General features: G+C 34.6%; 13 protein-coding genes and 1 non-coding gene across 17 annotated transcripts; 7 read left to right on the top strand and 7 right to left on the bottom strand.

Annotated features, from left to right (window-relative positions):
* Positions 1-1,901: 1,901 nt before the first annotated feature.
* Positions 1,902-2,062, top strand: LOC141669628 (U1 spliceosomal RNA). The gene has a single exon (XR_012553896.1). It is a non-coding gene; the product is annotated as a U1 spliceosomal RNA (small nuclear RNA).
* Positions 2,063-9,895: 7,833 nt separating this feature from the next.
* Positions 9,896-13,512, top strand: LOC141668212 (adenylate kinase 4). The gene is made up of 6 exons (XM_074474987.1): positions 9,896-10,120; positions 11,203-11,348; positions 11,452-11,571; positions 11,720-11,887; positions 12,458-12,547; positions 13,135-13,512. Exons 1-6 carry the CDS (start codon positions 10,018-10,020, stop codon positions 13,231-13,233), a joined length of 726 nt encoding a protein of 241 aa, XP_074331088.1. The 5' UTR covers positions 9,896-10,017; the 3' UTR covers positions 13,234-13,512.
* A 6,643-nt stretch (positions 13,513-20,155) lies between these two features.
* Positions 20,156-26,091, bottom strand: LOC141667342 (putative aspartyl aminopeptidase). The gene is made up of 11 exons (XM_074473781.1): positions 25,903-26,091; positions 25,499-25,634; positions 24,645-24,723; positions 24,330-24,532; positions 24,166-24,235; positions 23,631-23,729; positions 23,295-23,450; positions 21,480-21,653; positions 21,105-21,179; positions 20,874-21,014; positions 20,156-20,637 (listed from the first exon to the last, which is right to left on the bottom strand). Exons 1-11 carry the CDS (start codon positions 25,970-25,972, stop codon positions 20,419-20,421), a joined length of 1,422 nt encoding a protein of 473 aa, XP_074329882.1. The 5' UTR covers positions 25,973-26,091; the 3' UTR covers positions 20,156-20,418.
* A 13,701-nt stretch (positions 26,092-39,792) lies between these two features.
* LOC141664434 (uncharacterized) lies at positions 39,793-40,836 on the bottom strand. The gene has a single exon (XM_074470388.1). The coding sequence runs from the start codon at positions 40,834-40,836 to the stop codon at positions 39,793-39,795; it is 1,044 nt and encodes a 347-aa protein (XP_074326489.1).
* Positions 40,837-50,686: 9,850 nt separating this feature from the next.
* LOC141664433 (secreted RxLR effector protein 161-like) lies at positions 50,687-51,328 on the bottom strand. The gene has a single exon (XM_074470386.1). The coding sequence runs from the start codon at positions 51,326-51,328 to the stop codon at positions 50,687-50,689; it is 642 nt and encodes a 213-aa protein (XP_074326487.1).
* Positions 51,329-54,073: 2,745 nt separating this feature from the next.
* Positions 54,074-54,703, bottom strand: LOC141664432 (uncharacterized). Its single transcript, XM_074470385.1, has one exon. It carries the CDS (start codon positions 54,701-54,703, stop codon positions 54,074-54,076), a length of 630 nt encoding a protein of 209 aa, XP_074326486.1.
* Positions 54,704-54,993: 290 nt separating this feature from the next.
* Positions 54,994-55,868, top strand: LOC141664431 (uncharacterized). Its single transcript, XM_074470384.1, has 2 exons — positions 54,994-55,000; positions 55,282-55,868. Exons 1-2 carry the CDS (start codon positions 54,994-54,996, stop codon positions 55,866-55,868), a joined length of 594 nt encoding a protein of 197 aa, XP_074326485.1.
* A 2,192-nt stretch (positions 55,869-58,060) lies between these two features.
* Positions 58,061-59,256, top strand: LOC141664430 (putative mitochondrial protein AtMg00310). The gene is made up of 2 exons (XM_074470383.1): positions 58,061-58,385; positions 58,733-59,256. Exons 1-2 carry the CDS (start codon positions 58,061-58,063, stop codon positions 59,254-59,256), a joined length of 849 nt encoding a protein of 282 aa, XP_074326484.1.
* A 269-nt stretch (positions 59,257-59,525) lies between these two features.
* On the top strand, positions 59,526-60,461 carry LOC141664429 (uncharacterized). Its single transcript, XM_074470382.1, has one exon. It carries the CDS (start codon positions 59,526-59,528, stop codon positions 60,459-60,461), a length of 936 nt encoding a protein of 311 aa, XP_074326483.1.
* A 3,377-nt stretch (positions 60,462-63,838) lies between these two features.
* On the top strand, positions 63,839-65,806 carry LOC141668894 (uncharacterized). Its single transcript, XM_074475948.1, has one exon. The coding sequence runs from the start codon at positions 64,121-64,123 to the stop codon at positions 64,955-64,957; it is 837 nt and encodes a 278-aa protein (XP_074332049.1). The 5' UTR covers positions 63,839-64,120; the 3' UTR covers positions 64,958-65,806.
* An 18,666-nt stretch (positions 65,807-84,472) lies between these two features.
* Positions 84,473-90,175, top strand: LOC141664265 (transcription factor GTE10-like). The gene is made up of 10 exons (XM_074470180.1): positions 84,473-86,368; positions 86,471-86,519; positions 86,637-86,792; positions 88,525-88,589; positions 88,684-88,753; positions 88,880-88,960; positions 89,037-89,152; positions 89,256-89,322; positions 89,443-89,573; positions 89,690-90,175. Exons 1-10 carry the CDS (start codon positions 85,034-85,036, stop codon positions 89,960-89,962), a joined length of 2,343 nt encoding a protein of 780 aa, XP_074326281.1. The 5' UTR covers positions 84,473-85,033; the 3' UTR covers positions 89,963-90,175.
* Positions 90,176-90,294: 119 nt separating this feature from the next.
* Positions 90,295-99,325, bottom strand: LOC141664266 (protein PLASTID TRANSCRIPTIONALLY ACTIVE 10). Its single transcript, XM_074470181.1, has 12 exons — positions 98,434-99,325; positions 98,004-98,063; positions 97,868-97,897; positions 97,299-97,372; positions 96,322-96,403; positions 94,799-94,872; positions 94,553-94,619; positions 93,135-93,227; positions 92,134-92,310; positions 91,955-92,005; positions 91,272-91,423; positions 90,295-90,823 (listed from the first exon to the last, which is right to left on the bottom strand). The coding sequence occupies exons 1-12, from the start codon at positions 99,169-99,171 to the stop codon at positions 90,388-90,390; spliced, it is 2,034 nt and encodes a 677-aa protein (XP_074326282.1). The 5' UTR covers positions 99,172-99,325; the 3' UTR covers positions 90,295-90,387.
* A 365-nt stretch (positions 99,326-99,690) lies between these two features.
* On the bottom strand, positions 99,691-105,166 carry LOC141664428 (uncharacterized). Its single transcript, XM_074470381.1, has 8 exons — positions 104,455-105,166; positions 102,693-102,848; positions 102,386-102,481; positions 102,186-102,287; positions 101,942-102,055; positions 101,203-101,367; positions 100,728-101,084; positions 99,691-100,229 (listed from the first exon to the last, which is right to left on the bottom strand). Exons 1-8 carry the CDS (start codon positions 105,007-105,009, stop codon positions 99,981-99,983), a joined length of 1,794 nt encoding a protein of 597 aa, XP_074326482.1. The 5' UTR covers positions 105,010-105,166; the 3' UTR covers positions 99,691-99,980.
* A 5,362-nt stretch (positions 105,167-110,528) lies between these two features.
* Positions 110,529-122,198, bottom strand: LOC141666771 (uncharacterized). 4 transcript variants are annotated; one of them, XR_012552355.1, is made up of 13 exons: positions 121,993-122,197; positions 120,905-121,163; positions 120,776-120,829; positions 120,642-120,698; positions 119,685-119,827; positions 117,941-118,009; positions 117,709-117,826; positions 117,350-117,431; positions 117,170-117,250; positions 116,616-116,929; positions 115,842-116,076; positions 115,596-115,753; positions 110,529-115,151 (listed from the first exon to the last, which is right to left on the bottom strand). XR_012552355.1 is itself a non-coding variant. In XM_074472951.1 (13 exons), exons 12-13 carry the CDS (start codon positions 115,640-115,642, stop codon positions 114,524-114,526), a joined length of 660 nt encoding a protein of 219 aa, XP_074329052.1. In that variant the 5' UTR covers positions 115,643-115,753; positions 115,842-116,076; positions 116,616-116,929; positions 117,170-117,250; positions 117,350-117,431; positions 117,709-117,826; positions 117,941-118,009; positions 119,685-119,827; positions 120,642-120,698; positions 120,776-120,829; positions 120,905-121,163; positions 121,993-122,192; the 3' UTR covers positions 110,529-114,523. The 4 variants fall into 4 exon arrangements, 1 of the variants encoding a protein (XP_074329052.1); XM_074472951.1 differs by having other exon boundaries at positions 110,529-115,136; positions 121,993-122,192; XR_012552357.1 differs by having other exon boundaries at positions 110,529-115,753; positions 117,679-117,826; positions 121,993-122,198.
* Positions 122,199-144,179: the final 21,981 nt, after the last annotated feature.

The raw sequence follows: 144,179 nt of genomic DNA, 5'->3' as shown, positions 1-144,179 counted from the left end.
TTTACGATTAAAATAAAATCAGATTGGGTGGGGATATCTTGAACCTATTTAGTAAATTACTTATATACTCTTTCAACCATATTAAGTTAAAAAAAATATTTGCATTGAAATCGAACTCATTATAAATGTCGTGACTAAGATTTAAAGTAGTTAAAAGTGTAGGTTTTAACTAGTTCAATATTCTTATTCCAGATTATAAGATATTGATATCCTAACTAAACGAATTCATTTGCAACGACATCATCGACATTGTTGTCTCTAAATAGAAAATATGATTAATGTCATTTGGACGACATTTATAAATTTAAATATAATATTACAGTAAAAACCATTTGATGTTTTAGAAATTCTTATGTGTTTGGAGTCGAAAGTAAATACTACCAACTACTAAAATTTAAATTAATCGATATGTGAAGATTATTGTGAAAAAACGAATCGTTTATCATGAAATGTAAATGCATTAAATCAAATGTGGCTCGTACTTTGCACGGGCTATCATGCTAGTTGATTATTATATGTGGAATAAGTTTGCTCTTGAAAATACATATAAGAGAAATATAAATATAGTTGATTTTGAAAATATTTATTTACATTGAATATATTTATATTAAAAATTAAAGTGGAAAACGATATTGAAAGTTAAATTGGATAATTAAATCGGGAAAAAACTTTTAAATTCAACATATGTTGGTAAAAGAAGGGGTAATTTAAAGTCACGATTTAACATTTAACAATTTATATTGTTAGTAATTATAATTGTTAAGACATTAATAAAAATAAGTAAGCCATATCCTTACATATAAATCTATATTATACTATAATTACCGGAATGGGATATAATTTGTAATTTAGTTAACCCTCATTTCTATCACGACCGTCAGATATTCTTCATCAAATAATCAGAGCCGTTAGATTCAAATACTAAAAAAATACACTCCACAAGTTCTTATGTTCGAATTCCGTCAACAACAAACATTTATATTATTATTTATAAAGATACATATAAGTTATCAGGTTCAAATCTTACCAACAACGAATATTTACATTATTATTTATGCATCAATCATATACTATTTATATTATGTGAACCTAACTTGAAATTATGCACAATGAAATAATCATTATTTAGTATTTAATTATTTATATAGAATTTTAATAAAATTATAAAAAATAAAAATAAAAATATATAAATATTAATCAAGACCCGTGCATCGCACGGGCCGTAACCTAGTATAATTAATTAACATACAAGTCATAGAAAATAATTTTCAAATAAATTTGTATACTTTGTATTCTCGTATGTTTGTCTAATAGAATTATCAATATCTTACTTAACTGTATCGACATATTAGTTTCACTTTAGTGCTAGTTTTATAATTAGTTTCAAATTTACATAAATCTTTAAACTTTTACCTAATTCAATATAGTTTTGATGCTTTGTTATGTACAATTTAATAATTGTTTAACTCTTTTTTCTTCATATATAGTAAAAGATGACCGACAATAATGCATATGTACATACTTGGTTTCAAATATAAAATTAATGATGCATATTTGTACCTAAGTATGCCACCTTTTGAAGTTGAGTTAGTTTTTTATTTGGTGTTGTAATATAACAATAATATTAAGGATAACATTGCATTGGACTTGCTAAGGATAACATTGCATTGGACTTGCTGAGGTATACATTTCATTGGACTTGCTGAGGTATACATTTCATTGGACTTGCTGAGGCATACCTCATATCTAGTTGGGGAGAAGCACTTGATTTATTTAAAAAAATTACCATTATCAGCTTTTTTGTTAGAAATTGTGATCACAAGTCTCCCACATCGATAATTTAAAGCAAAAAAAATACTATAGTCTGATTATAAATATAGACATACTTTCGAGCTTATAACATACTTACCTGGATGGGGTCAATGGGTGATCCATAAGACTCATGGCCTAGATTAGTGACCTCCATTGCACCTTGGAGGGGTTTTTATCTAAGATCTACCCAAGTGGTGGAGTCTAAATCATAATTTGTGATAAGGGTGGCTTGTGTTCGCGCAGCCCCCACCAATTTAGTTTCAAGGTTGGTCTTATTTTTGGCTTTTTATATAAACACTTACTTTCAAAACTCCCATTTATATTATTCTAAACCTAGTTTTTTCATATGTTTACTAACCAAATTCATCAGTATTGTCGAAGATGCCTAATAAGCATAGTTTCTAAAATTATTTGATGTTATTTATGTTTAAACATAATTAGAAATACTAAATTACTTAAGCGCATAAGAATTGTGAAATTGAAAATAGAGGATTGTGTTAGTATTCTAGTGTTCTACGAGGGTATAAAAATTGTACTTGGTTGATTATCTTAGAGCGGAAATAAGGAACCTGATGATCAGAAACTGAGTTTCGATATGTGTATATCAAAACTAGAGTTAATGTTGTAAAGTTCATCGAACGAGTAGGTCACCGGATGAATTATTGTTAATATTTTCAAGATCAATTTCAGATATATAATGTCATATAAAACGCAAATTTCAGAAAATGTTCATAAGCAACCTGAAGGTTGTTAGCAATTTGGGCAGGGTGCTACTTCTTCTGTGCTTTGCAATTTGTCCCCTGTCTTTTGATAAGAGCATCTCCAATGGCAAAAATTGAAATGGTTAGCTATAATGGTTGGCTATCATTATTTTTAAAAAATTTAGCTAAGAGTTTTCATATGCAGTCCAATGGTATTATCTATGATTTTGATTATGTAAAATATACCCAAGGAGTTTTTTGGTTGGCCAAATATAACCAACAAAAAATGGTTATCTATATTTTTTGCTAAGGGCATCGAAGGTTGGAGTGTTAAAATTTTTACATATTCTCCAAAAGTGCCACATACACGACACCTAGATGCCACCTAGATTATTTAGCTAAAGGTTTTCTCCCATTGGAGATGCTCAAAGATAGTTGTGCAAAGTGGACTAAAAGAAGAATTGCATTTTGTCAGACAATCGCAAGATCAACCTAGCCACTTGACTAAGAATGATCCTCTACGCGCCAATCAAGGGCCGTCAATCACACTCTGACCTATAGGTCATTTATCATCTATTAGACCCCGCCTCTTATATACTTAGAATGCAAAAGTATGGCCTGTAGAACTTATGTAACGACTGGGAATTTCGCGACGTAATTAAGTGAATAAAGAATGATTTCAGTGGTATGATTATAAATTATGTGATTAAGTGGTGATTAATTGTCTTTATTGTATATTAGTATCTGGGAGCGTAGATAGATGCGTTCTAATTTAAAGAGTCAGCTTAGGGGTTAAGCTGTGTTGTCGGGCCGTCAAGTAGAACGGTATCCGTCATAAAAAGGGATTAAAGAGTTTAAATGTGAAATATGTGTGTTTATGTGAAATAGAATATTTAAGTAAGTATTACGTTCTAGTGACGTGTTGGTAAAGATAATTGTGAAGCGTAATTGAAACGATGAGCGTCGGGCCGTCAGGCAGAACGTGACCCGATACGCGAAAAGTGGAATAATAATAAAAGGGAAATTTTATGATCAAATATGAGCTGTGATGTGTGAAATATGTGCTTGCTTGTCTGTATGCATGATTACGTGATCTGTTAATTTTTAAAACAGATTTAAGGGAATTATTTGATTTAAAACAAGGATTATTGGACCTTTATGCATTTTTAAAAAATTATTTGAGTAAGGTCAAAGTATGAGACTAGTTGTGTTATCTTCAAAATAGTCCTAGAGACTTTCTAAAAGTGATAGACGGATTTATTTCGCGATCGTTGCATTTTAAAATGATTTTATGGAGTTAAAATGTTATTTGCAGCATAATCTTGTAAAATCCGTATTTAATCAATCGTTCGCTAAAAAATTATTCCGAAAATATGGTCGAAAAGCTAATTTCGAATCCTATATTTTAAAATTGATATTTCTCCCATTTTCATCTTTTCTGAGAGAGCTATATAATATTCAAATTCATTTTTGGGAATGAGAATAAAAGAAATGATAAGTGAAATTAATTATGGCATAATTACCATTCTACCCTTGTCATACCATTATATAAGCCACCCACCCTTCTCTTTTTCTCCCCTTCTTCCGTCAATTCTATTCTCTCTCTCTTTTTTTCCTCCCTCACTCCCGAATTCTCTCCCTCTCTCGACTCTCTCTCCATCTCTCTTCTCTCTCTTACATGCAACCTTAAAACATAGCTTAAATTCAAAGATCTACCCATCAACAATCTTTATTTTCAGTCCTCTATTCATTTACACTTTGCATGTAAGTTTCTAAGCAACTTTTCTTAGCTTAATTTCTTTGGTCATATTCAAGAAAATGTAATTTCTTGGTATGTGATCATAAAGGAATGTAAACAAGTGTGATTTGTGGTTTTAAGGTGCAAAACTCAAAGAAGAGACCCGTGTTGGGCACTCTTGAGTTCAACCACCGCCGGCCGTGATCCAAGGAGAGCCGGTGGAATTTTAGGAGTATGATATTCTTGGTGAAATGATGTATTCTTGTTGAAGTATAACTTGCATATTTTATATTTGATGGATTCTTGAGTTTTGATGGTAAATAAAGTTTATATTTAGAAAATAGGAAATAAGGTTTATTAGTAAGTTATTTTGGCGATTAGTTGATTAAAATGGGATGCATGTCATAAGAATATATATGCATGTCACTAAAAGTCATTGCATGTCAATGTTCTAAGTCTCTTTTGGTCTTGAACCTTGTTAGGTTCGAATTTTTCTTAAAAATTATGTGGGAATAATGATTTTTGATGTGTGATTGTATGAATGGTAGCATTAAAATGATTGCAAGTGATTTGATGTGTTTGGTTCGAATTTGTGTAAATAAAAAGGAGAGAAGTAGTTGTTTGCTTAATGTGTTTAAGGTTTAAGAATCAATGAGTCTTTTGTCTTGATTAAATGGTTTCAGTTCGAATTTTTACTTCTTAAAAAGGGATTTTTGATTTTGATTCAAGTTTATAAAAGGGTTTTGATTTGAGAATTTAAACTTGCTTCGGTTATCTTTGAAAAAGGTTTTAAAGGATGAATTTTGGCTTGAACTAAAGGTTATAAATGATCCCTATATTTGCATGTCAATTTGTGGTATTGCATGTGATGTTTCTTGAGAAATTCGAATGGAATAAGTTGAATTTATAGAAAATAAGATGGATTATGTGTTTAAAGTGTTGCTTATGTGTTTCCATGAATTATAGTGATGAATTGGAATTAGATTTGGATGAAACAAGGATTGCATGTTGAGATATGAAGTTGTATTTGACAAGATTAGAGTCTAAAAGAATTATTAGACCTCTTGTTTGTGTTATGTGATAAAGCCGAATGGTTTATGGTTATAAAAGTGATTGATTTGAATCAAATATCTTACCAAGTGAATGCATGTGAGATTTCTAAGAATTATGTGGATTATTTGTTTGTTTTGGTTCGAATTAAGTGATGTACAAAGAAGGTTTTTGAGTCGTCTTGATATGAGATTATGTATTGATATGGTAACTCGAGTAGAGAGTTTGAAATACAAGGATTAAATGTTATATGTCGTATTTCTATCGCAATACGTGATCTGAAGTCTATATGGTTAAAGTATACGGGGTTTGGTATAAACGTGCTTGTATTTATGATTGAGTATATACATACTCTCAGAGTATTGCGATTAAGGGAAATGTTAAGCATTCTAGGAACGTCGAGTGGGAATCTAATTAAGGATTGGTTTTTAATTATAGATTCGGAGCGTGAGGACTATGTGACAGTAGTTCAACCTTTGTGAAACAGGAAAGCGAATTCAGTCAAGTAACTCTACTTACTCGTGTAATTGTTATAGAGATGATATTGTTCATGCCATGTAGAGTATTGAACTTTTATAGAAATGTACCCCCGTTATTGATTCTTGAGATACCCTATTATTGTTCCTGTGAACTTGTTATTGATAAGATTATTGTTCGAACCTTTTGGTACCCTTTTCTTATCCTGATTACTTGTCAATACCATGAATTCTTGTAAACCCTATAAGAACCTTTGCGAACCCCTTGTGTAATGATACTTTATTTCTTTGTTTACCTTATACCCTATTGATTCTTGAAACGGTTCTGGTTCCCTGACTTGTATACCTTGTTATCATTTGATCAAGATCCTTAGCATTGAACTTTGCTTACCTTTGGTTTATTCACTTCCTTTGAATTCTTGAAATTGAACTTAAGAATGAGTTTCGACTTGAAAAAGTCTGAATGATTTCATATTCTTGGTAATGATAAAATGAATTCAGTAAACCTTTCTTTTTTTCTAACACAAGGTTTTCCAAACGAATTCCCAATGGATTGGATTGAGACGTAAGAGACTAGTGGGACTAGTCCAGTCATATAAAGAGGCTAGCGGGGCTAGTCCAGTTTAAGGCTGAAATTATGTCATTGGTACCTTAAAGACCGGATGGAGGTCGGTACGGGCTGATCACCCGTATTAATATGAATTGAAAGTTAAAGTAGTCCAATCAAGGGTTCCATGATTATTGAAATTTTATTCAGTGAATGATTCTTTGATAATGAAATGGTATATAATGTTTTGAAAAGAGTTTATTGTGATATTTATTAGCTTACAGCTTGTGAACCCTGATTTTGATTCTGTTATCAATCGTATAATTGATTCCCAATGATGAAAAGATTCTCTCTTTCCATTTGAAAGATCATTTGTGATCCTGTTAATGATTTGTGATGAATGTCGACTTTCACCCTATCTTAAGCCTTATTCCTTGGAAGCCCAAAGCTTTTCTTCATAACCCTTTCATAGCCCAAAAGATAGAAATCTGCCACCTAGAAATGATAAACTAGAATGCCCTTAGTTCAGAAATGGTATATTGTGGATTTTGTATCGTAGAACTGTTTTATAGTTACTTGTCGAGTTTTAAACTCATATGTTTTGTTTTAATCTAACCATGGCAGTTAAGCAAGAAGATGGTCAGGTTTAGGCACACTGCTCGTAAGAGCGTACCTGGTGGTCCCTACTGTGTTGAGGGCTTCCGGTTGCCAGAGCAGGTAGTGCAGGTTTTGAGTGAGCAAGCGCTTAGCCGAAAGGTTGTTAAGATACAATGGGTTATCTGTCGGTTCCAAGTCGGGATCGACTATGTAAATTTGGTTTTATTTTGGGTTGTAAATTATATTCTATGGTTGGTAGTTGTAATCTTATCTCATACTTTATCATGTTTGATCCTGTTAGTAGCTAATCAGGGTTTATGCATATTTAATTCATAGTTTAAAGGTGTGTGGGTCCTCATTTCCTAACCCCGAGATTGAGGGTGTCACAACTGATCTTGTTTTAGCGTGACCAAACCTAAAAATTGTTGAAAACAACTTATATACATACCTAAAATATGTTGAAATAATTAATAAAATAGCTTATATATATTTAATATTTAATATTAAATGGAAGTTGGTTATTATTAAGGTTTTACACTCTAAGAAAATGGTATCACATGAAATTGTTTACAAATATTATAACGACTTTCAAGGAATAACATAATTTATACTGTCATTCTTATAAAGTCTCTAGTGATATTTTAGAGGTAACAAAAAAATTTTAATAATTTAATTATATCCCAATAATTTTATAAATATGTCTAAATACCAAATAATTCATAATATTCATGTAATATATCATTTAAATTCATTTAAAACTATACCAACCACATAATGAAATACGCACCGGTCACATAAAACGTAATCCCATTCCAAATACCAAAACTCATATTTATACTAAATTTTTCATTTAATCTCAACTAAATCCATTTTTCCCGTAATTACCAAACATATAAAAATTTCATAATAATTATCGACAAAGGTCTGTTATACATTCTTTTCATTTCAATTTCTGAAATTTAATCACGATGAATTATATCAAAAATAAAAGATTTAAAATCATCGATGGTAAATCTTACAGTGTTTCGGAGTTTATTTATATTCCATGTTAAGAATTTACCATAGAATAAGGTAGGAAACAAATTACAATTACAAATCAAGAATGTAAAAAAATGCAACCCTTTTATAATAATTTACAATTTCAACTTGTAACCATTAGATAATCTAAAAGTATATGATACTCAAGTGTAAACCCAAAAGACCGAAACTATCCATTTACCATAAGCTTTCTACCTGAGCTGTAACAGAGAATTTAATTGTATGGAGGGGACCGTTATAAACACTCTTACGGGCGATACACCTAAGCCTGCTTGTCCGTTTGCTTAACTGCCAAGTTAGATAAACAATACGTGAGACGAGTTAAAGGCACAATAAGTAACTAATAAATTATATAATCTCTAATAACTTGGCCTGAAAGGTTAATTAAAAGAAAATGTTAGGTAACAAAGGTTTAAGGTGAAAGGTTCATTGGGTTTATTTCAACTTTCTTGAAATATTTTTTTTATCAAAACTTTTTGATCAAAACAGTTTTAGCATAATAAATCTTATCTCTTGCTAAATACTTTTTTTCATTTGAAAACCATCTTCACTTGCCCTTTTTGTATCAAAGAATTCAATATATTGGATGCACATTTTTATTAAAATTTATTTAATTGGAATGTATAACTGTTTGAACTATACGACGGGTGATCAGTCGCGTACATATCATAAATACAGTACCTAAAAAAAAGGTTACTATGTCAGCCTTTTAAATGTCGGTCCATCTCTAAATTTTTATATACGGATCCATCTCTGAATTTTACGTTGCACCGATTCATCTCCGGGCTTCATACACTTGACTCGATCATTCTTATAAGACCGATTACGCCTCCAAGAATTTCATTATAAAACCTTTACATTGAAAAACTATTTGTATTTAAAATACTTTTCATTTTTAAAATACTTTACCATCCGAAATTTGTTATAACATATACTCGATTGTAAAAAAAAATAACTAATTCTGCCCAAAATGCAAGAAATTACATCAACATATACTTCTCATTTATGTGAATGACTATACTTTTTTGAATATATCAAAAATAACAAATTTCATATTTATATCATTTATTTATAATTATCACAATCATCAAATATAATACATTTATTTTTACATATGCTATCTCATTTTTGTTACCCAGATCGAAGTCAAGTATCAACTTTTTAAAAACACTAGTTTATAACCCGTGCTTTGTACACGGGGATCTCAAAAATTATTTAATAAAATAAATAAATAAATTTATAATTTAAATTGAATAATTTGATTATGAAAGATTAAATTATCTATATAATAAGTGTATTACATCTACATATTATGATAAATTTATTTAAGAACTACTTTCGTCACATATGTTATTTTTATGTTATATATTTTATGATATTATTTCTATAAATAGATCTGTTAAAATTTAAACTTTACTTCAAATTTGTATTAAAAACTTACCATAAGTGGTTTTCAAAAAAATAAAACTTACCATAAATAACACAAATCATATTTAAAATTGTATTATAAAGTTTCTATAATTAAAATGGGTCATAATAAGTATATGAATCTTTTATAAATCTAATATGGATATCAAACCTAAAAATGGATAGTGTACTGGGTTAAATTAAAATTAAAAATTATATCCGAACCAAAATATGGATATCAAATTTTAGGAAAGAGTTATCGATCAATTTATAATATATATAGATTTGAAACTAGTATTGTAGTGCAATTTTTATTTTATTACTAAAAAACATTTTTTGATGTCCAATTATAGCCCATCTTGCATTTATCATTGACTTGCTCTAAGGAGTTCCAATATAGAATCTGGACTCGGTTTAACCGGGGTCCGGCCTTCGATGCAAAAAGTCTAGGGAAGCGCGTCATTAGGGGCAATTCGGTCATTTGCAGTCGGTCAGATCAGAGGTGTTTTTCAAAGTGTTTGAAAGTACGAAGAGTTTGTAAGAGAAAAAACCAAACCCAAACATCAATACAATTCGACCTCCCCCCGTAGCACAGGCATTTAGCAGGCCCTAAGCGAGAGAGAGAGAGAGAGAGAGGGAGAGAGGAGAGAGATGGCAGTGAACTTGGAAGATGTGGCAACTGTAGATCTAATGACTGAGACTCTTCGTCGCTTGAAGTGCTCTACTAAACCTGACAAGCGTCTCATTCTTGTTGGTACTCTCTCTCTCCCTTCCTCTCTCCCTCCCTCCCTCTCTCTCTCTCTCTCTCTCTCTCTCTCTCTCTCCTTCTCTCTCCCTCCCCCCCTCTCTCTCCCCCCCTCTCTCTGTCTATCTGTATCTATGTATATTGCATCATGTATTTGTTATGTTATGTTTGTGCTGTTATGTATGTGTTTGCATTTAAATCCGAGTTTTATTTATATTGGAGCTTCGCTGAATTGAGTTTGAATGTCATGTTTATTAGAGTATTTATTTACCATTTCTTTGCTTCAGGAATTTAGAGATAGAGATAGGGTCATATGGATATGGGCTAATTTTTTATAAGGGGTATGGAACAGGGGGTTTATTTTTGTGTATGTATATATTTGGAGCGTTGAGGAGTGAAGATCTTAACCGGGGGGAGAGGTGTTATTACTGAATCCTCTTTATCTTAATTTTTTAAAGGTGTTTGCTAACGGATTTAATCTAATTGCGCTATATGGTGTATATTGAAATGATTGAAACTAGTTTTCGAAGTTTAAACAATTTGTTGGGTAGTAATGATATTGCTTTTATTCCTATTGAATGCTTACCGGTTGAGTGGAGTTATCAGTCATTTTTGGGATCTACATGTTTCTTTGGAAACTGAATTTAAACCGAAAATTTCTGAGTTATCCTTAAGCTTTATCTTTTTTTCAAACCCCAAGTGGAAGTATAAACCGAAGAAATTTTTGTTGATTGGCGGATTCGGACTTGTGATTCGATTGTTCTAGTTTATTTGTTTGTAAAGAGATATTGACTAAAGCTATCTGCAAACACAAACAATTGTGGCTGTAGAGAAGTTTGCCCTAAGTTTATTAATAGTGCTGTAATTTAATAGTCCCTGTTATAAATTTCAGTTGGACCTTCTATTGACTGGTGCAATTGTGCCAATTATTCATCAAGTATATATAATCTTGAATAGTTGATGCTTTAGAGGTCACATTTTAAATAGGCAATAATCGATGGACTCTAAGAATTGGAACTAGTCAATGTGAATGTTAGTTTAGCTTCTTTATGGTGATTATTGTTCGTTACTAAATGTTGTATCTGTGGCAGGACCCCCTGGATCAGGAAAAGGAACACAATCACCAATTATTAAGGACGAGTATTGCTTGTGCCACTTGGCCACTGGTGACATGCTGAGAGCTGCTGTAGCTGCTAAAACTCCTCTAGGCATTGAAGCTAAGGAAGCTATGGACAAGGTATGTCTGTGTTTTAATGTATGTCTGTGTTTTAATGTATGTCTGCTCTGTATTATACCTTATGAGCCTAACTCTTATTTATATGCTTGTAATTATTCCACAGGGAGCACTTGTCTCTGATGACTTAGTTGTAGGAATAATAGATGAAGCTTTGAAGAAACCTTCATGCCAAAAAGGATTCATTCTTGATGGGTTTCCAAGGACTGTGGTTCAAGCAAAAAAGGTCCGTTCGTTACTTACCTGACATTATAATAGTTTCTTTCTGGAACAGGAAACCAAAACAGATCTTTGCTGCTCATACCTTACATTATTCAAATTTTAATTACTTCCGACATGTTAAAGGCTAATTTGTATTTTTAAATCTAACGCAGCTTGATGAGATGCTTGAGAAGCGAGGAGTTAAAGTTGATAAGGTGCTTAACTTTGCAATTGATGACTCGATTTTGGAAGAGAGGATTACTGGGCGTTGGATCCATCCTGCAAGTGGTCGGACCTACCACACAAAATTTGCACCTCCCAAAGTTCCTGGAGTTGATGATGTAAGCTTTTTATTAACTTGTTATTTCCTCAACTCTACATATATAATGGATCAACCACATGCTTTTAATCTTGAAGCATATTTTAAGTTTTCTTCAAAATCATATTAACAGTAGAACGTGACATTTGTATCCGGAAATCATATTGAATTAAATATTATATAAAAATTAAAAACAAAACAAGAAGATTGAGCTATAGCTGAATTTCAGGGATGATTGAGCAACATTCACAAATTAGCATAGACACAAATATATTGATTACACAGCTAATATTGCCAATTTTTCCCTCGAGTTAGTACATTTTGTTGGCTCCACAATTGTGTATTAAATCTTAAAACAGTATGAAGGTTCTTGTTAATAGTATTAGTGGCGACAAGATTATACATGTGAGATTGTTTTTTTGTGACTGTGCCCTGGGTCCATGATTTCTGGTCCGCTTCTTGTTTATATATAAATCTGTACTCTAAGCTGATTTACTTGCATCCTGCCCTTTCAGTCGTTTTCTATTTTCGTGCCCCTTTATGTCAAATAAAAATTGATAGCTAATCTCCTTCCTCTGCTGACTTTCTGAAGGTCACTGGCGAATCTTTGATTCAACGCAAGGATGATACTGCAGCAGTTCTTAAGTCGAGGCTGGACGCATTTCATAGACAGACTGAACCTGTATGCTTCTTAGCATTTGAATATTATTTATTTTTCTGGTTACTGTCTTGTGTATATTTGTGCCTAAGTTCTGTTTTAGCATATATCAGTCCTGCAATAATTTTTTACTTGATATCAATGTTTCTGCATATTCAATATTGCTTCTCTTTTTAATGTAGTGCTTCCTCAGTTTTCATTATTCTGTTTAAGTTTCTCATGCACTTGCACTTAAATTATGACAGAAAATCATGTTTTGGTGGTTGTAGGCTTGTAGTGATGTTTTAATAATTTATCGCGGCATAAATAGCATGGTGTCACTGGTAATGGTAGTATTCATACTTGTGTAGGCAGTAGGCGATCAATCTTGTTAGTTAGTTGTTGCATGTTCTTTCAAGGGATACCACTGTCATATATAGTAATTTTAGATTTCCGCATTAAAGTAAAAGGCCTGAAATGGAATTCAAATGGATTCGTTGGTTTTATAATAGGTCAAATCTATTACGTAAATCGGATGGAGAAATTTGTCCCATGATTTAGTGTATCTAAACTCTTTTTTTTCTTGTATGAGTATCGAAAGTCCTTGCATGTATTTACTTTTTGATGTACAGGTTATAGATTACTATAACAAGAAGAATGTAGTTGCGAACCTTCACGCTGAGAAACCACCGGAAGCTGTGACAGCCGAGGTTCAGAAGGCGCTTTCTTAGGCCAGAGCCCATTTCAAGAGACTTGAGTTGAGAAATGAAATCCTAGATTTTTTTTTGTCCTATTTGACTTGTAACTTTATCAGCTTAGACAACTATTCTGCAGCTTTTGTTAAACACAAGTATGAAATCCTGCAGATGGTTGGTGAATTTTATCAAATAAATACCTAGACAGATAGTTTGTTGCTTTTTTGCGCATTTGCTGGCATTATTAATGTAATAATTTGTTGGCATTATTAATTTTATAGCTTGTTGCCCGATAAAGTTTAACAAATTTTCACCCTCTTGGAGTTGCTAATAATATTAATTTCAAACTTCTTTGTTATATATCAAGTAGATAAATACAAGCCGTCAAGCCCTAACAAATGTTAGGATGTCAAGTGTGAAGTTACATATCTGATGAGTATAATCAGGCACTAATTGTAGCACCAGTATCATTTTTAATGTGAAAAATACTCGTATGATTTTTGGCTTAACCCTTATAGCTAAACTTCTATGAGCACTTTATACTGATGTTTGGCTTAGGAACATGGAGCAAACAATTTTAAATTAAATCCATTATCCATGACTATATAAGAATTTATATTGCAATATATTGCAATCCATTAAGAGCATCTCTAAATGGGACGAGCCTTTAGCAAAAAATGTGTCAAATATATCATAAATATATATATTTTAGATATTATAAAAAAAAAAATCACCCCAATGATACATTCCCCTTGCTAAAAATTTAGTAAATTTGTTTACGTTGGCTATATTTGTCAAACATCTAATAACCTGTAATTAAATTACACATAATTTGTTATTGCCATATCCAAATAATACATTTTATTTATAACAACCTGAAATAATAACAACATACTATTTTAAAAATATATCTAATCATTATTACCAATTTCACCGGAGTAAATAACTTTACGTAAATTTTTAGATAATCTCTATTTAAAATTATTTAAACTAACAGTTTTAACAATACCGTTGGAGAAGCTTTTAAGAGCATGTGGAGTAATTATAGTAATTAGCTAAAACAATATAAAATAGATAATATGTAAAATTTGTTGAAAATATAATAAATTGTGTGGTACTCTATTAGATATAATGATAAGTCATATTTAAAATTTTTGATTGTATGTTCAATTTTCAACGGTTATATTTTAGTGACAATCTTTTAATTAAAAAAAGGTTGTGAATTATTAATAAAAATTGTTTTTTATTTAATATAAGTAAAAATAATATATACATTAGTAAAAGGATATTTAATGATATGATTGTAATTATTTAAACATAAGAAAACTTGTTAAGAAACAATACTTATATATTATAAAATATTTACTATTTTTTTATTGTATTAGTATATTTGTAAATTTACTAAATACATAATGTAGATTAAAGTAATTATAAAAGTCATTAATAAATTTGGTATAAATGAATTTTTTAATAATTTTTTGATGAAATATTTTTACACTTAACATTACATAAAATTATAAATTAATACCCACATGTATATATATATATAGAATTGTAAAAAGTTCTATAAAATTTATGTTTTTTGTGAATTTCGGGAATATCCGGACTATACCATCTAATCTAATGGTCCAATTTTACGTATTTTGATAATTTAAAAATAAAAAGAATAATTTTCAGGATATACACGTGGTAGTTGTGTTATTTTATTAATTAATGTTGAACAAGTAAATATATATGTTTGCAAATTAAGCAATTTTTTATAATATATATTTTGCAATATTTTACTTGTAAAGGTGATTTACAAGATTTTTATAGTGATATTTGTAAAATATGATTCGTAAAATATTATAGGTGTTACAATATTTTACTTGTAGAAAATATAAGGACTTTAAGAACTCCATACATATTTACCATACATATACTCAACCTGTGCATGTAGTATGAGAGTTAAATTTTAGAGCAAAATGATCTAAATTTGATATAAATGATACATTATGAGTAAATATTATAGCGTGCTTATTTCTTTCTCTAAAAATATGGGGAAAAAATCGTAATGTTAAAAATCATAACATGAGAGTATCCACAATCGATTTGGGGAAAAAACCCTAACTCTTCAATCGAATGTTCAATCGACCACCATCATCCAGGAGTCTTCCTTCATCGTGTCTTTCTTCTTCGATACTTCTAGGTATGTATGTCTTACTAGATCTTTCTATACAAATTTATTTGTAATATCTTGTATCATATGCTATACAAGAACTGTTCGAAGTGTTGTACTTTATGATGACTTCTCTAAAATACTATACATGCGTTGCATGTTACAGTATGGCGAATTTGGTTACATTACACTTTCATCACCATGGTGAGCTTACACCTCACTCCGATGGAACTAAGTTGGTGGGAAAGTTGAAGTTATAAATGATTTTGATCTTGATGTATTTTCGTTTAGAGATTTTGATGACTTCGCTGACAAATACTCTTATGACCCTTCTGATATGGTGTATTTTAAAAATGATGGGAAGTTTTGGGAGGGAGGTATGTGTCTAGTATATGATGATAGCACATTTAGGCGGTTGATGGAAATTCACCGATCTATGAATGTCGTTGAATTATTTGTGGGACATTTCTCACTTGACGAGGTTATCGACATGGCTGAATTAGAAAAAGAAAACAGTGGGAATGAAGAAAAAATAAATAATGAGACTGATGAAGATAACAAGAAAGACCTAGAGTATGGAATTGAAAGTGAGAGAGGTGATGAAAGTGATGACAACGTGAGCTTACATGGTAGTGGTGATGATGAACGTCCAATTTATAAAGCAAGAGCTAAAAAATTTAAGGAAACAATTAACATGAGAGTAGAATCAGGTCTTTTGAGTATGATAGTGTTCACTGATGAGACAGACTACGCTTCTGATGGGCTTAGGACAGATTCTTCTTCTAGTGAAGATGAGAATGCAAAAATAGGATATATTGGGCCTCCAAACCCTAAGAAGAGAAATAACACGGGTCTTATCATGGAAGGTGATAAACCTGGGATAATTAAGTGGCAGGTAGGGACAAAGTTTGCAAATATGGGTCAGTTTAGGGATGTTGTGAGGCAGTATGGGCTCAGGGATAGAAGGTCTATTCAGTTTGTCACCAATGATGACAAGAGATGTCAGGTGTGTTGTGTGGCTGATTGTAACTTTTATATATAGTGCATTTTTCTGTACACAGTCTAAAGCCGATAATGTGGAAAATAATATGAGCGAATGTTTTAATGCGTGGATTATAAATGAAAGGTGTGTATTAACCCATATGAATGTTCCCTTTTTACAAGTTCACTTGTACTTATTCATTTATATATTTCTTGTAGGTATATGCCTTTACTAACCATGATGCAGGAGATACATTTTAAGCTAGTGATTAGGATGAGGCAGAAAAGAGACGATATGTTGAAGACTGATAACATCCTATGTCCAAATATAAAAAAGAAATTGGACTACCTTGTGACTGAATCAAGAAAATGGACAGCTGGTTAGGATGGAGAAAAGAAATTTTTGGTTAAATGTGGGACTAGGGCAGTCACCGTAAATTTGGAGAGCAAAACTTGTGACTGTATATATTTTGATCTCACATGCATTCCATGTGCTCACACAATATCTGCCATACATGATCGTCGTCACTATCCAGTAGACTACATATCAGACTACTATAAGAAGGACAAGTATTTAGATGCATATAGCCACTCTTTAGAAACAATTAGGGGAGAAGAGTACTGGGAAATTCATTCAACTGATGAATTGCTCCCACCAGATATTCCTAAGAAACTAAGGGGACGACCGAAAAGATTGAGGAGGAAGGAACACTGGGAAGAGGGCAATAGAAGTTAAGTCATGCCAAACATAGTTGATGGGCCAGTGCTTCAAAGATTTAGCAATGAAAGAACAATGCATTACAATTTGTGTGGTGATTGTAGTCATAGAAAGACCAACTATCCAACAAAATGTGATGTTTCAATGAAGACACAAAGTCATGCCAGCGATATGAGTACAAGTGCACAACCCGTGAAGAAAACACCCAAGGAATTAAGAAGGCAGAAATTGTCAATTAGGAGAAAAATTGCAGAAGATACCAGGTGTAATTAACCATGATGCTGACAAAACCCTCACCCGAGATGGTGCTAAAAATGTTACAAGGGAGAAAAGTGCCAGAAAGGTATGTGACAAGGGTAAAGAACATGGTAATGTTAGATATATGGGCGGTAAACTGTTTGTGCCTAGGAAGAAATTGCCTCTAACCTCAAATTCTGATCCTCGAGGTATAGCAATGTGTTTAAGTGGTGAGAAATCAAAGCAATCGGAGGAATCACTTCTTGGACCTGTGGGCTACCATGCCGTGTTTATGCCAATATTGAGGCACACTAAATACCTTCTGACAGGGGCAACACCACCAGCCATAGAGTTACTAGTCACTGGAGCAACACCTAAACTAGTCAAAGAGCTTGTGAAGAGGAAAGGGTACAAGACTGAGCAATACCAAGCAGTCCAAATTCAAGAATGACAAGGGCAATCCATTTAATCTTGTAGAAAACTAGAATTATCCTTGAAGACTTTATTAAATTAGTATGTAAGACTAGTATATCATGGTTCACATATTTTTGTTAGGTTGAACTCAACCATTTGTCATGTAAACCTATGTTTTGACACTTTATTTTGTACATCTTATGGATGTTTCTGGTACTTTATTTTGTAAACCCTATGGATGGATGCAAATGGGTAATGAATGGTATTAAATGCTTTTGGTATGGATCCGTTCTGTTCTGTAGGAAAATTATATGCATTTTAGCAAAATTACATATTTATATTAGCCGCAAAAGTTAGTATATACACTAAAATACATCTTTTGGTTTAAACTTACAATTAGCACATACCCTTATTTTACCAGGGTGAGAATACAATGAACAACATAACTATAATTAAACAGAGTTTCAGAGATCTTCCAAACTTTTCCTTTTCTTCGATAAGTTTCTTTTTGTCCTCTTTCCACTCCTCCTTTGATGCTAAGCTTTCTTCAATGAGTTTCTCTTTTTCCTCTTTTAATGCCCTCTTCTTCTCATTCACTCACACCTAAGTTGCCTTCATCAAGTTTAATTTTTCCTCAAAAAAAATTCTTCTGTGATTTAAATCCGTTATTACATCTCTCGATCTTCGAGTGAAGTCCGCTTCATACCACTCAAAAAAATCACACCCATTCACAGCCTTCAAAATAAATCTAAAATCATTACAACAATTCATAATAAAAATTTACAAAAAATATTCAAAAACTTTAACTTCGGTCTCGAACATGTATAAAACCTCCTCCCAGGATTCTTCAACGGCCAAGATGTATAAATCTTTACTCTTGTTCCACAATTACAATTCTCATGCTCCCTATTTTTGATGGAGTCCAAGGACGAAGTCCCGCATGTTAAAGCCCGGGAGCTTTCATTCCTTGCCATCTTGAATGAATTATAGTGATTTTTGGTTATAAAGATTTGAATATGAGCTTCACTATATATACCCAGATAGATGTATATATATAGTCGTTGCAGTGTGTGTACAATGAAAAAGAAACGTTAGAATCCACATAAGGTCAATAATGACAAATTGTGATTTCCGTTTGGTCAATATCCGAAAACTAACGGTTAGTCATTACTTATTACTAGAGTGACCTAAATGAGACGGCTATAACTAGAGTGAAGATATTGATATTAATGACTCACTTGAGTGAACATTTTGATATTTAACCCAATTAATATCCCACATCGAGCAAAACACACAAAGAATGAAGTGAAAATTTTATAAATAGACAAGGCGAGCTCTTGTTAAGTTGGCCCGTCCTGCCAGGGTGAGAGGCGATATGCTAATGACCGTGTAGGGAAGGCGTGTCGTGCCTACACTTGAAAAGTACGAACACAATTTTAGCGCGAGTTAGCTCTGCCACCTCTTTGTGGTATGCTTGCCAGCCAATTTTTTGAAGCTCATTTTCTAATGGGCTAAATCTTAATACATTTGAAACAATTTTTAGAAATTCAAAAATATTGGCAATATTGGAAGTAATTGTTGCAACATATCAGCTAAATCACTGAAATTAATGATGAAGACCCTTGCTCATTCCGAAAATTCATTCACGAGAATATATAACACCCCCAAAATTGATGGTTATATCTAGGGGTGAAAACGAGTCGCATAGGTACGATAGTAAGGTCAGATTAGGCTCAAATTTATAAATACTCGTTCGGATTCGGTCCGTATTCGAATTAATTTTTTTACTTTTTACTCATATTCGGCTCGAATTCGAATAAAAATACTCGTATATGATTCGGTTCGACTCAATTATGTACCAAATTAATCGTTTTTATATATTCGGATCCATATTCATCTAAACTAATACTATAAAACTAAAAATACTAGAATAAATAAGTACAAAATTAAAACTTGGTCATTTTATAGAATACAATTTTAATATATATGCATAGCATGTAATATAAATTGTGAACATAATTAACGAAATCGAATCGAATATATTTAATACAAACATATTTAAGTACTCTCAAAATTATTCGAATTACTCTATATAAAAATGATCGAATATCAGAATAGTGAGATTTGACTCGATATTCGTTCGAATTTTAAAGTAAGATTCAAATTCGCTAATTCTGTATACGAATACGAATTATATTCATTATTAACGAGTCGAATCCGGATTCGAAGCCATACGTTTGTAAATAAAAAAAATCACTAAAATTAACTGTTTGCTCTCGCGTTCTTTGAACATTTCTAAGACTTGGGCATCATTGACAATATACTTCGAAGAACCGAATCACTAGTAATATTACTTTGTATTTGTATGAGTAGTTTGCATTTGCACGAGTAACGTGCATAGTCCTAAAATTAAAATTATAGTATTTATATTTATATTTATATTGTTAACAAAAATTCAAACCGTAATCATACCATAAAAATTAACTATGTTTTAAAGCATGGTGCGAGCTATTTCTGAAGTTTTGATTAACATGATGGCCCTTAACTGAGAACTAACCATTTCTACAAACCCATGTTTTGGTTTTAGCTCAACAAACCAAAACCATTATTCATTCTGTCCTTCCAACAAGGGTGATATAGAAATGAGTCTTAAACAGTTACAACAGTTTTGACTTGAAACACAATTTCCTCCTAGATTGGTTGGATGCTTTAATTAATCCACTCTAAGTTTGGCATCAAGGGCCGAGATTTCTAGAAAGTACGCCTTGAAATGTTCATAAGCATGCTTCACATCATCAACCGCACACATCTCTCTTATACTATGCATTGATAGCTGAGGACCGCCAACATCAACTGTACGAATTCCCATACCACTTGCCAGAATCGGACCAATGGTCGAACCACATCCCATGTCATTGCGAACCACAAAATCCTGAATCAAGACAACCACATCCTTTAGTATCGAAAAAATTATGTAACTTAAGACTTTTACACAGTAATATATATTACTAATATAGTAAATACAATAACTTTTCTCTTGAAAATAAGAAATAATGCAGGTAAATATATTAAAAAAAATTATTTCATACATCCCTAAAGGTAAAACAAACACAAAATGCCTTTCTCTGTGGTGGATATTTTTTAGCACAGTTTCTGAACTTCACTTACCTGAATAGGAATCTTGTGCTTCTGTGCTATTTCCCTAAACATGAAAGAAGTGACAGCATTAGTCGCATAACGTTGATTTGCATTGTGTTTAATCACAAGTCCACTATGCATTTTGGGCTGATGATTTTCTTCATGTTTGTCCTGAGGAAGACAATATGTTCATGAATAATGATGCATACAATTAGAAAGCACACTGCTGCTAACTGGGAATTATAGTACAGGATTATGTACCATATAATTTGGATGCAATGCATGTGCCATGTCTGCCGACACAATAAAACTCCTTTGTATAGCTATCTTCAGTAGCTGCAAAGTAATCAAGCATAGGAGTGCAAGTTAAAAAGAAGGCAGCCTCATAAATTGTTTTTGTTTCAAAAAAAAATCACCAATTGAACAGGTGATCAAGAAGTTGTGCACATTGGAAACCACGACTCAGAGGTTATATACTGTGCAAGAACACTATGATATAATATATGAATTATGTGCCAGAGAAGATTTAGACTGGTACTTTCTGAATATATTTGTTCTGTCACTCCTAAAATATTAAAATGTCAAAACTAAGTAATTCATAGAGGGAAATATTAAGAATGGAATAACATTTGCTACCTTAGAATCAGAACTAAAGGAACTTGTGATTCGGGAAAGAGCGTCCAGCATGACCGGAGATCCAGCTCCCTGGGCTGAATTAGATCCAACTTCCTCGTGGTCAAACAGCGCAACCATCCTCACACCAGTCTCATTCTCAAGACTACTTTCGGAAGAGGTAATGTCTATCAACGCCTAGAAGAAGTCATAAAAAGAAAATGCATAATCTACTGTCATATAAATTTTCCTTCGTTGCGTGTATAAGTGATGACAAAACTGCACATGTACAAGGAAGTGATGACTAGTGCAACATAGTTCACTAGCAGATGCTCAATTGCTAAAATAATAGTATTTAGCAAGTTAAACCTGACAAGTGGGCGAGGAAGCTTGTGACATAACTGTACAACTTAAAAACAAGTATATTACTAACAGGAATAGGATACAAAATGTTTAAGAACAAATAAGGCAATAATATATTGGATTGCATGGATTACAATATCTCCAGCATGTTCCTACAGAAGGTCAAATGAAATTCTAAACATAGCAGCGAAAAACAACTTAAAAAACATCTGTTTCTTACAGAAGGCTAAATGAAATTCAAAGCTGAGCAGCAGCAAACAAAATAAACTAAAATTTGTAGCTCATAACATTTGTTAGCAAAATTTCAAACTGCGGGGTTTTATGTTTTCTTTTAAATTTCCATTCAATTTGAACATGAGATTCGTGTTTGAAGATTGGAGTTATGAAATGAGCTCTCTTTGAACATAACATCCATGAAATTTGAACACTTCAAAGTAGTGTATGTATTTTACTCTTCTATCTTAGTTTTTTCTTTAATATATCTATATAATTTTGAGGGACTTGCCAACGACAATACCATATATTAAATTCCAACACTAATTATAGATAGGATATAATTTCGTCTATGAGCCTAATTTTAATCAAATCTATGGCCATTTTATTAAATTAAGGAATTCATCTGAAGATACATTTAAACAAATTTACCCAAATACACATATAAGCCAAATCAAGAAAAACCATTCAATAGTTATTAGTTTCATTAGTTAATCATTATTGACAAAGACACTCTCATTTAAGAGAACCACGATGGCAACTACTAGTAGAGTTGGACATCATAACGTAACTATAGGGTTGCTTGTGAAACTTGACAGAAAGCGAAGATTTATATCTTTATCAAGTTTTCGGCTAAAGCAGATGTCCTAAATAGTTATTACGCCAACAAATTCCTTAGGTAACTCTGACAACAGCACTTCCCTTAATTATAAATATCTCCACTATTCTAGCAGCTGTCTTCAAGTGAAATTTCCTAATAAGGAATTTATGATCAACGCAGAAATTACCACGGAATAGCATCTATCCAAAATTTTCACATAGAGCATGAGGAATCAGCAAAATCAACTACTCCCTCTGTCCCAAAATAAGTGTCGCTTTGACTTTTGACACGCTTTTCAAGGTACTAAAAAAAGATATTTGCATATACTTTTTTTAATTTTTTTTTTCTGAATTAAAATTTTACATTAATATTTTTATTTAGAAAAAAAAAATTAAAAAAAAAATGTATGCAAATACCTTTTTTTAACACCTCAAAATACGTGTCAAAAATAAAAGCGACACTTATTTTGGGACGGAGGGAGTATAACAGATGTAACACAGTCAAAACTAATAAAGGAAACAAGTCAATAGAATGTGATAATAAGAACGACCGTCTCAATTTTGCTCCACTTGCTTTCACTTTTAACAAAACAAGAGGGGGAGGGGGACAGCATAGTAAAAATAAAACATGTACTTTGACGGGGATCAAATGGGTTGTTCTACCTTTAAAGAGCAAAATGACATGCACAAGTTGTCAAGTCTTCCGGAGAATATAAATTCTTTCATGGCACCGGCTATTAGACTTGGTTGAGTATCACATGCTTGCAATTCAAAATCACATATCTCATCTGGCTCGCAGCTAGCTTGAGTCGCAAGAAGCTAGACGATATGGTGGCAGGGAGAGAATGCAATAGTCAAATTAGAGAAACCCAACATGTACACGTATGTGTGTGAATCAGCATTTAGCAACATAGAGCGTGTTTATAAATTATGTGCATAGTGTTATATTCATGAGTTAAACTACGACCAGCAGAAGACACAGAACATTAGAGCGCTTACTTTTAGAAGAAGCGAATGATGTTTCTCAGGAGAGTTCTTTCCATCAGTAGGAAGTGCACCTACATCACTATTCTCAGTAACCGGTTTATTGAGCTCTGCCTGCAACAAGAAGTACGAAACTGAAATGTGAAAGCTTATCTACAAGAATTTTCTAACGTAATAAAACGTGTGCTGCATCTCAGACATTTAGCAAGTCCACAAACTAGTCCTTAGTTCTTACATACATCATACTTGTATGTGTGGCTAATTATTCAAAATGCTGGAAAATTGCATGCCATTTACTCTCAGATAGTGTTTTGAATCCTCATTCATTCTTTAAAAATTTATCTTTTTAAGCCAGGAAAGTTATCTGGCAAGCCTGCATATATTATCATTTTCTTATTGAACAAGTACTTTAGAGCTGCTAACATTAATTTCACATTTGACACTATAATTCAAATATTTACACCGTTAATATTTTATATATGGCATATTTTTTGACAAACTAAGTCAACTGAAATATAGATTGGGTACCCAAGACAATAAGAAAAGCTACCTTAATTGATGTTGCCAGGATAGGAACAAGATGGCTGTGTTTATTCACCTTAAATCCATCATTAACATCCCTATCCAACAAACAAGAAAGCTACTTTAGCACAACCGGATTCCACTATATATACAACAGTCCTTTAAAAAATTATTCTTACAGTATAGAAGTACCTGTCTAGGTGAATTGCCAAAGTTGGGATCCGCAAAATAGGCTCCTCGATTCTAACAAGTCGATGGGTGTACGATGCAGAGTCATCTTTCCCTTGTTTGATAATCATTCTTCCGGCAACAGTCAGGTCTCGATCAAACCATGTATGCCACAGACCACCTCCATATAACTGCACACCAACTTGCAAGAAACCACCTTTTGCCACCTAATGACATCCATATTCCCAACAATAGTTTAATTACCCCTATTAAATTATATCAATATTAAACACACATTCAATAAAAAAAAATGAAATCATAAGAAAAAACAAAAATAACCTTGGAAATAGGCTTCAATTTCAAACACGGACTGTCAGTATGAGCACCAATTATATAGCTTCCATTTCCAGCAACATATCTAAAACAGAAACAAACTGACATTATTACGAGACATAACCACAAAACTGCAATGCACGAACTTACAAAAACATTTCGTGACTATAAAAAATGTACATGCCACACGACCACACAATTGTACAATTATAGTTAGTCTATGCCACAATGTGTTACTTCTGAGTGACTACTAAAAGTCAATATCTTTCTATAAATATATACTAGTCTATAACATATTAACATATGAATGAGGGTAAATTAAGAAAACCATTGAATAGGAGTATAATAATAACGAGACAAAATTTAGCAAAAAAACAAGACAACCAATTATATAACATCCAATTCTAGCAACACATCTAAAACCCAAACAAACTAAATATAATCACAAAAGTAACCATACAAAACCGTCTGCATAAATTTAAAGCAAACATTCAGTAACTTAAAAACTTGTAACAACATTCTACATAAATTCACGATCTTTCTGTATAAATACAACACAACTATAATTAGTGTATGCCACAACACGATACTTTCGAATAACTACTTAGTCACAATCTATCTCTATAAACACAACACTTGAAGTTAGTGTATACGGTATACCACAATACGATACTTTCGAGTAACTACTTAAAGTCACAATCTTTCTGTATAAAATACGACACAACTATAGTTAGTGTATGCCACAATACGAAACTTTCGGAAAACTACATAAAGTCACAATCTTGCTGTATAAATACAATATGAATGAGGGTAAATCAATAAATGCAGTAAAAAAGAGTAAAAAGGATGAAGAAGCATACTTTTTGCCAATAGCAAAAGCTACAATAGTAGAATAATTCCTGGTGAAAAAATACTTCTTGCCTGCTTGTAAATTCCAATCTTCCTTCTCAGAAATCTGCTCATACCCACCATTTTTCAATTGCCTTTTTGCCTCCTCTGTAAAGAACAGTAAAAAATGAAATCAAAGATTAAAAAAACCCAAATTTCCAATAAATTAAATAGACCAGTTACAGAGAGAGACAGGAGAGAGAGAGAGAGAGAGAACCCAATACTAAGATAACAACCAATTATGGGGGAGAGAGAGAGAGAGAGGGAGGGAGAGAGAGAGAGAGAGAGAGAGAGAGAGAGAGAGAGAGAGAACCCAATACTAAGATAACTAAATTAACCAATTATGGGGAGAGAGAGAGAGAGAGAGGATGTATACCAACAGCGTGAAAAGCAGTGGGGGAAGCGTTTAAAAAGTCTACCAGATCGGAAGCAACTGATCTCTCCATTGTTTCTGTCGTGTGTTGTGTGTGTATGTGTGTATGTATAGTGAGGTCGAATTTGAGAATCTATTACCTTGTGTTTTGAGGGAACACGATTCGATGAATTTGTTAACTAGTACAGTTCGGAGAGTGAGCTAGTAGATTTATAGTGTAGTTCTAATTAATTAATTTTTAGGAATTGTTTAGTTTACTTTTATACAAGTAGACAAAATGCCAATTATTTATTTTTGTGAAATCAAATTATAAAAATTATACATGACAAAAAAAGATAATAGAAATTTTACATTGCAATTTTATTTATAGCTAATTTAAATTATTACAATTATTTTACTCGATTTTGCTTTTTTACGTAATTAGGGATTTTCGTTGGGTTGCTCTGACAAAATATTATATAAAAGTAGTAATTAAGTTGTTATTTTAAATTTTTAAAAAAAATTAAAATTTGTATTAATCTTGATAGTGCTGAAAACAAGTCCGTGTAATCGAGGTTCGAATTCGGATCTCGTATTCGACTCTTTAATAATTAATATAATTCGTATTTATATATAAAATGAGGGAATTCTTCAATTTTATAAATAGATCGAATATCGAGTCAAATTTTATCATTTTAAAATTTGATCATGTTAATAGAAAGTAGTTCGAATAATTTTAAAGTATTTATTGAAGATACTTTATTTGAATTCGTAAATTATGTTTATAAAATATATTATATGTAGTACACATAATTAGAATAATAATAATACTCTAGAAAATTATCATATTTTAGTTTTTATAATTTTTATTCAATTATTTTTATATTTTTATAATTAGTAGTTAAACCGAAACAAATATGAATATTCATATTCAAATGCCAGGGAATCCTAATTTTTTTAACTCCGAAGAGAACCTAGCCTAAACTAGCATTTACTTCAACAATCCTCTTATATTTATTACTTATCTAATAATTTAATAGTAACAAATTAACAATTTATTCTTTTCGTAAGAGTAAGAGGAAGAAAGATGACGTGACTCATGTTTTATTATAAAATAATGTTTAATGGATTCTTAAATCCAAATGTAAGGAATATAATATAAAATTGCATTCCAAGTCTCAATGATTCTTTATATGACTAAGATACATCTCTTCTACCTTATCTTTAGGAAACCACGAATTATCCCTTATATTATTTTTATTAATAAAAATTTAATTTATCTTTCTTCTTTTTAGTTCTTTTATCACTCTTCATTTCATATCTCATTCAAATTTATTATTATAAAAATAATAAGAAATGAAGATAAAGATCATTGTTGGAGTTAAAATTTAAAATTCTGTCTCAAATTACTAAGGAACCTACTAGGATTCTGTTGGACTTGTTGTTACTTAAAAATAACTAGTAAGATGAAGTTATTAGTGATATAAGAGCAAATCCAACAACTTGCTTATACATTCTTTTAACTCAAAATATAAGGAATATGACATAAAATTGCACTCCAACGGTGTCTTAGCACTACAAGAAACATAGCAATAGACATCGGTTAGGAATCGATGTTAAAAAAAATTAAAAGCGATGTCTTTGCATGTGTAGAGAAAGGTCCAACTTTTTAGAAGGTCCAACTTTTTAAACATCGATTCACAACCGATGTTTAAGATTCACCTAGACAACAATTTTAATTTTGGAACTGATGTCTTTTTTCAAATATCTTACATTTTAACACACGATCACGAGTTCAATATTAGTTTATCTTATAATTTTTATCAATTTAAGCATGCGACACACAAGAGAAAAAAAAAGACAAAGACAACGTTTACGCAAATAAGACTGTTGTAAATAAATACTTTTGACATCGGTTATTATCTGAAATGATGTTAACAATAAAATTAGACATCAGTTATGTAGGCATGTATTTAGAATCATTTTTGAACTGTTGTTAAAGATGTAATTTAACATCTATTATCTTAAATCAAGCTGATGTTGTATCTTTAAAAAAGACATCAGTTCTTTGTATATATGACACACAAATATGAAAATTCAAATACCGAAAATTAATATGACAAACCAAATAACCAGTATACCAAAATCAATATATCAAAACTAAACATACTTTCAATCGGCCAACTACATTGCCCAATTCATCCAATATCAAAACTAACTAAATATTCCAAATTAATCATCCAATATCGAAATTAATTACATAATTTAACCATCCAATACTAAAACTACAACAATATCAACACAAATCCATTATCAACTAATTCATCCATTCATATGGAACATGTCACTGAGCCAACCTACTTCTTCCTGTAGTTATTGTCTAAGGATCATGCCCCTTCTCTCTTTGAACCCCTCCACGGGATGCAACATGAGTACCTGTAATAGAGCAACAACACATTGACACACTCTCATAGCAACCTCACAACAATCTCACACTTAAAACATAGAATGACAGGCAGGTACTGCCATAAACTTGAAACACAAACAGTAGCATCACTTTCTCCAAGCAAAAGAAACTTCGAGTTCTTGTTTCATCCAAGATTTAACCACCTCCGGACTCCGAGTCATTTTTTATTTTTTAATAAATAGAGATTAGACACCGGTTACAATTAAAACCGATGTCTACAAAGTCTTTAACATCGTTTAAAACACGACTGATGTTAAAAGTACTTTTAACATCGGTGACTTTTTGAACCGCTGTTAAAAGGGTGATGTCTTTTGCCAAGTTTCTTGTAGTGTAGTAATTCCGTATATCACTAAGACATTTCTCTCATACCTTATCTTTAAGAGCATCCACCGTTAGTGTTTGTGCCCTAGAGACAACACTGTTATGTTTATATTATGAAACATTTGGATTATTAATTATGATTATATAGATTATTATTTAGTAATTTATTGTATCTTTATATTCTGCGATAAAATGTTAGATTAATAAATGTCTTTGGAATATAATATATAAATTTATATCTCTAAGTACGTGACTTAGAAATGAGATTATGAGAATAGTATTATTATTCCTAAAGTCCCTAGTCGAGTATTATTATTAAGGGATGATAATAAGTACGTTAAGACTAGTGCGTTTGTTGACTGATGATCACATCTCATTGATCATAGGTATGGTGATACTAAAGTAAAAAACACAAGCACATGTATTAAATACATGGTGTTGGATTGACCCGTTGTGAGATACTACATGTTTAATGTGTCATAAGTTAATCTCACAGTGATAATGATGTATTAATCCTTAGACCTGAAATCATTATATTTCTATACGAGGATTAATATACTTTGATACTATTGAAAGTTATCCTTGACCGGGTAATCATAAAAGTAGTCATTGGGTATATTATGAATCGTATGAGAAATATGAATGACCTAGATGGGATTTAGCCCTCCTTTATTAAACGAGTGATATTATTGGCCTCTTGATTGAGTAAGACTATAAAATGCATGGTCGTGCTCAAATAATGATTTGTTTAATAGTTTACTCATTGATCAAGGAAAGAAGGATTAAACGCTTGCAGAGGATGACACAATGCGTGCCTCGAGTTTGATCTATAATATAAGGCTAAAGGGATTATATTACATTGTACATTATACACGAAAGGTTTAATTGAATCACCAATTATTATTATTACTTGGGTAGCAATGATGTATTACTAGATGCCACTCATTGTTTATAATTTTATTATTGGAAAATAAAATTATTGCCAACGTAATAATAACATAAAGGGTCACACAAATAACGTTTAAGCGAAGTATGATTTAAATTATGAATTTAAATATTTTATTATTATTAAATTAATTAAGTGAGACTTGATCAATTGTATATATTAGAATTCGAATTTAATATTAATATAAACCTAAAAATCAGAATGGGTCTTTTAGAAGCCCATTAGGTTTAGGGTTAGGCCTTAATCCTCTCCCTCCCCTATATATACATTAAGATGTATAGTTTTAGTGTTGGTGGTTGCATCACATTTTTTAAAGAAAAACCATAGCAGCTCTACATCTTAGAGAGGCTAGAGAGAGAGAGACGAAGAGGCAACCAATCGGCTAGTACCGGCTCCGGTGATCGTTGGACGATCAGACGTTCGTGTGGATACCTTTGGAGAGCAGATCTTCGTAAGGAGGGCTGCTGTGGTTCATCAAGATTAGAACGTTCATCATATTCAGAAGGAAAGCTTTATTAAGGTACATGATCCTATTCTCCATAATCATCCGTTCATTATACATAGATCCTGAGGTAGGGATTCGAAATTTTGATTTTCCGCTACGTTTATATGCCCGAATCCCTAACATCCCCAACGGCTTCTTAGTTCGTTCCCTAAATTTAATATAAAATATTAAATTTTAGTAACTTAAGACATCAATATCTATTCTCATCTTTAACAACATTCCCTATATTTATTGCTTATATAATATTGTAATTTAAAACTCCAAATAGTTAAGTTATTGGAGTTACTTTAAGAGCAATTTTAAAGAGCTTAGTTATTTGGAGCATTAAAGTATACTATAAGGAATATGAGAAAAAACCACTCCAACAGGATCTTAGTGATTCCTTAAATAACTAAGATGCACTGAGATTTTCTTCAAATTCCTTATCTTTAGCTAACTCTCTCCTCTTCTAACTTTTATTTTATAATATATACTTGAAAGAAACATTTTATCGTTTTCCGCTTTATAATAATGATATTTTTTAATGATAAAATATTATAAGGAATGGATATAAGGAATGTTATGCGAGAATAGTTATTGATGTCTTAAATTATTAGGATCCAATATTTTATATTAAATTTAGGGAACGAACTAAGAAACTGTTGGAAATGCTCTAGTAAGGAATCACAAATTATCCCTTATATTATTTTTATTAAAAAATTGATCTCTCTCTCTCTCTCCTTTTAGTACTTTTCTCTTTTTATTTTCATATCTCATTCAAATTTATTATTATTATACTAATAAGAAATGAAGATAAAGATCATTGTTGTAGTTGAAATTCAAAATTATATCTTAAATCACTAATAGTTAATATTTTATAATATTTATAAGAAAGTTACTAGTACATAGTTAGAGCAACTCCAACAACATCTTCAAATAGGCTCCTTGTACAATTTTTGAAGAAATTATAACTTAAGTGCCCTCCAACAAACTCCTAGTCCCTCTTCAAACACTTAGGATCCTCATTTGCTTCCTCAATGGTGAGAGGATATGCTCTCTCCTAAGAGCAAGTCTAACAGGTTCCTTATAAATATTACAAAATATTAACTCTTAATAATTTAAGACATGATTTTGAATTTTAACTCCAACAATGTTCCTTATCTTGGTTCCTTATTATAATAATAATAATAAATTTGAATGAGATATGAAAGGAAGAGAGAGAAAATAACTAAAAAAAAAGAGAAAAAAATCAATTTTATATTGATAAAAATGATATAAGGGATGACTTGTGATACCTTAAAAGCAACTCCAATATAGTGCTAGTTCATTCCTTATATTTAATATAAAATATTGGATCTTAGTAATTTAGAACATTGATAAGAACTTTGAGTTCCCACAATGTTCCTTATTTGATATTATATTATTAAAAGTACTTTTCATACACTGCATGAAAGAAGGTGCTCTAATATTATATTATTAAATGAAAGTTAACACTTGCTAAGAATAATTAGGTTAGTTAATTTTAAGTAACGGAGGAAGGATCTTAGTGAGATAAGGACTCACTAAGATTCTGTTGGAACACATTTTTTAGCCCCATTCCTTAAATTACACATTAGGATAACAAATAGAGAATTTCTTGGAGTTGCTCTAAAGATAAGGTATGAGAGAGGTGTCTTAGTGATATAAGTAACCAGTAAAACACTATTGAAGTGCAATTTTATATTACATTCCTTATTTGAACTTAAGAGTATGTTTAAGGAAGCCGCTGGACTTGCTCTAACTCGTTTTTATACCAATTTCTCTGCTTTCAAGGTATTAAACAAGCATTACATTATTCATGTGTACATAATTAAGTAATAAAAAATGAGTAGAGAGTGAAGTTGAGGAAAATTGTTGGAAGACAAATGAAATTTTAACTCCTAAATAGTTAAGAGTTGATTTTTTATATTATTTTTAGAGAAAAATTAAGGTGAATCTTGGATTTGATTTTAAACTTGCCGAATTTTGATATGATTTCTTAGCATTCATTTTAAGAATTTGAAATAGCGAGCTTGTTGGACTTATTCTAGATTCGAGCCTCGACACCTATCGGACTTGTCCTGACCCATTTTTCACTTTTTTATGTTAATTGACTCAATACAGCAACACGAACAATAATAGGGTGTTGGCCCCAAATGTCACTATTTGACTGAGAATGACCCTCAATGTCATTTTGGGAAAAAATTGCCCCAAATGTCACTTCAAAACTGAGTTTCGGTTGAAGTTTTTGTTATTAATAAAAAATGTAATTTCGTCTGGCGTTTTTTTTTTGTTTTTTTTTAAAATCGAAAAACACAATTTCAAACGAAGTTATTCAAAGCAAAAACGTAATTTGAAATTGTGTTTATAGTGTTAACGCAATATGCATTGCCGTTTTCCATTTTTTTTCCCAAAATACTCAATAAATGTTAAGTTTTCAAGCTCAAAATTTTATTCGAGTTGGAGGCTTTATCAGCCCAATACCTTCTTGGCCATGGGAAAACAGGTGTTTTGTACTTTTGTTCGTACTTTATTCATATATATAAATAATTTAATATTTTTAAAACCTAAATTGAGAATTGATGAATCCTAAAATATTAAAAACGGTTAATAATTAAGGTTTAAGGCAAGGCCCTAAACCTTAAATCCTAAATCGGCTTACGTTTTATTAATTTGTTTTTTAATATTTCTAAAACTCAAAAGGGGATTGGTGAACCCTAAAATGTTAAAATTTGTTAAATTAGACGTGTTATTATTTAATTTTTAATTATTTTAAATCCCGAAAGGGGATTATTGAACCCTAAAAAATTAAAAATAATGAAATAGGAGCCCACACTTGAATTTTAAAAAATTAATTTTAAATTTTAAAGTTTTTTGAAAGCCAATAAAAAAGATATGAAAAATAAAATATTAATTAAAAATAATTGAAAACGTATTTTCAAGTTGTGTTTTATTGTTAAAAATGTAAGATAAAGTGTTGTTTATGGTCTCCAAACGTGACTTGAATTAATGAAATAAGTTAAAACAAAAAAAACAAAAAAAGGTTCGAAAACAGCAACCGAAGTTGCGTTTTTGGTGTTAGCTGAAAACGTGAATTGAGAACATGTTATAAAGTGACATTTGGGTCAGGAATTTAAAAAGGAACGTTGGGGGCCATTTAACCGTTAATAATGACATTTGAAGCTTTTTTTTCACAATAATAGTTCACCTATTTCATTGTTGACTCGCACACTCAAATCTGCAGCGGCCAAGGCACATGTACTCTGTATTCGACTTTAGCTTACATTCATCGTTTTAGTTCTATTTGAATTTATAAATTTCTGTGAATGGTTTTTACTTTGTCTATATGGGGCTTATCAACAAGATAAAAATAGATTTAAAAAAAATGAAGTTTTAGCCGCCGCCTCCCTCCTCTCTCCCCTCTCCTAGGATTTGTCCATTTTCAAGTAAATCGAGGGGCTTTCCACTCTCCGGTGGAAAGCCCCAATCCCTTCATTTTCTTTTATTCTCGTTGATCTCTTTTCAATAAAACCCAATTTTTTTGGATATTTGTGTGTCTCTCCTCTTGGAGTGTGTGTTTGTCTCTCCTTTTGGAGTGTTTGTTATGTTTTTGCTTAGTCATGCTTGGGTTAATCTGGTATTGGATCTGTTAAGGACGAAGTTGCTGATATTTTTGGTGATCTGCAAAACCTGTATCGAATCTGGGATGGTGGTGATTATTGCAAGAGCTCACATTTCACAATCAAAGATTGTTCATCTTTTATGGCTTTACACTTTCGGCATGTCTATAGCTGGTATCCGGCATGTAGATAGCTGGGGTGCCTTCGGCATGTCTATAGTCGGCGTCCGGCATGTAGATAGCTGGGGTGCCGCTTCTCCAATCTCATTTTATGCGGTTGTTGTTTCTGAACATTGGGCTAACCATAATTTTTACGTGATATGGTCAATTGCGATGTTGCTATTTTCAGAGATGCCGGTGCAATTTGGATCGCTTGGGATGTCTTTGATTTCATTTTTAGCTTCAAGAATTTTTAAATTCTATGTGTTAAACGATCAGGAAACAAATCATCTAATTGATTTTAGTATGTTATTTATTTTATTAACTGGTTGTATCGACAGTTGGGGGTTTGTCCCGGCTGTATTATATTCAATTTAATGAAAACTTTCTGCATTTGTAAAAAAAAACAAGATAAAAATAGTGTATAGCGGTAATTGCTTATCTCTTGTTGTCCGAGTTTGTGGTTCGATTCTCGCGCATTCGAGATTTGGTACAACGAATACTCATTTATACGAAATCATCTAAGCCTAATTAAAAAAAAAGAATGTTGTGCTTAGATAACATATATTAGGTTTATGTTGGACTATGGACTCAAAAAGTCCCAAAAGGACTTAATTGTAATAATTAGATAGATTTTAGATAAAAGCCCAATAGTCCCATTTGTAAAGAAAAAGCCCCATTGAGACTTCCTATAAATATAGAGCCTCTAGGATTGAATATAGAGTATTATCAATATATTTACCAAACAATATTATTCATTCAGAATTCAGATTCTTAACTGTCTAAATATATTAATCATTCATATATTAACTATTCATATTTGTCGAGCGCGATGAGATAACTCAAGTGGTTAAGGACTTATCTTTTGTCGTCCCAGGTTCTGGGTTTGATTCTCGCTCACCCCGAGATTTGTTAGAACAAATACTCAATTATAAGGCATATAAGCCAAATTAGTAAAAAAAAAACTATTTATATTTGTCAAATGACCCCTAAGTAAAGAACTTAATTTCTATTATGGTATATTCGTTAAATATTCGGGTAATCAGTTTAGTAACTCAAGTGTGTTACAGGAATTAAATTGTTTGATTCTACCATTGTTGTTGAACATCACTTTATATAGTTGTTAACTCTCTTTATTTCCAGAAATATGGCGAGGGATGCGAAATCAAAGCGGCTTGATTGTGGAACTGGAGCAGTTGATAGAATCAGCAACTTGCCCAGTAGCTTAATAACCCTCATCCTAAAGTGCTTGCCAGTTCGCGAGGTAGCAAAAACGAGTATCCTGTCAAAAACATGGAGGGGAATATGGGTGTTGCACCCGCATTTCTGATGAGGCCTTTTTTACTCATTGTCTTTTTAAGAGCAAGTCCAACAGTGTTCTAGTGAGTTCCTTATAAATATTATAAAATATTAACTCTTAGAGATTTAAGACATGATTTTGAATTTCAACTCCAATAATGATCCTTATCTTCATTCCTTATTATTATAATAATAATAAATTTGAATGAGATATGAAAGGAAGAGAGAGAAAAAAACTAAAAAGAAGAGAGAGAAATGAATTTTTTATTGCTAAAAATGTTATAAGTTAGTACTAGAAGTTCCTTAAAGATAAAGAATGAAACTCATATTTTAGTGATATAAGGAAGTATTAAGACATTGTTGGAGTGTCATTTTTTGTCAAAATCCTTATAATTGAACTTAAGAGCTCATATAAGAGAGCTGTTGGACTTGCTTTAAGAAAGAGAAGAAACTAAAGTTCGTATAGTTACCAGGACAATCAGTAATATTCTTTTTCTTCACACCGGCCCCGTTTTAACTTTCCATATTTCAATTCCTGAATATCTGCCTCAGCATCAATGTCTAGAGACTGAGGAGGCGTTATGATGCAGCATGAGAATGAGAATCGGGAATGAAAATGGTGGGTCTGGGAATGGGGGTTAATGAGAATGAGAATGAAATGGAAACCGAAGGGGTATGGTGAGTTTGGAGTTCCCATTCCACACCACTAAATTGGTAATTCAAACACTATCATTTGGGTTTAAGGTTCTGATTTCCGTTAACCAGGCACATTAACCATCAACCAAACAACCCTTGGGTTTTGGATTAGTAACATATCGAATAATGGTATCAAGAATTTGGAGATTATAAATAATCAACAAACTGTCTACAAGATGCCCTCTTATATCTTTTCCGGTCTGGAGCTAAATACTTTGAAGATCACTAACTGTATACTGAATCCACCCCTTGGATTTGGAGGCTTCTGTAATCTAATTGACCTTGAACTTGTAAATGTCAAAATTACTGGTGACATTTCATTTATGACTCAACTTGACCGAGTAAAATTGGATGATTGCACCGGGATTCAATATTTGGGATGCCTTGTCGGAAAAAGTAACAATCTCAGTGAATTGACGATCAGTTACAGTGGAGAACTTATTTGGCGATTGTTTGAAAGCATCCAAATCTTGAAGCTACACTGCAAGTCCTTTATATATATATATATTAGTATATATATAGCTGTGTGAAGTATAACTCTAGAACTCAGTTTACGTGTCCAACGACATTTTTTATTTCTTGTTGCAGAACAAATATATAGAAGGAATATGCCAGAATAGAGTTGGCTACAAAAAAGGAAACTACCTCCCACTACTATTCCTACAAAAACTCCACTACTTCACTTATTCAGCTAAGTCCTAGAAATACTCCAGACTAATTCTTACTAAAAACAAATACAATTAAATTGCATAAATAAAGATACAAAATAAGCTAGCTAGTTTAAGATTAATAACCAACAATCTCCCCCTTAATCTTAAACAACTTTATCCAGACGTCTAACTCCCATGACCAGCCTCATTCGTTCGAACTTTACTATGGTTAACACCTTTGTGAGGATGTCGGCCTTCTGCAGATCGCTTTTGACATATCTGATGACAATTTCTCCTTTCTCGACACAATCACGAATAAAATGATAACGAATATCAATGTGTTTACTCCGTCCATGAAACACTGGAATTTTTGATAAGTCGATAGCAGCTTTATTGTCTACATACAACACCACTGGATTCATCTTTACATTGAGAATTTGATTCAGAACATTCTTCAGCCATATCCCCTGACAAGCAGCTGCAGTTGCAACCATGAATTCCGCCTCGCACGAGGATAATGCAACACATCTTTGTTTCTGACTTACCCAAGTAATAATGCTTTCATTCAGGTAGAATACAACGCCTCCTGTGCTTTTCCTAGTCATCCAGGTGACCACCAAGATCACTGTCAGAAAATCCTGTAAGCTCATTGTTGCTGCCATCCCTCGTATATATTAGTCCGAAGTTTACAGTCCCTTTTTTATATCTTAATATCCTTTTTACAGCGTCTTGATGCATCTCAGTTGGACATTCCATGTATCTACTAACCACCCCCACAGCGTATGCTATGTGAGGCCTAGTATGTACTAAATACCTTAATCCTCCGACCATTGATTTGAACCGAGTACTGTCTACTGTTGTTCCATGTTCGTCTTTATGCAGCTGATCCTTAGAGTCCATAGGATACTTAGTCGCATTACACTGCAGCATTCCAGCTCGCTCCAGAATTTTCTTTGCATATCCGCTTTGTTTGAGCTCTATATATCCCTTTCCTTGATCAACTTCGATCCCCAAATAGTAGTTTAACTTCCCCAAATTACTCATCTCGAAACTGCCACTCATTTTCTTCTTGAAGTCTTCGATAAGAGCCACACTCGTACCAGTAACAAACAAGTCATCCACATATACGCTTATGATCAACGTATCTTTGCCTTCTCTTTTTGTATACACAGCATGCTCATATGGGCACCTAGCAAAACCCATCTCTTCAAGGCACTGATTCAGTTTAGAGTACCAAGCTCGGTGAGCTTGTCGTAGACCATATAATGCTTTCAAGAGCTTGTAAACAATATGCTCCTTTCCCTTTTGAACATATCCCTCCGGCTGTGAAACAAACACTTCCTCTTTGATTTCCCCATTCAAAAAGGCCATTTTGACATCAAGATGGTGTACCTCCTAGTCATTATGAGCTGCTAAAGCCAGCAAAAGTCGAACTGTTTCCAAACGAGTTACAGGTGCGAAATTTTCTTCAAAATCAATCCCCTGTTCTTGAGAGTATCCCTTTGTTACCAAACGCGCCTTATGCCTTATTATGTTACCCTCTGCATTCTTTTTCTGTTTATAAACCCACTTGAGAGCAATTACATTTTGATCTTTAGGCAGTTCTGTTAATCTCCAGGTGCCATTCTGCTCGATAGACTTTATCTCTTGTTGCATAGCCAGTCTCCAGTCTTCACTATTTGATGCCTGTCGATATGTGTTTGGTTCCTCCATTGCCATCTAGTAAAGTTCATCCTCAAGTTCAACTTCATGTGAGTCATTATACACATCTCGCAGTGATCTATACCTCCTGGTAGGGTTGCTGTCATCATAATTTTCAGAGTTGGGAGAAGAGATAGATGACAAACCAGGTGATTGCAGCACTGGTGACATCGTTCCAGGACTATCACTGTCTGATTCAGCATCAACACCATCCTCAGTTTCTCCTGCAATTTCCGTTACTCCATCATGTCCTCTGTTCAGAACGTCTGGAACCGAGAAAATATTATGATCATCCTTCTTTACTGATTCAGTCTCCCTTTCCCAAGGCCAGCTTTCAGTTTCTTCAAAAATGACGTCGCGACTAACATGAACGCTCTTATTTATGGGGTCATATAGTCTATAGGCTTTCGTCCCTGGTTCCTTGCCAAGATTCACTACCTTTTTGCTCCTGTCATCCAATTCTTTTATGTGCACACTCGGAATTTTCATATGAGCTATACAACCAAAAATCCGGATGTGACCAATATTTGGTTTTACCTCAGTCAACGCCTCAAATGGAGTTTGCCCACTCAAAGCTCTAGTTGGCAGCCTATTTAATAAGTAAACCGCATGTCTTACTGCCTCCCCCCAGAATTCTGCTGGCAAATTCATTTCTTTCAGCAAACCCCTAGCCATTTCAACCACTGTTCGATTTCTCCTCTCCACGACACCATTCTGCTGAGGCGAATAAGGGGCTGTGTAGTGTCGAATTATTCCAGCTTCCTCACAATAGTTTACAAATTCTTTAGAAGAAAACTCTTCCCCTTTATCTATTCGTAACACTTTGACCTTCCTTTCTTTGCCATCCTCAACTTGAGCTCGAAACTTCTTAAGTACACTCAACGCTTCATCCTTATGCTTGAGCATGAAAACCCACATGGCCCTACTATAATCATCCACTAACAACATAAAATACTTGCTGCCAACAGATTTTGCAGGTTGAATAGGACCACACAAATCTGCATGTACAAGTTGAAGGACTTTGGTTGCACTATAACTTGCTTTGGCAGGAAATGATTTCCTCATTTGTTTTGACATCAAACAACCATCACACACAACATTAGGAGGAGTAATTTTTGGCAAACCTTATACCATCTGATCCTTATTCATCATGACAAGAGACTGGTAGTTTACATGCCCCATGCGCATATGCCATAACCAAGAAGCATCACTTGATTTTGACATTAAGCACGCTGAACTACTAGTCTCAATAAGCAGTTAATACAATCTATTTTGAGACCTTTGCACCTTAATAAATAGTCTTTCTTTATCATCATAGACCCACAGAAAATTCCCTTTAATCAAGACTCGATAGCCTTCCTCTGACAATTGACCAATACTTATTATATTACTACGAAGTGTAGGGATATAGTATACCTGTTTCAGAATCCTTTCTTCACCATTTCTGCACTTGAGAGTAATTGAGCCTTTGTCTTCTATCTTCACCATCGACCCATCACCAAACTTAACTTGTCCCGTTATCTCCTCATTTAATTCTTTGGATTTTGATTTGTCTCATGTCATGTGATTGCTTGCTCCATTGTCCAAGTACCAAATACTTGATTCCACATTCCTTTTATCGACGCTTGAGTTCAGTTTTGGCAGAACTTCACTCTCATTCAGCAGTACTAAGTCTTTATCTTCCTCTGTGTGTTTTTCCAGTAACAACGCGGGTTCTTCATCTTCAATCTGAGCCATATTTGCCTCCTGTCTCACTTCTCGTGTCCTTTTGGGTTTCTTACATTCAGCCGCATAATGGCCATAACCAAAGCAATTAAAACATCTGACCTTGCTTTTATCTCGACCACTCCGTCCCTTTCCGTTTGAAGCACTATCACCTCTGTTTCGTTCATTCCTCTTTAACCATTCTTCCCTGGTTAGAAGAAGTTTTCCTTCTTCCTTTTCTTTCTTAGACCATTCTTCCTCCGTCATAAGCAGTTGCCCACCAGAACTCTGACCTCCAGAACTCTCAGACATTCCCTTCGTTCGTTCTTCATGAGCCTTCAAGGATCCCACGAACTCTTCCACAGTTAGTGTCTCCATGTTACTGAATTGTTCCATGGTTGAGACTATCTGTAAAAATCTACTTGAAATTGCCAGCAAATTTTTTTTGACCACATATGACTCATCCAAAACCTCTCCCATAGCCCGAATATTGGTAACGATTCCAGACAGCTTCATACTAAAATCATCAACGTGTTCTGTGTCCTTCATTACTAACGATTCAAACTTCGATTTTAGAGTCTGTATCTTAGCCATTTTAGCTCTGTCAGCTCCTTGGCATAATGTCTTAATCGCCAGCCAAGCATCCTTAGCCTTTTTCTTCTCAGCAATCGAGAGCAACATCTCCTCAAAGATTCCTTGATAAACCATCGCCAACGCGATCTTATCAGTCATTTCATCACAAACCGCCTTTGGATCATTAACCTCTATTGCCTCCCACACCAAGTGAGTCTGCATTATCACCTTCATCTTGAGAGCCCACGTAGTGTAGTTACACTTAGTCAACGTCGGGTAACTAAGTCCCATTGATCTACCTTTTCCCTTGTTTGTGTCCATCGTCGTCGATCTCGTTTCTCTCACAGGTCACCCCTGAAGCTCTGATACCAAATTCTTGAAGCTACACTGCAAGTCCTGTCTATATATATATTAGTATAGATATAGCTGTGTGAAGTATAACTCTAGAACTCAGTTTATGTGTCCAACGACATTTTTTATTTCTTGCTGCAGAACAAATATATAGAAGGAAATATGCCAGAACATAGTTTGCTACAAAAAAGGAAACTACCTCCCACCACTACTCCTACAAAAACTCCACTACTTCACTTATTCAGCTAAGTCCTAGAAATACTCCAGACTGATTCTTACTAAAAATAAATACAATTAAATTGTATAAATAAAGACACAAAATAAGCTGGCTAGTTTAAGATTAATAAACAACACCAAAAGCCTCAACTCATTTATCTCGTTTTGGATGGAGTGGCAAGTCCTAGAAACAAAATTAATAATCTGGAATAGCTAATTAGCAGTATGTCTAGAATTTAATTTCTTTCCTTTGATAATCTTTTTCTCGAGGTAATGTGAAGACCCCTATCATTTTACTTGATTGATTAGTATATCCTGCGAAATCTCTCTCTCCGATTCTCCCTCCCTCTCTCTCTCTCCGGTTCTCCCTCTCCCTCTCGCTCTTTCTCTCCCTCCCCCCCCTCTCTCTCTCTCTCTCTCTCTCGCTCTCCCTCTCTCTCCCTCTCCCTCTCTCTCCCTCTCCCTCGTTGAAGAACTTGTGGCTTCATGGCGTTGATTTTTATAATTTGGTTCATAATAATTTGTCTGTTTATAACAATTTGAACCAAGGATCTATGCTACAAAACTACTTCCTGTAAAGCCTTAATATTATGGTCTTCACTTGCATCTGAAATTTTCTCATGTTGTCCATGTCCATCAAGAAATTGTGTCAGTTCTCACTGAAGTTTGTGGGGTTTTATTTTTGTAATAATTTATTTTCACATGTTGTCTAATTCTCCTGCCTGGTCAGGATGAACTTGTCAATTCTGTAAACTGGTTAATTATTAATTATTGTCGTGCATGTCCAATATTTTAATATGCGGACAAATTATAACTTATTATCAACCGCGATTTACCTTAAATGTCTACAACATTTTTCGTAGTGACATAGATCTGCTTGCGAAAATATATAATCAAGCGTAAGTAATATGTAGGGGTTTATATCACTTATATTGAAAAATAAAACCCCAGTATTAAATTGGTTCTTTCAAAATTAATGTCGATGTCGCGGTTAAAGGGAGAAATGATGGCACTGGTATTAGGGTAGTTGTCATGGGAGAAATGATGGCACTGGTATTGGGGTAGTTGTCAGAGATGATAGTGGTGTGAAAACAATCTGCGATTAATACAAATAATCAAACAAGTGTGTGCGTGAGTAAACGAAATCAAACGGAGGAAGAAAAGATATAAACAGAAGAGAGATCCTCGAGTCCAGTTGAAACTGTCTCCTTAAAGCTATTTCGCCTCTCACCGTATGTGCGAGTCGATAGCCTCCCAGGATAAAACGAGGTAGCGGCGGCGTTACGGATAACGAGCACCTTCAGCGAGCTTGAACGGGCACGAAACTATCACCGAGAGAGAGAGATTTGTGTTTAGAGGCGAATATGTTTTTGGTGTGTCTAACCCTAACGCCTTAGAGGTGTTTATATAGGTGTAGATAGACTTGTGCGCTACTCTTTTCCATAATTAAATATCATTAATTATGGAATCGGTGTAATACTTGCAAGCTACTCTATTCCATAAATAATCTGAAACAGAATCAGATTAAATATATCAAGACATACACCATATCAATTAATCTGAAACAAAATCAAATTAATTTATGCCATAATATTTGAGCCAAATTCTAATGGAAAATAATAATTTCCATTATTAAGAGAATATCATCATATCTCACACATCTTTTAGTCATAATGCTCAAAAATATGACTTACCAATATGGGACTTATACCCATATTTTCCAACAAGTGGAAATGTGCTTGCTGCTGGTAAGAAATTCTTAAATGCATCTTACAGTGCCCTGGTTGCGGAATCTCTGGCTATCAAGGAAGGCCTTATTTAAGGTGCTCAACTTCAGTTACCAGAATTTGCTATTGAATCTGATTGCATCAATGCAATTTCTCTGATTTCTAAAAAGGATGGCATACACAGTGATCCGGACTGTGTGATAGTTGACATTAAGCATCTGGTAAATTTGTCGGGATGTAAAAATATAAGTTTTTCTGTGAGGAAAACCAACAAGGCTGCCCATGTTCTTGCGTGAACTGCTCTTCATTCAAGGGAGAGTTATAGTTGGTTGGAAGCTATTCCCAGATGTTTAGCTACTGTAATCTGTAATGACTATCCTCTTTGATGTATCTTTTCTGTTGGTTTAATGAAATATTATCATTTCAAAAAAAAAAGAAAAAAGAAACCTAATAGACCAAGATCCGATAGCAATTGAGCTTAATGTATAATATAATCTGCAAATTAATAAACTAAACAAATAATTTTAATCCTTTTTAAACTATGTTTTCAAAAAAAAAATCCTTTCTAAACTAAAAATATATAAACTAATAAAAAAACATATATAAACATTCTCCACTTCCTTTCTTCGTCTCGTTTGCTGACTGAAATTATTAATTTTTGTGTGCTCATGAATGCTATGCTTTTATGTTGCCCTTGTTTGTAGGAATCTAAAGTTAGTAGCAGCAATATGGACCTTACAGTGTTATGGGCTGACATAATTCTTGACCAACTTGAAACTGTGTATATAAATTGGATGGTTGGTTAAGGGCCGAGTTTCGGTTCATAAAGCTTTTGCTTGCATCTGCCCCTTCACTTAATGGATTAAATTGGAGAAGGACGAAAGTATCTGTTGTACAATATGTGCAGAAACAAATCAATATGTATATGTGTGTGAACAAAATGAACAAATAAAGTAATAGGAAAAAGATGAAAGAAGGATATAATCTGAGTTCAGTGTAGAACTGTCTCCTTAAAACTTATTAGTTCTCACTGTCGTGTGTGAGCGAAAAGCCTCCCAGGATAAAACGGATTGCAGTGATTAGAACATCACTCTCAGCGAACTTGAAACAGAGTAAGAAATTATCACCGGAGAAGAGAGGGGTAGGGTTTTGTGTTTAGAGGCGAATGTCTTTTTTGGTCTGTCTAAAGTTGACGCCCTAGATGTGTTTATATAGGTGTAGATACTCTTTTCTATAATTAAATATCATTAATTATTGAATCGGTATAATACTTGCAACCTACTCTATTCCATAAATAATTTGAAACAAATTAAGATTAAATATATCAAGACATACACCATATAAATTAATCTTGAACAAAATCAATTTATGTCATAATATTTGAGCCAAATTCTAGTGGAAAATAATAATTTCCATTATTAAGAGAATATCATCATATATCACACATCTCTTTTAGTCAAAATATGACTACTTATACCCATATTTTCCAACTGTATCAATGATCCTTTAGAAGAGCTGAGGATTTCACGAGAGTTGTTGAAGTTCCCTGGAGCATCCGCATCTGCACAAATAACCTGGACATAACTAGTAGCAGTAGAGGGACAATGGTAGACTTGTCTTGGTGTGAGATGTTGAAGCTTAATAAATCTGTTTTAGTTGCTCTATATATCCTTAGTCTTTTGGTGCTTGTTTACACACTTTTGGTGTTTAAAGCGTTTCATTCTCAGAGCTTGTTCACCCACTATTGACAATTGTGTAGTTCTCTTTGTGTTTCGATGTTCAAGTTCTTTTTACATGTGATCTTGACCTGAATTTCTTTACATCAGATGTTCAACTATCAAATGTTGCAATAACCATCAGTAGAATTCTTTTAGTTCACACTGGCTGCATTTTGAAGTCCATTCTTTACATTCCTCGAGACTTGCATCTTCATCCATGTCTAGATATGGTTCTATGGATTATAAACATATTGACCAATGGTGTTAAGAAAGTGAAGCTTGTAAATAAAGCAGAAATTGCCTACAAAGTGCCCTCTCATCTCATTTGTTTTCCTACTTAAACCCACTCATTTGAGTCTCACTAAATGCATGCTGAATCAACTTGAATTTGGGGGCTTCTGTAATGTTGTGAACTCGTGGATGTCGCAGTTGTAAATTATTTATCTCTGTCCTCACATTCAGTTACAGTGTCCGAAAACACTTGACTTTCTGATCCAGGTCTCTTCACAGACTTTGTTCAGGGACTTTTCCAACTCCCATCCAGGAAGAGAATTGAGAAGTGCTCTCGTAAGTTAATAAGTTATTTTCTCTTAGTGCCTGTTTGAAATATTTTTAAAATAAGTAACTTATAACAGTTCGGGATAAGTACTTATGGGTTTATAAGCCAGAAGTAGCTTATAAGCCGGAAGACAAACATGTTCTTAGTTTCTTTCTACTGTTAAAAGTTATAAGATCATGTTTGAATTTTGCTCTACTATGTTAAAGTTTTAGAGCGATTGATTATTTAACAAGATATCGGACCTCGGTTTAGAGAGGGGTTTGAATTCAAGTCCTCCCACCCCCTCTTGAAGAGGATAAGATCTACGATCTTAAAATTTCGGAGGAGCCGTTAAAACTAGGCCAACCTCCTTGGCTGGTCTTAACAAGGATTGTTAGGTTGCAATATTAGATTAGTAGGAGGAGAATTGTCTGATTCAACAATAATTGCATTTCTAGAAACTTAATGAAAGAGAAAGCTGCAATAATCAAATGTAATCCATTATGTACCCAATAGTCCTATGCCTAGGTGCATGCCTAAATGCCCTTAAAGTATGTAGCTCAAATACTTGTAGTCTTGTACACCCTCAATAGCAGTATAATAATATTTAAGTTAATTAATATTTAAGTTGATTGGGTTAAGGGTATGGTGCATGTCACAGCGGCACCGGATGGACATGCCACGACGTCAATTAGCCAGACATGTCTTTTCATCATTCGGCATGCTTTTTTACTATTTTTTTTGTTTTTTAATAATTATTTTAATATTAGAAATATCCAGAAATAACAAATATAATTTTAAGATATTTACATATATTTTAATATCTAAAAAGTTACTAATTTAAATGAGTATTATGATGGTATTTGATTGTCACTGTCAACTAATTTTAATTTTTTATTCAAGTTCACTGTATATTAATATAATAATTATTTATTAAATTTTATTATATTTAATTGATAAATAACATGTTATTTGAGCATGCCTTTTGGCAAAAAACATGCCTATATGCATATTTTCCGGAGTCTTGTGACAGGTACAACTAGGTCTCAATTATTAACATCATTGATGCCATTGTATTTATATATTTCTTACCAGTTTAAGATTCATGTAAGATTTTTTATTTTCACTATAAAGTGGATGAAAATGACAAGTACCTTAAAAATTAAAAAGTAAAATATCAGCCTCCTGGCTAAATTTGGGAAGCACGACTCATAATAGTAATCAAGAATTGGTGTGTCATCTTTAAATTAATTTTAAATTAGAGGTAGATTAATTAGACCGGATTCAGTGTTTTGGTGCTAATTTGATAAGTGTGGATGAAGACATGCATTGGACTTTTGGTCAACTGTACCTTTTTAAAACTCATAAAAGTCAAAACGATTCTTATTTTAGGATAACTGACAATTTTATTTATTGATCATATTTTATAAAATTTTGTTTGTTTTTGACAAAAATCAAATCATTTAAAATTAAATTGTTGAACTACAATCGAAAATCCAACTGCAACAAATGGCTCGATTGTTACTATAATTTTCAAGTTGTATAATTTTCGGCTCCTGACTTCATTTCAAATTCGAACCAAATCATTCGAAGGAAACCGAACCGAACAGAACCGAATCATATTTTCTCAGTCCGGTGAATGCGATGAATGCATTGCCATACCATGATTCACATGCATCATGTACTTGAAAAAGACTATTGGTAATCTCTTTGCTGGGGAACAAGATACTAATATTCATCACATTTGAATATATATGCTGGTTCAGTTGTGCACTTGTGGTCCTTCTAGATGCATCAAATTATTGGGTTCCAAGTTACTTAAAAAGGCCTTTGTTAAAGAATATCAGTTTGAATTCACTTGGAGAAGGACAGGTGTTCGGCTATGCACACTATAAATTATAATACCGCAAAAGACTTGAACCACCTAAATAAAAAAAGAATAAAGAATTAAGCCTGTGATTATTATTCATCATCTGCATTCCATCCCTGTCTCTACATAATCCCTTTCCCTGTCACTCGAATAATCTGCTCATAGATTTTATGGTTGCAGTGCTTTTAAATCGACTCATACCTGGTGCGGGAGTGTGAGTGCAGGGATACGGGGATACGAGAATTCGACAAATATGAAAATATAAGGATTCAGGTGCGCTGTGACACGAGAAAAATAAACAAAAAAATCGTAAATATTTCATGTTAAACATAATAAAACTTACTAACAAAACCAGAAATTGCTTAAAAATAAATCAAATACATCATTTATTAATCTAAAACACAAAAATACAAATAAAATTTTTTAGTTTATGCAAAAATGAATACGATAATCAATACTTATATAGTAAGTAATAGACATGAATACTTAATTTTGTAACTGTAGTTTGTTGAAATAGATTATAACTACAATTTCTAAAGATAAAATTTCATATTAGTATCATGGAAGCTGATACGGAGATACGTGTGTCCGAGAATCCAACACGGTACTCGGCAGCAACCCGAGTATCCCTGCCAATTAGCTGCCAAATAAACATCCAAATAAACATCACACACACTGCATTTAGTCATGCACCTGAATTTTCAAAGCATACAAAGAACTATGGATACCTTATAAGGTGATTATACAATAAGTCTCTATTTCTATCTCTGGTCTATGTTTCTGTGACAAACGGTTGTTATAATCAACAGTCTTCAAAAATTTCAGCGCATGTATTTAATAAGGGAAATTGATATAAATGCAGGGCAATTATATATCATTCTATCTATATATTATAAGTTGCTAGATAACCCTTTTCTAAGGTTTGATATTCATATTTTGCCTCAGATATAATTTTTAACTTTAATTTGACCCAGTGGACTATCCATTTTTAGGTTTGGTATCCATATTAGGTTTATAAAAGATCCATATATTTATTATGACCCATTTTAACTATAGAAACTTTACAATACAATTATAAATATGAATTGTGTTATTTATGGTAAGTTTTTAATACAAATTTGAAGTAAACTTTAAATTTTGACAGATCTATTTATAGAAATAATCTCATAAAATATATAACATAAAAATAACTTATGTAACGAAAGTAGTTCTTAAATAAATTTATCATAATATCTAGATGTAATACACTTATTATATAGATAACTTAATCTTTTAGAATTATATTATTCAATTTTAATTATAAATTTATTTATTTATTTTATTAAATAATTTTAAAATACCCGTGTGCAAATCATGAGCTATAAACTAGTTTGTACTTAATTTTTCAATTTGAGAGTACTTGCGTTTATCCGTGTAATACAACTTTCATAATATAAATAATTTGCTAACAATCGATTGTAATGGAACAAACGCGCTTATATAATACTATCTCCGTTTAAATATAAATGTCCCTTTTGGAAAAAAAATTGTCCCAAATTACTTGTCCATCTCTTGTTTCAATACAAATTTAAGGGTAATTTTCCAAAACAATCTCTATATTTATTGTTCCCAAGATTTAACTTTTTAAAGCTTAGCACAATTCTCGTTTTTCAATGCATTAGAGCAAGTCCAATGCTAAATGCAAAATAGCTATAACTATTGCTATAATATAGCATCAAAAAGTGTATTTTGGGTCTAAAATAAAACTTGCTCTCCAATGCTAGTTGCATAAGTAGTTTCAAATTTTCATAAATCTTTTAAATTCTACTTAATTTAATATTGTTTTGATACTTTAAGATGTACAAGACAATAATTATTTAACTTTTCCCCTCCATTTGTAGTAATGGATGATATGGCAATGATGCATATATGCATCCTTGGTTTCAAATATAGAACCAAGGATGCATATATGCATATTTGCATCTAAGTATGACATCCCTTTGGAGTTGAGTTTTTTTGCATTTGGTGTTATAATATAGCAATAGCACCAAAGATAGCATTGCATTGTACTTGCTCTTAAATAAGGGTATTTGGTGGAAAGTCTTATCCAACTAACATTTTTCTTAATATGCGTAAATTTTTCAAAAGGGACATGTAATATGGGATGAAGGGAATATCATACAAGGTAATTGTACAATAAGCCACGGTCTCCGTACCTCAGGTCTTCGTTTCTCTGCCAAACAATTATTGTAATCAACTATCAACGCAAATTTTCGCGCATGTATATAATACTGGAAATTGATATAAATGAATGGGAACGTGTCACTTTATTTGTACTTAATTTTTCAATTTGAGATTACTGGTGTTTATCCGTCTGATACTAGAGATGGCAACGGGTCGGGTTCAGATCGGTTATTGTAAAATCAAAATCCAAATATTTTCGGGTTATCCAACTCCAAATCCGTTGGGTTTTGGATCGGATCGTATATTTTTCGTGTATCCAAAATTATGAATAATATAGTCAAATTTAATATTATTTATACATACAAACACTATTAATCACATTTATATGGTAGCTAAAATTAAAATACATTAACTAATAAGTAGTTTAACACATTATATTGCACAGGTTGACATGGTGAGTAATATCTAAAATATGTTGATAACATAATATTTGATATTTTATCACAAATTATTTTTTTATAAATATATATAAAGCACATCTTACATAATAAAAGCTGATTTTGAATAAAAAGTTATAATTTACTAAATAAGTGTTGACAATCTTAATAATAATCTACTATTACTCAAATAATACAAGAAAAAAGGTTGACTAAGTTGGTTAAAGAGGGTATAATTAATCTTTTGGTCACATGTTCGAATCCCACGGGAGGAGAATTTATGATTATGTCTCCTGAGCCAGAGCATGTCACTTAAATGCGGTTTACCTTGGTTCACGTGGTTTGCAGGCTATTGTGTGAGCGAGCATGTCGCTTAAATACGGTTTACCTTGGTTCACGTGGTTTACAGGCTATTGCGTGAGCCCGTGGGGTTTACCCAGTGCGCACTCGAAGGGTAGCGGTTGCGGGTTCCCTATGATAAAAAAATATGTATATTATATGTATTACTTATAATCTATAATAAATATGTCAGGTTTTAATCGGGTTTCGGGTTTGGATCGGGTTTGATTAAATTTCGGATTTCGGATCGGGTACTGGTTCGGTATAATTGAAATCCAAATCCAAATTCAAAACTTCGGGTTCGGTATATCCAAAATTTCGGGTTTCGGATTGGATATCCGTCCAATCGGATTGATTTGCCATCCCTATCTGATACAACTTTCCTAATATAAATAATTTGCTAACAATCGATTGTAATGAAATAAACGCGCTTATATAATATCATACGAAATTAGATCGAGTACATGTGAAGTAGAAGGGTATCGATGTTTTATTAATGCATTGTGCAAGATGCAGTGGTCCAATCCTGTACTAAATTTAGTTTGGGTTAATGCTAATCTAAAACTTTAGCGTGATAAGCTATTAAAGAGAACAATAGTCTTATTAAGCAAAATAAATAACTGGAGCTATATATATATATATAGCCTTACAAAGCAGAAACAAAAATATCTGAAATAAAGCCAACATCCCCATGACTGAGAAAACGTGATTTATCCTAATCTAACAACTCCTAATTTCTAGGAACTTATTAACGACTACTGGACTACTTCACCTAACAAATTCTCCCCTAAACTAAACATATATCAGACATGTTAGTTTATCTCAGACTTGCTTCTAACACCAAGTGCATTTATGAGTTTCTCAAATTGATCCAGCTTCAATGGCTTGGTCATAAGGTCAACTACTTGTTTACTCGTGCCACAATATTCCAAACTAACTACTCCATCACTTACAAGATTTCTCAAGAAGTGAAATCTTACATCAATATATTTACATCGCCCGTTGAAAACTGGATTATTAGCCAACTTGATAGTGGATGAATTATCACAAAATATTTTGACAGAATCACTCAGTGTACCTTTGATTTGCTTTAGAACCCGCTGCATCCAAACACTTTGACAAACACATGAGGCAGCAGCTACATACCCGACCTCTGTAGTAGATAGAGTAACTATAGGTTGCTTCTTGGATGCCCATGCTACTGCCCCTCCACTTAGCAAGAACACATAACCCGAAGTACTCTTTCGATCATTTATGTCCCCGGCAAAATCACTATCAGTGTATGCCATTAATTCTTGCGTACAACCCATTTTGTAAAATATGCCAAGATTAGTAGTAGCTTGGATGTACCTTAAAATTCGTTTGACTGCAAGCATATGTGTCTCCATTGGATTTGACATGAATCTGCTTAGAAAACATACACTGTAACTCAGATCCGGCCTTGTTGTCGTCATATACATCAAGCATCCAACCATTTGCTTGTATAATGTAACATTTGCTTTTGCACCTCTTCTTTTGACAACTTATTGCTTCCCGGAACCATCGGATTCTTTACTCCGTTACAGTCTCTGAATCCAAATCTTTCAAGTACTTCTTTGGCATATTTTTCTTGACTAATATGGATACCATAGTTACTTTACAAAACCTCTATTCCCAGAAAATATTTCATCTCCCCCAAATCAGTCAACTCAAACTCATTTTTCATTGAGTTTTTAAAATCTTCCACCATGCTCATATTATTACTTGTAAATATAAGATCATCAACATAAAGACTTACAATTAAGATTCCGCTTTTCTCCTTCTTCTTGATAAATAAAGTGTGATCTGAGCAACTACTTTCAAAACCTTTTTTGATGAAATACTTTTCAATTCGACAAAACGATGCCCTAGGGGCTTGTTTTAACCCATATAGTGCTTTCAACAATATATACACCATGTTTTCTTTTCCTTTCACCTCATAACCTTGTGGTTGTGTAACATAAACTTCTTCAGTAAGTTCCTCGTGCACGAAGGCACTCTTAATATCAAGCTGGTACAGTTTCCAATTATTTCTTGCTGCTAATGAAATTATCATACGAATGGTGTCCCAACGTGCTACTGGGGCATACACCTCATTGTAGTTTATCCCTTTTTCTTGCGCGTACCTCTTGGCCACCAACTTGGCCTTATATTTGTCAATTCTTCCATTCTCTTTCAACTTTGTTCGGTAAACCCACTTAACTCCTATTAATTTTGCTTCAATGGAGCCTGTACCAGCTTTCATGTCTTATTTTTATTTATTGCCTCCATCTCAAGATCCATTGCTTCCCTCCACTTTTTACACTTCACTGCTTCTTGATAAAATAAAGGATCATCAGTGGAATTGAAGAATGCAAAATTCTGTACCTCCTCGTCTGATAGCCCTTCTCCACTGGTGTAGTCATTTAGATATAATGGAGTTCTTCTTTCTCTTCTTTCTTGAATTGGTGACACAACTGGATCATTTGAGGTGTTCTCTCCACCTGCACTTTCCTCATTTAACTCTGATTCATCTCCATTTGAGTTTGTTTCAACTTCACTTTCCTCATCTTGATCATATATTTCTTCATAAAATTCACCCCAATCCAGTACATTACTTACATCTTCTTTTGTTTTTCCCCAATCCCAAGATTCGCTTTCATCAAATACCACATCCCTACTAATGGTTACCTCATTAGTTAGAGGATTAAACATCTTGTATCCTTTGGATTCTTTACTGTAACCAATCAAAATATGCCTTTGAATCATTGCATTTAATTTCATCCTCCGAGGAGCAGGTACATGGACATTACCAATAGTCCAATACAACCGAAAGCTCGAAAATGTTTGATGTCGGGTTTATCACCACTCCAATATTCTTCAGGCGTCTTGTCTTTCACAACACTAGTGGGACTTCTGTTCAGTACATAACAAGTCCATTTCACAGCATCTGCCCAAAACATCCTAGGCATCTTTTTTTCTTCAAGCAAACATCTCACCATATTTAAAATTGTACGATTTTTACGCTCAACAACACCATTCTGCTGAGGCGTATAGGCTGTGGTTAATTGTCTTTTGATGTCTTAACTTTTGCAGAACTCTACAAATTCCTTGGAATTAAATTCACCTCCCCTATCTGTTCTCAAATCACATATGACATGAGACTTTTTCTTCACCATAACTTTAATATTCTTGAACATTGTAGATGCTTCACTCTTCTCATTCAGAAAATAAACCCACAGTTTTCTACTAAAATCATCTATAAAAGTCAGTATGTACCTCTTATTGGTGTAAGATGCAGGCGAGATAGGACCACATATATCGGAGTGAATCAATTACAATTGCTTTTCAGCTCTCCACTTACTTATTTTTGGCATGACTTCTCTATTTTATTTCCCTATCATACAAACTGTACACACTTTTGTTGGAATATTGATACTTGGAAGCCCATTAACCATCTCCTTATTCTGCAATAATTTCGGATTCTTATAACTCAGGTGCCCATACCTTTTATGCCAAATCTCACCAGATTCTTTGACATTTGTGTTGAAACAAGAGGCTGATGACATGATGATGTTTACACACACTGCAAACATTCTATTTGCGGTCATTGTACTCTCCATTATACAGCCTCTGACTGGATGATACAACTTACAAACTCCATTATTGATTAAAATAGTAACGCCCCGATCTTGTAGTTGACCGATACTAAGGAGATTGTTGCATAAATCTGGTATGAAGAACACATCACATAGAATATGAATTTGACCTCCCAGCTTCATTCTAATATTTCCCTTCCCCATTACCATTAATTTGGAGTCGTTTCCGAGCTTAACCGAATGCCTAAAACTTCGATCTAGTTCTGTGAACCATTCTTTATTTCCGGACATATGATTTGAACATCCGGAATCAAGAAACCATATTTCTTCTTTCTTACTTTGCTTGATATCAACATGTGCCATCAAAAGCATCACATCCTCATCATTCATCTCGGCATAATGAGCCTTCTTTTCCCAATTCAGACATTCATACTAATAATGTCCTAAATTATGACACTTGTAGCATTCCACAACAGCTTTGTTCACATAGGAACTGCCTCTGCCTCTTCCACGACCCCTTATCAAGCCTCTACCTCTTCCACCTCGATCTTCATGTGTGACCTTTAGGGCCTGCTCCTCGTCAGCGGAGCATTTCATTCTTTGCTAATGAATCAGAAGACTACTTTGGAGTTCATCCACCGTTAGAATATCCACATCGTTTGATTCTTCAATTGAGCATACCACATAATTGAATTTTGAGACTAAAGATCGAAAAATCTTTCCTGTGATGTCGGCCTCTGTAATATTCCCACCACAAGATTTCATCCTTTTTGCTATGGAGAGTGTTCTTCCGAAATACGCATTGATAGTTTCTCCTTCTTTCATTTTTAAGGTCTCAAATTCGGTCTTCAAAGTCTGAAGTTGTGCTCTTTTGACTCTTGACGACCCCTTGAATTTTTGTTTCATTGAGTCCCATATTTGCTTTGATGTTTCGTCATTTAGGATGGTATCCATGATCTCTCTATCTATAGCTTGATATAGATAGTTCTTCGCCTTCCTGTCCTTCAAGCGTTGTTCCTCAATCAACTTCATTTTCTTTAACTGATCATCACTAAGTTTCTCCGATGACTTTGTCCCTTCAGGCATCTCATCGATTCCATCTTCTACCAGGCTCCAGAATTCCTTTGATCTGAGAAAATTCTCCATCAACTTTGCCCAGTGTTCATAAAAACCATCAAACTTGGGGATAACGGGTTGTACGAACGTATCACTACCGCTGCTACTGTCTGTCATGTATACCTCTCTTTCACTCTTCTGTTTCTCTCTTGATCAGGCCCAGATTAATGGAGCTCTGATACCATATGATAAGCTATTAAAGAGAATAATAGTCCTATTAAGCAAAACAAATAAATGGAGCTATATATATATAGCCTTACAAAGCAGAAACAGATATATCTAAAATAAAGCCAACGTCCCCGTGACTGAGAAAATGTGATTTATCCTAATCTAACAACTCCTAATTTCTAGGAACTTATTAACGACTACTGGATTAATTCAAACCTAACATAGCGGTACTGTTGGACATGACTGGTATATAAAAAAACAGCAAACTAGTTAGAAATACGAAAGTATTTCCCGTGCACTTGGAGGTGTTCAAAGAATAAGATGCCTTTGTTATGGCTATGAGGATATATGGAACAAACTGAGCAGGTGGTGCATGTAAAACGTTATCTTATCTGAACGAACTAAACATACCATACAATCTTATTCCAAATCTTTTTTAGGGGAAACATTTTAGGATACAATCATTTGTCAATTATAATCATTTCATCTGTCAATTACAATCATCTCATCTGTGGTCATTGTGGTAGTACTGGAGGGAAAAGGGAAATCATTGGAGGAACTGTATGCATATCTGGTTATTGATGACGAGGATGAAAGAGGAATAATCGTGGCCAATTCGGAGGTAGTGCAACAGAAGCAAACGTATGTCCTCATCGGAAAGTTTTTAACAGAAAATAATATAAATTTTCTGGCCATGCAGAATGTAATGGCTACGCTGTGGAGGCCAAAGGAGGTAATGGAGATTCATGATATCGGGGGTATGAGATACTCATTTGTATTTTTTCATAAACTGGATATGCAAAAAGTCACTGAAGGGGGGCCTTGGTCGTTTGAACAAACTACATTAATCTTACACCAATTTGGAGATGGCGAGGATCCAAACACAGTTCAATTGCAGGATGTGGAGATGTGGGTCCAAGTGTATAACATTCCACGGGGACTTATGTCTGAAAATATATTGAGGAGCATTGGAACATCGATTGGTAAGTTTGTAAAAATGGATGCTAACACTCTTGATGGGATCTGGAAACCGTTCGTTCGTATTAGAGTGACCTTAAATGTGCAGAAACCTCTGAAAAGAAGAGTAAAAATTAAAAGGGAAGGGGATGGCTAGAGTTTGGTTAATTTCAAGTATGAAAGGTTGGGGACGTTTTGTTTTTGTTTGTGGTATATTGGGGCATTCTGAACACGATTGTAGTATTGTCTATGCAAATTCGGATAAGGTTGTTGAACGTGCTTACGAAATATGGCTGAGGGCTCCACCAAAGAACGCTGCAAAATTAAACACTGGTGCGAAATGGTTAAAAAATACAGGGGCTCAAAGTAACATGTGGACAAATACGCCGACGCCGACGGTGGTTCAGGGCGGCAACCGAGAAGAAGCAAGATTCATGGAAGTGAATGGGGTGGTTAGAGAAAATTACGGTGATAGGGGGAGTGTGGCACTTAAGGGGCGAGATTTCAGGGCATCAAATAAGGCAACTAATACACTCAAAGATATAGGAGGTAATGATATGGAAAAGGAAAATGTTGTATGTGATCCAAAAAGGAAAAGAGTGGAGGATAAGGTGGAGGAAAATCAAGAGAAAATGAGTAACCCAATTCAACAGCCGAGCATTTAAACTTGTAAATCGCGGGTCTTGGAGCCCAGGCCTGCCTAGGATTATGAGCCTCATTGCGTGAAACTGTCGTGGTCTGGCAAACCCACGAGCAGTTAGATTGTTAAAGGAAATGAATAATCTTTATAGGCCCAACATTATTTTTCTAAGTGAGACAATGTGTAAGAAAGAGTGGAGAAGGTTAAAACTAAACTTGGTTTTGTAGGTCATTTTACTGTCGAGGCTCGGAGGCATGAGGGTGGTTTGGCATTATTTTGGAAGAACGAAGGGAACATTGTAGTAACAAATAGTAGTCAAAATTTTATTGATTTCGAAGTTACTCATGAACTATTGGGAAGATGGAGGTACACGGGGTATTATGGTTATCCAGAACGAGGGAGGATGACTGAAGCTTGGGATATGCTAAGACAATTGGCCACAAGTTCTATGCCGCCATGGTGTATTATTGGTGACTTTAACGACTTAATGACAGCAGACGAGAAGGAAGGAGGTCAAGGTCATCCTCGTAATTAACTAAGTGGTTTCTCAGAAGCTATAAATGACTGTGAACTGGTGGACTTGGGGTATGAGGGGGAGAAATTTACTTGGGAACGATTTAGAGGAACTGATAAATGGGCGGTTGAGAGATTGGATAAAGGTTTTGCAAACAAGGAATGGATTGATTTATTCCCAAGTGTTGTAGTGCAGGTACATGAGGTTTCGACATCTGATCATATGCCATTATATTTGTAGTTAAACAGGAGAGTGTACATGCCTAAAGGTCGTCGATTTCGATTCGAGAACATGTGGATTCATGAGACAGAGTGCAGAAGTATAATTCAGGATTGTTGGAATGATTTTGGGACTCAAAATATGATGCAAAAGCTAACTAATTATTTTCTGAAATTGGAAGAGTGGGGAGGTGGTTTAATAAGGCATCTTAAAACTAAGCTGGCGTTTTATCGAAAGGAGATGCAACATTTGAGATCTAGAAGGGATGCGTATGGTGTGAAAATGTATAATGAGGCGAGATGGAATTATTTGAAGTTATTGGAGAAATATGAGGTGTTTTGGAGTCAAAGAGCCAAACAATATTGGCTAAAGCATGGGGATATTAATACTCGATTTTTTCATAGATTTGCTTCCACAAGGAAGGAGCATAATAAAATTCGAAGGTTGAAAGATGCAGATGGTGCCTGGTATGACACAGAGGATGATATCCAGAACACTATAGTGAAGTATTTTGAAGAAATATTCTTGGCGAAAAATACAGATGAGCAATTGTCAGAGCGAATTAACTTTAAAAATATTACGGAGGAGCAAAGTAATGAATTGTTGTAACAGATAACAGAAAGAGAAGTAAAAGAGGCAGTCTTTGCCATGTATCCTGAAAAAGCACCGGGTGTAGATGGCCTTAACCCGTATTTTTTCTAAACTTACTGGAACATAGTAAGTGCAAATGTTGTTAAGTTTTGTCAAGATTTTCTTGAATAGGGGATGTTGCCAGATGAAGTTAATAAAATGTTGGTATGTTTAATCCCTAAAGTGAAGTGCCCAAAACAGGTTGCAGACTTACGTCTCATATCCCCGTGTAATGTGATCATGCGTATTTTGTCGAAATTAGTAGCTAACAGCTTGAAACTATGTCTAAACTCCATCATATCTACCAATCAATCTGCGTTTATTGAGGGCATGCTCCTTACAGATAATGCGATGTTGGGCATTTGAGCTTAACCACTATATTCATAGAAAAACACAAGGGGCTGATGGTGTAACATCACTTAAAATTGATATATCTAAGGCATACGATCGATTGGAATGGAGATATGTTGAGCTTATGTTACGAAAGATGGGGTTTCCTCAATACTGGATAGCTGGAGTCATGCAATTAGTAACGACAGTTTCGTATATTTTTGTGAGGGATGGGAAGGTATTTGGTGAAGTGCATCCGACTCGGGGAATTAGACAGGGAGATCCAATATCTCCCTATTTATATATAGTTTGTGCTGAAGGATTGACAGGATACTACGTCAGTACGAAGAGAGTGGATTGATACATGCCTATCGAGTGGCAAGAGGAGCTCCGAGTATAACACATCTGCTATTTGCAGATGATTGTTATCTGTTTTTCAAAGCCAGATGTACCGAAGCACGAAATATGGTGAGTATTCTGTAGAAATACGAGCGTTTGTCAAGGAAAAAAATAAATTTTAGCAAGTCGGATATTGTGTTCAGCGAATACTGGTGATATTGAAAGAAAAGAAATCTGTGAGATGTTAGAGATGAATGTAAAGGATAAACCAGGGAAGTATTTAGGCATGCCCATGTATGTGGGGAGAAGCAAAAAATAGATTTTTGGATTTATAAGTGATAAAATCCAGCGAAGTTGCAATCATGGAGTAATAAGGAATTGTCAAAAGCTGGGAAATTGACACTGGTTGGAATAGCAGCACAAACTACTCCGAATTTTTGGATGAGTCTTTTCTTGATTCTGGATGCGATATGTTATGAGATTGAACGAAAAATGAATGCGTTCTTATGGGGTAATGCTACAGGCAGGGGTGTCAAGTGGATTACATGGAAAAAATTGTGTGTGTCAAAGGAGTTTGGAGGACTGGGATTAAAGGAGTTGAAGAAGTTTAATACTGCAATGCTAGCTAAACAAGGTTGGAGACTTCTATTGGAAGCGAATCCATTAGTTAGTACAGTCATGAAGGCTAAGTACTATCCTCAAGCTGATATTTTAAATGCTGATTTAGGAAATAATCCTAGCTATGTATGTAGGGGAATTGTTGCAGCGTTGGAGGTACTAAAAAGTGGAGCTCGTCGAAGAATTGGAAATGGGGAGAACACGTTGGTGTGGCGTGACCCGTGGTTACCAGATGTATCCAATGGTTATATTTGAACAACTGTTTATGACCAATTGAAGAACATTAAAGTTTGTAACTTGATGACAAATGAGGGTAATGGGTGGGATTTGGAAGACATTAACGACTTGTTTGAAGCATGAGATTGTGAGAAGATTCAACGCATACCTCTGCCCAGACATGTATCACATGACTCGTGGTATTGGTTATTGGAGGACAAAGGAGTGTTTACTGTAAAGAGTTGTTATAGAATTATGCAAGGGGAATGTGTTGACGATTATAAACGGTTGTGGAAAAAATCTGGGCTATGAAATTACCTCGAAAGGTGACACACGTATTATGGAGGTTGTGTAAGGAATGTCTACCTACTAATGCAGCATTATACAACATACATGTTGATGTGAATCCTACATGTCCATGGTGCCATTCTGCAGTTGAAACGAATTTACATGCTATATTTCTTTGTGATTTTGTTCTGACTATGTGGCATGTAGTGGGGTTACAATCTTTGGTGCAATGTACAGAACATGAAACTCCAAAAGAAGTGTTTGATCGTGTGTTTCACCAGGGTTCTAAAGACCAGTGCTTAGAAGTGACGATGTTATGCTGGAGTTTATGGTATTGTCGAAACAAATGGATTTGGGATCGTGCAAATGGTTCTATCTTTGGTGTAAGAAACACAACCAACTGTTTATTTCGAGAATGGGCAGAAGCACAAGCAAGAGAAGAGAACATGAAGATTGGAGGAAAGGTTGGGGATAGGGTCTGGTCGAAGCAGTCAACTGGGTGGGTTAAGATAAATGTGGATGCAACGGTGTTTATAATGGGTGGGATTGGAGTTGCAGCAATAATCAAAGATAATCAGAGTGCTTTTGTTGCATCTCGTGTAATGAAGTTACCAGGAGAATGGAGTCCTCGTGAAGCTGAAGCCTTAGCTCTTAAGGAGGTACTCTCTTGGGTGATTAATCGATATATGCATTGTGAGTTTCAAACAGATTGCTATGCCTTAGCTGCCAGTTGCAATGGAAGTACAGGGAGTTCTTTGTTTGATACCATTGTGATCGATTGTATTGGTTTAAGTAAGCATATAAATCAAGTGCTATTTAGTTTTGCATTTCATTATGCGAATAATGTAGCCCATGTCCTAGCACATGCTGCATATTCTATGACAGACGTAGGAGATTGGTTTGTCACTCCTCCTAATTTTCTTGTTCGCTCGCTGGAGCTGGATTCCATTATCTAATGCAAGTTCGATTTTATTAAAAAAAAAACACACCATACCCCTGGTTCATGCAGACTTTATCTCATTCAGAGCTGTTTTATCTAAATTTTCTATACCCGCCATATTTCCTGAGAGTTGCAGACTTTATTTCTTTTAAGTTGTGCTCCAGAGTTTTTATGCGAAAAAAGAGAAAAAAAAAGAGTAGAACAGACGGAAGAAAAAGGAAACAAAAAATCCTAAACATCCCACTTTTGCAAAAAGAATTATGGATAGAAAATTAATAAGGTTTTTCTTTTCGAATCTTGTATACTATTCTCTCCCGGGGGAAACTTGGAAATTAACATTATTGTGAAGAAAATTTTGAAATTTTTTATGCACACAAAATAGAACACACAATTTGACCAATGAATTACATGCACATACTCATGTCCAAGTCAAAACGGGGAAGTCCCTTCATTTTTATACAATTTTCTTTTGGGACCGTACCTCTAAATTTTATATATTTCAAAAATTGTAAATTTTATAATATAAAAATGAAAATGAACTACATTTAATTACATTCACTATTTTCTGTCACGACATTCTATTAATTGATTTCACCACCTTACCCATATTTTTACTTCTTTTTATTAATTTATAATTTTTCTTAACATCCGTGTCATACTCATCAATGAGAGAGAGGGAGACATTAAGAGAGAATTGCATTTTGCACCCTTTATATTTGACCAAAACTCAATTTTGTATACCTATTTTCATAAATTGCAGTTTGCATCCCTTATTTTGAAATTCGCTTCAACATGCACATTTTTTGCCTAATTTTTTAGCCCTAATTGTTGTCTTCGACAATAAATCTCATCTTTTATCTTCAATAATAGATTATATATGTTGTTGAAGACAATAATTTGGGAAAAAGTTTGACAAAATTTGGCAAAAAGGGTGCAACTTGAAGCTGATTTCAAAGTAGGGGATGTAAACTGCAATTTATGAAAATAAGCATAAAAAATAAATTTTGACCGAAAAAAAGGGTACAAAATGCAATTCTCTCATACATTAATTAGCAAATGAAGATGATAAAATGAACCAGAATATAATTGAGAAGCTCTTGATGAGAGGATAAGCCCAAGTGTGTGACCAGCATTTGGTGATTGGTACTATTCTAAACCTAACTTAACCCTACTGAATACAACTGTCCATCACAAATCACAAGATTGGTATACCATTTATACCCCTTGCCTTAACGGGACAAAAACAGGCAGCATGCTTTGATTGGTTCAGACAACAGGCATCTTTCCCCATAGCTACCACAATTGAAAATGACCTGATATGTAAAAGGACAGCAGTCACATGTCTATTCGGTTTAATCAAAGTTAGATTCCTACTTAATTTGAAAAAATCTCAATCTAGTTTACTTTCATCACAACATACCCCAACAAGTGAAACAAAGGGCAGTTTTGTCAACTCCAACATAAATTTTATGCCCTTTAGGGCAGGCCAATTAGAAGAAAAGTTGGTCGACGCCGGTCTATTCTCAATCAATTCCAAATCCAGAACATTTGTATCCACTCTTTGTATCCACCCATTTCTGGAAAAGATCCATCAGCACAAGTAATTAATCGATTAAATAACTTAAAAAAGAATTGCTAGAATATAATATTAAAATCTCTTATGATATATGATTTGATTATTTGACATGGTATATATAAAAGCCTCGTCCGTCTTTAATATTATCGCAATTTATTTATTATATATACGAGAGAAAAAAAATTCATGATTACCTATGATATGTTGTGATATGTTGTTTCACTCATTAATGAGCTTCAGATGGAGCGTGTTGTATAGCAAGGGTTCTATAAAATTAAATATTACATTTTATTATTATTATTATTTTGAAATATATGAATGTGTCTCACTCAAAGTTTAAAAAATATAATTTTTTTTTAAAAAAAATCGTCAAGTCAAGTGAATAATTTAGAAATTTGATAAAAGTAATTATGAAGAATATTTTTTATACTATGCATTTTGTGCTAAAACTTTCGAACGTTACTAATTGCCAATATAACAAGTGTTATTGAAAGTAAATTTCCAATATATGATACATTGCTACGTTCATACATATAAACTTAGGTTATTGCTACGTTCATACATATAAACTTAGGTTTATATGTAAGTTCTCGGAGTCTCGACCGGATGAGTTAGGTTGGATAAATGTAAATAAATTAATTTTTATATTAATTTTTGAACATTTTTTCTTGTATATACTTCTGTGCACACTAAGTATTAAATTTTGTATTTTTGATAAATTATCTTATTTTTATTGATGACAATTTTTCCTACATACATGATTCATCATTATTAATAAGCCGAGCATCAACAAGAAAATGTCCTCTTAGAATTTATTGTACGTTTATTGGCACATCATACAACCAAGTGCAGAATTGATCTCCCGATAACGTTTGTAATATTATATGGTGTTGCAATTATATTATTCCTCCCATAAAATCTGTAAAAATAAGTTTTCATATAAAAATACGAAGCTCGTGATTATACATAGTATTAGTGATACAACATATTACTCCCTCTCTCCCATCCATTTCTTTATGGTTACTATTTTGGGCCGTTCCATCCATTTCTTTACATTCCAAAAATAGTAAATTTTTAATAATATAAAACACTATTACACCCACTAACTTCCTCCACTCTCTCAAATCTATTATTAAATATTAATAGGTCCCACTACTTTAACCACTTTTCATCACTTTTTATTACTTTACATACTTTTATATATATATTGGTCTCCGTACCCACCAGAGATGTAAACATCCTCGTGGACGGAGGGAGTACTCTCTAAGTCCTTTTCAATTCCACGGTGCATAAAAAATATTGTTATGTAACTTATTTTTATAACTTTTTTTTTCTTAATAAAAGCTGAATATTTTAATTTTTATTCAAAAAAATAAAATTGTAAAAAAAAGTTACACTATTTATATCTAAAGATCACGAGACCAATGAACCATCTCCCTTTTCTTGTGCAACCCTAGATATATTATGAGTAAAATGCATACATACACAAGTTAAGTTGGCAGTCCAACACGTGGCACAATCTCAGCTTTCCACTAATAGTAAACCGCATCAAGGTCCACCCAGATGTCTCATTTCTAAAATTTATCACTGCACGAACTTCAACACTAACTACCCTACGTGTCCCCTTTCTGTTGCAAGTATGTTACACTCCTTGCCTTCCTATTGGCTGTCTCTTTGCCCAATCGTACTATACCTATCAATGTGGGCCCCACTTTCTGTCTAGCCACGTCTATGTTTCAACCAATCAGAGCTCTGCGCTGTTTATGCTACTGTTCTGCCACGTTTTATACCAGCTCTCTTTATATCACACAACCTAGCCTCTTCCCTTTCCCCTACAACATTCGATACACACATTCCTACACACCTAGATTCACAGTTATAGAACATATAAACTACGTTTTCCGAGTTTCAGCGTAAGTTAGCCCCGTAAATCAAATATATTTTGTTCTCGAAACTTCAATCTAGGTTAGCATGTCTGTTTCCGTAAATCTGTGTATTGAGTACTATATTTAAACTGACAACTCTACAAAAATATTTACATATAAATTTAATTGTTCTCGGAATTTCAGCCTAGGTTAGCCTGTGTGTTTCCGTGTTTTATGGTGAACATGGAAGGTAGAGGAGGGTGTTGTATAGCTAGGTATGGAGGGGGAGGAGGTTATAATGATATGTCGAAAGTTGATAGGATAATGCTTAAATACAGGCCGATTGCACCGAAGCCTGTTGTCGGCGGTGGATCTAAGCCCGAGATTGCTGATTTGTGTGTGAAAAATACGAGACCTAAGAGAAGGTACGTGAGAGATAGTAAGAGAAAAAGGATTGGTACGGGAAGAAGGAAGGCGACACCGGAGAAATCGTGTTCTGCCGGTTCATCTTCGGGGGGAGACACGGTGGTGACGTTGCCTTTGCTAGCGGAGATTCCGGAGAGGAAGGAATCTCCGGTGAGAGTGAGTAAGAAAGCGCCGATTTGGTTGAGTTTTGATAGGAAAGAGATAGTAAGTAGTGAAGGACACGTGGCGTTCCCGGAGCCTGAGCCGGTGAGAGTTGTGGGGTCATGCGTGAGAGTAGAATGCGTGATGGACACGTGGGTGGATAGGAATGGGTTAGGGAAGAATGATGAGGAGAAGGTGAGGAGTCTCGAGAGGGACACGTGTCCGGGGTTTGTGTCGGACGGGTATAATGTGGTGAGGTGGACGAACAAGGCGTATAGAGAGATGGTTGGAGAGGTTAATGGGGAGATGATGGTGTGGCTTGTGATGAAAGATTTGGTGTTATTGCCGTTGATGAGTGAGTCGTTTACGTGTCGTGTTAGGGTTTGTCGGAAAGATGGAGGTTCGTTGGGTGCAATGACGGTGCCTTGTGATGTGTGGCGGATGAGTAATGGTGGGTTTGCTTGGAGGTTGGATGTCAAGGCTGCTCTTTGCCTTGGTCGCTAAAAACGTGTAACCATGTTAATCTTGTGATCTAGAATATAATTAATAGGAATCTCGAGAAATATATCCAGTATATCTCGATCTTGTATAGGGTATCAAACTAGTTATGCAGCTAAAGAGGTAAGAGATGTGACGAGATAGTACAAGTGTCATAAGAGCTTATTTTTTATCGTCTCAAATTCTGAGATAGTACAAGTGTCATAAGAGCTTATCTTTTATCGTCTCAAATTCTGAGTTTGACAGATCTACGAGGTGGGAAATCATCAAGGTGCGCTTGAGAGCCGATTATGCAGTAGTTATGAGCTAAAAAACACTGAATAGTACTGGTAAATCTGCGTGTCTTGCCTTTTTGAGCTAGAAAATGTGTGTGTAATTTGAGTATCAGATCTCAAGTATATGTATCCTTGTTGATGATGTTAGATTGATAGAGATCGAAGATGAGTTTGTTATATGCAGTATTATACAAGAAGTTCTATCCTCTTTTGGATCCATATTTTTAAACAGAAGATGGATTATTGATGTAATAGACTATTAGCTGTCATTTTATATTTGCGTATACTTGGGTCACATGATGTATATTTTCGGTTACCGTACCATTGTCATGTGTAAGTTTCAATGTTTGGTTCTTGTTTCAGTCAATTGTACTTGTAAACTCAACTAAACCAGATTATCTTTTCTAGCGAGGGGATGCTTATGAAAGTAATATGATCACCTTATGTATTGTTGGGGATTCTCTCTGTGACTATGTTAATCCTATGGCTTTCATTCCACTTGTGTTAGTGTGTGTAAATGAAAGACATGCATGACCAGATTTACTTCCTCGGTTGCATTGCATTTGCATACTTCCATCGTTGTAAATGAAAATGATACTGTCCATCCTATAAATAAAAAATAAGTAAATGATTTGGAGGGGCAACCGCCCAGGACTAATTTAGAGGGGCAGATATTTTTTAGATTTTCATTATTTTTAATTTTAGGAAATTGAAATGAAAATTGTTCTACTCGAAATTTTCTCACTTCTCACTTTTTTATTTCCAAATTCAAACTCTTTCGATTCATAAAATTATTGTTGTAAAATAAAAATTAGGGCTGCGATTGTAATTAATGTTAGGGTTGTTGAGTTTCGAACTTTAATGGTTGTTCGCGGCGAGGACAAACTGTTCTCGAAAGATGCCTACGTATCTCTGTGTTGTTTTGTCCTCGCAAGATGCCTACGTATTTCTGTTTTGTAGAGAATCGAGCAAAAAACGTGATACATGATGATGCCCTCGGGCGGCAAGGGCACACTAAGGACGTAGTTGCTTATGTCCTTATTCGAGGATTTAGCCAAAACATAATTATAGGTTAAGGGGTAGGTTAAGGGGTAGACCATTTTATATAGATGTTGAGTCTAGGGTTAGACTAGGGTAGGAAGACTTGCTGGACAAGTCTCCTACTTAGATGGTGAGTAGGACTCCCCTAGACGGTGGATTCTGAATCCTTCCCGGGGGAGTCCGTTTCCATGTTGGATATAACGCTGGTGTCATTGTGGACCTCATTCTCAGTTATTCTCGGCGGGTCTATCACGTAGCTGATTTTGGCCCGTGGGTGACACAACCCATTTTGGGTCGTGGCCGTTATGGTCTACCTAGACTATGAAGACTATCATTGGGTCGTGCCCGTGATGACCTACTTTGGGACATGGCATTCACGGGCTTTGACTAGTCAACTTTAGTACAAAATTAATTCAGTATTAATTGTGTCTTTACAGATTACTTTTCATCCATATCATTTGCCTCCCAACTTTCGGGAAAACTTCTCAGGTTTCGTGGAAGTTATAATGGTCTAATCACGACTCGGGGGTAGTTTCGTCCCTTCTTAGGTTCGATCATATTATGAAGTGTGGCGCGACCTACATATTCACATTGACTAATTCATTCTTAAGTGATATTTCACTTTTTAGGCCTTTACGAGACTATTTGGATAGCGTTCGGTGTTGAACTGCCCTAATCGGAGCTATATGTCAGGCTTTAATCAACTTCTAACCTTCGTCAAGGTTAATTATAAGGTGAAAGCTAATAACAAACCTTAATCGAGGTTAACTGGCCTTCATCAAGGCTAGTAATCGAGCATTGATCAACTTTTAAACTTAACAAAGTTTAATTATAAGGTGACATCTTATAATCGACCCTAGTCGGGGATAATAGGCCTTAATCCAGGCTAATAATTGAGTGTAATTTGTTAAGTAACCTTAATATAGGCTAATTATGAATTATATTATGCTAACTAATTGGCCTTAATTGCGACTAATTGGGCCTAATCGGGGCCAATTATTCAGCGTATATAGGCTAATTATGAACTATATTACGCTAATTGACCGTAATAACGGTTACGAACTATATTACGCTAATTGAGCGTAAGTTGTTAATTAACCTTGATATAGGCTAATTATGAACTATATTACGCTAATTGGCCTTAATAGCGGTTAATCGCCCCTAATCGGGCTAATTATTGAATATAAATTTTTTCATTTTTCGGCAAAAAATAATCGAAAATATTTGTCCGTGTTCGCCTTGGGGAGCCAAATTTTCGTTCGTGGTCGCGATGGGGAAGCTGATTTCCCACCGCCTCAACAATGGAGGGCCAATGGCTCCTTTGGAGCTTTCTCTTCCGAGTCTACTCTTTTGAGAGATTCGTCCGTGGTCGCGACGACCCACTTTTTTTCAGTCTCCGTTTAGGCAACGGTGGTAGAGGGGGTCCCCTGGAGCCTACTCGGCTGCCTTCACTCGACCGGGGGCTTCCATCTTGCCCCCAGTTCGGTTGGGAAGTGTGGCTCTGGCCTCCTCAGTTGATTTTTTTTCCCTTTTTTTCGTCACCGTGTAGGCGGCGGTGGTCGAGGGACTCCCTTGGAGGCCACTCGGCTAAGGGCTGCCACCATGCCTCCCAGCTCAGCTGAGGGGTGTGGTTATGGCCTCCTCGACTGAATTTTTTTTCCACTTTTTTTCGTCGTCGTGTAGGTGACAGTGGTCGAGGGACGCTGTAATATCCGGGACATAGCGTGTAATTATTTTTATTAATAAATAATTATGAACTATATTACGCTAATTGAGCGTAAGTTGTTAATTAACCTTGATATAGGCTAATTATAAACTATACTACGTTAATTGACCTTAATCAAAGTTAATCGGACCTAGTTGGGGGTAATTATTGAGCGTAAATTGTTAATTAACATTAATATAAGCTAATTATGAACTATATTACGCTAATTGGCCTTAATCGCGGCTAATCGACCCTAATTGGGGCTAATTATTCAGCGTAAGCTGTTAATTAACCTTAATATTGGCGAAGTATGAACTATATTACGCTAATTAGCCTTAATCGCGGCTAATTTACCCTGATCGGAGCTAAATATTGAGCTTAAGCTGTTAAATAACCTTAATATAGGCTAATTATGAACTATATTACGCTAATTATCCTTAATTACGGCTAATTGGCCCTAATCGGGGCTAATTATTGAGCGTAAGTTGTTAATTAACCTTGATATAGGCTAAATATGAACTATATTACGCTAATTGGCCTTAATAGCGGTTAATCGGCCCTAATCGGGCTAATTATTGAATATAAATTTTTTCATTTTTCGGCAAAAAATCATCGAAAATATTTGTCCGTGTTCGCCTTGGGGAGCCAAATTTTCGTTCTTGGTCGCGACGGGGAAGCTGATTTCCCACCGGCTCAACAATGGAGGGCCAATGGCTCCTTTGGAGCCTTCTCTTCCGAGTCTACTCTTTTGAGAGATTCGTCCGTGGTCGCGACGACCCACTTTTTTCAGTCTCCGTTTAGGCAACGGTGGTAGAGGGGCTCCCCTGGAGCCTACTCGGCTGCCTTCACTCGACCGGGGGCTTCCATCTTGCCCCCAGTTCGGTTGGGAAGTGTGGCTCTGGCCTCCTCAGTTGATTTTTTTTCCTTTTTTTCGTCACCGTGTAGGCGGCGGTGGTCGAGGGACTCCCTTAGAGGCCACTCGGCTAAGGGCTGCCACTTAGCTCGGCCAGGGGGTGTGGTTGTGGCCTCCTCGACTGAATTTTTTTTCCACTTTTTTTCGTCGTCGTGTAGGTGACAGTGGCCGAGGGACTCTGTAATATCCGGGACATAGCGTGTAATTATTTTTATTAATAAATAATTATGAACTATATTACGCTAATTGAGAGTAAGTTGTTAATTAACCTTGATATAGGCTAATTATGAACTATATTACGCTAATTGACCTTAATCACAGCTAATCGGACCTAGTTGGGGATAATTATTGAGCATAAATTGTTAATTAACATTAATATAAGCTAATTATGAACTATATTACACTAATTGGCCTTAATCGCGGCTAATCGACCCTAATTGGGGCTAATTATTGAGCGTAAGCTGTTAATTAACCTTAATATTGGCGAAGTATGGACTATATTACGCTAATTGGCCTTAATCGCGGCTAATTGGCCCTGATCGGAGCTAAATATTGAGTTTAAGCTGTTAAATAACCTTAATATAGGCTAATTATGAACTATATTACGCTAATTATCTTTAATTACGGCTAATTGGCCCTAATCGGGGCTAATTATTGAGCGTAAGTTGTTAATTAACCTTGATATAGGCTAAATATGAACTATATTACGCTAATTGGCCTTAATAGTGGTTAATCGGCCCTAATCGGGCTAATTATTGAATATAAATTTTTTCATTTTTCGGCGAAAAATCATCGAAAATATTTGTCCGTGTTCGCCTTGGGGAGCCAAATTTTCGTTCTTGGTCGCGACGGGGAAGCTGATTTCCCACCGGCTCAACAATGGAGGGCCAATGGCTCCTTTGGAGCCTTCTCTTCCGAGTCTACTCTTTTGAGAGATTCGTCCGTGGTCGCGAAAACCCATTTTTTTCAGTCTCCGTTTAGGCAACGGTGGTAGAGGGACTCCCCTGGAGCCTACTCGGCTGCCTTCACTCGCCCGGGGGCTTCCATCTTGCCCCCAGTTCGGTTGGGAAGTGTGGCTCTGGCCTCCTCAGTTGATTTTTTTTCCTTTTTTTCGTCACCGTGTAGGCGGCGGTGGCCGAGGGACTCCCTTGGAGGCCACTCGGCTAAGGGCTGCCACCATGCCACCCAGCTCGGCCGGGGGGTGTGGTTGTGGCCTCCTCGACTGAATTTTTTTTCCACTTTTTTTCGTCGTCGTGTAGGTGAAAGTGGCCGAGGGACTCTGTAATATCCGGGACATAGCGTGTAATTATTTTTATTAATAAATAATTATGAACTATATTACGCTAATTGAGCGTAAGTTGTTAATTAACCTTGATATAGGCTAATTATGAACTATATTACGCTAATTGACCTTAATCACAGCTAATCGGACCTAGTTGGGGATAATTATTGAGCATAAATTGTTAATTAATATTAATATATGCTAATTATGAACTATATTACGCTAATTGCCCTTAATTGCGGCTAATCGACCCTAATTGGGGCTAATTATTGAGCGTAAGCTGTTAATTAACCTTAATATTGGCGAAGTATGGACTATATTACGCTAATTGGCCTTAATCGCGACTAATTGGCCCTGATCGGAGCTAAATATTGAGCTTAAGGTGTTAAATAACCTTAATATAGGCTAATTATGAACTATATCACGCTAATTAGCCTTAATTACGGCTAATTGGCCCTAATCGGGGCTAATTATTGAGCATAAGTTTTTAATTAACCTTGATAGAGGCTAAATATGAACTATATTACGCTAATTGGCCTTAATAGCGGTTAATCGGGCTAATTATTTAATATAAATTTTTTCATTTTTTGGCGAAAAATCATCGAAAATATTTGTCCGTGTTCGCCTTGGGGAGCCAAATTTTCGTTCGTGGTCGCAACGGGGAAGCTGATTTCCCACCGGCTCAACAATGGAGGGCCAATGGCTCCTTTGGAGCCTTCTCTTCCGAGTCTACTCTTTTGAGAGATTCGTCCGTGGTCGCGACGACCCACTTTTTTTAGTCTCCGTTTAGGCAACGGTGGTAGAGGGGGTCCCCTGGAGCCTACTCGGCTGCCTTCACTCGACCGGGGGCTTCCATCTTGCCCCCAGTTCGGTTGGGAAGTGTGGCTCTGGCCTCCTCAGTTGATTTTTTTCCTTTTTTTCGTCATCGTGTAGGCGGCGGTGGCCGAGGGACTCCCTTGGAGGCCACTCGGCTAAGGGCTTCCACCATGCCACCCAGCTCGGCCGGGGGGTGTGGTTGTGGCCTCCTCGACTGAATTTTTTTTCCACTTTTTTTCGTCGTCGTGTACGTGACAGTGGCCGAGGGACTCTATAATATCCGGGACATAGCGTGTAATTATTTTTATTAATAAATAATTATTACGTGATTATTATGTGATTTTTGGTGAATTGTCTGATGATTGGCATTGATATGTGGATGTTTATATGTGGTAAAGTATAAGTATGTTAATTTTATTATGTCCAGAATAAAATATAGATAATTAAGGTATTTCCCTGGTAATTTTTGGAGTGTTATATGATTTTATATTAATTTATGAATTTATGAATTATTTTTTGAATAATTATAAAACTATTTTATAAAGCGGGGAATCGTCCTTCAATCGTTTTTACGTTTTTACAACCCAAAACTCTTCTGAAAACTTCTTCCTAACCTAATCTGTTAATTCCAGACATTTTTCGTATTTTGACTTTTTCGATCCGGATTACGGTTTGACCCGTGTGTGGCCCGGCGCAAAATTTTCGATACGATAATCATTTCGATAACATTATCTTCGTATAATGTGTTTTATAAGAAGCCCGATCTTGATAATTATCCAAAAGTTTTAATAGTTATCCAAAACAGGATGATGGTTATCCAAACATTATCCAATCAGATCGTTTTTGTAGTTACTTAGCGGCTAAGTAACTTATTTTTCGATCCAACACGATGCAACACGTACTAATATTCCATAAATATAAATAACTTATTTCTTATTTCATTTTACACGTATAAGCATAATCAAACAGTAGAAACCAATAAAATACAGAGAAAACCCTAATAAATCGTCGTGTTCTTCATAATCAAACGAGGATACGAAGGCGTTATCGAACTCCGATTCGAGCGTGCCATATATCAAGTTGAAGCTCTCGAAAAGTTTTTCATAATCAGTCATCCATTTCCGTGCAGAAATCAAGGTTATTTTCTTATTTAATTATTGTAACTCGACTTATTCAATGATTAAAATAGGAATTTTTGTTCTTGATGTTGTTTGTGTGAATTGATGCTAGAATCATGTAGATCTTTTCTTCCTGGTCATTTTGGTATATTTTAAAATGAATTTGGAGTTCAATAATATGTAGAAAAGTTGGTTTGATCTTCGAGTTTGAATGTTCTTGGTGTTCTTGAATAATTTCACCGGAAAGTTCATGTTTTGGCCGAATTTTTGATCCGTTAAACCTCGGTACATACAACTTACATCAATAAATAGATCGTGTTATGATAATTCTGTTGGTGGTGGCCGTTTTAACAGGGGAGCCCCATAACGCCTTAATCGGAGTTTGGTCGGCGACGGTGGCGTAAGGTTCAGCCGGATTTTCCGGCGAATCTAGCATCTTCTTGAATGTTTTAACACCGATTTTTGACTAAGGGCAAACAGACGAGTCGATCTGCACCTTTTGGTGCAGATCTGGGCGGTTTGGGGGTTGCCACCAGCGAGCTTGATGGAGGCGAGGCGGCCATGGATGCCAGTGGCGGAGGTTGAAGTGGTGGTGAAACTTCAGTTTCATCACCCAACTTCCCTCAAATTTGCAAATCAGCCCCTCCTGTTTAACTTTATTTTAAAAATAATATTATGTTATTTTAAAAATGAGAAAATTGTTTATTTAATTATTTTTTAAATTTAGAAAACTATTTTTAATTATTTATTTATTTAAAAATAAATCTGATTTATTTTATTAAATAATTTTAATTAGTTTTTAATTATTTTAATTAATCGATTAATTTAATATTAATTGATTAATTAATCTAATTAATTACTAATTAAATTTAATTGATTTAATAATTAGATTTAATTATTCATTTTTGATTTAAAAATTCCAAAAAATAGTTTCGAGTTTTAAAATATTATTTTAAATTAGTTTCAAGGCTCGATAATTATTATAAAATTATTTTAAAGTCAGATTCGGGCGTTCGAACCCTATTATTTAATTATAAAATGATTCGGGGACCCGTTTTAATTCTGAAAAATGTTCAAAAAATTCGTATTAAATACCTGGAAAATCCTTTTAACCCCGAATCTTCTTTGAATAATTATTACATGCTATGTGCTATATGTGATCTGATTGCTGTATAATATGACTTTATGTGCATTGTTTGACGGTTTTATTCATAACTTTCAATCCGTACGTCGGATTTCGGTGAAACGAAGGGTAGATTGAAGCATGTAACGAATAGGATGAGATGAGAAGTAGTACTGATAAGTACATGTGATGTCTAACAGAGGAAGCGAGACGTAGAAAGGGGAAGCAAGTGGTCAGTGAGTGGGAACAAATTGATAAGTGCTAGTAAAGTAAAAAAAGACTGATAAGACAAGTGCTTCTGATCTTTATTGTAATGTATTGCAAGTACTTTTGAACTCTCTTCATTATGTTGCAATTATTCCCAATAGTCCTTATTCTATATTGCAAGTACTTTGAAGTACTTAACCCTAAACCCTGATTCTTATTGATCTTGAGCCGCAAGCCTGATTTCTTGTAAACCATTGATTGTTGAATTCTTGGATACCAACCACACATATACGATACTACTCCATAAATACATATCTACCACATACTGATTCTTGATATGAGATTACGTAACATACGACCCTTTATGCCTTGTATGACAGAAAACCAATCCTTGTAACCATTGAACCCTTGGACTTCTACATTCTTACTTTTTCCCTGGATTGAAAGTCAATCTTCATGTTTACCTTGTTATACCTTCAAGGTATTGTGAATAACCTTATGCTTCAAGATAAATGTTGTTTATGATTCAAGTAATTGATTTACTTTTTTTCATGTTGATTTTATAAAATTGGATTATTTTTAAATATGGACCAAATTCGTGGTCATAATAGGCCAATGTGTGCTTTGGATCCAGCATATAGAGCAAAGCTGGGAGCCTTACTCTGGGTTAGTGCGTGACTGATCAGCAACCTAATCTTGGTTTTTAAAAATGAAAGTGAATATCCAATTCTAATCATTGCTTATCAGGAAACTTGATTCCTTATATCATTTCAATTGATCATTAATAATCTCAGTGACTATCATTATGACTTGCTGAGCTAGTTAGCTCACTCTTACAAATTTGTTTATGTTCTTTCCCAGTTAAAAAGGAAACTGGTGGTGGCGAGGATCCCCAGTCGAGTGCGCAAGCTAGGTTTTCAGGTTGAAATGGAATAAGCTAGCGGAAGATGTGTGGCTTAGGTTGTGTTAAAATTTTGTAATAAAGTTTTACTTCAGTTGTAAGATAAATAAATTTGGGATTTGGTACGTTTGTAATAAATAAGGTTGTGGCTTGTGGACATACTTTGAACTGTTGCGATCCGTGATTATGGTAAGTACGGTCATTACATATTATTATTATTATTATTATCATAAACAGGTTTATATATGGTGTGTGTGTGTTGTGGACTCCAAACTTCTGACCCGGGTTTGGAGGGCGCCACAGACTCCCCTGAAGGCCACTCGACTGCCTTCACTCAGCTGAGGGCTGCCACCGTGCCCCTCAACTCGGCATGAGGGTGTGGCTGTGGCCTCCTTGGATGAATTTTTTTTATATTATTATTATTTACCTCGGCGTGTAGACGACGATGGCCGTGGGGCTCCTCTGAAGCCCACTCGACCTAGAGGTGCACCATGTCCCCCACTTGGCTGGGGGGTGTGGTCGTGGTCTACTTGACTGATTTTTCAAAAAATCCCTATACATATATTATTTTTGTTGGGTGGTTGTCTCATACTCAGCCAAGGGTACTCGACCCTAGAGCTTGGGGTTTGTTGCGATGCTTTATTAGGCTGAAAAGCCATCAATTATAATCCCACTCTTCCGAGTCCACTCTTTCGAGAGTATGCGAGGTGGCTACCACGGCTGAAAAGCCTTCAAATGTAATCCTACTCTTCCGAGTTCACTCTTCTAAGAGTATACGAGGTGACTACCACTTTTGAAAAGCCTTCAAATATAATCCTACTCTTCTGAGAGCATACGAGGTGACTATTACGACTGAAAAGCATTCAAATATAATTCTACTCTTCCCAGATCACTCTTTTAAGAGCATACAAGCTGAATACTATGGCTGAAAAACCTTCAAATATAATCATACTCTCCCCAATTCACTCTTCTGAGAGCATACGAGGTGACTACCACGGCTGAAAAGCCTTCAAATGTAATCTTACTCTTCCAAGTTCACCCTTCTGAGAGCATACGAGGTGATTACATGGCTGAAATGCCTTCAAATATAATCATACTCTTCCGAGTTCACTCTTCTAAGAGCATACGAGGTGACTACCACGGCTGAAAAGCCTTCAAATGTAATCATATTCTTCCGTGTACACTCTTCAGAGAGTATACGAGGTCACACCTACGGCTGAAAATCCTTCAGATGTAATCATACTCTTCCGAGAGTCAGCGATGTGGCTACCATGGCTGAAAAGCCTTCAAATTTAATCTCACTCTTCCGAGTCCACTATTCCGAGAGTATACGAGGTCACACCCACGACTGAAAAGCCTTCAAATATAATCCTTCTCTTTCGAGTCCACTATTCCGAGAGTATACGGGGTCACGCCCACGGATAAAAACCCTTCAGATGTAATCCTACTCTTCCAAGAGTAAGACGAGTAGGTGTCCTAGTCGGTTGAAAAGCTTTCAAATGAGCCTACTCGGCTGAGTCCACTTTTCCGAGAGTAAGTGGGGTAAGAGTCCTAGTCGACTGAAGAGCCTTCCAACGAGCGTACTTGGCTGAGTCCACTTTTCCAGGAGTTTTTGGTCGGGGTCCCCATGACCCACTTTTATCGTGGTGGTGTTCATGGACGCTTGGTCATGACCGTGGACATCCTAGTAGGTCGAGAACTTTCCACCACGACTATGGATACTTTGGTCGACTGAAGGCCTTCCCGAGAGGCTACTCGACCTCTTATTCAATGACATTTGGTCATGAATGAGGAGGTTCCGACATGGTTGTGGTTGGCCAATAACTCGAATATTGAGTTTCGAACTTCATCTTTTTACTAATCTTGATGATTAATGCAGTTAATCTTTGATCAAGGTTAAACCTTGAGTTTTTGGACAACATGTCTCGGTCATAACCGTGATGGGACATGATCATGAATTACCACGATCGTGTCCGTGACGGGGCTTGAACTTCATATAGAATTCCTTTATTTCAAACTCTCTAAAATTTTTCAATCCATAAGCCATTTTTTGTTCTAGTTTGCTAAGATGTCTGAAATGGGTAAACCACCTCTAGCCTTCGTGGCTGAGATGATGGCCAAACGAGGCAAGGCTAGGTCAACTAAAGGTAGAGTTTATGTATAACCTTTGTTTCGTAATCCCTTATTCCGTAATCCTGACTCCTTCTATCATTCATGTAAAATGAGTGAGTCGGATATAAGGGAATTCAAGGAAAAGTATGGCTTTCCAAGTTTTATATAAAGTTTGTGAGCCGAGCTTTATCGACAGAAATTGTAATTGGGATCGAGTGAAACTATGTGTTTTTAAACGAGCCTTCATGGCTAGGTTGAGGTTTCCGGTCCATCCTATTATTTGTTAACTGGGCACAAAGTTCACAATTGTCAACTATATACAAATGATTGAAGGATGATCACCAGTTTTATGTTGGGCTATCATCAGTTTGGACATCCCTTTATGTTCTTCTATATTTAGGAGTATCTTCATCATCAAGAATTCTCCTTTGTCAAGAGACGGATATTTAAGAGATTGGGTTCAGTTTTTTAGGACGAGCTTTAACTATGTAATAGACAGTTTGCGCTTTATCCATGTCTTTAATACTCAAGAGTGATGGAGCAATTTCACTATCGGGTCTTCATGACTTAAAGAAATCTGGTTGAAGTTGTCCTTACAGGCCTTTCTTCTTTCGTGTGAGTTTGATATTTCAAATTTGTTATTCAAGAGGAGCCTAGTCGGCTGTAGTCCCTTCCGAGGGATGTTTGGTCGGCCCAAGGCCTTCCTTGGAGGTTCATCGGCCTTCTTTGGTCGGTTGAAGTCTGTAACATAGACTTTAGTCAACCAAATATCATTTTGTGATGATATATATAATAAACCTTCTGATTTGAAGTATGCCAAGTTCGAGGCACATCGTCAGTGCTCAAGGTTTCTAGCTTGTAGGATCCTCGTCCCAGTATCTTCTTGACCATGTAAGGTCCTTCCCAATTTGAGTCTAGCTTCCCTTTCTCGCCAACTCCCGATGCTTCAATCTTCCTAGTTATGATGAATGCATGATTTTCCCAATCCCCCCAATTTAGTTATATTACATGCTCTTGCTTATTGAGTTGTCCTTAATTACCAATTACATGTCAGACGTTATTATGTGTATTATTTGAACCCAATATCTATTTATCAAAGAAAGTTGGATTTAGGTGGTTGTGATTTATCCAATAAGGACATGAACTTCTCCATGAAAATAGGTAGAACGGATTGTTAGGAAGTTATGATACTGTGTTATGTCTCTAAATTGCATGATACCATGCAAATAAACATGATTGTATTTTCGAGAAGCCATTAGTACTCGAGAGAGGTTATTGGTATTTTATAGGGCACGTATTTCCTCTTGAGTAGTATATGATTGATTTGGGGCCGGAAATCATAATTGCATTGATTCATGCTAGTGGGGATACTTAATTTTAAATGTTTTTAGTTATTTGATTAATCGAACGTAATTGCTTTAGTATAATTTCAGTTAAAAAATCTCTCAATTTTTATTGTGTAACTTGCTTAGTTAAATCGAGTCAAGAATTACTAATGATTGATACCTTTGTCTTTATTGGATCGACTCTGAATTACCGGGCTACATAGTTAGAAGGATTTATTAGATATTATTATTTGATAGGCACGCGACAGCCTTGTCAGTGACCTTATCAAGGTCTAATGGGTTTTAGGGAATTGGGATCAAGTCCTCAGTTGGCTTCCCCCGACGTTCTTCATTCTCGCGGACATCCGTGTCTTCTATTGGGAGGACCTTCCCTCCAATTCCATCGGGTCTAAGTGCTACTACATAGCAAATTCAGGCCATTTTCTAATCTCTTCTCTTTTCCTACACCGTTTCTGGTTGGGAACTTAAGTACCATATGGTAGGTCGAGGGCACGGCCTTAAACGCATGAATCCCGGTTCTCCCCATAATTGCGTTGTAGGTAGAGGCTGCTTTGACAACATGAAAGTTTAACATCTGTGTGGCCTCTCTGGGCTCTTCCCAATAGTCACGAAAAGTTGAATCGCTTCTTCTACTTGACACTCAACTCCATTAAACCCGTAAATGGGTGCGTCGGAGGGTGTCAGTTTGGAGTCAGTGTACCCTATCCTTAGAAATGTATCGCAAAAAAGAATGTCTATGGAAGCTCCATTGTCGACCAATACCCTTTTTAACAGACAATTCCTAATTATCAGGGTGATAACCAAGGGATCATCCTGAGAGAATCTCAAACCATCAAGTTTGGGGATGCCGAATTCAAGTGTCATCCCAGTCTTAGCACGTTTGGGTGCATCTCCGACTATACTCATCACCTCTCTAACATAAGCTTTCGAGAGTTCTTTATTTTTCCAACGGTTGTTGGCCCTCCGAAGATCATATTGATATCTAGCCCTCTGGGCTGTGGGGTTCGACCTTGGTTGTTACCCCCTTGATCATCATTTCTCTTGTGGCCTCCATCATCGCTGCCTTTAATGAATCTCTCACACTTTCATCGTCAGATGAGAAACTCGATCTCGTCTTTGATCTGTCTACAATCGTTGGTATAATGACCAACATCATTTTGGAACCTACAAAATTATTTTTTATCCCTCTTTTCGGGGTCTTCTCTTAGTGGCTTTGGCCATCTGAAATCCTTGTCTTTCTCAATTTCCATCAATATTTGGCTCATTAGCGCATTCAGCCTTGCGTATTCAGTGAACCTCAGTCCTTAAATTTTTTTGGAAGAGGGATTAGAGTTCTTGCCAGTTCGAGGATATTTGTCATTGACATCGTACTCTTGGTCCATTTTCCACTTCTTGCTGCTAGTGTATTCATTGTTTACCACCGTCTTCTTCATGCTTTCCTACACCTTGATGTATTTTCCGGCCCCATTTTGGAGCTGTAACATGCATTCAGGGAGCGCTTAGCTAGGGACATCTTGAAGAACTCGTATTTGGTTCCTTGCTGCAGGGCTATCATAACTAATTTATCGTCAAGGTCCGGGGCCTTAAGTAGGGCTGCAAAATGATCTGGGCGGAACCGGACACCCCCGTGCTCAAGTATCATATCGTTTTATTTTTATTGTGTCCAAATTTGGGTCCGGGATCATATTATTCGGATACAAATTGATCCCGGATATATGAGGACCGGATCCAAACCGAATATGAGCTGATACCGTATTTTAATTTTCTAACCAGGTAGTTTATAATCCACCGAATACGAGTCAAATATGATCCACTAATATTAATTATCATTTTCATTTTAACTATTCAGACGATTATTGGTATAAAATTAATATAATACTATAAAAAATAACCATAAAGTCATATTTTATAGGAAATTAAAACTTATATAAGATATAGAGAATTTTAAAAATGATTATTTACTTACAAATATAATGGGTTGAAATATATTCTACATATGGGGTCAAATCGAATATGAGCCATGGATCATATTTGGATATTCGGGTAGGATCATTTTATAGAAAATAATATGAGACCTAATTTGAGCGGGTACATGATTGCTCATTTTCGGGATCATATTTTATTCGAGCTTAATTTTTCTGCCAGATTTGGATCGTTTATAAAATGGATATGAGACATATATCATATTTTCGAGTCAGATATAAGTCGAGATACCGGATAGTCCGGATCAATTTACAGCCTTACCTTCAAGGCTTCCTTCGTTAGGTGTTCTATGAGGGACTCCTTTGCTTCTTGTACATTGCTCACTAGAGAAGCTGAACTTTTTTTATGCACCCTGTCATTGATAAGTTGTTTGATTAGGGACCAGATTAGATCTTTGAAAGACCCAATCGTGTTAGAAGATAGACAACTATACCATCTTTAAGCCATGCCAGACAAGGTCTGGGGGAAGGCTCGACACTTAATAGCGTCGTTCACGGGCTGCACCAACAGGGCATTGGAGAACACCCTGACAGGATTCGCGGGGTCGCCTGTACCATTATATACTTTGATGGTGGGCATCTTGAACTTCCTTGAGATGTGGGTGTTCATTATCTCCTCAGTAAATGGGGGTTTAGATTATCAGAATATCTTAGGGGCATCAAGTTAGTTGGATCAACCCTTGGGGTCGCAACCCTTTACCTTGGTGTTGGACCTTCCAGGTCTATGACATGAGGAAAATCCCTTGCTCTCACTATCGGAGGGGGCTTCGACACCTGATGCATATCCATATCACGTTTCAACTTTGGATCTCGGCTTCATGAGCTTTAATCCTCTCTTGTATATCCCAAGGAATCGTCCCTTGGGTACTTCGGAGTTGTTGATAGCCTTTTGGTTGAGGTTTCTTGCTAGCACGTCTCCTCCTTGGAGCAATATCCTCATCCGATGAATCTGAATCTTTTTTAGAGTGAGGCTCATAGAAGTCTCGTCCTTCAAGGATAGGGGCTAGACCACAGATATATTGGGGCGTCCGCCCTTGTCCTTGTTCTTGACGTGAGAGTAGGTGTGTGCAATGGTTGGTTTACTCGATTTTTTATAATCAAATCGGACCAGACCATATATAACGGTTTTATAGAATATCAAACCGGATCAGACCATTTGAAATTTCGGACCAGACCACACCAGACCGCGATTTAATGGTTTGGTCCGGTCGGTAACGGTTTGAAACCTAACTAAATACATAAATATAAAATGTACTATTTTTTTAAATTTAGATATAAATATTACATGTAAAATACTAATTTGAAGATATTATTATAAAATAAATATATAAAGTATAAAATAAACTTAAGTAATTAACATATATATATATCCATAAAAATGGTATATAATTATGATAAATATTTTAATATATATTGAAACGGTCCGGTTCGACCTTAACGGTCCGGTTTGGAGATGAAAACCGGGTCGAACCGTAAAATAACTATTTTTATTCATATCAAACCTAGACCAAGTCGAACCGGCAAAGAAACCGAAAAAATGCGGTTTGGTCGGTTTGGTCCGGTGTGGTTCGGTCGGTTTGACTTTTTTTTGCTCACCCCTATGTGAGAGCCACTTCCTCCAATCTGAGAGTATAAGGACATCCCGTAAAGAAGATTAGTGGTCCCGGGGGTCACGACAGTAGAAAACTCATACCCAGCGGGTCGAGAATTCAATGGTGCCTGTAGTGGCTGGAGTTGGGGATTCGTCCCTGTGAGCGGATGTAGAATGGGAGGATTCGCCCCTAGTAAAAGATCTTGGATTGGGGGATTCGTCCCTTGAGTCTGACTCTCAGATGCCCCCGTAGGAGCTCCTCCTCCTACGGTGGCGTATGTTGGGTGTGGATGGATCTCCATTGTCGATGAGAGTGTCTGCGATGGAATTGGTTCATTCATTCCATCGTTGCTTCAACTATGTGTGTTCATTATGGTTGATGTTGTTTTTCCCACAGACGACGCCAAATGTTGTAGAATGAAAACTAGGGTTGTGATTGTAATTAATGCTAGGGTTGTTAAGTTTCGAGCTTTAATGGTTGTTCTCGCGGTGAGGACTAGCTATTCTCTCAAGATGCCTATGTATCTCTATGTTGTGGATAATCAAGCCAAAAACGTAGTTCTTGGTGATGCCCTCGGGGCTATGGCGGAGAGGGCACACCAAGGACGTAGTGGCTTACGTCCTTATTCGAGGATTGATCCAAAACGTAGTTCTAGGTTGAGGGGTAGACCTTTTTATATAGATGTTGAGTGTAGGGTTAGACTAGGGTTGGGAGACTTGCTGGACAAGTCACCTACTTAGATGGCGAGTAGGACTCCTCTAGACAGTGAATTCTGAATCCTTCCTACGAGGAGTCCGTTTTCATGTTGAATATGACATTGGTGTCATTATGGACCTCATTCTCAGGTATTCTCGATGGGCCTATCACGTAGATGATTTTGGGCCGTGGGTGATACAATCCATCATGGGTTGTGGCCGTCATGGTCTACCCGGACAATGAAGACTATCATTGGGTCGTGCTTGTGATGACCTACTTTGGGCCATGACATTTACGGGTTTTGACTAGTTAACTTTATAACACAATTAATTCAGCATTAATTGTGTTTTTACGGATTACTTTCCATCCATATCAATTAGCTCCACTTATTATAAAAACCTTTTAGGCAAAAAAACTCAAAAAATTCAATATTTTTCAAGAAATTAAGTAATTATTAATATTTAATCTTATTCAAATTCTGAACATTGCTTGAATAGGAAAACGTTGATTTTTTCAATTTAAATAAAAATAACTAAGTTTGAATAGTACATCATCACTAATTTTGGGACAATGAAAACTTGGAAAACTCATCTTCATTAAATTTTTTGATTGTGTATTAAATAGTAGAAAATTTTGAAACTTTTTTTTTGAAACTTAATTACCTACATATTATATTATTCGAAATAAAATGCTAACAATTTTTGAAAAGTGTCCTGATTTGTTATTTTGTAAGGCCCGAATCAGGCCTATCTATATTATCTATACTAGCTTTATAACTCGTGCGATGCATAGGTCTTCATTAATATTTCTATATTATTTAAAATTATAATAAATTTCTTTTTGGATCAAATACCTTATTAGTATATTTATAAATAATAATATAAATATTTGTTATTGTTGGAATTCGAACATGAATCTTGGGTAGCGTATAAATAATAATATAAATATTTGTTGTTGGCGGGTTTCGAACTTGAGAGTTTTAGTAGTGTATAAATAATAATATAAATAATTGTTGTTGACGGAGTTCGAACCTGGGAGTTTGAGTAGTGTGTATCATTTTAGTATTTGAATGTAACCGTTGTGATCACTTGATTAAAAAGATCTGACGGTTATAAATGAGAATAATTAAACCAACCAAAAAAGTATACCAAATTATATCCCACTATAGTTATTATAGTATAATATAGATAATATACTTCGAATAAAAAAATAGGGAAAACCTATTCATTGTTTGGTCGAATCGTCAAAACAATATCAACACGTAGATTTTTGTTACATAACTTTTTACATCATCTCTATAATAAAATTTGCTTATTATATATTTTACATTATTTTTGCTATGGGTTTCCATAGGGAAATATCGATAAATTAATACTCTCAGTGCTAAAAAAATAATAATTAATCAAAGTATAAATTAATCGATAAGTTGATAAATTATTAATTTAGCAATATATTAATAATTTATCGATACATATTAATTTTTTAATTTCTTGACATATATTTATAAATATATATACCGAAAAATTTATTAATTATCTTGATGTAATGGATGTCGAAAAAGTTATTAATTATTGTGACGAAAATTAGGCAATGAGAAAATTGTTGGATGATGAAGCTCATTGACCAAAGGATGTTCTTAAACTAACAACAACGTTGCCTAATTTTCTCTTCCAATATGTATTTGTAGGTATTACACCGTAACTCAAGGATAAAAGATGAATTAAGTGGACAAATCAATGTTATTTTTTACAAGTAAATGTTAAAAGAAAAGCTTCTTCTAATTTTCCGGGATAATTAAACAAATTGTAATATCCCCCAAAAAAGAAGAATAAAAGTTACAGACTGTAATTGGGCTTGAAATAAATCCATTTCCATATTTATATTTCTAAATCGAGTAAAGAAACCCAGAGAAATAATGTCTAAAGCCCAACCCAAATAACCCCTACAAAGCCCAAATAAAGCTTACCTAAATTAACACGTGACGCTAATTAAGGACTTTAACTTGCCGCGTCACATGGCGGTAAAAAGTCAAGCCTGACACGTGCTCGTAAATCTCAATCACCTCTCTTTTCGTTACACTCTCTCCCACTCTCACCCCCCTCATTTCTCCCACACGCTTCCTTATCAACTAATCATAAAGCGCGTGAGTTTCACTCTCTTCTTTCGAGCGTTGTGACAATGTTTTAGAATTAAATTTTAATTTCCGATCTGGAAATTACAGCGTGGCGAAAAGAATATGAACCGTTGGATCTAGATCTACCACCGTTAAAAAGAAATAAAATATCAACCATTAGATAAGAAGAAACGAAATCAACGGCTGAGATTGCTCGAAGAGCGGCGCGGTAGGGGGGCGACTCGCCTTTAAGTAGCGACGAGATGCAACAAAACCAAACCCATCCCAACTTGTAAGTCTCTCTCTCTCTCTCTCGTATGTAATCTCTCTCTCTCTCTCTCTCTCTCTCTCTCTCTCTCTCTCTCTCTCTTATATTTTATTATTTTATTATTTATAATAAGTATTTTAATTCTATCGAGGATAGAAAGGAGGGTTCTAGGGTTTCGAAACGCGGCCCCGCCCAATCACAACCGGGTCGGAAAAAAGATCCAGGTTTTCAATTTGGGATTACAATTAGGGTTTTGCAATTTGTCGACTAGTTTTCGTGATTAGATATAGTTTCTGTATCTATATCTGTTTGTTTTCGTCGATCTAGTGCGTCAATTTGATTATTCTTTGAATCTTTGCGATTTGTTTGAATCGAATTCGATAATTTTGAACGTTTGTGAGATTTATTTGGTGGAATTGTGACAAAAGATTGGATTTTTATCAGTCTTGGATGTGTTATGAGCCTTGTGGATTTTATTTGATTGGTTCAATTGGTTTATATTTGTGAATTTTGGTAATCAAGGATTCGAAAAATTGAGGGTTATTTGTGAGTGCGAGATTTTTGATATGTGTGCTTATTGGGGTATAATCTTATGGCACCTAGTTTTCCCATAGAGTTTACGGGACGGAAGGAATCGGAGAATTTGTATTACAATAATCAGACCCAATTGATGGGAAAATCGCGGAAGGTTTCCAAGGGGTATTCGTCGGGTTTTGTTCCGGATTATAGGCATGCTGTTGAGACCATGGCTGAATCAGAAGGGTTTGGGAGCTCGGGACGTGTTGATACTGAATTTACTGGTTCGGATGATTCGTGTGCGCCTAAAAGGAAGTGTATTAGTTTGAATGTGGAGAGCTATGATCAATTGGGGGTACCGGTTCAGGTTTTGCCTTTGTCGAAGATGTCACAGTCGGAGAGGAAAGATCTAGAGGTTAGATTGCAGAATGAGCTTGAACAAGTGCGGATACTTCAGAAGAGAATTGCTTTTATGAGCTCGAGTGTTGTGGTCGTGTCTCCAAGTAGTGATATTCATAGTTGTAGTGATGGCCAGAGGAAGTTCTTACCTGAAACTTTTCCGAGGTCTCGAGGAGTATCTGCTTCTAAGGGAAAAAAACGGGTTCCAGCGGGTCGGAATGGTTCACGTACTAAACAAATAACATCATTGGGAAGGTTTGAATCAGCAAAGCAGGGAATGTTGCCTAGTGCTTCACATGCAATGTTGATGAACAAGTGTGAAACACTACTACATGGGGTGATGAAACATCAGCATGGGTGGGTCTTCAATACTCCTGTTGATGTTGTGACGTTGAACATACCAGATTATTATACGGTGATCAAGCATCCAATGGATCTAGGGACGGTGAAATCGAAATTAGTTTCAGGCCAATATACCAGCCCTTTGGAATTTGCTGCAGATGTTAGGTTGACCTTCTCTAATGCCAAAACTTATAATCCACCGGGAAATGATGTTCATGTGATGGCAGATGTGCTTAGTAAGTTCTTTGAAGTGAGATGGAAACCAATAGAGAAAAAGATTCCTGTAATTGTGGATGCACCTGCAGCCCCTTCCAGGTCGAATGCTCGTATCGAAACCGAAATTGCAAATGTAGTGCCTCCAACCAAAAAGAAGAAAATCATGTCAGTTGAAAACATAGTCAGGCAAGAACCTGTCAAGCGTGTAATGACTGGTGTTGAGAAACAAAGACTAAGCATGGAGTTGGAGGCTTTATTGGCTGAGTTACCTGAAAGCATAATTGACTTCCTCAAAGAAAAAAGCTCGAACGGAGAACAAACAAATGAAGATGAGATTGAGATTGATATTGACACCCTTGGTGATGATAATCTGTTTACACTGAGGAACTTGTTAAATGATTTTATGTCCGAGAAGAGGAAAAATGAGACGAAGGTTGAAGCTTGTGAGATAGAGGTACTTCTGTTTTACTTTTCATATACTTGTAAAATATAAATATAAAACAATACAATGTGCATGCTTATATAAACATCTGACTTTTATTTTCTGTTGTTCTAGCTGCACAATGAGTCGGGATTCAGCAATTCATCTGTGCAACCTTGCAAAGGTCATTCTTTGCTTAATTTATTTTTCCAGAATTATTTTTTGCCGTCACGGTTGTTCTAGTTATTCCTGGATGATCAATTTTCTTTATTTTAACTTTTTGGTTGCTGTCTATTTACAGGAAATGACCTGATTGAAGAGGACATTGATATTGGAGGAAATGATCTGCCTATTACGAGCTTCCCTCCTGTAGAAATAGAAAAAGATACCGCACTCAAAAATAGTAAATGCAGCAGCTCGAGTAGTTCCAGTAGTGATTCAGGCTCCTCGTCTAGTGGTTCGTGTATTTGCAACTTTTATTCGAATGCCTCTGTAAATATTTTCATGTTGGTTTTGTTTATTTATAATTTGTTTACTCCTGTTATTATTAGTCTTGATAGTCCACAATTATGGGCATGGTATATGTTGAGTTCAATTGATTTAGGCCTGAGATATTGCACATAACTGAGAACGTCAATTGTAAATCTCAAAATTGCTTCTAGAAGTTTAATTTATCTATTTAAATATTAGATATAGGTAGGGGAAAGATAAAGGAAAATCATATAAGGCGACTTGGAGGTGTCCTATGAGTTGCAACATACAAGTTATGCAAATACCGTGCCGGTGGCTTATTTAAGAATAGAGCACAGTAGCCATATTTGGATCAGTCCAAAAGTGGCAAAAATAAAAGGATTAGAGATTTTTGTAGTTTGATGCAGTGAGGAAATTGCTGACAATCAATACTTTTAGTAGGCATTTCATATATTCATTAGCATTGCAGTAGTGGTATGATGTATTTGTTCAACGAAATAGGATTCATATTACATATACACAATCACAAGATGTATGAATTTGTAGGCATGATATCTTTTTGTGGGTTGTCCTGCGAATGGTGTTTCTGCCTGTCTTACAGTACACAGTATGATTTTACTAGGAAATTAACCAGTGTGTGCATACATGTATTGTATGAATCAAACTGTGCAGTATATCTATAGATGAGCAACTTAAATATTCTATGTAGCTATTTTGCCGTAATTTTGAACTCAATATGTATCAGTTTGTTCTCAGTGAGGCTTTGCCATGATTTTGAGACTGACTACAAATTACCATGCTATTTTGAATTGCATGATGACATACAATTTTACACTGGTAATTTGGAAGCAGCATCTACAGACTTCCTCCATTCCACTTGTTCTGTCTATCTGTTTTGTTCTCTATTAAACTCTTTAATTGTATGGTAATTATTGTTCTCTAATAAATCTCTGGTTTAATTTTATGGTAATTGTGGTGACAATTTTCTTGTGTTTGATACAATATATATCTTTCTAGTTTTTGTGTTCCTTCGGTCATACATAGAACACGTGGATAGTATAGCATGGTAATATCTTAATTGTTAAATAGGACGAAAATTAAATCCGTGAAAGGTTAAACATACAATTTTGGGAAATAAGACTTGATGAGTGTTTGGTTCAATGCTTATTTTGAAATTATTAGTACTTATCTTCTGGAAGTATCTATTCGGGCAACTTTTTCCTGGAGAAAGTACTTCTACTTCTGGAATTAACTACCACCCACTCACCTAATGTAGAATAATGTAGAATTATTGTCTTTTCATTTCGAATTGGGTGCGAATGTTGAGGTAACTTCGTGGTACTTGTAAATTCTCTGATTAGCTCGGTTATACAAAGGAAATTTTTGAAAAAATACTATGTAATAAGTTTTACTGATGAGATCCATAGCTTATTCACTCACTTGTCAATTGATCAAGTTCCAGTGTGTGGTTTCAGGTTCTTTTAATTCTTATTGTGAGTCCGCTTTAATTGGTTTTGCCTCCTAAATTCTTCTTGGTTGCCATTTTTAATCTTTTGCAAGACATGTTGGTGGATAACGTAAAAGAAATTTATCAGTGGTCCATGATGTGCAGAAAACAATTATAAATGCTTGTCTACTTATAGTAATGATTTTGCCCTCTTCTGTAATCATATAGCTATGAAGTTATCAGTCATTCTGTTTTCTGGGTTATCTTTCAGATTCAGACTCTGGGAGCTCTTCAGGTAGTGAAGGCGCTGCTAAAGCTCCAGCTGATACCAATAAGGTAGGATGATAAACTTTACTGATTGTTGATGTGATATTATTGACGTTTCAAGTATATTGTTTTAGTTACACTTATATGTTCAATCCAATTACAGGAAATACTAGCTTCCGGAGCTACAGTAGAGGTTAGGAAAAGTGACCCCTGTGACCAAGCCATCGAAAATGGTAGGTTTATACTTTCTGCTATGTAACTCTAGTTACTGCATTGTTTTATTGTGATAATATGCATTAGGTACCCCTTCTTTTGATGAATTTAATTATAGATTTATATGCTATTTGTGTGATGAACAGATTCATTAAACAATTTGAACCAAGTGGTACCAAATTCTCAATCAAAGCCAGTTTCAGTTGAAGTTGATGATCGTCAAGAGGGTAAGCTATTAAATGATGAAGAAAATGTGTGCTAATAATATGCGGCATCATCTCACCAGTCATGCTATAATGTTAGGGGAGAGTGCTCCACCTGAGAGGCAAGTCTCTCCCGAAAAGCTTTACCGAGCTGCTCTTCTTAGAAATCGTTTTGCAGACACTATATTGAAAGCTCAAGAAAGGACCCTTGGAAAGGTTTGTTAGTAATGTGGAATGCCTGCAATAGTTATGATTCACGCAGTTTCTGTGCACGGTCCTGAGATTTAATCATTGTAAACATTAATGGATTTGGGTCCAGGTTGAGATTCAGGATCCAGAAAGATTAAGGCTTGAGAAAGAAGAGCTTGAAAAGCGGATGAGAGAAGGTTTGTTTTTCATATATATAAACTAGAAAAGAGATTAATTATGTAATTGCATTTTGTAAATTATATATCTATTTTCAAGTTAAATTTATGTCATTTTTCCTTTTTTTTTTGTGTTCTTAGAAAAAGCTCGGCTACAAGCCGAAGCTAAAGCTGCTGAAGAGGCTAGAAAAAAAGCTGAAGCAGAAGCCGCAGCTGAAGGCAGGAGAAAGAGAGAGCTTGAGCGTGAAGCAGCAAGGCAGGCTCTACAGAAGGTAAGAAACTATATGAAACACAGAAAGTTCACTTGTTTTTGGGGTGGGGAGGATTTCTTTTCTTTTATTAATATTTTTGTTGGTTTCTGATATTTGTGTGCAACTTACTTGTAAAGATGGAGAAGACAGTTGAGATTAATGAGAATTGTCAGTTTCTGGAAGACTTGGAAATGCTAAGAGACCCTGCTGAACAATTGCAAAGCTTTGTAGACGAAGCAAGTCCTGATCATTCACTAGCTGCTTTAGGTAGTTTTAAGTTTCAGGGAAATACCAAACCCTTGGAGCAACTCGGACTATACATGAAAGAGGATGACGAAGAAGATGAAGAAGGTGATCCTACAAATGTTCCACCTGCAGTAGATGATCCCGAGGAAGGAGAAATCGACTGAGTCTGCCGGGGATGCCTAAAATCGGTTATAGGAGTTTTGATCAATCACAAGCTTCATGCTTCAGGATTTGGTCTATAGTGTTTGTGGCAGTTTGTTTAGGTCTGGACATATTTTGTTCTCTTTTTGATTCTTTTCGTCTTTGTAATTGGAAATTTTGAGAAGAAAAGTTATATTTTTTCCCTACAGAAAAAATGTTCAATTCTTATTTCTTTATCTGAAAAGGCTAGGCCGACTCTCAGTTGGTAAGACTTAAGAGTACCAAGGGTAAAAAGAAGGCCAATCATTATGTTGCTTCTCCCCCGAAAAAAAAATAAAAACAAGGAACCAAAACATTAAAATTGCGAAGATGATAAAACTATCTAGATATCTATTGCTGTACATACAACAATTAGCCAACTTGCCATTACTCATGCTACTTTAACATTTCAGTTCTCAAACATTCCATCATCTGATGATAATCTGGATGATTGTGTCCCGTTGACAACAGGCTGGTCGGACTCATTCTCAATAGGTTCACTTAAGATGCTGTAATCAAAATCATCGTCACTATCTTCGTCGCTTTGATATTCATCGATATCATCTTCATCGTATGGTTTTTTAACCTTTCCCTGGGCTTCTCTTCGCTCTTGCAATTTAATTGCATCATCATAGGACATCTCATACCAAACTGTTCCCTTTCCAACAATGGATTTGTTGTGTGCATCTGTCATCCGCTCTTGCTTGCTTTTTTCAGAATTTTTGGGTTCACCCCAGTAATCATACCGATATAGAGGGTTATCAGGGTCATATTGATCCTTCCCAAACTTGCTGGCATCAACATATCTTCCTGGTTCTTTCAACGGGAGGCCAAGGGCTTGACGACTGTGGAATCGTAAAATTAAATAAGAGATCAAATTAGTGAAGAAATCTCACAGTAGGTCAGATACTACGACTTCTTATATTTTAGAATGGAACAAAGGCTCTGATAATGCGACTTCTGCATGCAGAAACATAACACCACCACATGAAGAAATGTGTCGGGGCAAGGTCAAAAACACAATGCTCTTTGAAGAACAAAACTACTGACGAAATCAATTTTAGGTTTGCCTAATCTCATTTCTGCATTTAAAGTCCCCTGTATTTCATCCGGGGTAAATAGCAACTTGTACTCTGATCACAAATTCGTTTGCTTTTTGCAATTAAATGGCATCTTCTCTCAGTACATAATGGAATAAATCGTATTTTTTATCTAGGCATTGTAAGCGGGACTTTCCTTCTAGAATATGAATATCTATTGTGGCATTAATTTATGTAAAAAAAAATCACATACCAACTTATATCTCTGATCAATGCCTCTCTTTCCTCAAAAGATCGACGCCAATGAATGAAATCATATTCATCCATCTCTTCGTTTCTTCTCATTTTGTGCACTTTAAACCTCTCTCCTCTTTTTTCAGCTTCCTTTCTCAGTTTATTATTATGCTGCAGAATGAGAGAGCAATGTTGAACTACATAATATGAAAAAAAAACTTGAATTGTTAAAAAAAATTACTTGACATCTTAAATTAAATCGTGTGACTGGATTTAAATTAAATCAGGTGACAGTAAGATGATATATTATGATATAAAATTCCAGCACATTTGAAACTATTTTTAGCCAGATATATCATCAAACATGTAATTAAGTTCGAAAAGAACGTTTGCCAATAGAACAGATGGCTGTGCAGTATCATGCATATATCAGTAGCAAGGACGGAAATAATCATCTAGAATTTCGTTAAGTGCCCCTTCTAAATATCTATTGATTACAGTTTTGTCATATAGGCTTGAATATAACTCACATTGGATATGCAGAACAGAGAATTCTTTTCACAATAAATATTAACTATTGGCTAGCAAAGAGCAAATCATTCTTAAAAATTATGACATTCATAACTAATATAATATAACAAGAAGATACGGAGTCTGATTTGGATGTAAAAACAAAAGAAGCTTCATAAACGAAGGACATACCAGACGCTCAGCAAGTGCAGCTTCCATGTCAAGTTCTTTCACACTTATTTTCTGGCAGAAGATAGCAAGCAATCTCAGGTAAATGAATTATAAATGAATTAAACAAAATTGAAGGTACTTTTGAATTTTCTTGCATTAAGATCTAACAAGGAATAAGAAAATTTAGGCCTAACACTCACCACAATCATTTTAGGAAGTAATTGTTTCTTATGATAAGCTTGGGTGTATTCAATACTATTTTCTTCATCAAATTCCTCATCATCGCTCAAATCTTTTAGGTTTTTATCCTTGTAATATTCAGGATTGATCTCAAAGTCATCCAATATAAGCTGTTCAGCATTATGGAGCTGCCATAACTGCATCACATCAATGTCAATATTGTCAGCCATATGTAATTTGTGCTGGTTTTATCAATAATATTAGTTGCATCATAAGATGGACAAAAGCAAGCATTCAGGAAAAAGAAAAACTATGAATTCCACTTATATGCTAGACATGGTCACTTGACACTGTCAACAGAAACCATACTACCTCATCTGCAACTTAGTAATATTTGATAATATAGGGAGTTTGGGACTGCAAAAAAAGGTGGCCTCGCCCATTCCTCACCGCTTAATATAATTTTCCTAACATGGTGCAAAGAGTACAAATCTAATGCCACACAAGGGTCAGAGGTGTTTAAGAGCTAGAAGGTATCAAGAACAGTGATTTCCAAGAGAAAACATACATAGTGCGAAGCATTATGCCATCAATATGTCAGTTCTTACAGTCATAGTGGAATTGTTTGACCCTGAATTTTATAGGTTAAGGTATATAAGCTGCTGAACTTGAAGAAAGAACGGTTTTAAACAACAATTTTCTTTTGATATTTTGGATAACTCCATAAAATTAATTGATTGTTCCATTTGTCGTAGGAATCACCAGATGAGACCAATTGTGTATAGGGATGTATATATATGTGTTATTCAAATAATAGACTTCTCTAGAAAATGATACAAGGGCAATCCTCTCTAAATTAAATTTTTAACTTTTAAACCAATCGAGATTAACTGGGGGTTAATTAGGAAAAAACAAAGATTAACTAGTGGTTTCCAAGCAAGATCTATGTTACTCTATGCAAATCTGACACACAATTGTATATACATTCCTTGAGTCATTAAAAAAGATTCAAAAACATTACCTTGTCAACATATGGGTGGTTTGATAACAATGGTTCCTCCTCTATTTTAATTCCAGGATCCTTTCTAGGAATTGGAGGTCTTCCACTATCATGCTGTACAAGACATCATGACAATAATAAAACACAAGAATATATTAACAATTTAAACATACAAATATTATGCACTACAAGCCTGTGTAACAAGTACATAAGCTGGGATTTCAAAACCACCATTATATGCTCTATCAATGCAGTGTAATTTTCTTAATTTTATTTGAGCAATGATTTTATGAACATTACTTCTTTTTATTAATTTTTGCAAGGTTGAGCTACCAATTTCACAAGATAGGACGCTATAATACTCCATGTTGGATGTCTAGTAGCTAGGCCCTAAAAAAGGACGAACCACCTAATGATCCATCTTTCGAACTCAAATACAAAGTGCTTTTGAGCGAGGGGGGATGTTGAAGAAATAACATGATCGTGGTAAGATCATTTCCCTAACATCTTAAGGTTTTAGAACATGTTACTTACCACGGTATCAGAACTCTGTTTGGGGATAGGTATCGGGTTCGAGTCCTCTCACGCCCGGTATTTAAAGACATGCGACATGGGACACGAGGAAGGATACGTGGCGGATTTGTCCATTGAAAGTCCGACACTTCTTCTCTGTCGCCGGATAAGTTAAAAGTCGCTAGAGCAATTAAAATTGAAGCTTGCCGGAGATAAATCATGCTTTGTGGAGTGATTATAGAAGGAGAGATGATATAAAAGATAGAGAACAAGAAGAAGACGATTGTAAGAGATAAAAGTAGAAAGGAAAATGAAGAAGACAATACAAAAGCTAAATAGAAGATCGCCGATGTATGTGTATAAACAAATTGTATAATGTATCGCAATGTATTTGGACTTTCTTTAGTCCACATTCATTTAATTCAATAATTGCAACCAAGTTGTCTCCAACCCACCTGTACCTTTTAAACTTCGTGCTATTGTATTTTGTTATCATGTCTTTTACATTTTAAAAATACTGTTTGGTTTAACTTTAAAAATCAATAAAATTAATATTTTTTTATCAAAATAATAATAAAACAATTAAAAACTAAAATTATATATCTTGTTTATTTTTATCATAAAAAAATTAGATAATTTATTTTAAAATATTTCGTGTCTCCGTATCCGTGTCCGAAATTTAAACGATGTCCCTCTGTCCTAAATTTTCGAGATTGCCGATTACGACACCAGGATATGTTTCGTGTAGGACACTCCAAACCCAAGTCTGAGTAACATAGTTGCTCTGCACTCTGCAGCCCCGTGCAAGCTGCATAGTGCTCTAGTAGGATATATATATTACATGACTTGAAATAAACATATACTAATACATTAAAGAGATTGAGATCGTCTCAGAAAACTCCTTGGAATGAAAGAAAATTACTCACAATTAACTCATCTGGATTAGCATCCTCATCGCGGTGAAATACCGGTGGGAATTCAAATCTGTTAAAGCTGCAAATATTGGAAACAAAATATGCATTAAATGATCATTAGAAGCACTTTAGTATGTAATAATAAATGGGTTAAAATTTATATGAATTCCAACATTGTTGATCAAAACAAAGATAATCTACATCAAAACATAGTTAAAACAAGGGGTCTAAACAAAGTTAAAAGGAAAGTCTACATACATCAGATGATCTATGTTAGGATCAATAAAACGCATCTCTATGGGAAATCGAAAACGGTAAGGATCTCGCTTTGCCTGTAATAGAGAAAAACTTGCTTCAGACTTTAAAAGCTGAAATGAAATTGATATGTGCATATAACATCCCATCAGAAATAGGAAAATAATTCAGCTCTAGCATGATAAATAATCGTAACAATACTAATATATATGTTATGTAATATGCTACAATAAATAGTTATATGGCTCACATAATATGTGTTCTGTAAGTAACCCAACAAAACGAGCTTATGATTACTAATGATGAGATTAGTTATGTAGTCATGAATGTGACCAAGCTTGCTAGGGAGTGTAGCTTAAAATTTAATATAAATTAGAAAATGCTTTTCCGAATTATGAGTAGCCCATTGGTTTAGTAGTCTTGCACCACCTTTTAAGTTCTTAAGTTGTAATAGAGAAGGGGACAATGTTAAAGTCATTTGTCGGACTAGTCTCACTACATATTCCAGCAGAAGATTGAGAATCGGCAAGAATCATATCTTCTATGCTCTTAAATAAAAATTGATGTGCCATTGCACCTGCCTTTTGGATAACTAGTATACAACAAATAGACATGTGGTCATGAGTGAGCAGCTACACAAGTAATTGTTTGAAAAAACATTTATTTTAAAACAATGATAGGCTAAGCACGAGAATAGATCACATTCACAGTATCTGTTCTAATATACATGTCAGCATAACAGTTAACATCTAAAAAATTCTGAAAAGAACACAGTCCTGCATGAATATTGAATTCTATACAAAAAGTGACTAACGTAACGTGTCTTAGGTAAAGCTGCATGTCAACTTCAGTAGCTAAATAATACTCTCTCTGTCCATTTGATTTCTTATCATATGCTTTTTGCACGGAGACCAAGAAAGAGATTAAGAATGCAAAGTAATACACAAGTGGCTTGATTAAAGGAACAAAGTACACTTCTTGGGGATGTATGTAAGTAATAAATAGTAAGATGTCAACTTTTTTTTAAAATATAAAGTTTGCTACTTTAGGTAATTTTGTGTAATGTAAAGAAATGGAAGGGACACCCCAAAAAGGAAAGCGTAAAGAATTGGTTAGGACGGAGAGAGTATTATATTTGCATTTTACAGTTGATTATTATTTTACTTTGATTATCAAAACATCAATCTGAAGTTTAGAGTCCACAAAAAGAGGTAGAGTTTAAACAATATATCTATATCATGCTTATGTGTTAATACATAATATTACACCCATGCTTTAATATTCATAGTAGTACTATTAATGATTATTTAAAGTGCCCCTGTAGCATCCTGCAATATTAGCTAGGTCCATACACACATGTCTCCGTTTTTCTTTTAATTCTTCATAGTTGCACATGCTAAGAGTGAACCCACAATACTGTCCACAAACTCAAATTACAAAAAATATATATATATATAGTAAAAGCCAAGGAAATGGTATGCACAAAGAAGTTGAAGGGGCACAATTGTATTCAAATCAATACTCACCAAGATTTCCACGATAACTGACATACCAACTTTTATGTGATGGCGAATCCAATACCAGTCGTTACGTTTTATAGGAACCCACCTGAGTGTTGAAAACATCAGAACTGAGGTACGGAAGACATGAAGATGGTGACTAATACTGTATTTAATATGTCAAGGCATTTTCACATTTCGATAAATGTCAAGACAGTTGGCTAGACATAGTTAAAAGCATAAGATACAAGTTAGAAGGTCCAAACATGTGGATGGTCTAGTACTCTAGCTAGAGATAGAAAGAGATCAAATGGACATTAAACAATATTTTGAACAGCAAAGGGAAGTGACAAACAACCTAAATGATATATTTAATATTTATAATGAAGGAATGGTTCCACATGGAGCTTTTACCTACTAAATTTCACTATTATGTTATTTCATATTTCCATATTAATTGATATATACATTAATAACAATGTCGCATCAGTCAGTTATTGAAATGCAATAATATTATGATTTAGCCATCAAGGTAACCCCGATGCTTAGAAGTCGGAACTGTAATTAGTAAAAAATCCAAACCACCTAATTATCCTAATCTATGTGTAACAACATACAGCTGCAATTAGTCAGAGCAAATCCAAAATAATTTTTAAAATCATTCTAGAAGGTTGGACATGTCCCAAGAATACATTCATACACACACACACACACACACAACATATAACATATTTCTTTTATTTTACAGAACATCTCTTAATATTGGACATGTCCACCCAGGCTTGTACATATAAGCCCGTATCTTTTTTCTTTTCCTGGATAAGTGTTTTTTGTCTCTCCCTTTGATAGAACAGAAGATGCAAACCAGGTTATTACTAATCCTTCAATTGCTTGATACACATTAGACACGTCATTTACCCAGTACTGTCCCTTCACACAAATATTTCACCTAGATAATAAAACTCTCTGCATCACCAAATAAAGAATAAGGGAATGATAGTTACCCATCATGGACACCTCCAATGTCAACAAATGCTCCTTGATAAAGATGTAAAGTAGTCACTTTACCTACACAAATCTGCAAGATATGGCGAGAAGTTGATCTGCTATTAGATAGATTCTTAAACAAATTCATGCTAAAAGAAGAAAGGATCTCCACAATACATACACCCATAAAAACAGCATCTATCTATTCTTTAGCTAAATGGGTAGAACATACTATTTGTAAAATGATGACCAAGTGCACTCTTCTTATATCAATTTACCTATTGCACATAACCCAAATTTCGTGAACCAGGAAACTTAGTTCTCATTTGCCTCTCTTTTGGGTGAAGGAAAAAATCTACTCAAAACGATGTTATCTAGTCCCTGTTACAGCTCTTAGTGCAACACTAGCAATGTATTAACTGAACAGCACGGGGTACAAAAATGCAAGATGAAGAGGCTCATAATGAGCTGGTAACTCTATCAGAAGAAGAATATAAGATTCATTATTACTCCAATCAAGAACTGGACTTGTCACATGTATAAAACTGCACTTAAATATATAAAGATAGAAAAATATATAACTTACTTGTCCTGGATAATAAAATGGTAACTCAAACTGCAAAAACAAAAAAGAAGTAAGACCGTTATCATTAGCAGACCAGGAACTACGATAGGTAACAAATTAAAATATTATTCAATCTTTAGAAAGACAAGCATCTTACCATGCCTTCTTTGTAGTCCTTGCCTCTCTTCCTCCTACCAGGATAATCATCTTGGTCAAGCTGTACGCAAGTATATAATTTCTCATTAGCATCCAACAACCTAATCAAACATGCTTAGAAACTATTGCATCTCCCCCATCAGGAACAGATCATTCCCAACTTGGATCATACATACAGTACTTTCTACAAACCCAATATATTTCAAAAGCTATTGCTAAATTTGGATAAAGCATGTCTACGAACGCTCCAATAACCATCAGCAGGTAATGTAAAAGGTGGTAATGAACCACCATTAGATGTCAATATCCAATAAACTATTAGATGCCATGGGTTCAATCCGAACAATTGTACTAACCACTAAGCAATTATCTACCTATCTATCTATCATAAGCAGCAATACACCGAGAAATAGATAAAACCGAAAACTAACCTTATAAGACTCCTCCTCCAATCTATCCTTATTCGCAGCAACCCACTCATTATACTGCTTCAAAAACACCTTATACCTATCCAAACACATCTTATCCGTTTCAATACTCGACACCTTCTCCACATCATCGCAATCAACTCTCACCGCCATCAACTTATGCGCTTCCCTAATAAACTCCAACTCCTTCCTATCCACCTCCCACCCTCTCGGAGGCCAATCTCTAGGCGGAACATGTCTAACCACCAGAGGACCAGCCCACATTGTACTCAAAGGCTCCGGTTTTTCGCCTTTAATCTCAAATTGCTTAGCTAAATACTCATCCTCACTCAACCCCATTTCCTTCATTTTCTGCTTCCTATACTTAGGAACCAACATTTTAAAAGCCTCTATCGATTCGGGGTTCTGTAACGGGACTTCCTCGCCTTCATTAAGCGATTTTCTTGCGAAATCGGCTTCCGGGGAGAGAATTTCCTCCCAGGGAGCCCAGCCACGGTCAATCCAGTTCTTTCTTCGAGCCTCGTCTTCAGTATCCTTATCTTTAGGCCCGAAAGCCTCGAGAAACGACTCGTCGACGGGGAATTCATCGGAGGAGAAGGCTTTGGGAGCTGGGAATTTTAGGGTTTGGAAAAAAAAGGTGAAATTTGATGGGGGTTTAAAGATTTTTTTAGGGTTTAAGGAGGGTTTAGGAGGAATTAAAGAGAAGAGAAATGGAGGGGTTTGGATTTGAAAAGATTGCATCTTTTTTGAGATTGGTAAGGAGGGTTTTGGGGGTTTAAGGTTGTTTCACTCACTTTGAGTCTTTGACATTAGTTGTAGTGTTTTTGTGTTTTTGAGTGAGATTGTAATGGATAGAGTTTAAGTTTGGTGTTGGTAGTAAAGAAGAGGGAGTGTGGGTACTTTGGTCACTTGACCCTATGTCCTTGAAGGAGTTTGTCTTTAAAATGGGTTGAGTTCGGAGTACTCGGATTTGTAATTAGTCACGCTCCTGCTACTCTTCGGGTACGTACTGGATAAATCCTACGGTAAAAAAAAACACGAAATTTTAATAAATATTGATACAAATATGAAGATAAATCGAATTAAACGAATTTCATGAAGTACTTATACAAATTCGAATATAAACCGAATTAAACGTAGGTTTAGAAATTCGAAGATCATTTTATTCCATTTTGACCAAAAAATGAGTAGTTAGAAATAGATTTTCAATATTTTCAATTATCTTATCTTATTATACCTGTAACATAAAAATATTAGATGTATTTTAATGAAGTTATATCCTGGAAATTGTATTGTCTTCCGATTTACACTTTTATTACAGTACAGTAGAGGCAGCAGGGTAAATATGCAGTGCACTATGCAGTAACGATCTGAGACTTGAATGAACTATTGTAACATATCATTCGTTACCAAGGTCTAGTACTGCTGGTGAAAGGACTCCTATTTGGATATTAAACGCATTGCCTTAATGGCTAGATAAGTAAATCTACTTCAACAAATTTTGTACAAAAATTCATTGTCTTGATACATTATTATGTCTGTTTCTCAAGTTAAAACCTAAGGTGATTGCCGCATAGCAATAGATGACCTGCACTTATTCGGTCACGCTGTCTCCATCTTTCATACAATAGCTCTTCATTTCTTTGAAGCTCGAGATATCCGTCCATGTCAAACCTGGATTGTTGCGGTTTCTCAGCCTCTTTGGTTTTGCTTTGCCCGTCTTTTCTGCTGTTTATCGAATGGCTGACAAGGCCCGGGCTACAACTCTCTTGTCTGCTACTGGGATGACCATTTGAGTCCTGTAAAAATTAAGAGGTTATTACTACTAACCTCTGTGAAGTACTACACATACTAAAACTATATCCTAAAAGGAAACAACAGAGTTGTTGACTTGAACAAATAGCCAATTTTTTATGCATAAACAAAGGTCAGTTAACTAGGGAGCAATTTAAAAACCAAATTCAGCTATAAACAAAAGAAGAGAATGGTTCAACAACGATAAAAAATAAGGATGAATATGATACAACAAAAGAAATCAATCTAGCAACATCCATACAGAAAAGTTAAAACAACTGGGAACTAGTGCTAGTTATATATACAAATCAATTAGTGCATTTATCTTTAATTACAAATGTGTACAAATGCATATTTATATGAGCATATGCAAGCTTGGTGCTATATTACCCGACAAAGTTGTTGGGTGTATAATGGAAGTATTTCAAGAAAAAAGTTTGCCATGATAATTATAACAGAAGTCTATAAAATAATAAATTATAGTTGAGAGTAGAGACAAGAACCTGAGCTGCATCCCATAATATAGTCTTTGGAGTCACAGGAAACTCAGTCTTACTCTTACTTGGAAGGGGGGAACCATCGTCGCAGGTTTCCCACTGCAACCATGGCAATTTAACACCATCCATAGCAACAGATTGAGTATTATATCCTGCTCGACCTTGATTGCCTTCTAATTTCTCCACACAATATGGTGCGTACTCTCTTTGTTTACTCATCCCACCTAAACTAGAACTTGCATCACTTCTTTCTCCATCAATTGAGGAAATATCTGTATCTTCAACATTTGATATGAAATCCTCAAAATACTTCTCTGCTTCTTCAGTCAATCGTTTAGACATCCTGTTTTTGTCGCTACTTCTCTAGAAAGATGTCAAAACATAAAGTTAAAAGAAGACTCTTTTTGCAACCAGATCAACAAAAAAGCACTACATGTACTAAAAAAATTAATCTCATAGTTCTCTGAAATTTGTATCTAACCTTCCTTGTTCGTAATGGTTTCTGTTCAATAATATTGTTCCTTGGCTGAGGAAGCAATTCTTTTACAATCTTCGAAAGCTCCTTTCCTCTCTGTTCTTCCAACAACATCTCAGCTAGCAGCTCTTGTTTTCGCTTTTCTGACTGCAATAAAAGAGAAAATTCAAATTAACACAAGTTACACAGGTCTCAGCTGTTACGTATAGCAAAAAAAAAAGTTAGTATCAAACAACATACCCGGCTCATATATTCTGTAACATTGTTTAGCAGTCCACTACTTTTAATATTGTTTCCCTAGCACTGGAGTTGTTTGAGTGAAGTGTGAAAGTTGTACTCAAGACATACCCTTGAAGTAATAAGTGTCTATAACGAGCAAAAATTCTGGTGGATTTTCTTTTAAATATACATTATACTAATGAAAACATAACCAGCATAAAGAAAAGCAAGCACCATTAAGTCGGAGTTCCCACATACGTACACAGTACCTATATTAAGGTTTCTACTGGATACTACTATATATATCTTCTTGATTAAATTTGGTTATGAGTTTTCCCTTCGAAGTTCAATTTATAAGAAAATCATCTAATTAAAATTTAGTGTGATGGTGTCCCAATTCCAGAGTACACTAATTTAAAAATTACAAAGCCTAAAGTTCATAAAGTCGATTCTCTGCAGTTCTCAGCTGAAGGACATTAGATATTTGAAAATTAAGAATTGCATTCTATAGATATCATATACTCGCCTGCTCCAGCTTTGACGCATAATTTCTCGTGATTGCAGAAACTGCTTGAAGATCGGCTTCACTTGATTTCAGGCTATCAGCACTGCCCAGTGTTGAGCTTCCTTTAACCATCACCTATACACAATGAAAGGTTTAGAGTTTAGACAACTTCCACAAGATACATGAGCCACAGGTTTACAAGAAAAAATATTGAAAAAAAACAATCACCGGAATGTGAGTTCGAAATCTCTACATTACAACCAACCTGTTCAAGCTCTGTCCTGATTTCCTCAACAGCATATCTCAGCTCTTTCCTCATTGCTTGATACAATTCACCGTGCACGACTTCGCCAACAGGGTGCTCTGCCTGAGATATAACATCATATTAAAGAAGACATAATGATAAGTAACATCTAGAAGACTCAACAGAAAATGCAGCTTTTGTATACGAAATAGTGAACATACCTTTTGGGCATAAACTGCACGAATAGTTTTTTCAACCTCATTTTTACCATAATGAGCATCCCTTGCTTCATCATCAGTCAACGAAGAAGAATGGCTCTAAATGACACAACGAAATGCATCATAAAACATTTCAGTTTTACAAACGAATAAAATAAAATCTTTAAATTTCATGTAGTGTCATTTATTAATTGCTTATTACGTGCACTTGATCTATTTATATAATAAACGATCAAAATACCTCATAGGATGCCAAAACACTATAACAAATACTCTGTCAATGTACTAGCAAGAAATTTAAAACTCTTACCGAGTACCCATCATGTGACCTCAACAGATCTGTTTGGCTATATGACCTCACCAAGCGCCGATCACTTGTCGGTTTATGTGGATTAGAGATTCCACCATTACCTATATTCTTCGTATTAGCACGGTTGTTAATTCTTTGCGACTGAGGTATATCAATCTGTCAGTCGGAAAAAGAAAAGGTTAATTAATATACAACAGGGTAATAAAGACAATAATCAGTCATTGTTTTAAAAATTCAATTGGACGTTACAGCTATTTTATGTAATTAAGAAATAGAAGTTAGAGCTTGCCATGAAGCATTGATGTTTGGCAATGACATTCAAATATATGAACCTCTAAAATTGGTTAAATATTAATGCCATCATTCGTTGTGACCCAATATATATAGGTGACCAGTTATAAAACAGTCTAGAAATGAACACCGAATAAATTAAAAGGGCACGCTTTTCAATTCGATACATTCGTTATAAAACATAATGGCCTTCAGAGCATGCGGCAACCAAAAACAAAAATGAAAGCTGACATGCCAACCACATTAAATAATATTTTAAATAGACAACTAGAACAAAATGGAAATTAGGGTTCTAGTGACCATCTGAAGTCTGCTTAAGGGAAACCACTACAGTTTCGCGCCTGCTCCATGGGTGGGCATTTTATACGTGGCAGTGAATATATCATAGCAGACATGAATTCAAGCTGTATGTCAGAGGTACACGTGCCTTATTACAAATTTGCAAAAGGTTCGGTTTCAGGATTTTAAACTACTTTTCATTAGAAAAATATATGAACCCCAAATAAAGAATTTTGTATTGCTGTGGATATGTGTACATATATGTCATGATGCTTATCGACAAGTTTTTAACTATATTAGATCTTAATTTTTTATAAAAAATAATAATGACTCAGTTTGGTAATTTATCAGTCCACAAGATATGGTATAATTTAACAAGGAATGAAAAGTTGAGACAAAGAGGGGAAAGATGAACATACATTAATCAGAAATAATACAAGGAGTCAAGGACTCGTTTCTTGCTTTTCATTAGCTGGAAGATTTAATATCAAAAAAATTATTTTACACTGTATGTATTCAGTAATTGAACTTTTTAAATTTAAAACTTAAAATCCTAGTTGCCATGTAACTGCCGCGTGTAACTATAACGGTCACTTGCCACTTCTGCTCTGAAAACAACAAAGTGCTACTGATTAATGCCGTGTGCATTTTGAATCAGTGACTGACCACTTTGAGACCATTCCTCAACCAGTAAACCACTTACTATACTAGAGCAAAGAGGATATCATTGATAATTAACCCCTTCTAAAAAAATGATCAACTTAACCCCAACAAGACCCATAACTTATATCATCCTTTTGAGTACATGATACCAAGAACAACAGATGAAGCCTTTTTTGTTTTGGTAACTACAGTCTATAAATGGATACGAAGTTTCAGTGCACACTCTATCTATGCCTCAACTAGGAATCGATGTGCAACATGTCTAACTGCCATATAGATTCGATAATTCTACCACAACTGCGAAAAATCTTAAAAAAACATAACCACAAATGTAACATTATATGCATTTCCTTAATAAGTACCAGTTCATATTTCTAATTTCAGTGCCAACACTATTAAAGAAACCACACCAAACAAACAATAGTTAATTCACATTTTCAATTTCAATGCCAAACATTATTAAAGAAACCACACTAAACAAACAATAATCATCGAAACATAAAAACAGCAACAAATTCAAAACCCTAACCTCCGAACCACTAATTCTTCCCCGTGCCACGGAAACAGACCTCCTCCTCCTCGAACTCAAATTCACATCACTCAAACCATTCGGAGCAACCGAACCAGACCTCCTCGAATTCAAATTCACATCACTCAAATTACTCCGAGCTACCGAAACAGACCTTCTCCTCCTCAAATTCGCCTCACTTGAAACCTCGTAAACTCCACCTTTTCCCTCACCGCCTCTCCCACTCTGCCTACAAACCGACCTCCCTCGCCTCACATCCCGATCACTCCCCACACTAATCCTCTCTCTCCGCCTATCCTCCCGGCGCGTATCGCCTTCCACCTCATCATTCTCAAGGTCCTGAAGAAAAATATCGACCGCGAGATCATCGACACTAATCTCAGGAACTCCAGAGCCTCTAATTGTGTTAACGAACTTGCCTCTCGGCGCCGGAGCTTGACTGAGGCTTCTAGAACGCCGATGAAGCTTGACGGAGGAGGAAGACAAGTCGGCGGAGCTTGACTTTGCTCCGATCGGCGTCCGCTTCGTCGTCGATTTGAAAGCTGACGTGGCCATAGTTCATAGCATTTGAAAAAGCTAGGGTTTAGAATTAGAAGATTGGGGATAATTTAAAAGGGAAGAATTAAATGTGTGTATAATTAGAGAGATTATGTTAGCTGGAGAGAACACACGAGAAAGAGATGAAACAACAAATTTGAAAATAAAGTTGATTTGGCGGAGAGATCGAAATTGGGGGAGTTTTAAAATTTGTTATGGAAATAATTTGTCCCAATTAATTTCCTTGATTTATTCAACGAAAATCGCGAGATATCCCAAATATTTTTTTAAATATCCTTTTCAAATACTGATTTATTAAATAATGATATGGACCAATGTATACGCGCTCTCAAATTAAAATACATTATATATATGTCATATTAATTAATAAAAAATTTGAATAATAAATTTGGGATATCCAGCACTTTTCTTCATTTAACAGATTCCAATTATAATTTTATATCAAAGATTGGACTAACTATGGAGTAAATGAGTGATAAATTTAAATTTTTGATTAAGGTACATTTTGTGTGCTCAACATACTACTTACGATATTACTTGTAACATTCTAATCCAAAATCGAATACTTGAAATATCAATATTCACATTTTGTTATACTTTATTGCATATTTTTCATTTGGATTAATTGCGTTAATGGTTTACGAAGTAATACTTTAATTTATATTTGAAATTAAAGTAATGCTAAAAATACAAAACTTACATCTAAATATTTACAAAATTATGTGACATGACAAGTAATTAAATTTAACTCGCAGATATATATGAATGACGAGAGATCCTGTATTATTATAACAAAAGTTATTAATTATAAAACATTTGGATAAATATTTTTTAATAATATTTAAGGTGTAGAATATTTTATTTGAAATTATAATATTGTAAGTGGCGTATTTAAGTAAAGTGTGAATATAAAAAATGCAATTCGCTCCCTAAATTATTAACAGGTCAATCCAAATTAACATTTTTAACATAATGCAATAAAGTATAACAAAACTCAAACAATGGTATTCAAGTGCTCAATTTTGAATTACAGTATAGCAAATATTGTGTTCAGTAAAGCACGTGTATACGAAATGCACTTTACATTTTTTTATTTAATTCAAAACAATTCATAAATAATGAATAATATAATATTCATAAAAATAATCAAAAATATATAAAAAATTAAATCAAGATATATTTGATAAAACTACAGTCGTTGAAAAGATCTCCTAGTTTTGAGTATCCTGACTTGGGGTATGTTTCTTATTGCTGTTGCATACAGTAATAACAGCTTTTCGCTGAAAAAAAGTTAAAAAATTGTTTGGTAAAATTTAAAAGCTACTTTTCGGAAAAGTGCTTTTGGCCTAAAAGTTGTTGTTAGATAAAGTAAGTCCCCCATATTTTTAGAAAATGCTGTTTTTCAGCTGTTGCGGGAAATAAATGCCGATTTCACCATCAAAACTTACCAAAATCATCATTATTTTTAATTTTTCGCATCAACACATATACGTATCAAAAAAATTACCAAACAGTCATCTGATTTTTACAACAACACTTTTTTCAGCAGCACTTTTTCTAACAGTAAAACAATTTTTAACAGTAATCTGAGCCTTATTGCTTCTGCTTCTGCCTTCAGTTAAGGATAAAGGCCGCTGGCTACCTAAGGAAACTCCAATTCGATCCGCAATTAGACCTATCAAAACGGGTCCGCTGAAAAATCGATTGAAATTTATAAAATCGAGATTTGATTGAGATTCGAATTGTATAATTTGATAATGATCCGAAAATTAGTTGAAACCGATTTGAAAGTTACCCAAATTGAAATTTTTACCCAAAATAATCTGAATACTAAATACGATTATAACTTGAAACTGATCAAAACCGAATATTATATTATTAAACCGAATATTACTCGAAATATACAATCAAATACAAATCCAAATTAAAAAATAATATAATTGAGTTTAATTTTGTTATTATAATTTAACGGGTCATAACTTATTATCCATTTACATTAACCATTAAGAAAATTCCCTGTTTAGAAGCAAAATTAATACTTAAATTTTTTTTGTATTTAAGATAATATAGTTATCTGATTATAATTTTTGAAAAGTTACATTATATTGTGTTTAAAATACTACAATTAATAAAAAAAATAACTTTTCAAGTCTCGCAAATTGAAATAAAAAAGTTATAATTCAAAAATATCGGAATCGAATCGAATTTTGTTTGATTTTTATTCAAAATTTTAATAAATAGGACATGAATCGAACCTCATCTACTCCAAATCCGATCCTAATGATCACCAAATATATCATAATTTGAAAGTGAATCTGATCCGAAACTAATCCGATTCAGATTCAATATTAGTATTGTTTTATGTTCATAAACATTTTGTAGGTAACCCGACTCTTGCATGTCTATGCCTGTGTAATCATTTAACAAAAAAAATTGTTCCAACAAAACAATAGATTTTAAATGAAATTAAAATGACTAACTTAAAATGGATTTGTGGTTGATTAATTTGTAAAAACTTGAGTAACACATTAATATGATAAAAAAGTGTTGGTGATATAACATACAAGTGTAATGCATAATTACTAAGACATGTGGGCATACAGATCAATCCACAAAAAATATAAGTATAACTACTAATCGATTGAGTGTTATCTTATAGTTCTATAATAAAACCACCAATTTTATACGGGATTTGACGTCAGTTTTGTGGTTTTGTGTTTATTGTTCGTTCGAGTATTCGAAATATACGACATAAATAAATATTATAATTAAATTTTAACATTTATAATGAATATATGTATGTTTATAATAAATATATGTATATTTATTTTTTAAATATTACTTAATTTTATGACATGGTATATAAATGTGATCTAAATACATATTTTGTATAAATTTTTAAAATTTTAGCTAAAAATCTTAAATTTTTATTTATTTACCTCTATATATATATATTTAGGGTAAATGAGATTAATTCTTGTAAAATTATATTAAGAGAAGGAATATACAAAAGAGAAAACTAGATTTCTCATCTCTCCAAACAAACCTCCGAGAGACAAAAACCTAGCCCAAAGAAGAAAATCAAACACTAGACCAATAACCAAACTAGAACCTAAAGAAAGGTTCCAAAAATACACAAAAAAAATGCTATCCAAAATTGCCTAAATCTCCATGTGTCAAGCAAAGAAAACCGAACAAAATCCAATTCGACAACCACAACTCGAATCAACAGCATCTCAAAAACCAAGGTAATAACACTACCATAACGAGAGCGGGCAATTGGGTCGTATCGTATAATTTCGTGTACGTAAATATTAAACTCATATCCGACCCGAAATGATTTCGTGTACCCATATGTGAAACCCATATCCGATTCGAATCGTGTACTTTCCGTGTACTTTTTATGTATATTAAATAAAAAATTAATATAATATATATATACATATATTATATAAAAAAATCTATTTTAATGTATAATTTAATGAAATATGGATAGTGTATATATAAATATATATATTTTTATATAGTATTCTATAAAAACTTGTAAATATTTATATTATATTTATATTATATACATAAATATATGTATGTGTTATATATATTAATTTATAAATATATTTATATCGTGTAATTTCGTGTACTTAAATTGAAACCCATATCCGACACTAAATCTATCGTCATTCATGTTTCGTGTACAAAAAATTAAAACTCATATCCATATTTTTTGTATCGTTTCGTATTTACGTGTCGTGTAGCAAATTGGCAGCTCTACCCGTAACAAGGACTCCAAAAAGAGACTGGAAGCAGAGCGAACGCAACAGAGAATCACGCCAACTCAGCAACCACATCTTCGAAGCCGCAGCAACTCGAAAATTCTGTAGGACCTCCGAATAGACTCGAATCTGCCAAAACTCAGCAACTCTACCCCTCACCAGATAAACAAACCTAAAACAAATCTACCCAAAAAACTACCCACCCTCCCGAACACACTCACGCACACACAAAAGAACAGACCGACAAATAGTGAAACACTCTCCCTGAAACGAGAACAAACAAGTCATAATGGAGGCCAAGAAAAACCAGAACATCGACCAAAAAACCGAGCTACGAAGAACCAACCCCTGCAATCACCCCTCTCAGCTTCAAATACTCAAAAAAACTGCTACTCAGAACAACACCAGCTCGACGAAACCCGAGAACACAGCAGCAGCAAAAGCTCAAAACTAAAAGGTCCCAGACAAAAACTCCAGGCCTACATAAACTACACAGAAGAGTCCTCTGCTTCAACCTATAACTCCTAACTAAGGTCCCATCACCCCTCCTCATCCCAGACTTAAAACGATCATTCCAACAACCAAAAACCATTCTCCAGTTAATCAAACTCAACCCCAACACCGAAAAATGAACTCTATTACAAATTTCCTCAACAACACCATTAAAACACCCAACCTCCATCTTAAACCTCACCAAGACCTCCTCACAGTCAAACCCATAATTATGCAGAGAAACACAAACCAACAAAATAATTCTCCCAAACACCATTAAACTAATTTTGGATTGAAGAGAGTCCTATATCTATACCCCAGTTAAGCAACTCAGCTTGAACTCTAGGTAACCTGGCCACATTTAAACCCATAAGCTTTTTTCGATTTCATCTTCCACATCAGCAATTATCTGTCATGGCCAATAGCTGCCAGCACTAATTTATTTATCAAACCATGCAAAATATTTCTAAATATTTTAATTATCATTAATAATCGATTTTGTACGTAAAATATGACACGAAACGATTCGAAATTAAAGCAGACGAACTCTAAAAAATACGACACAAATCAATTGACATGTCTAAATACAAATTATAGATAAACGTGTTGTGTTAATTATGTGTGAGGGTAGCTTTTGTTGCAAGGCAAAGCAAATTTAAAATTTTAACTTACATAACAACTTCCCTCCCCAGTTGCCCCCCTGCCCACTATTTCTAAAAAGAGCGGGTTCTCACTTCTCTCTCCCTCGCTCTGCTCTATCTCTGCGTCTCTCTCTCTATCTCTGCGTCTCTCTCTCTCTCTCTTCCTTCTCGATCATTGATCATGGTTATTGTTGTGAGCGGAATCTCCTCTCAATCTACCACCGATACCATACGCATTGCTCTAAATCTAGGACCAAATGCACTAATCACCATTACCGGACCTACCGAGTGTGCACTCACTTTCGATTCAGAAAGTGAGTGCAGACTCGCATTCACGAGCCTTGTGGTAAAAATCCTTTTCAATATAAATCTAGTTCATGTTGAGCAATCTATTTTTGGGTGTGTTTTTAACTAAGTATTGATCTACAAAAAATTTTAGAAAGGCGAAATATGGATTGACAATCTGCTAGTTCAGTTTGAATACGCGAGCGCTGGTGTTGATGTACGGGTAACACTTAATTATAGTTTGATCCAATCATTTCTTCAATTTTTAGGGTTTCTGTACATTTGAAGGTAAAATTATAAATAAATTTACATCTACTATTGATAGTTTGATACAATCATTTCTTCAATTAATTTTAAAACTCTTGAAGTTACCAAACAGGTTTCTGTACATTTGGAAGTAAAATTATAAATAAATTACATCTACTATTGATAGTATGATACAATCATTTATTCAATTAATTTTAAAACTCTTGAAGTTCCCAAACACTTGGGATTTCTGTACATTTGGAAGTAAAATTATAAATAAATTACATCTACTATTGATAGTTTGAAAACCATAGATTGTAGAAGATCCCTGAAAGAAGTTAGGTGATGATGTTGGTACTCTGTTGTTGCCTAATTCTGCTTTGTGCAGGATGATGAAACTCCAAAACAGAAGGATGCTATTATCCCTCCTGCTGCTGCTGCTGCTCCTGCTGCTGCTGTCCTCCCTCCTGCTACTATGTCTGCACAGGTAACGAGAAAACTCTAAGTTCCCAACTCTGGCAAGGAAATGCTTGTTGTTGCCTTGTGCTGCCAGCGTCATAGGCTTGTTGTCTGGCCTTGCTAGCACCAACATAATGTTGGTACTCTGTGAAAACCATAGATTGTAGAAGATCCCTGAAAGAAGTTAGGTGATGATGTTGGTACTCTGTTGTTGCCTAATTCTGCTTTGTGCAGGATGATGAAACTCCAAAACAGAAGGATGCTATTGTCCCTTCTGCTGCTGCTGTCCTCCCTCCTGCTACTATGTCTGCACAGGTAACGAGAAAACTCTAAGTTCCCAACTCTGGCAAGGAAATGCTTGTTGTTGCCTTGTGCTGCCAGCGTCATAGGCTTGTTGTCTGGCCTTGCTAGCACCAACATAATGTTGGTACTCTGTGAAAACCATAGATTGTAGAAGATCCCTGAAAGAAGTTAGGTGATGATGTTGGTACTCTGTTGTTGCCTAATTCTGCTTTGTGCAGGATGATGAAACTCCAAAACAGAAGGATGCTATTGTCCCTCCTGCTGCTGCTCCTGCTGCTGCTGTCCTCCCTCCTGCTACTATGTCTGCACAGGTAACGAGAAAACTCTAAGTTCCCAACTCTGGCAAGGAAATGCTTGTTGTTGCCTTGTGCTGCCAGCGTCATAGGCTTGTTGTCTGGCCTTGCTAGCACCAACATAATGTTGGTACTCTGTGAAAACCATAGATTGTAGAAGATCCCTGAAAGAAGTTAGGTGATGATGTTGGTACTCTGTTGTTGCCTAATTCTGCTTTGTGCAGGATGATGAAACTCCAAAACAGAAGGATGCTATTGTCCCTCCTGCTGCTGCTGTCCTCCCTCCTGCTACTATGTCTGCACAGGTAACGAGAAAACTCTAAGTTCCCAACTCTGGCAAGGAAATGCTTGTTGTTGCCTTGTGCTGCCAGCGTCATAGGCTTGTTGTCTGGCCTTGCTAGCACCAACATAATGTTGGTACTCTGTGAAAACCATAGATTGTAGAAGATCCCTGAAAGAAGTTAGGTGATGATGTTGGTACTCTGTTGTTGCCTAATTCTGCTTTGTGCAGGATGATGAAACTCCAAAACAGAAGGATGCTATTGTCCCTCCTGCTGCTGCTCCTGCTGCTGCTATCCTCCCTCCTGCTACTATGTCTGCACAGGTAACGAGAAAACTCTAAGTTCCCAACTCTGGCAAGGAAATGCTTGTTGTTGCCTTGTGCTGCCAGCGTCATAGGCTTGTTGTCTGGCCTTGCTAGCACCAACATAATGTTGGTACTCTGTGAAAACCATAGATTGTAGAAGATCCCTGAAAGAAGTTAGGTGATGATGTTGGTACTCTGTTGTTGCCTAATTCTGCTTTGTGCAGGATGATGAAACTCCAAAACAGAAGGATGCTATTGTCCCTCCTGCTGCTGCTGTCCTCCCTCCTGCTACTATGTCTGCACAGGTAACGAGAAAACTCTAAGTTCCCAACTCTGGCAAGGAAATGCTTGTTGTTGCCTTGTGCTGCCAGCGTCATAGGCTTGTTGTCTGGCCTTGCTAGCACCAACATAATGTTGGTACTCTGTGAAAACCATAGATTGTAGAAGATCCCTCAAAGAAGTTAGGTGATGATGTTGGTACTCTGTTGCCTAATTCTGCTTTGTGCAGGATGATGAAACTCCAAAACAGAAGGATGCTATTGTCCCTCCTGCTGCTGCTGTCCTCCCTCCTGCTACTATGTCTGCACAGGTAACGAGAAAACTCTAAGTTCCCAACTCTGGCAAGGAAATGCTTGTTGTTGCCTTGTGCTGCCAGCGTCATAGGCTTGTTGTCTGGCCTTGCTAGCACCAACATAATGTTGGTACTCTGTGAAAACCATAGATTGTAGAAGATCCCTGAAAGAAGTTAGGTGATGATGTTGGTACTCTGTTGTTGCCTAATTCTGCTTTGTGCAGGATGATGAAACTCCAAAACAGAAGGATGCTATTGTCCCTCCTGCTGCTGCTGTCCTCCCTCCTGCTACTATGTCTGCACAGGTAACGAGAAAACTCTAAGTTCCCAACTCTGGCAAGGAAATGCTTGTTGTTGCCTTGTGCTGCCAGCGTCATAGGCTTGTTGTCTGGCCTTGCTAGCACCAACATAATGTTGGTACTCTGTGAAAACCATAGATTGTAGAAGATCCCTGAAAGAAGTTAGGTGATGATGTTGGTACTCTGTTGCCTAATTCTGCTTTGTGCAGGATGATGAAACTCCAAAACAGAAGGATGCTATTGTCCCTCCTGCTGCTGCTGTCCTCCCTCCTGCTACTATGTCTGCACAGGTAACGAGAAAACTCTAAGTTCCCAACTCTGGCAAGGAAATGCTTGTTGTTGCCTTGTGCTGCCAGCGTCATAGGCTTGTTGTCTGGCCTTGCTAGCACCAACATAATGTTGGTACTCTGTGAAAACCATAGATTGTAGAAGATCCCTGAAAGAAGTTAGGTGATGATGTTGGTACTCTGTTGTTGCCTAATTCTGCTTTGTGCAGGATGATGAAACTCCAAAACAGAAGGATGCTATTGTCCCTCCTGCTGCTGCTCCTGCTGCTGCTGTCCTCCCTCCTGCTACTATGTCTGCACAGGTAACGAGAAAACTCTAAGTTCCCAACTCTGGCAAGGAAATGCTTGTTGTTGCCTTGTGCTGCCAGCGTCATAGGCTTGTTGTCTGGCCTTGCTAGCACCAACATAATGTTGGTACTCTGTGAAAACCATAGATTGTAGAAGATCCCTGAAAGAAGTTAGGTGATGATGTTGGTACTCTGTTGTTGCCTAATTCTGCTTTGTGCAGGATGATGAAACTCCAAAACAGAAGGATGCTATTGTCCCTCCTGCTGCTGCTGTCCTCCCTCCTGCTACTATGTCTGCACAGGTAACGAGAAAACTCTAAGTTCCCAACTCTGGCAAGGAAATGCTTGTTGTTGCCTTGTGCTGCCAGCGTCATAGGCTTGTTGTCTGGCCTTGCTAGCACCAACATAATGTTGGTACTCTGTGAAAACCATAGATTGTAGAAGATCCCTGAAAGAAGTTAGGTGATGATGTTGGTACTCTGTTGTTGCCTAATTCTGCTTTGTGCAGGATGATGAAACTCCAAAACAGAAGGATGCTATTGTCCCTCCTCCTGCTGCTGCTCCTGCTGTCCTCCCTCTTGCTACTATGTCTGCACAGGTAACGAGAAAACTCTAAGTTCCCAACTCTGGCAAGGAAATGCTTGTTGTTGCCTTGTGCTGCCAGCGTCATAGGCTTGTTGTCTGGCCTTGCTAGCACCAACATAATGTTGGCACTCTGTGAAAACCATAGATTATAGAAGATCCCTGAAAGAAGTTAGGTGATGATGTTGGTACTCTGTTGTTGCCTAATTCTGCTTTGTGCAGGATGATGAAACTCCAAAACAGAAGGATGCTATCGTCCCTCCTGCTGCTGCTCCTGCTGCTGCTGTCCTCCCTCCTGCTACTATGTCTGCTCAGGTAAAGAGAAAACTCTAAGTTCCCAACTCTGGCAAGGAAATGCTTGTTATTGCCTTGTGCTGCCAGCGTCATAGGCTTGTTGTCTGGCCTTGCTAGCACCAACATAATGTTGGTACTCTGTGAAAACTATAGATTGTAGAAGATCCCTGAAAGAAGTTAGGTGATGATGTTGGTACTCTGTTGTTGCCTAATTCTGCTTTGTGCAGGATGATGAAACTCCAAAACAGAAGTATGCTATCGCCCCTCCTGCTGCTGCTGTCCCAGCTGTCCTCCCTCCTATGTCTGCACAGGAAAAGAGAAAGCTGGTGTCTATTGATAATGCAGCTAAGAGAGCGAAGATAGAAGTTGCTGTCCTTTCTCCTGCCGCTGCTGCCATCCCAGCTGTCCTTCCTCTTGCCGCTGCTGGCGTCACAGCTGTCCTCCCTGCTGCTGCCACTGTCATGCCTCCTGCCAATGCTGTCATCCCAGCTGTCATCCCTCCTGCCGCTGCTGTCCCAGCTGTCCTCCCACCTGCCGCCTCTGATGGTGAAAGCTCTGACACTGGTGGTAGCTCTGACACTGGTGGTAATACCACCAGTGGGGACGAAGAGAATTATCTTGACATAGATAAGCTCGAGGTAACGAGCTCTGACAGCAGTGACAATGGTGGCAAAGTACCAGGCTATGGATCGGAGGATTATTGGTGGTAGTGGTGGTTGAGGGCCCCTGCACAATGACAAACTTTTGGAAGAATTTACACTTAAAACTTGTGTTTAAGCATGTGAGATACCATCATGACTAAAACAGACCAAAATTTATACTTTCCGCAATATGTTTGTTCTTCTGCCTGTTACATTAATATTTCATTTGTAGCATGAATAGTGTTTGGCATATGTCAAAACCATAAGACAAATCTAGGCTCAGCGTCCAATAAAACGAATCTAGACATAATTTCCATTCAAAACTTCTGAACAAGGAAAATGCAACTTGACACAAATAATGGTGCCAAAACCAAAAATGAAATTTTTTAGAAACATGCAGGTCTGAAATTAAGAGACATATTATTAGGCTAATCCCTTTTACCAGGTAAATAACTTTAGGAATGCTCAAATATCTAGCACTCAGATCAGACTCCAAGTGCAGCAGTACAGCCACCATATATGAACTAAAGCACAGAACAGATACCTTTTGTTGCATCCAATCCACACCATGAAGCAAACATGCTTCATCATAACAGGATCTTACAGCTGCAACAAAAAGTGTGTTTCAGAAGAAACGGGTATATCCATCACATGGTTCGCCACAATGAGTCGATGATCTAACATCTGCAATTGGCACTGAACCTGATAGTTGGCACACAAAAATAATCACGACAACATAATTATATCAACCAAAAGGCACTCCAAAACTATTAAGTGGCTGAAGCATTACCAAGTTCATTATCGAATGCAGGGCAATATGCTTTCAGCTCACGATCAGACTCCCCGTCCCCGTTCATAGGTTGACCTATCAAGAAGGCTGAAAGTAACGACTCTGTAACAGTTGCTGACGTGTTCTCACTGTTCAGTGAAAGAACATCTCGCAGAACACCTTGAACTTCCACATACCCAAGATGGCCGCCTGCTAAAACTTCTCTAAGAACATCTCATGTCAGATGTACCATTGCCTACATATTGCGGCCAATTGAGTTATTCGTTCCCATTTAATACGACGGCATCATAGGACTCAACTAATCAGTAGCCTACGCAAATTACTGTGCGCCAAGTTAATCAAGTCTAGCATTCTCTTAAATTGTGATCCTAGCTTGGACTATGAACGTCAGAGCAGTATCTCACATTGCGCTCATTTTATGAGAGGTAGCAATGTCCAACAGAACTCAAATCCAACTTAAACATCAACACGTTTTACATACAAAACCAGAAATGACACAGGCAAGGTTCAATCAATCCTAATATAACTATTCTATTAAAATCATATTTTAAAAAAAAAAGCTAATATAGTATTTTATTATTATCAAACTATTCGAATGATACCGCATAATTACAATCATAGGTGACAGAAACATGATATTAGGACATTAACACACATAGGATAGGAACACAAGTAACGAAGAGAGAAACAGAAACTTAAACACTAAAACATAAACATAGCATGGACTGAAGATAGTTTACATATAGAATAAAGATACACACACACACTTAATACCTGCTCTTAAAAAGTGGGCCCAGTACCAACCCTAGTTTGGGCTTCCAACACAGTTTGATTGGGCTCAGAATACTGAGAGCTCTGGTAAACAGAAGAGAGTTGGGTTTCAAGTATCAGGTTCTTTCAATCTGGATTCCATTACTTCATTAGAATCTATTCTAACACAGATTTTCACGAGATTCTGCTATTAACTCGCGAAGGTTTTGTATATCAAGACCCCAGTTAGCTGTCTCCTCCAGGTTTGGAACAAGAGAACTACCACATATAGCAATGGCAGCTGAATATAGAGGATATTGTGGAACAGGAACTAAAATCTGCAAACAAACAAGTTCTACAAAGCCTGAAGAACTTAAAAACTATAAGATATAAAAAGAAAGTTATGAGCATAATAGCCCAGCATAAACAAGATAGTTCATCAAGGGGGGAACATGTGAAAATGAGAATGAATCACTATTCCATGGAACCACTGTTTGCAGTTTGTTTATTTAAATACTAACAAAACATATCCGGTGACAGGAAATACGTGCGCAGAGTATTAGCAAATAATTAATTACCCAGTCTCCTTGACCTCGGATAATGGTTTGCAAGATCCGCATTACACCTTTGCTGGCACCATCGTTGAGATGTATAATAAGCTTTGGATCAATGTCATTGATGCACATAAAGGAGAAAAAAAATTAACACAATCACTTTTAATAGGCATACTTGGTAAAATGGTACAGAAAGTTTGTCACCTTGGATATCCATCATGCTTCTCTATGAACTCTCCACTTCTTTCCTTATTTCCAGGAAGACCACGTGAGTCGCTGCATGCACCTATATTCATATAAAAATATGAGCTTCCATATGAATAATTAACATTAATTCATTGTTTGATAAAATGGATATAACAGTAGTACTTATGCCTTGTGCAAAAGCAAGCTCAAAAGACAAGAAATGTTTCTAACAATATGTCAATCCATATCAGTATCAGAGTCTGGTGATGTGGACCATTAATAAACCATCCAACTTCAAGAGCTTTAAAAAGTAGACATTTACTTGTCAAAGAGATGGAACCAATTACATTAAAAAATGAAGCCAGATCTTTTTATACCTAGACCACCCGAGGTGAGTCCTAAATAATATTCGGCTCTTGCAATGGCATTGGCAGAGAATACAAGCCCTACATTAGGATCATCGAGTAAAAACGGTGCTTGACAGAGAGCAACAACCTGTAAATAGCACTTGATAACTTAACTATAAAATACAGTAAAATCCAAAGAAAGTATCACCACTTATTACTAACTTGCTAAAACATGCAAATGGTGCAATTAAGACTGCCAAACCTGGCGGAAATATGTGAGAGGCTTCTGTCCTGGAGCATGTGGATTCCCCACAACTGTGAAGATTATTAGCTGCATAGAATCAGTACACCGGTCATAAAAATATTGTTTTATTTGAATTATGCATCTTGCAAAGTCATAAAGGACAACTCATATGTCCATGAATAACAATTGAGATCTGCGAACTTATACAACTGCATCTGTACACTTGATAATTGAACATAGAAGTGCAGAAGAATACCAGTGTAAAGATGGCAGTGATTCAAATTTTCATGCAAGTGAAAGAAATTCCTAATGCCCCGATAATTTAATTAGTGTTTAGTATATACACTAAAAGATGAAACTTTATGATGTTGTTAGGTCGCATGCATAATATAACTGTGCATAAGCCATTCTGTTGAGGTGTATTGCAGTTCATACATGAGATATGATATAACTTGAGAGGAAATTCAGCACTTCCAAAGATAAGCATGTGCCCTATATATTCTCTCTAAATTTATTGGTCTAAAATGAATAGCCTTGCACATAAAAGTTGCACTTGTCAATAAACAAGACACGCATTCTTTCCTTTCTTCTGAAGCTCGAAGATACAGCTTGCCTCTGACAGCATACTGAGCCTTCTTTACATTTTCATTAATTGACTCATAATCCAAACCTTCCATGATGTAATATACACATTCCTATGGAGCTAACAATGACACCTGAAACAGCGAAGTCAGCACATACTGCATACACTAAATTCATTTCGACAGATGCACAGTTTTATCCATATCTCTATTAATATACACTAAGATCCGGATTTCCTATAATATAGAAGTCAATTCACTAATTCATAATTAACTAAACTCATTGTGAAAATGTAACAATGTCGAGAATAAAAGCCTTTTCGATAAAAGTAACAAAGCATCAGGCTGGAGCTGGGCGGGGGTGAGAATCACGCCTCACATAGTCAGAACTTGCAGGATTTATAACACAAGGAAAAGGTGCAGGGTATTTCTCTGCAAACTAAGGAGTCTGTTCCCTAGAATGATTGTCTATTTGCTCTTATAAGCGAACTACAATGGACCTGTTGTTTTCATTATTTATTTTTAATATTTGATTACTGGTTCTTGGGTTTGCGTGCTTAAGACTTTTGATTCTATTTTCATGACCAAGCAAGAATGTGCTCTCCGTCATGATTCCTTTTGTGCTTTAGCGCGCAGGTGGGACTTGGCCCTTCTTTTATATTTATTATAATTATTATTTAGCAAAAAAACAAAAAAACTTATTGAGCAATAATCATTGTAAACAAAATTAAGCAGCATCACATACAGGAGAAGACAGCAATTATGCGGTTCAGACTAGCCACACCAGTATATCAATCTCAGGTGTTAAGGAATATTGGTATGGGAAGAAAAAAAGCCTTAAGTGGGCCTTGGAGCCCATCCATCTACGGCAATTGTCCACATACTCAACAAAACTAGGGAAATAAAATTTGTAAATTTTCTACAGGACTAGTCAGAAATAACAATGACCAATCAAGTACAAAACTAAGCAAGTATGGAACTGGCAAGCAATAAAAACAAATGCAAGTGGCATCACAAGCAAATCCAAACTACAGTCCAAAAACGATGACCATAACTCCAAACAACAATCCCACAGTTGGCATCAGGTTTTAGTGTAATATAATTTTCAAGTCAATAGGTATAACAGGCAACAGAGTATAATATATTGGGAAGAACAAACTGTTATTAAGATGATGTATTACCGGTCTCCTGATGATGCTACTGCTGTGCTAATTCGGACTCCTTCTCTTCATTATTATGGGGATGGCATCATATGATTATGTGCCAGCAGCTTCAAGGCACCTAATATCCTCCTCGGAGCAGGAATTTGCGTTACTATCTCACTCTATAAAAGGAATAATTGATATTAGTAGTCATCCAAATCGGAAGCTATACTTTGGCCTATTTTACTCCTACTACAGTATTTTAAGAATATTCTTGAAAGAGCACAGTACTGATCCATTTCTCCCGATCTGCAGTTTCATCACCTCTCAAATTTTATCAAATATCCCCTAAAGGTTAATACATCACTATTTCCAAGTAAATCTTTGTGTGCATTCACCATGAACACCCTAGCCTACAATTATGTAAACAAAATCAATTACGCACTTGGCACTTATACACTTTACGACTTTGTATTAATATTTGTTCACAAAAATGATTACACTCCATTTACATACTCAAAATCAGTCGTAACATATTTATTCACAACACTAATATTTAAAATATGTGAGACACGGTCTCCAGCACTCTATGCAAAGAGAACCGTTTTGGGTTTGAGCAGTTTTGAATTCCTTAGGGAACATGAATAAAGCTAATGATAAAAGCAAGAGTGATATGTTGGTATTTAAATTATAACTACGAAGTTCATTTTAAGAGCTTATTCCATAATTTTCTGTTCTACTGTGATTTCGGTTTTGCTTAAATGTGGAAGGCTGGCAGCACTACAGGAAAACATATTAGTTTGTTAATCAATTAACAAATTCACTAGTAAAACAAATCAAGAATTTGAGCATAAAACTAACTAACAAGGAAAACATTATTAAGGTCTTGAAACCAGTATTTTGCAACACAAGCAAGAGCAATGATGATACTCCAATATGATTGGCTATTTAGTCATCTACTTGTTGGCTACTAAAACGAATAGAAGTAAGGCATACCAGAACTTTTGCACTTCCCAAATCACAAATTTTGACCTTGTGAGTTAGAGGATCAACCTGTAGAAAAGCCAACAATCATATCAAGATTAAAGTCGCAGCTCATGATTAAGTGTATAAAAGAACCATATACATACAAGAACGTTCTGTGGCTTCAAGTCCATATGCATATACGCCAACCCCTTGAAAAACTGGAACAGTATTTATTAGTCAAAGGAAAGTAATAAAGTGGAGACAATTTTAATTACATTAAAAAAAACACAAACCTGGTATGTGTAAAGTTTCACATATATAAGTGGCAGGTGTTGGGTTGCATTGCTATAGTGCTTCAACACCTCTATATATTGGTCTCAGGCACATATTCCAGAACTAAGTTGAGAAATGTCTCATCATTGCTTGTAGTTGAAAAGAAACAGTGGTTAAGACGAGCTACATTGGATGAATCATTGAGCCACGATTCTTGTATATCCTGTTCTGCAGGACCTTCTTTATAGCCACTGTTTCTCCAGTTTATATGTATTTTTCCTAGACAGAAAACTAACATCAGCACATATTTTAAACAGTTTTACTATCAGAACAGAACTACGATCAGTATAACTACAAAAAGATATTACCTTATACAACCAACAGTGTAAAGATGTCAACTTTTCAACTAAAAAACTCAAGATATAACATAGCAAACTACTACGTAACAAAAAGGCAATAAATATGAAATGATTTTGACAATTCTATATATTTTCAAATGTGATCATCACAATCATGAAGATGATGAAGTACAAAACTATATTTACAATAAAATGATACAACTATTTAATATGAGTCTTGGTAGCTTAGCTTATATACAGGTTCTCTCTAACTAACGAACAGCTGGATTTTGTAAATGTATCCCGGGGTACTCTTAAGATGCAGAATCAAGAGCAGTTGTTTCCGTAAAGAAACAACTGCCCAAGAACTAAACCGGGGTAAGAACTAGGAAAGTGAAAACAACACGAAAGTAGCAATCTTGAAGCACAACTGCACAAATCTACTAGTATCATGTGAGAACCTCAGACCCAATATTTTTCATATATATACTAGTACTATATTACTTGTACAAAGACTAAAATTAGCTAAAAGTCACAGAATGTCAGTAAAAAAAACCTAAATAGAAACCTAATTCAATCAATAAAGATTTCAAATTTTCCAAACAAACAACTAACAATAACATAAAAAACAAAGAATGGAGATTTAAATGATGGGTTATGCTTACAAGATCTAAAATTTAACACCAAAACCAAAAGCCTATTTTCTAACATATCAAGATTAAATATAACAAGGTACCAAACAAAAGAAAACAAGATCAAGAAGTACATACAATTTTCTTAGGATGTGAAAAAAGATGCTAAAAAATGAATCTTTTAGCCAAAGATCTAATCTTTATGAGAAAATTAAAGACTTTTTCTGTGTTCTTCATCGTTGAGATTGAGACGAGGGGAGAGACGAACAAAACGGCCCCTTTTAGCCAAACAACTCTCACTAGGTTAATCGAAGAGATTGACTGATTTTCTGAAATATGATAGCCAGCCAACAGGCCCAATCTCACATTTCTCTTCTAGCCCAACATCATGAGATTGAAAAGTCTCGTTAAAAAGATTAAATTACCTCTGTTTTTAATAGTTATATAAAAGATATGGTTCGTGGGAATTGAACTCAGGTTATTTCAATCAACTATACAACCTCTTACCACTAAACCATATTCTCACATGTGCTTTTTATCATACACATAATATGTAAGTGTGTTAAATGAATATTTTATTTAACTTTAAAGATACTTACTTGAATTACGCAAAAAAAGATAGTTAGTTGAATATTTATACAGTTAATTTTAAAGAATTGAATTCCAGATATAAATTTAGGCATAGTACATAAATGGATTATTATCTTATTTATTAATCATTTTTTAGTTTGAAAATATATTTCATATATTTTAACATATTTTTTATTATAAAAAGTAATTAAAATGTACATATATAATTTTTTTAAAAAAATATTGAAAATGGAATCGCTTATATATAAATAATTTATATTGGTATTACATATTTAGATAAGTTCGAATTATAATGAGTCAATGCATTTTAGAACTTGGCCTGTTGTTAAAAAAATACTCGAAATTTGACTACATGACCCGGCCGAAAAATATCGCCACATTCTACGTTTAGTAAATTTAAATTACAAACTCGGCGAGAATATCTTACCAATAATGTGAAATTTTTTAATATGTTGTGTTAATATAAATTAATGTGTTTGAGGTCTTTATATGAGTCAATTGATTATTTATATTAAAATAACTAACTTCACTGGTAACGTATTATTATTTTTGGGATTTTTCCTGATTTTAAGAATATTTGAAATTTGAAATTAGATCTCACGAGATTTGTTAAAACTACAATGATATACTAAATCGATATATTTTTCATTTTTCACTTTAAAAAACTAACTTTTAAAAATAAATTGTTTTAGATCGGCAATATTCATTGATCAAGATAATATTGTACAAATATTTTGAATTATTTTAATATTTTGAATTATTCAAATAAAAGTTATATCTATACTATATTGTAGCATTTGATTCAATGCATTTTATATTATTTAAGGAAAAAAACATATATTGTTCAATAATTTGAAGCAATTAACCCGTTCAACTGATATTTATAAAACTTTATCGAACTGAAAATTTTTAATTTTAGGAGAATAGTATAAAATGTTATCAAATTATAATATGAAGAAATATTAGAGTCGTAATGAAAGAAACTTAAAAACGGTTTAAATAACGATTTAATTACAATTTTTCTTTCGAATTCTTGAAAAAAAAACCATGAATATCAATAATAAGTCTTAAAAATATATAATTCATTTTTATATTACAATCATGATTGATACCCGGTTACGTAAAAAATAGATATGGATTGTTTGTAACTGATAATGTGAATATCATATATAAATTATAACAATTTATTTATTACATAATTTTAATTTTTGAATAATTATAAATGCATGTTAGTTAAGTAATCAATCATCTCACTAGATGTTAATAATGATTATACATGTACATAAATCAGATATTTAGCATATAAATAATTGAAACTATCATAATTTACCAAGAGATGTAACATATAATAATTTACATGCTAACACACACATACGTATAACTTAGGGTGTGTTTGGTATTGCTGTTGCAAAAAGCAACAGCAGCTTTTCGCTGAAAAGCAGTTAAAAAACTGTTTGGTAAAATTTAAAAGCTGCTTTTCGGAAAAGTGCTTTTAGCCTAAAAGCTGTTGTTAGAGAAAGTAAGTCCCCCATACTTATAGAAAAAGCTGCTTTTCAGCTGTTACGGGAAGCAGATGCTGATTTCACAATCAAATCTTACCAAAATCATCATTATTTTTAATTTTTTGTATTAAAACATATACGTATCAAAAATATTAACAAACAATCATCTGATTTTTACAACAACACTTTTTTTAGCAGCACTTTTTCTAACAGCACAACAATTTTTAACAGCAATCCCAAACAGAGCCTTAATCTTACTTTCTTAACAATAGTGTAAATAAAAAGCTAACATTTTTCCATACATACATGATCCATACATACGCTGAATTTTAAAAACTAATATTTTTCATTAAAACCAACTTTAATATTAACAATAATGTAAATTTTACATTATTGTATATTATGATTGCAAGGCATTCTGACTTCAATTATGCATTTTTTATCTTTTTAAATTGAGTATGTCAATTGTAAGTTAATAGTGAACTCAGTAACAATAAAGAGCAGTACATATAGTTTATTTAAATAAAATTCATGATTTTGGTCAACTCTGTATTCAACATGTATGTTAATTTTTAGCTTTTTATTTATAAACATACTAACAACATTCTACAAATTAAGTTTAATCGTTTCGTTTTAAACGTACACTTACTACTCTGTTTATATTAATTTATTAAATATAAAATAACGGGTAAGAAAAATATAATATAATAATAGTTGATGGGATATTCACTCCTAAAAGTAAGGAAACATTCGAAATTTTTAATGTTATAGAGGGGGACATGAAACTTGTTGGAGAGAAATATTATCTCTATTTCTTCAAAATTTGACTCAAGAGCCTATATAAGGATATTGTTGGAATTGTTATAAAAATATTATAATTGTATGGTGTATAAAAAAATTTCTAGAAAATGACGCGTGCCTCGCACGGGTTATTATGCTAGTTAAAGGGTAAAGGCCCAAAACTCACTTTAAAGCTCAAAGGCCTGAAATAGATCCGAAGCCTCACAATCATCCACCCTATCTTTTAAAGATTTCCTATTTAATAGATTAATCCCCGCAAATTATCCGATCGATTTAATTTTTGAAATCCAATTAAATTTTACGAGTTTTTCTTTATTGTGGTATATATAATTATTTATTAAAATTAAAAAGTATATTCATTTAAATCTGAATACTTATAGAAATTATGATATAATAAATATATATTTGTTAATAAATAACTAATATAATCATAATACATTATTAAACACAACCGATTTTTACACCTCTTAATCATTTCGATTAATCCCCGACTTTCAATTAATCCTAAATCGGTAACTCGACTGATCTTCACCGATTGTTACAACACTGCATACAGTAACAAATGTCAACAACGAAAAAAACTCGGGTTTATGCTTTTTAATGGTAAATAGCTTAAATCCCGTGCAATGCACAGATTCCGTTAATATTTACATAATTTTTAAATTTTACATACTAGTAGGATAAGTTTTGACCGTACTTTAACATGATATGGAAACTATAGCAATTTAGTAGTTTAACATGTTTATAACACTATTTATTTTTATTTTTAATAATCAAAATAGAGGAATAACTTTTGAACCAAACTATAACCTATTCCCGGTAGGGAAAAAGGAGTATCTGATTAACCTGATATAAACCAGGTCTTTACATTAGGTTAAACGACACGGTTACTTATTTAAAGTGATTATATGTTGTCGTCTTATTACCGTCCCTCTTCTGACCTTTCATTCATCATTTTTTTTATTTTCTTTTTATACATATTTACGTAAGTAACTTCATATCTATATTCCAAAATAAAGATCATGTATTTATGTATTCATGTGTACATAAGTACTTCAGTAAATACCAAAGTGCATGTACATGTTAAAAGAGACAAAAAAGTTATATGCGCAACTTGTTTCACCTCATATAAGTATGTAAGGTTAATCTGATGTTCCTTTTTCACTTCAGGTTATTATATTATAGTAAAGATAAATAATATAGATTATCTCATCATCTTATGAGCAAAAAAAAGGAAACTTAAGTATATAAACACATAATAGGTTATCACAATGTGGTGTGCACGACTCGAGTATTTGTATAACCTAGAAGCTTTTAAGAATATTGTTCTTGAGAGAGTTTTGTAAAACTTTATTAAAGATCAATATAAACTGTTATTTGATTCATCTGTTCTTACTTTACTTTCATAATACATCGATTTGTTTAGTAATTATATCCACCCCCTCCCCTTAAATAATTACTTTAGTGGGCAATAGTACAGAAAGCTATGATTACAGTAGCAGAGAGTGAAATGTCACGGAAGGAGAAGGAGAGTAAGAAAAGGAAGTTTGAGGGAAGTGAAGGACAATCACAAGCAGGGAAGTTTCCAAATGTTAGTAATCAGAAGAAAGTAAAGTTTCATCCAGGAAAGAATTATAATTTCAGGAAGCAAAATGTAGGCAACGGAGGACAAGGCAATCGTCCAGCCATTGGAAACCAGCCAAATCAACAAAGGCTAGCTTTACCAAAATGCCAGGTATATGGAAAGAAAGATGGAGGGGTTTGTAATAAGTTGAATGTGGTCTGTTATAAATGTAACCAGAAGGGGCACTATTCAAGGGAGTGCTAGAATCAACCAGTCAGAGAGCAAGCCAATACGGATCAACCTACCAGGAATTAAGCAGGAAAGGTTCCAGCAATTGGGTATACATATTTCAAATGTGGAAAGCCGGGACATATAGCAAAGGATTATAAAACACCAGCCCCAATCAGTAATGTGTTGAGAATCATAGGATCTACTCCAACAGTGAATGAGCCTCCCAGAGCTAGAGTTTATGATATGTCTGTGAAGAATGCTATTCAGGACACTGATGTTGTGGCATGTACGCTTACTGTGAATTCTTTGTGCTAAAGTGTTAGTAGATTCGGGAGCAACTCGATCATTTATTTCTCAAGATTTTGTTGCTAAGTTGAAGTGCCCAGTTGAATTGTTAAATGAGATTATGAGGGTAGAATTAGCAAATCAAGAGCGTTTATCTGTTAACCAAGTGTGTACAGACTGTGAGATTGAGATTTCTGACAATAAGTTTTGTGCTGATTTGATACCAGAGAATTTGACGTTATTCTAGGAATGGACTAGCTATCTAAGCATGATGCTTAGATAGATTGTCGTAACAAGAATGTAATTTTAAAGATGCCGGATGAGAAAATGGTAACGTTTAGAGGTCAAAGGCAAGTAAAGAAGTTCTTATCGATGATTTAAGCTAAAAAGTTATTGTGACAAGGATGCGAGCACTATATTGCTTATGTGGTAGACAGAAGTCAGGAGCCAACAAAACTTGAAGATATTCCAGTGGTCAATGAATTTCCAGACGTGTTTCCAGATGAGTAACTAGGACTTCCTCCAGATAGAGAAATTGAGTTTGCGATCGACTTAGCACTTGGAATGGAACCACTGTCTAAAGCCCCATACAAAATGGCTGTAACACCCCCAAATTCGGGGTCAGGATTGGGTGTCACTACACAACTTTAAATAATAAAAACCTGTATATTAAAATAAATATATAGATAACCCCTCATTATTCAGGATCGCTTACAGGTTATAGTATGAAACAAAAATCTAACCTTCTAAAATTTACATCGTCTAAATACAATTTCATTACTTCATTACTACTTTCCTTGTATTAATCACTCTGACACCTCCAAATTTCTTCAGCTGGAATCTGACCACTTTTGCTGTTTATTAAAAGTTATTCACTTTTGTCCTCATCTGATATTGAAAGAAATAAGAGTTCACAAAGCAAGAGTGAGCCAAAAATGCCCAACAAGTATCATAAATGGTTTCCAGGTATCAGATCAGAAAACTCCTGGAAACGATTATTGAATGATTTTAAAAACTTCTTTACATATTTAAATAGTTGAGCGGACAAAACATCGGCCCTCATTGGCCTTTAATCAGAAATCACATTTTTCTGTAAAAGAACAGTGATCGTTTCAATATTTCATCCTTTTGAATCAAATCTTTGTTTGATTTGTAATTATGAACTATTCGGGAAGGAATGCCGTTAATGGCGATCAACAATAAATTAGACTGGATACTAGAAACCAACATATGCACTATAATCTGCTAATCAGTCAGGATATAGTGCAGATCTATACCCAACTGTTAGGTCCCAATGTGTTTGTAGAAGGGGGGTTGAATACAAACAGTACCGAATAATCGAATTAAATGCGGAATAAAAAAGTGAAACAAAATTCAAGTTAAATAAGAATATTATTAAACTTGAAAGGTGTTACAACAACTGTATCGATTACAAGGAATTAATCTCAAATTAATTATCACAAATCTAGAATAAATTCGACATGAACTTTTTCTATTTTTGTAATAAAAAGATTCAAATGCTAAACGCAATTTGAGATTAAGTTCTAGGGATTTTGATCCGCTAAATAGTTACACAAGAACAAGATAATGATTTCTAGTTGATTGGATTTAACTTTATAAACTATAAATGGATGATCTTGAATTAGCAGAGAAAATGAAATATTGCTTCTACTTCTTTTCTTTTTGCTGTGTTCTTGACTTCTGTTTGTTGGATGATAATGAATGTATGCTTCTTCTGTTCTTTTTAAATCAATCAACAGAATGGAATGAACTGGAACGACAATCCCATAGCTGGTAGGACTTTCGGTGAGACTATCCTTTGAACTAGCAAGACAATCCCAACAGCTAGCAAGACTATCCTTTTGAACTAGCAAGACAATCCCAACAGCTAGCAAGACTTTCGGTGTGACTATTGATTGAACTAGCAAGACAATCAGAATGAACTAGCAAGACAATCCTCCTCCCAGTGTAACTTTCGGTGAGACTATTGAAAATGGCTTGGAAAGACTTTCGGTATGACAATCCAATTGTCATACCAGTTCAAATATTTGTCTTGCTGATTTAAACTTGAATATTAATTCAAAATCATTTCTGAAAAATGCATAATATTAATTCAGAATTAATTAACCAATTAATTCAATTAATCAATAAATTAATCTTTGCAGATATAATTTATTTTCTTAATTAAATTATATGACTTAATTAATTAATAGAGAATTAATACTAATCTTGAGCAGCAACCATTCTTCTACAAATCTTTTGAAAATCACTGAAAATTATGAATCAATTCCACCACTTCAATGTTGACACTCGATGTACTGTCTGGTTCATGAGTGACTAACTTCCGTGACGTTTCTTCATGTCTTGACTTTGATAATTGATTTTCTTCAGATTAAATCCCTGTAATTAATTGATACCCTGACGAGATCTCTGTCACTTGATTAAATCCATAATCTTGATTTGTATCACTGAGGCTTGATCAATTTCTTGAACTTCTTCCAGTGAATTAACTCCTCAAGTATGTAGATGAACCTTGTTTCTGAATCCTTTGACATATGTTACTTTGCGAGATCTCTTTGACGGTAGATCCACTATTTACTTATTACATTCTTATTTGAGTTGAGTTAAATCCTCGAATATACAAATAGGCTATGACATATGCCTTACACCAACTGCATAGACCCAACCAACATATGGGGTACCCAGGCAACTATGGCCTAATAATCAAGGGACCAGCCATCTCTGGCCCTTAGGGTCCAACTCATCACTAGCCCTCATCGTAACCATCCAGTCCGTGGAGTATTTTGATGTCAAATCATTTTGATTTCAAACATCTCAATTCAGGGTTCGCAAATAACCCGAAAGAATGAGTATTTGCTCAAAAGAGTAATCGATAATATAGGAACAATAATGAAAGGAACTTGTATATTTAAGAGTAATTGCAGTGAAATATAAAAACATTTAACTATTCTGAACTTAGAATATGAACGAAGAAATATTTGCAGTATTTTAGGAGAAAGGTTAGGAATATTTGCCTCAATTGATAATCTACTAATCTTTAACTAGCTGCCGTATCACTCAGTCTTGTTGCATATGTATTCCTCTTGACAGGCTACTTGACCTTTCTTATCATTAACTCCCTTAGGTTTATCTTTATTCTGAATCCACTTGTTTCATTACTACACTCTATCAGGCTTTAATTCTACAATTTTTGTCTAGCTTTGAATGCCTCGAACTATATGCATCTATCATAAATAATACTATTCAATGAACTGACAATATATATAATTGTCTAGTCTATACGTTTATTCTTATTATCTACCCGCCCGATAATAACAGAAAAAGATCACATCTCAATCAGATAATGTTTAAAAGACACGCTGACTCATTATCCACATAACACGTACATATAGGGCACGTAATCATATAACACATAATCACGTAATTCATGTAGCACATAAGTTGAATCGACAAAAGATAGGTCTTAATACGTTTAGAATTGAAATCGGGTAAAAAAAATATTTTATCGATCAATTATTGACTCAGAATGATCCATAAAACAAACGTCCTTTAGATACAAAGGAATTTAGGTCTGGAAAATATTTTTAATAGAAGCAAAATATTTTTCTGAATCTAGAGGCGTTCGTTTCGTATTAAACGGACGAACGGTTGATTTATTATGAATTTTTTGAACATTTTTCGGAATTAAAACGGTCTCCAAATCATTTAATAATTAAATAATAGGGTTTGAATACCCAAATACGACCTTAAAATAATTTTATAATAATTACCGAGCCTTGAAAATAATTTTAAATAATATTTTAAAACTTGAATCTATTTTCTGGAATTTTTAAATCAAAAATAAATAATTAAATCTGATTACATAATCAATTAAAATTAATTAATAACTAATTAAATTAATTAATCAATTAATATTCAAATTAATTGACTAATTAAATAATTAATTATCAACTAATATTAATTAATTAAATAATTAAGATTTATTTTTAATTTAAGAATAATTTTTAGAAATTAAATACTATTCATAAATAATTAATTAAAACAAATTATAATTAACTAAATCAATTCCTGGATTTTTGAAAATAATTAAAAATAATTTTCTAGATTTAAAATAATTTTAACTAATTATTTAAATAATTAACTAAACTGAATTTTGAATTTAAAAACAAATTATAAAATTTATAAATGATTTTTGATTTATTTAAATAAAAGAAAATCCAAAACAGTTTTGGAAATGGGGTTGTCTTCCCCACCGGATCCACAGGCGGCAAAGCTCGCCGGTGTTCGAAGAACAGTCGCTGGATTCTGGAATTTCCAGAAAACGGCCGGCGACCTTCGAAACTTGCGACGAGCTCCGATCGGCGGTTAAACAATTCGGTTCGAAGCGATTTCCTGGTGTAATCGACTCAAAAACATCCCAGGACACTGATTTAATAACAATCTAACCACAAAAACATTCGCAGCGATTTCTTCGATACAATCAATAAAAAAATTTCGGCGAACCGAATCGGAAAAATCCGATTATCCGCAAGGCTTAACCAAACTCAATGATTTGTAGGGCAAAATAAAGCCCAGATTTTATACAATCTATTATAATCATCACCAACAATCAACGACTAACATTCAAACAAGAAAATCGAATCAAATATTAAAAAAAAACAACGAACTCGATTTATAACTTCTCGGAATCGTTTGATGCATTTAAATATACCAATCGATTGTAATTTTCATCAGGAAGCTTGTCCAACTATCCAAATCAATCAATAACCCTTGGATCAAGAAGCCCCAAATTCAATTAAGAACATTCATAGTTATAAACCCTAATTTATTAATTCGATAATCAAACCCAAAGTTTTATATGTTATTGAACTTGGTTTTTGACATATAATATACCAAATTGACCAGAAAAATATTATCTACACGATGGAATCATCAAATCATATCAAAAACATCAAGAACAAATTTTCATAATTTAATCCATAATAAATTCAAAATAAAATAATTAACTCAGAAAAATACCTTGATTTCTGGGCAAAAACAAATGGTTGATTCAGAAAGAAGATTTTGAGAGCTTCGTTTTGATATATTACACGCCTGAATATCGTTCGATAACGCCTTCGTTCGTTCGTTTAATTTTCAAGAACGTATCGTTTTTAGGGTTTTTCTCTGTAATTACTATATTTTTACTAGTTGTAAATGAATAAACGAATAAAATGAAATAAGAAATATGCTATTTATATTTACGGAATATTGGTTCATTCTGGATCGTTTTGGATTGTTAAATTAGTTACTTAGCCGCTAAGTAAGTGCAATAACGATCCGATTTGATATCAGTTTTGGATAATTATCCCAACCGGGCTTTTTATAAAACACTTTAGACGAAAATAATGTAATAATATCCTGTCTTTCGAGAATACGAGTTTTGTTGATTCACCGAAATGATTATCGTATCGAAAATCTTGCGCCGGGACGCGCAAGGGTCAAACCGTAATCCGGATCGAAAAAGCCAAAACACGGAAAATGTCCGAAATTACCATATTAGGTTAGGAAGGAGTTTTTGGAAAAGTTTCGGGTTGTAAAAACCTAAAAACGGTTGAAGTCGGACGATTCCCGGCTTTATAAAATAATTTTGTAATTATTCAGAAAATAATTAATAATTTATAAATCATTGTAAAATCATATAACACTCCAAAAATTACCAGATTAATATCTTAATTATCTATATTTTACTCTGGACATATTAAAATTAATATACTCACATTTTATTATATACAAACATCCAAATATTATTATCAATCATCAGATAATTTACCAAAAAATCATATAATATTCACATAATAATCTTATATTGATACAAACAATTACACGATATTTCCCGGATATTATAATGGCGCCAGTTGAAATGAAGGAATTAGAAAAGCAATTACAAGAGTTATTGTTAAAAGGAGTTATTAGACCCAGTGTGTCCCCGTGGGGTGCACCGATGTTATTTGTCAAGAAGAAGGATGGAAGCATGAGATTATGTATCGACTATTGGGAGCTCAACAAGCTTAATATCAATAACAAGTATCTATTATCTCGAATCGACAATTTTTTTGACCAGTTGAATGGAGCAAAATACTTTTCTGAGATTGATTTGAGATTCGAGTATCACCAATTGAAGATTAAACCTGAAGTCATACTGAAAACAGCTTTCAGAACTAGGTACAGTCATTATGAATTCTTAGTGATGTCTTTTGGACTAGAAAAGCCCCAGCAGCATTTATGGACTTGATGAACATAATTTCTAAGGAATATTTAGACAAGTTTGTAACTGTGTTTATAGATGATATTTTGATCTACTCGAAGTCGACAAAAGACCATGCGAAGAACTTAAGGATATCTTTGGGAATTTTGAGAAAGGAGAAGTTGTATGCTAAGTTTTTAAAGTGTGAGTTTTGGTTGCAGGAAGTTCAATTCTTAGGACACATAGTCAGTAACGAAGGAATCAAAGTGGACCCAGTGAAGATTGAAGCTATTATGAATTGGCAAAGGCCAAGAACACCAACAGAAGTGAGAAGTTTCTTAGGATTGGCAGGATATTATCGAAGATTTGTTCAAGATTTCCTGAAGATTGCAACACCTCTAACGAAGCTTACCAGGAAGAAAGCGAAGTTAACATGGAAAGAGAAATGTGAGGAAAGTTTTCAGGAGTTGAAGAAAAGATTGATCAGGGCACCTGTTTTATCACTTCCAGATGATCAAGGAGAGTTTGTAATTTATAGTGATGCTTCTCATAAGGGGTTAGGTTGTGTTCTCATGCAGCACGATAAAGTTATTGCATATGCGTCTAGACGTCTGAAACCTCATGAGCAGAAGTATCCTACTCATGACTTGAAATTAGCAGCAATAGTTTTCGCTTTGAAGATTTAAAGACATTATTTATACGGAGAAAGATGTGAGATTTATACAGACCATAAGATTTTGAAGTATATATTTACGCAAAAGGAACTTAATATGAGACAATGAAGATGGTTGGAATTGATCAAATACTATGATTGCACGTTTAATTATCACCCAAGAAAAGCAAATGTAGTGGCAGACGCGTTAAGTAGAAATGAGAGATTGAAAGTATTGACAGTACTAGAAGAGTTATATAAGGAATTTCAGAAGTTGGAATTGGAGGTCAGAATCTGCAAGCCTAATGAAGCAAAGATATATAGTATGACCTTTCATCCAGAGTTGTTAGAGAAGATAATGAAATGTCAAGAGGAAATAAAGGATCATGATATCAATCGTTTGGTAGGAGAAGAGTTATGCACTCAGAAAGATGATCAAGGTATTCTCAGATTTTCTTCCAGAATTTGGATTCCACCAGTGACCGAGTTGAAGAATGAAATTCTACAGGAAGCTCACAATTCTAAGTATTCAATCCATCTAGGGAGTACCAAGATGTACTGATATTTAAAAGAGAATTATTGGTGGCCAGATATGAAAAGAGAGATTGCGGAATGGGTTAGCAAATGTTATATGTGTCAAAGAGTTAAGGCGGAGCATCAGAGACCAAGTGGGTTATTACAACCATTAGAGGTTCCATAGTGGAAGTGGGAACACATTGTTGTGGATTTTATAGTCGGATTACCAAGGACGAAAACGAACCACGACGCTATTTGGGTTATAGTGGACAGACTAACCAAGTCAGCTCATTTTCTGCCTATTAATGAAATATTTTCGCTAGAGAAGTTCGTTCATATGTATCAGAAAAAGATAATAGTTCGTAATGGAGTCCCTATATCTATTGTATCTGATCGAGATCCACGATTCAATTCAAGATTTTGGAGAAGTTTTCAAGAATGTTTGGGAACCAAGTTGAATATGAGTACAACTTATCATCTACAAATTGACAACCAAAGCGAAAAAACGATCCAGACTATCGAAGATATGTTACGTGTTTGTGCCATTGATTTTAAAGGAAATTGGGATGAGCATTTGCCTTTGGTAGAATTTGCTTACAACAACAGGTACCACACCAGTATTGGAATGCCTCCCTACGAAGCTCTTTATGGACGCAAATGTCGATCACCAGTATATTGGGACGAAGTTGGAGAACATGAGATACTTGGACCAAAGTTGGTGCAACAGAGAAAAGAAGTTGTCGAAGTTATTCAAAACAGGCTGATTGCAGCAACACAGAGTCGTCAAAAGAAATATATAGATCAAGCTAGAAAGGACATTGAGTTTGAAGAAGGAGATTTAGTGTTGCTGAAGGTATCACTATGGAATGGATTATCCAAATTCGGAAAGAAAGGAAAGTTGAGTCCTAGATACGTTGGACCTTTTGAAATTTTGAAGCGTGTCGGCAAGGCAACATACGAATTGGCATTACCCCCGCATATGGAGCACATTCATAATGTCTTTCACGTGTCAATACTTAAGAAGTATAATCCAGATTCTAGGCATGCGGATAGAGTATGAGCCGATAAAAATTCAGGAAATTTGTCATATGTTGAGAATCCAATAGAGATTCTAGAGAAGAGAGAGAAAGTGTTAAGGAATAAAGTTATAAATTTAGTAAGAGTATTATGGAGAAACTCAAGGGTTGAAGAGTCAACCTGTGAGTTAGTAAGTGAATACGAGAAAAGTACCCTCATTTGTTTACTTAGGAGATTCTGAGGACATAATCTTTTTAAGGGGGGAGGATGTAATATTTGGGATATAATGTGTAATTATTTTCGTTAATAAATGAATATTATGTGATTATTATATAAATTTTTGATGAATTATCTGATAATTGGTAACCGGAAGGGGCTCGCCGAAAAAATGAGCACGACGGCGGCAAGAGGTTCTGGTTGAATTTCTGGGCTGTTCGTCGAGTGTTTGAACGATTTGTTAGCATGGTCGTGTTTCTGGAATCAAATTGAACATATCATGTTAATTTGGTACGCTTCTGGGCTGTTTTGTAGATGCCCGGAAAAACTCCAGGCGGCGGCCATGACTTTCGGCCGCCGGAGAAGACAAGGGTGGGGAAGGAGATGGAAAAATTCCTTTTGTGCCCCTACCTTTTTGTGTTATTAAATTTCAGTACCTATAGTTTACAAAACTTACAAAATTTGGATTTCAGTTTTAAAATCTTTCAACAATTATATTTTCTATTTATTTTAATTCCAGAAAATTGTTTTTAATATTTAAAAATTCCAAAAATATTTATTTTAATTCCAAAAATCTTTTTTAATTCAAAAATAAATCTGAATTTTTTAATTTTTTAATTTTAATTAATAATTAAGTATATAATTGGGTAGTTAAATTCAAATATTAATTGATTAATTCATTTAATTATTTATTAATTGATTTTAATTGATTATTTCATTAGATTTAATTATTTCTTTTGATTTAAAAATTCCGAAAAATAGTTTCGAGATTTAAAATATTTTTCTAAATTATGTTCAAGGCTCGATAATTATTATCAAATGACTTTAAAGTCAGATTCGGGTATTTGAACCGTGTTGTTTATTTATAATATGATTCTGTTACTCGTTTTAATTCCGAAAAATGTTTGAAAATTCATATTCAACACTAGAAAAATTATTTTAACCCTGAACCTTTTTTGGAAAATTATTTTTATCAAATATCTTACATGTTATATGCTATGTGCTATCTGATTGATGTGTAATATGCTTGTATGTACATTATTTGACGGTTTTCAACATAACTTTTAATGTGTACGTCGGATTTGGGTGAAGTGAAAGGTCTATGTGACGATTAGAATAAGATGAGAATAAGAATTAATAGATACTTGTAATGTCTAACAGAGGAAGCGAGGCGTAGAAAGGGGAAGCAGGTCATTAGTGAATAAGAATCGATAGATGTGTGCAAGTAAAGTGGAAGTCAATCGAGATATGACAAGTATTTACAAACTTTCTTGATATATTGTAAGTACTCTGAGTAGTTTTGTTTTATATTGCAAGTGTTTTGAAGCGTTTAACCTTGAACCCTGATTCCACTTATTGATATTTGAGTCGTAAGCCTTATTCTTTGTAAACCATTGATTGTTGAATGCCCAGATACTAAAACACATACATACGACACTACTCCACAAATGCATATACACCATATACCCATCACTGAAATGGATTTGCTTAACGTACAAACACTTATACTTTCTACGATACCTTATAACATCAGAGAACCAAATCTTATGTAATCATTAAACCCTTTTTCTTCTATTACCCGCTTCTTTAACAAGATTGGAACCATTCTTCATGCATACCTTGTTATAACTTTATGATGCTCATGAATCATCCTATGCTTTGATATGAATGTCTTATCAATGTTGTTTATAATTCTGTTTATTGAATTACATTATTTATTATGTTGTTATTATAGAATTGGATGATTTTCTAAAATGTGGACCAGATTCATGTTTAGACCAGATTGGTGGTTATATTAGGCCAATATGTGCCTTGGATCCAGTTTATAGAGCAGCGTTATGGTCCTTACTCGGGGTTAGTGCGTGACTGATCAGCAACCTAACCTGGGTTTTTAAAATTAAAAGTGAATATCCAATTCTAATCACTGCTTAACAAGAACTTGATTCCCTAATTCATTTCATTTGATTATTGTTTAATCTCAGTATTCTCATTGTAACTTGTTGAGCTAGTTAGCTCACTCTTGCAAATCTGTTTATGTTTTTTCCAGTTAAAAAGGAAGTTGTTGGTAACGAGGATCCCCAGACCAGTGTGCGAGCTAGGATTCCAGGTTGAGACGGAATAAGCTAGCAGGAGACTTTTGTTTGAGTTTTGAGTTTAAAAGTTTGTAATAATGTTTGTTAATCAAATGTAATTTAAAGTAGTTGGGATTTGGTATGTTGTAATGTAAGTAAGGTTGTGGCTTATGTTCATACTTTAGCCTGTTGTGATCCGCGATCCGTGGTTGTGTAGTGTAGGGTCATTGCATATATTATTTCATAAACAGGTTTATATTGTGTGTGTGTGTTGTGAATCTCAAACTTCTGATCCGGGTGTGGAGGGCGTCACACAATAATTCACCATTAAATTATAAATAAAATAAGTTTCTTAGGTTTAATTTGAATGATGATTATATAATTATAATTAGATGATCATGATCATGATATTCTGATATATTTTTCCCGTTACGCGATTCAGGTAATTCGAGTTCAGAAAATTTTGTTTGGTATGGTTTAATTTATTAAATCAATAAATTGAAACCATATAACCTTAAATATTATTTGCCTGTATATTAAAAAGTAAAAAATCGAGATTTCTCTCTCGTATGAGAGTTGTCCACCCTACCTTTACCTAACCCAAGTCGTCTTACCTTCTTTTTAACCCCTTTTACTCATCTTTATCTCCATATTCATCTTCATCTCCTCCTTTTGTTTACTTTTTCTTTAATAAAATCGAGATTTGTTTCACAAAACTCGAAAAATCCATTACAGTTCTTCACTTTAGTTTTCAGATCTACTAAGGTAAGAGCTTGGATTTTATAATAAAATTCAGTTTTGGATTCAAAATCTCGGGTCTAACAACATAATACAATTTGGTGTTATTCCAAGATTTTTGAATTTTGGGTTTTTTTTCGTATTGTTATGTTTAAGTTATTATTTATGTGTTTGATTGTCCCACTTTATGTGATGTGTCTCGCTTTGTGCGATGTGGTGGTTGTGCTGAAAATGAATTTTATGGTGTATTGGGAAATCTGGATATCTCGCATCAACAACATTTTCGGCAGGTCTATAGCTGGTGTCCAGCAGGTAGATAGCTGGGGTGCGCTTGAAATCACATGTGTTCACCTCTCACAAAAAAATATGTGTTCATAACATGAGGCCTCTAAACTCAGTTGTTGCAACTGAGTCCTCTGGACATTGTACTATCAATCGAATTAATATGAGGTTCAATTGTGAAGCTACTATTTCCGGGGGAGATGCATACTGGATTGCCCGGGAAATCATTACCTTCATTTTAATTTTCAGAATACTTGTATTCAGTTTGTTAAGCAATCCGGAAACAAAATGGCTAATTATTTAGCTCTATTTTTTTCAACCTGATTGCATGATCAGTCGGGGGTTTGTCCCGATTGAGTCTCTTTTAAATTATTAATGAAATCTGCTTTAAATTTGGCAAAAAAATAAGATATGCCCATAATATTTGGTTTATAAAGGTTTATAATTTAATTAAGTAAGTGTAATTAAGTAAATTAAAATAAATTATTGAAGGATAATTAAGTAAATTAACAAAGGACCGTACCAATAAAATTAGTATAGATTTGATGACTTTTAAAATAATGTTCGTCAGTAATTGTTTGATATATTATCGAATTCAAGTTTTAAAAGGAAAATGTGTTCAATAAAATTATGGAACACTAAAAACTAAATAATAAGACCAAAAATAATTTTTTTGATTAAAACTAAGAAAAAATATTAAATAATTTTAAACAAAAAAGATTTCAATGATTTACTTTAAAAGTATTTATTTGTAGTAGTGTAACAATTAGCATAACAAATAATGTGAAAATAATATAGTATAAGTTTGTTGAAGTGGTGATGAATAACAATAATAGAGACCGAATACATCCTGCCTACTATAATCTAAATTTAGTATCTTCACACAAACCCAACAATATATAATTCATCATTCATGTAAAAGTCTGAACAATTTATCCCCACCTAAGCCTTCCAACAAGTCATATTCAAATCAGATTTGTCTAATCTATATCCAAGTTCATTTAATTTTTATCGGATTCAGATCGAGTCACACCTCATAACTCATTAAGTCTTGAATTCAGATTCGCAACAAAAGACTCCAATTGTAATGTTGTTTTTTTGTCAGGAGATACGTTAGACGTAGCCGAATTGTATCTAATACAATAGCTGGATCAAAGAGTTTCTTTCATTCAAGAAAGTTTATCATCTAGCTGTTGGACATGCATAGATGAGTCTAATAATCCTTCGATTATAGTCTTCTTTTCTATATCAAGAATTAAATTTTTACAATCATTTAATTCTTTGAATCTTCTAATAACATCCTTCCCCCTCTGTAAAAGAAAAATTTTATTAGCGCTGATTTTAATAGCATCAGGTTTTTTGGTTTTAGAATTCTTTTTCATTGATTCTGAAAAACCTGGAACTCCAATTTTACGAGCTGTTATTATTTTTCTGATATATACTTCTTGACCTGAAAGGGTTAGTATAATCATTTTTGTATACTGAGTGAACGATTCATATAATTGGCAAAAATTGTTACCAATTAAAAAATCTATTCCAGCTTTCTGTTGGTAAACAGTTGGAATATGAAATATTTCACCTGCTATCAGTATATTAAGGTCTTTACATACCTTGCTGATTGTAATGGTGCTCCCATTAGCAATTTTAGCTTGTATAGGTCTTTCTGCGTTAATCCAATGTTCTGGTGGAATAACATGTTTACTTGCTTTGCAAAGGCTGGAGCCTGTATCAACATAACAATGTAATTTAATCTGTTTATATCCTGTAAATTTTAACTTACCTGAGATATAAATAGAGTTTGGATTAGTGATGTTGGTCATCACTTCTTCTTCTTCAGTTGGATTCTGAGGAAGTTGATTCATTAGAATCTGATTCTATTGGTCCAGGGTCCAATTCTTCAATTGAATATACTTCTTGAGTATCTTCATAAGGGTCTTCAATAGGAATATATCCTAAAGAATAAACTTGTTCTAGCATTTGGACCTTGCCGTCATTCTTTTTTCTATTAGGACATTCATTTGCATAATGTCCTTCTTCGTTACAGATCCAACACCAGCAATTTTTCTTGCCTTTTGGGCAAAACTTTTTCTTGCCATTAGAAAATTTCTTGGACAATTTTTTCTTGAAATACTTACCTGGTTTATAAGGCTTTTTCTTCTTGATAAACTTGTAAGTATTCTTATGTTTATAAGACTTCTTCCTGAAGTGCTTCTTGTAAGAAGATTTCCTACAACCATACTCAAATGGTTTTTCAACAATCTTTTCAAAACACTGTTTGCTAAAAGATTTTAACTGCTTTTGTTTCTTTGTTAAATCGCAAATTTTTGAGATTTCCTCTTTAACAATTCTTTGAGCATAGGCTAAACTATACTCTGCTGGACCAGTAGCTTTTAGATTAAATCTTTCTCGGGCTTTTAATCCTACCAGTGGAATTTTGAGGAGATAGTATTTTACATACTTCACATATTCCGCTTGGTCATCTAATTGGTATAGATATTTTTCATAATCACAGAAAAATTGATCTAGGAAACATATATCGCAAAGCTGCATATTAGTGATCCTAGTTCTTGCCTTTTCTTTTATTCTTAATAACTCCTACAGTTTATCAGAAGCTTGATTAATTCCTAAGAACATTGTATAGAAGCCATCTAATACATTTTCAAAGGCTGTAACGGGACTCATGACTGGTTACCAAGTGGTGTTTTTAATAAAATTATTAATGACACCTAGAGTCTTATGTTCGATTAATAATAAAACTGTGTTTTGATCATCATAAGCGTCTTTGTTAGTCTGAATAATAAGACTAATTTCTTTTGCCCAAGTGTCTATGAGCTCTTTTCTGTTTGGCTTTCCGTCAATATTTAAGATATTATTACCAAAAATATTAGAATTTCCTTTAGCCTTAGAATTATTAAAAGGATAGAAATTACCTTTCCTTTTTCTGCTTCCTTCAGGTTTCTTAGTACCTGATGTTTCTCCTGATTCTCTTTTTGGTGAAGAAGATGCTGAAGGAGGTGCTGAAGTTTGATGAGTGTTCATCCTGAGGTTTTCTATTTCCTCATTTTCAGAACTATCAACTTCTGTTTCTTGAAGGTCTTCCTGTTCTTCAGAACTGAAACTTTCAATTGTGTTAAGAATGTTGTAATCATTAAAACCAAATAAAGGTTTTAATTCATTACTATCTTCTATTTCTTGGTTGGCTTTAGATTCATCATCTAACTCCATTAACCTGATTGCTTGTTCGAGGACTTTATAGTTGTCAACGTTAACCTGCAATTCTTCTTCTTCTATGTTATCCCAGAAGAATTTTTCTACTATTTTTATGTAATTCATGTTGATTTCTTATCAACACCGAATGGCCACGTCAGACTGCCAAGATTTTTCCCAGTTCCTAGCTCTTCGTTCCCGACACTATAGTTGGGGTATCTATATTTCCAGATCCTTGATTTGTGCCCTGTAACTTCATCTGTTGTGATGATTTCTTTTCCTTTATGCTGCCTTTCTTTGAGGGCTTCAAGGATTTCATGGTTGCAAGGACATTCTTGAATTGTTGCTTTCAATTCAGTAATGATCTTTGCTGCTGCTGCCTCAATGTTATCTGTAACATGGTTAACATGCTGAATTTTAAGCAATCTAAGGATTTCTCCTATTTGTGGCTTAATATTTTTTATCAAAATCCTCTAGTAATTCCTTAATGCTCATCCTAAGATTTTCTTAAGGTATTCTATGATTTCATTGAACTTGCAGTCAATAACTTCATTATCACACTTAGTGTTTCTAAGCTGTGACAACTGAACTTCTAATTTTTCAATATTAGCGTTCTATTTTACTAAGAGCTTTTTTATGTCTCTCAGAATTTCTATTTCCACATTACTCCCCCCTCTCAAAGAAGTAGAATATCTGTTGAAGATACTAGGTGATTTTGAAAAATTTTCACTGGGATCTTTACTTAGTCCGAATTAGGACAGTAAGTTGTAGATTCCTAGAAAACATCTTCCTGTAATCTGGTTAAGATTATTCGTTGAAGACACAATAGTGTTAATGCTATTACTTCCTACAACACCACTGAAGACGTACTTCCTTGGTTCAAGGTCTATTCCTTCATTTAATTTCTTAAACTCTAGAATTTTTCCTTTTTTATAAATATGCGGGTGCATATTAGTATTTAGAACGACTATAGATGATCCAGTTTCTGACATAAGACATCAACTCTTCGGGACATGCTATGAAGTAATTCTTTATTAGAGGTATTCGAGGATTCACCAACCTCTAAGGTTCTTCCTCTAAAACTCATTCTAGGTTTTTATCCTAGAATTGGCTTATTCTTTACAATATCAATTGCCCAAGAATTATCTAAAGGACTGATATCTGAAAATTGCTTTTCTTCTACAGATCCTATTTCTGAGAATACATCGTCCAATTCGATATATTCATTTTTCTTATAGTCAATGCTATGATGACTATTGGTTAAAGCATAAGCAACAACATAAGTTAAGCTAAATACTTTATCACCTGCATTCATCAGATTATGTCTTTCAAAGTCATGCACGAAAGATAATATCTGATCAAGATTTTTAGTTTCTAAACTAAAACCAAATTTAGGATAGACAGTAAACATGAATTTTTGGTATGCTAAATTACCTCTAGCAGCACCTAAAATACAATCTCTTCGATCATTGATTCTATTATCTATTAAAGCCATTTTAATAGGAGAATCTATTCCTTCTTGAAATTCTACTTTAAGCAAAATTTTTATAGCTCCTAAGTGAACTACACTGATAGTAGATCTTATCTTAGAGTCTATTTTCAACAAATTTTTGCTTATCTCTTCCCTAGTGATTAAAGACAGATAAACTTAACCTGTAGTATCTTTTATATCTACATGCATTTCTTTGGTAGAGATATAATAAAAGATATTGTTTTTTCTTTTAAAACAATTTAACATAGGAATGTTAAATATTTTTTCTTTTCTTAAATCGAGTCTGCTTCTTTTGATTTTAGAAAGAATTTCTTGCTTTATCAAAAAGCTTGCTTGAAAACCTTTTTCATTTTCTGAAAACTCGATTTCCAAATTGTTTTCATCTTGAGTTTCCTCAGGATGTTTTTCTGTTAACAAACTCATTTATGGATTCTTAATAAGATCATAACTGAGAATTCTTTTAAGAGAAGATATCTCTGTTTCTATTTGCATAGAATATCTATTATAGAATTGAACTTGTTCAGTTTTAAATTCTTCTAGATCCCAGATAAGAGATCTAATATTTCTATTGTCTTTTTTACTGACAATCTTTCTAGAAACCTGTAAAAGGTGTTCTAAGTATTGATAGTTATTCATGGAAATCATGGCACTACCAGATATGTTTACTAACCACGAATGATTATTGCTACTCATAGAATGAGAAGATTTAAAAAGATTTAATACTTATAAAAAATACAGAGTTCTAAGCATTTGTATTTGCAGTAAGGTTTAATAATATAATACCTAATTTTGACATACCTGAGTCTTTGTAAGATATGATCCGAGAATTTATTCAATTCTGTAGTTATCCTGATGTTGATTACTCCAAGGATGCACCTGCTTCCCTCAACGGCCACCTGCCTAAACGGTACT

The sequence above is a fragment of the Apium graveolens genome, chromosome 6 (genome assembly GCF_009905375.1).
Source record: "Apium graveolens cultivar Ventura chromosome 6, ASM990537v1, whole genome shotgun sequence".
Classification (NCBI taxonomy): Eukaryota; Viridiplantae; Streptophyta; class Magnoliopsida; order Apiales; family Apiaceae; genus Apium; species Apium graveolens.
This window is presented reverse-complemented; position numbering and strand designations above follow the sequence as displayed.

Coding starts and splice junctions, on each gene's coding strand:
- LOC141667342 (XM_074473781.1), bottom strand. CDS start 25,972: ATGGAGAGATCAGTTGCTTCCGATCTGGTAGACTTTTTAAACGCTTCC. Junction 21,654..23,294: donor TGTCATTTTGCTCTTTAAAG/GTAGAACAACCC, acceptor GACTTCTTCTAG/GCGTTGATAGACATTACCTC. Junction 21,180..21,479: donor CCTTTAGTTCTGATTCTAAG/GTAGCAAATGTT, acceptor ATTACTTTGCAG/CTACTGAAGATAGCTATACA.
- LOC141668894 (XM_074475948.1), top strand. CDS start 64,121: ATGGTGAACATGGAAGGTAGAGGAGGGTGTTGTATAGCTAGGTATGGA.
- LOC141664433 (XM_074470386.1), bottom strand. CDS start 51,328: ATGACGACAACAAGGCCGGATCTGAGTTACAGTGTATGTTTTCTAAGC.
- LOC141668212 (XM_074474987.1), top strand. CDS start 10,018: ATGGCAGTGAACTTGGAAGATGTGGCAACTGTAGATCTAATGACTGAG. Junction 11,349..11,451: donor CTAAGGAAGCTATGGACAAG/GTATGTCTGTGT, acceptor ATTATTCCACAG/GGAGCACTTGTCTCTGATGA. Junction 11,888..12,457: donor AAGTTCCTGGAGTTGATGAT/GTAAGCTTTTTA, acceptor GACTTTCTGAAG/GTCACTGGCGAATCTTTGAT.
- LOC141664266 (XM_074470181.1), bottom strand. CDS start 99,171: ATGCAATCTTTTCAAATCCAAACCCCTCCATTTCTCTTCTCTTTAATT. Junction 94,873..96,321: donor CAGTTATCGTGGAAATCTTG/GTGAGTATTGAT, acceptor TCTCTATTACAG/GCAAAGCGAGATCCTTACCG. Junction 90,824..91,271: donor TTGATCAGAGATATAAGTTG/GTATGTGATTTT, acceptor ACGATTCCACAG/TCGTCAAGCCCTTGGCCTCC.
- LOC141666771 (XM_074472951.1), bottom strand. CDS start 115,642: ATGATGAAGCATGTTTGCTTCATGGTGTGGATTGGATGCAACAAAAG. Junction 115,137..115,595: donor TGGATTGGATGCAACAAAAG/GTATCTGTTCTG, acceptor GTCATTGTGCAG/GGGCCCTCAACCACCACTAC.
- LOC141664430 (XM_074470383.1), top strand. CDS start 58,061: ATGCGATGTTGGGCATTTGAGCTTAACCACTATATTCATAGAAAAACA. Junction 58,386..58,732: donor ATTGACAGGATACTACGTCA/GTACGAAGAGAG, acceptor GATAAAATCCAG/CGAAGTTGCAATCATGGAGT.
- LOC141664428 (XM_074470381.1), bottom strand. CDS start 105,009: ATGGCCACGTCAGCTTTCAAATCGACGACGAAGCGGACGCCGATCGGA. Junction 102,849..104,454: donor GAAGAATTAGTGGTTCGGAG/GTTAGGGTTTTG, acceptor TCCGACTGACAG/ATTGATATACCTCAGTCGCA. Junction 102,482..102,692: donor GGTCACATGATGGGTACTCG/GTAAGAGTTTTA, acceptor TGTGTCATTTAG/AGCCATTCTTCTTCGTTGAC.
- LOC141664429 (XM_074470382.1), top strand. CDS start 59,526: ATGAAATTACCTCGAAAGGTGACACACGTATTATGGAGGTTGTGTAAG.
- LOC141664434 (XM_074470388.1), bottom strand. CDS start 40,836: ATGGACACAAACAAGGGAAAAGGTAGATCAATGGGACTTAGTTACCCG.
- LOC141664265 (XM_074470180.1), top strand. CDS start 85,034: ATGGCACCTAGTTTTCCCATAGAGTTTACGGGACGGAAGGAATCGGAG. Junction 86,369..86,470: donor TTGAAGCTTGTGAGATAGAG/GTACTTCTGTTT, acceptor CTGTTGTTCTAG/CTGCACAATGAGTCGGGATT. Junction 86,520..86,636: donor ATCTGTGCAACCTTGCAAAG/GTCATTCTTTGC, acceptor GTCTATTTACAG/GAAATGACCTGATTGAAGAG.
- LOC141664432 (XM_074470385.1), bottom strand. CDS start 54,703: ATGACAGACAGTAGCAGCGGTAGTGATACGTTCGTACAACCCGTTATC.